Consider the following 121,896-nt stretch of genomic DNA (forward strand, 5'->3'; position numbering starts at 1 on the left):
ATTCTCCCGCAGAATGAGCAAGACCTGACGTAAGTGTTCCTTATGAGTCTTGAAATCAGGAGAAAAAATCAAAATGTCATCCAAATACACTAATACAAATTTTCCCATTAAATGATAAAAAATGCTGTTGACGAAATGCTGAAAAACGGCTGGGGCATTCATCAAACCAAAAGGCATAACCAAATTCTCAAAATGGCCCTCAGGGGTATTGAAAGCCGTCTTCCATTCGTCTCCTTCTCTGACCCTAACCAGGTTGTATGCCCCTCTTAGGTCTAATTTGGAAAAGTCTTTAGCCCCAACAACCTGGTTAAACAGGTCCGGGATCAGAGGAAGCGGATAAGGATCACGAATAGTGATACTGTTCAGCTCCCTGAAATCCAGACAAGGTCTTAAAGAACCATCTTTTTTCTTAACAAAGAAAAAACCAGCGGCAACAGGTGACTTCGAGGGTCGTATGTGTCCTTTTCTCAAACTCTCAGAGATATAAGCACGCATAGCGACCCTCTCAGGTTGGGAGAGATTGTATAAACGAGATTTAGGCAGCTTGGCGCCTGGGATGAGATTAATAGGGCAATCATACACCCTGTGCGGAGGCAAACCCTGAACTCCACTCTCAGAGAAGACATCCAAAAATTCAGAGAGGAAAGGTGGTACAGTCTTAGTAGAAACCTCAGAAACAGATGTTATGAGGCAATTCTCTCTGCAAAAGTTACTCCAACCATTTATTTGCCTCGCTTGCCAATCAATGGTGGGGTTATGTTTAGTGAGCCAGGGTAGCCCCAACACTAGAGGAGTAGGCAAACCGCTAAGGACGAAACATGACACATCCTCAACATGAGCATCACTCACAATTAAATGGATATTGTGAACTATGCCCTTTAATGATTTCTGAGAAAGTGGAGCTGAATCAATAGCAAAAACAGGAATATCCCTTCCCAAAGTGCATACCTGGAAACCATGAGTTATTGCAAATTGATTATCAATGAGGTTGACAGCTGCTCCACTATCCACAAAAATCTCACAAAAAATGCTCTTGCTCTCTAGCGCCACCCTAGCAGGCAGGACAAAACGGGAACTACAAGCAAACGGAAAACCTTCAATTTCCGCCTTAACCCTGCCAATAGTAACAGACGGAACAATTTTAAAAGATTTTTTCCTTTTTGTCTCTTTATTACTCCCAGAAAACTGCCTAAAACTCCTTGAGGGACAAACATTTGCCAAATGATTTATACCTCCACAACAAAAACAAACCCTCCCATGCGGGCTGAATCTTCTATTGTCAGAGGCAATCAACCCCAGCTGCATGGGCTCCTGCTCAGAAGGGGCTGACAGCGACTGAGACTCCTGCGCACAGAATGAGACCGCTGCACTGTTCCGAGACTGAGTAGGACAGGAAGGAGAGATCTCTCGTCTCTCTCTAAGACCCCTGTCAATACGAACGGCCTGAGACATAGCAGAGTCCAAGGAGATAGGCCTCTCATGAAAGGAAAATGCATCTTTCAATCCCTCTGAAAGACCATGGCAAAATTGACTTCGGAGTGCAGCATCATTCCAACCAGTATCAGCTGCCCATCTCCGAAATTCGGAGCAGTATATCTCTGCGGATTGTTTACCCTGGCATAACAGACGTAGTCTAGACTCAGCCAGAGCAATACGATCCGGATCATCATATATCTGACCCAGGGCTAAAAAGAATTCATCCACTGAGCGGAGGGGCCCAAGACTGAGCGTTACCCCTGAGCAGCGATACAATGATCCCCACCCTCCGTTCTTCATCACCAGAAGAATGGGGAAGAAGGCGAAAATGGAGTTTGCAAGCCTCTTTAAAACGCACAAAATTCTCACTACCCCCAGAGAACGTATCCGGGAGCGAGATCTTGGGCTCAGCACAAACTCCATGAACGCAAGCTGAACCGGTCACTTGAAACTGAGAAAAAATCCTACGGAGATCAGCTACCTCCAATGAAAGACCCTGGAGGCGTTCAGCCAAAAGTGAAACCGGATCCATGCTTGAGACGGTTTTGGCGGCTGATAATGTCATGGATGGTGTACAGGAAACAAGACAATACCATATAAACAATGTCTCTCTGGATCCACAACTAAGGAACAAAGGGAGACCCCTGCAATAGAGCTGCCGCTCTCCCTCACTGCTCAGCCTATGCGAACACCCCAAAGGTGGATGGCCGCATATCCACGTTCCTCGGCTATCTATTACCTGAAGACCCTACAATAGTGAAGGGACACGACCACCGGCTCCCTACACTGACACGGAGGGAGTCAGGGTCACCTGGATCCAGAAAAGACAAAAACATAAATACATAAACAGCACTTATCTGCAGACGACTGACGACTGGGAACTGGGAACTGGGAACTGGGAACAGCATGCGCACACACTCCAGGAAGTTGTATCAGCCGCACACTACTGCATTATGGGGAGGAACTTAAAGGGTAGCGATCAGTCTGACTGCATGACAGCTGAGATAGACTAATGAGATGAGAAACTAAACCAAAACAAAGAAATTCAAGTAGGAGGATCTGAGAAGCTCCTGTGAGCGCTTCTCAGCTGTCTGGCTGTGACAGCCCTCCAGAATTTGGACACAAACTGCACACCCCTGTCCGAAACAATATTTTCCGGGATGCCATGTAAACGAACAATCTCTCTCACAAAAATAGACGCCAGGGTTTTAGCATTCGGAAGTTTAGACAGGGGAATGAAATGAACCATCTTGCTAAACCTATCGACCACTACCCAAACCACAGTCTTACCCTCCGCCAGCAGTAGGTCAGTTATAAAGTCCATTGAGATATGGGACCAGGGTCTACTTGGAATGGGTAGGGGTCGTAGGTTACCAGCAGGGCGAGTCCTAGGTGTCTTAGACCTGGCACAAACCTCACAGGCTGACACGTAGGACTTGACATCCCTGGTCAGAGTGGGCCACCAATAAGATCTAGAAACCAGATCCTTAGTGCCCTCAACACCCGGATGTCCACAAAAGGAAGAATCGTGACACTCACCCAACAGCTGGAGACAAAATTGTACGGGAACAAACAACTTATCTGTTGGGGTGTATGCCGGCGCCAGATGTTGTTCAGCCTTAATGCGAGCCGAGATATCCTGGGTTATAGCCGCTAAGATGTTTGCTGGTAGGATGGATTCAGGCGGCGTCTCAGTGGGTTGAAAAGCATGGAAGCTCCGAGATAATGCGTCTGCCTTCACATTTTTACTTCCCGGCCTGAACGTAATGGAGAAATCAAAACGGGTAAAAAACAGAGCCCATCGGGCTTGTCGGGGATTCAACCTCTTAGCGGACTCGAGAAACATTAGGTTTTTATGATCAGTGATCACAGTTACCCGATGCCTTGCCCCCTCCAAAAAATGTCTCCACTCCTCAAATGCCCATTTAATAGCCAGCAGCTCCCTATTCCCTATGTCGTAGTTTCTCTCCATGGGAGAGAATTTCCTAGAGAAGAAGGCACACGGTCTCAGGTTAGTGAGGCTAGCAGGACCTTGTGAAAGGACTGCTCCTGCGCCGTCCTCGGACGCATCCACCTCCACAATAAAGGGTCTCTCCTGATCAGGCTGGATCAGAATGGGAGCGCTACTAAATGCCTTTTTTAATGTTTCAAATGAAGAAATGGCCTTGGTAGACCAATTCTCCAAATCCGCCCCTTTCTTAGTAAGGTCGGTCAATGGCTTAGCAATTACAGAAAAATTCATGATAAATTTACGGTAGTAATTAGCGAAACCCAAAAACCGTTGTAAAGCCTTTAAGGATGAAGGCCTTACCCATTCCTTAATTGCTAAAACCTTACCAGGATCCATCTTAAAGGCGTGAAGAATCAAAACATGCCCTAGAAACAGTATCTCCTGTACACCAAAGACACATTTCTCTTGCTTAGCGGATAGCTGGTTCTCCCTCAACACCTCTAATACTTGTTTGACATGGGACACATGAGATTCGAAATCAGGAGAGAATATCAAAATGTCGTCAAGATAGACAATAATAAATTTACCTAAGAACTCCCTAAGAATATCGTTCATTAAGTTTTGGAACACAGCTGGGGCATTGCTGAGTCCAAAAGACATCACCTGATATTCAAAGTGTCCTATCGGAGTATTGAACACTGTCTTCCATTCGTCTCCCTCCTTGATTCGGATTAGATTGTATGCCCCTTTCAGGTCAATCTTGGAAAACCAGGTTGCCCCCAAAACCTGGTTAAATAAATCCGGAATCAATGGGAGAGAGTATCTATTTTGGACAGTGATTTTATTTAATCTCCGGTAATCAATACAAGGCCTAAGACCACCATCCTTCTTTTTAACAAAGAAAAAGCCTGCTCCCATAGGAGAGACTGAAGGTCTAATATGCCCTTTAGCAAGGCTCTCCTTAATATAATCTTCCATAGCCTTGCGTTCGGGCCCTGAAAGATTATAAATTCGACCTTTAGGAAATTCGGCACCCTCAATTAGCTCTATGGCGCAATCATAAGGTCTATGGGGGGGTAGAACCTCTGGAGTAAGGGACGAGAACACATCAGAATATTCCTTAATAACAGAGGGTAATGTATTAGACCTTACTGAAACCCCAGCCTGGACCACGGACAAGCATGAGTCACACTTAGGTCCTCATTTCACCAACTCTCCTTTGGACCAATCAATTGTGGGGTTATGTAAACGGAACCAAGACAACCCTAGTACCACCTCAACCGGTAGGTTCTCCAGGACTAGAAGAGAACATCTCTCAGAGTGGCACACACCCACGGACAGAGAAATTTCAGAGGTACATGACCTCACCGTACCACCAATCAGGGGAGTAGCATCAATAGCCATGACATGGATAGGTGTAGGTAAAGCAAACATTGGAATACCCAATTTACAAGCAAACTCAAAGTCAATAAAGCTGGCCGCTGAACCGGAGTCAATAAAGGCCTTACCCGACCACTTATTAACCCCCAGAGAAATTGTTATGGGTACCAAAAGCTTACCTTTAGAAAAATCAGGGTGTACCTGGTCTTTAGGTTGTCTTGCCTTAGGAGACTTGTCAGAGAGGACCCTCTTAGGACACTTGTTGATCCAATGGCCAGGATCTCCACAGTAGAAGCACTCTCCGCGTCTGCGACGAAGATTACCCCGGGTCATGCCAACCTGCATGGGTTCCTCGGTGGAGACCTCAGTGTTGTCCCTGGAAAAGGCCTCTGGCTGGACCACCATCTGAGAACAGAACTGTCGTTCTTGTCGTCTCTCTCTAACTCGTCTGTCAAGTCGGACAACTAGGGTCATCATCTCCTCTAAGGTCTCAGGAATTTGGTAATTGACCAATAGATCTTTTAAATTATCAGATAGACCAGACCTAAACTGACTCTTCAGGGCTGGTTCATTCCATCCTGAGGGGACACACCACCGTCTGAATTGGGTGCAATACTCCTCCGCAGGGAGATGGCCCTGAACCAGTGCCCTAAGAGCCGTCTCGGCTACCAGGGCCCTGTCTGGTTCGTCATAGAGGGTACCCAGGGCCTGAAAAAAACCCTCCACAGAAGTTAGACAACTGACCCCAGGAGGTAACGAAAATGCCCAGTCCTGGGGATCACCCTGTAGTAGAGAAATGATAATACCCACGAGTTGGCTCTCGGGACCGGAGGACACGGGGTGCAAACGGAAGTAGAGTTTGCAATTCTCCTTAAAGGAGAGAAACCTCTTCCGGTCTCCAGAAAAGGGTTCTGGGAGCTTGATCTGAGGTTCAAAATGTGGACTGGAGGACAGAGGAGTGGAAGAACCTTGCCCTAACTCACAAGAACCGAGTTTCTCTCCTAGCTCCTGCACCCTCTGTGTCAAGTTAGAGACATGGTCAGTCAGGGTAGTAAGAGGATTCATGATACAGTGGTTATTGGGCCTGTTAATCTGTAACAGTCACGTCCACACACACACAGGGGGAAGGATAGTGACCACTGCGCTCCACCCTCACCCCTGGCCCTGCCTACTTGCCTCACAAGTCCTGATGACAGGGGACAACTGGACGACAGTCCCTAACTTAGGATACGTGCAGGGAAGACAGACAAGACAAAATACGGAACATGAACGGACCGGGTCAGAACCAAGAGAGCTACGCAGTACAAAGGGTTAAGCAAAGAATGGTCAGGAGAAGCCGGGGTCAAATACCAGGAGAGTAGAGAAGTACAAGAGGAGTCCTAAGAGAGTAGTCAGGTGGGAACCGAGGTCACAATACCAGGAAGGATGCGCAGTACAGGAGGAGCAGGCAAAAGGATCGTCAGGGAACGGAATCAGGTAAGTATTCAGTAGTCCAACAAATAGCCAGGAACCTAGAAATTAACAGGCAACCTGTGGCTAGCAGGCTGCCTGTATTTATAGTGGGGAATGAGGGTCATGTGACGTGGCCAGCGTCACATGACCGACAGACCAACCAGTTGAGCACCGAGTGATCAGCTCGGCGCTCAAGGCAGACTTAGGAGCAGGGAGCCACCCAGCAGTAAAGCCGCCCTGGGAATGAGGTCAAACACAGATCCTCATTCCCAAAGCTAAGCAACAGTTCTGCGGGCAATGGGGGACCGAGTGCACCTTCGGAACGCCGTTACAGCAGGAATGAATACTTCTGCTTTAAATGTGGAGCTTGCAGGATAAAACGAGGGGAAAAAAGTGCTCCCCCTGCGCTCCTGTTATTTGACCGGGCAGATCTACCTGGATGGGGAGATCCCGCTGCTTACTGTCTAGTGAGGAGCTATTGTTCTCCTCAGAATAATGTAAAGAGAGAGGATAAAACGTCTGCTTGGTAGCTCTGTAATTGTGGCAGGGTTAGCTTCTGCACTTATCTGGTACCTTCTGCTTTGTGGGGACAAACTAGCTGATGAGGAAATAGTTTCTCCTAAGTCTCTGGACTTATCTCACAGATGAATTCTCAGGGGATGCTTTCTTCCTGGAACTCTGGAGGTTGTCTGTAGTTTCTGCTTTCCTCATCCAGCTGAGCTGAAGGTGCTCAAGTTGGGTATATGGCCAAGTCTCAGCCGAGACTAGGTCCTTGCTGTCTTCCCTATGCAGGGGAGCTCCTCACACACACACACCCTACCCCAAGCAGGGGGTGGGCTACACTGACTCTAACGTCCTTCTCCTCCTAGACTGCAGGATGTGGGACCAACCCACCTCTCCACAGAGGGGGAACTAAGCTGGAATAATCCATTCCAGCTCAGATATACTAAACACTAAACTTGTACCTGTCAATGTGTTGCTGCCACCTACTGGTAACCAGGCAAATTACATGAACAATTGAGTTTAACATGGATTTTTATGCACATTTGTGGAGGACATAATATAAATTACATAAGATGACAGTATAAAGGCTCTTAGAAGATAGTAGCGGGGTAGAGGCGTGTAGTAACACAACTCTGGGGTGTTACACAAGCATGACCACTGCACTCCGGTATCTCCGCCAGACCCCTAGAAGCAGGGCCGCTGATAGGCCAGTACAGCTGGCCCAGTTGTACCGGGCCCGGCTGGCAGGGGGGCCCGGGCAGCCTCGACATAACCAATTAATGTTCTAAAAAAAAAAAAAAAAAAACCTCCACAGCCCTGACCGCTAGTCAAATGCCGTCGTTGCCCCCCCCGCCCCCCTGCTTTCTACGTTTTTTTTTTTTTTTAAATCGCCACTCAGTACCTGCCTGCTTGCTCCGTTTGTATGCGGCAGCAGGTAGGGACTATTTCCTCTGTTTCGGGCGCGGAAGAGTATCTCTTCTCTTCTCTCTCCCGCGCCCGCTCCTCTGCTCTGCTCAGTCTGCTCTGCAGAATCAAGTCCCGGCCAGCTTGTCCTTCCCTGGCGCCGCGGAGTGATTCTTCTCCCTCCGCGGCGCCAGGGAAGAGAGTGAGAGAAGGAAAAGCACCACTGGCAGTGAAGAAAGGAAAAAAAATAAAAAATTTTGTGACACTCCGGGCAGCGAATCCAGGAATCCAGGGAGGCAGACAGCACAGCAGCCAGCGCTACTACTACAGTCTATCTACAGTGAAGGAGGAAGTGACTCTGTCCTGGGGCCAGGAATCAGGATAACAGGTATGAATGTACTTGTTTGGGGGGGGGGGGGGTCAAGATCTACTGTCTTCTGCAGGCTCACTCTAATTATTATTTCAGGCCTGGCTACCCCACTGTAGTTGAGTTGTCTACAGTAAACTATCTTTAACGAGACCTGGCTTGTTGTTTTTTTTCCACCTTTATCATTTGTTTAATCTTCCTAATTTTTTCAAAATACCACTTCATTTATTCATTAATGTTTTTTTATTACATATTGATATTAAAGAGGTCTGTTCTCATCTGAAAACAGTATTTATTTTGGATAATAAAACTTATAACTGGCTGGAGAAAAATAAATATCACTTGTAGACAAATCTGCATGTTGTTTCAAGGCGGCGTCTGGGGAGGGGCCAAGGGCGGGGCCAGGGGTGTGGCTGAAGGAGGGATCAGGGGGTGGAGCTGAAGGGGGCCCCGTCATGTATGCTGTACGGGGCCCCATGATTTCTATCAGCGGCCCTGCCTAGAAGTGAATGGAGCGGTGGTCACACTTGCACACCACTGCCTCATTCACATAGGGTGCACAAGGAGGGATGTCCGTTTTCGATTGCTCTGGCTATCGGACGGGAATATCAGCTGTATATCTTGCATGTGCCTGGATTTAGAATGATTTTCAGGAATTAGATGTATATTCGTATGTGGATTGCCTCCATAGGGATGCTGCAATAAATGATAGAACTCAGATCCGTTATTCAGCATCAGCCCCACCCAATCCCACTTGAAAATAGTCAATAAACACCAACACGGAGCCCAGTGCGTATTAATAGCATAATCATGTATTCAGATCACACAGGTACAGTGGATATAAAAAGTCTACACACCCCTGTTAAAATGTCAGGTTACTGTCATGTAAAAAAATGAGACAAAGATAAATCATTTCAGAACTTCTTCCACCTTTAATGTGACCTATAAACTGTACAACTCAATTGAAAAACAAACTGAAATCTTTTAGGTGGAGGGAAGAAAACCCAAAAAATTAAAATAATGCGGTTGCATAAGTGTGCACACCCTCTTATAACTGGGGATGTAGCTGTGTTCAGAATTAAGCAATCACATTCACAATCCTGTTACATAGGAGTCGGCATACACCGGCCATCATGTAAAGTGCCTCTGATTAACCCCAAATAAAGTTCAGCCGCTCTAGTTGGTCTTTCCTGAAATTTTCTTAGTTGCATCCCACAGCAAAAGCCATGGTCCACAGAGAGCTTCCAAAGCATCAGAGGTATCTCATTGTTAAAAGCAGTGGCGCACCTACAGGGGGAGGTCTAGCGGGTCTGAACCCCATCTAGAACAACCAGACAATATATTTTTTTTTATCCTTCAGGGCCGCACCGCCGATCACCACAGGCGGCGCAGCCCTGGATGTAATTGCGGCAGCGGTGGGGGGGGGGCAGTAAGAGATGAGCGCTTCCATTGTGGAAGCGCTCATCTCCATCCTGTGCTGCGGCAGGGGAGGGAGAGGTGTGTCCCTCCCCTGTTCTTCTGATAGGCCGCAGGCACTAATGCCTGCAGCCGATCAGAGGCCGGCTCAGGCGGCGCGATGACGTCATCATCGCGCCGCCTGAGCCGGGCAGCACACAGCAGGGACACAGACTGGAAGAGGCCTGCTTCACCTCGCTGCTGATGGAGGTAAGTATCAGTGTTTTCTTTTTTTTTTTTTTTTTGGAGGGGGGGAGCTGGCACTATGGGGGCATCTGAGAATTCTTACAGCCCAATTTTTTTGAAGGTGGCACTTCTTACTGGCACATTATGGGGAGAGGGGGGCACCATGGGGGAGAGGAGCACTATGGGGGCATCTGGGGGCTCTAAAGGGGCTTTTATTTTTACACATTATGGGGGGCACTATAGGGGATGGGGCATCTGGTGGCACTATAGGGGCATTATTTGGGGGCACTATGGGGAAGTGGGGGTTCTAAAGGGGCCTTTTTTTCTTATTGGCACATTATGGGGGGCATTATGGCATCTGGTGGCACTAAGGGGGCATTTTTTACTGGCACATTATGGGAGGCACTATAGGGGAGAGCGGCACTATGGGGGAGTGAAGCACTATTGAGGCATATGGTGGCACTTCGAAGGGGCATTTTTTACTGGCACATTTATGGGGGGGGGGGGGGCACCATGGGGGAGAGGACCACTATGGGGGCATCTGGGAGGTCTAAAGGGGCTTTTTTTATTGACACGTTATGGGGGGCACTATAGGGGAGAATGGCACTATGGGGCATCTGGTGGCACTATAGGGGCATTATTTGGGGGCACTATGGGGAAGTGGGGGCTCTAAAGGGGCCTTTATTCTTATTGGCACATTATGGGGGCATTATGGCATCTGGTGGCACTAAGGGGGCATTTTTTACTGGCACATTATGGGAGGCACTATGGGGCATTATTTGGGGGCACTATGGGGGAGTGGAGCACTATTGGGGCATATGGTGGCACTTGGGGCATTTTTTTTTTTTTTTAACTTTCAAGTTTTATTGATTTTTCAGCATAAGAAAATCAGACAGTAAATATGTCACTTGCATAAGCCAGAACAATGTTAAGATTTGCATAGTACAACTTTGGCATTCATATTGTGATGCTACATAATATATGCAAAGCATAATGGTGACATATACAACAGATTGTAACATAGACATTCCAAGAACAAAAGTAATAAATTGAATCCAGAACTTGTGATCCATTTCTAAGATATAATTTATTCTATACTTTAGCGTGCCCCCATATGTGTTTACCTTACACCTTTATCCATCCGCCGTCCTCCGTCCACCGCTCTCTCCCGCCATATATGTATACCACCTCATCAGTCACTACAGAGCTATAGAATGAATCTTAACTGCGAACGGGCAAGAGTTCCACAATTCCCACCTTTTGTGAGCCCTTAGGCGTTCTGAGTGAGAGTCTGCATATATATATTCATGTTGCATATACTGGTTAACTAGTGAGATCACATCAGATACCTGAGGAGTAATGGGCATCTTCCAGGAGGTCGCGATAAGCTTCCTTGCAGCCGAGAGAATGCCCATCACAACCGGTCTATGGTAGTGAGGTAAAACTCCTATTCCGATGGACAGCACAGCTAATGGAGGGTCAAGGGGGATCCGGAAGCCTGCCACTGTCGAGATAAGGTCAAAAATCTTCCTCCAAAAAGGGAGAATAATAGGGCACGACCACCACATATGTGATAAGCTTCCCTTCTCCCCACAATTCCTCCAACAGTTTGAACTATATTCAGGATCCATGTGTGCTATACGGGCTGGAGTCAAGTACCATCTAAGTTGTATTTTCCTATTTTGTTCAATGTGATTAATGCATTTGGCAGTAGCTATCGTCCAGTGGAAAGCATCCCTCCACTCCTCGACCGACCAAGAGCTCTCAAATTCTTCTTCCCATTTCACCATAAAGTTCAATTTTGTTTCTAGAGTAGGGTCAAGTGCATGATATGCAGTAGCTAGACCTTTCCCCTGACCTGTCGTACTAATAAAGTATTTACCAAAAGGGGTAATTTTATTCAATGAAACAATAGGAGGTCTCGGTCTTTGCAGCATATGCCTAACTTGTAGGTATTGATAGAAACAAGTATTAGGTATACCATAATTTTGGTGCAAGGTCTCAAATGTTTTCATAGTGTCACCTTCATACAACTGATCTAAATATATGATACCTGCTTCCTCCCATTTCTCTAAGGAGAGATCGGGAACCCCATACGTAAGCGCAACCAGTGGAATCTCAGATCTCTTAGGTGAGAAAAGCAACCCTTTCTCTATATAATGGCACCAGGTCCAAACTGCCGCTTGCATAGTCAAGAGAGGGGGTGAAGATTTAGGCGCTTCCAGGGAAAGGGCGGCAAGAAAGCCTGGAAGAGAACCCCGTTTTGTGTAGGTGGATTCTAATTCATGCCATCTCTGTAGCGAGGAAGGCGCCCACCACTCTTTAGTCTGCTCAATGAGGTTCGCCTTGTAATAACGAATGAGGTCCGGGACTCCAAGACCCCCTTCTCTCAGTTTTGGGTATAGGGCTCGTCGGTCCACTCTAGGTGTTTTGTTACCCCATATAAATTTTATAAGATCCGACTGCAACAATTTTAATATTTTTTGAGCAATGATAAGAGGGATACATCTAAGTTTATAGAGGATCTTAGGTAGAATCATCATTTTGACCGCATTAATTCTGGCCAGCCATGACATAAACAACTTAGAATACTCAGCATAATCTGTTAGTAATTCTTTTCTCAGGGAATCAAAATTGCTCCTCACCAAATTTAGTATACGAGGTGTTAGTAATATGCCCAGGTAAACTATGCCCTCTTCTGCCCACTGAAATGGAGCCCTCTCCAGAAGCTCCCTTTTGAGAGGTTCTTGGATCGCAAATGGGAGAATATGCGATTTTGTAACATTAAGTTTATAGAAAGAGGCTTGTGCATATTCTTTTAAGACTTCCATGACGTTTGGGAGAGATATCTCTGGATTCGTAAGTGATAACAGGACATCATCCGCGTACAGTCCTATTTTATGTGATGCATTACCCACATGTATACCCAAAATACCTGGGTCCAACCGGATTCTTTCTGCCAGGGGTTCCATCACTAGCGCAAAAACCAACGGTGACAACGGGCAGCCTTGTCTGGTACCGTTCGTTATATCAAAGCTTTTGGAATAAAAGCCAGATGCTAAAACTCGAGCTGATGGCAGGGAATATAGATTTAAGATAGCCGATAGAATAGGTCCCCGGAACCCAAAATGATTTAACACCTCCGTCAGAAACCCCCAGTGCACCCTATCGAAAGCTTTTTCAGCGTCAAGCGATATAAATATTGTGGGTGCATCGGAGGTATCCGCTATTTGGAGCAGATCAATTACTCTACGAGTTCCATCCCTACATTGGCGGCCAGGGATAAAACCAACTTGGTCAGTGGACACCAATTTAGGAAGAAGGGGCTGTAACCTCAGAGCCAGTAGTTTAGAGAATAATTTTAAGTCATTATTTAATAAAGATATGGGTCGGAAATTTGCTGGAGTATCATGAGGTTTCCCTGGTTTAGGGATTGTTGTGATAATAGCACATAACATCTCTTTGGGTATAGCACCCGGGAGTAGAAATGTGTTAAAAAGCCGCGTAATGTATGGTAACAAGCTTACTTTAAAGGATTTATAATAGTCCCCCGAAAAGCCATCTGGGCCTGGAGCTTTGTGCAGTTTTAATGATTTAATAGCTATATCTACTTCCCGTTCTGAAAAGGGGGCATTGAGTAATTCCAAATCTTGGGAGGCAATACTTGGGAGAGATACTGATTTTAAGAAAATCTGTATGGTATGTGAGGTAGGTTGTGGGGTGCCATCGTCATTTTTCAAATTATAAAGGGAACTATAGTAATCCGCAAACGCATCCGCAATATCTATCGGGTGCGTAGTCATCTTTCCATTATTTTGCTTCATTGAATCTATACGGGAGGCTACTTCCCTTTTTTCAGCCTGCGGGCTAGCATAGCCCCGGCCCTATCTCCTAAGTGATACCATTTTGCCTTTGATCTGGTTAGGGCCTTTTCAAATTTGCAAAGCAAGAGAGAGCGTAATTGAAAGCGCAAGTCTGTGATTTGAGCTGATAGTGTATCTGTAGGTGTCTCCTTAAATCGCGTTTCTGCCTCCACTATTTGAGCTAAAATATCTTGCATCCGTTTATCTCTTTGCTTTTTAAGTTTGGACGCAGTCTGAATGAAAATGCCTCTCATGAAGCTTTTATGGGCGCACCATAATGTGGAGACACTAATATCTGGCGTGTCATTAAGAACAAAATATTCGTCCAAAGCTTTAGAGAATATTTGGTGCCGATTCTCATCCCTCAGTAAAAATGAGTTAAGGCGCCAAAGCGGTGGGTTAGGATTAGGATAATTATCTGAGATGTGTAGGTGGATTGGAGCGTGATCGGACCATGTGATATTACCTATTGCTGTGTGAGAGGTTTTATGAAGAAGGTCTTTGGATATAAGGAAATAGTCGATTCTAGATTGGGAGATATGAACTTGGGACATAAAGGTGTAATCCCTTTCTGTCGCATGCTGGTACCTCCATATATCATGTAGGGGAGTAGTTTTGAGAAGCTTACCCAACGCAGGCCGATGACCCCCCGTTTTCTTGGAGCAATCCATCAGAGGATCAATGGGCAGGTTAAAATCCCCTCCTAGAATGATGGAACCCCTGGCAAAATTCAGCAACTTCTTAAAGAACCTCGTAAGGAAAGAAATTTGGTGAGAATTAGGTACATAGACATTAGCTATGGTGTATTCAGCATGATTGATAGAGCAAAGGAGAATAATATATCGTCCCGCCTGATCAATAATAGTTTGATGTGCTTTAAATTGGACCGAACGCCTAACTCCTATAAGAACCCCAGCTTTTTTAGCTTCTGCCGATGCAAAATAAAGGTGTGGGTAGTGCCTATTTGAACATTTACCAAGATCTTTGGTCAGCAAATGAGTTTCTTGAGCTAGCACTATATCACACTTGGTCTTATTAGCATCATTCCACAGTGCAGAGCGCTTGTATGGGGAATTTAGCCCCTTTACATTTATAGACATTAGGTGTAGTACCATTTTGGTTTCGTGGGGATAAGTGAGTACTTAGCGTTAAACTGGAGAGAACGGTGGATTTCAGACGGCTCGACGGACACAGCAGATTCGGGATCACATTGATTCTGGAAGAAACAACAGAAGTTAACAAGATCACAAAGTGAAACTAGGCAAACATGCCTATATTGGTACAAAAACCAAAGGTAAGCGCCCATGAGTTTTCAGGAGCGCAAAGGTTTCCAAATTAAACAGAAAGATCCTGACAGGATCACCTTAGTTTATAAGAATCGTAAGTAATTTTGAGGTTGGAGTATTCAGAAAAGATAAGAGATTTGGCATAGCAACAACAACAGTAGAGGTGTTACTTATTCCAGCCCACTTTATAGACAGAAAAGGAGGAATGTTAGGCAATTTATGTAAGGGTTAATGAAAGATCAAATATAGAATAGAAGGACGTAGATGTCCCAGTTTAGGATACATGAAAATTCCCACATCATAAGAAAATTTTTATATTAGAAAGTATTCATGTTATATCCTCCTCAGGTTGTTTAGGGGACAACCGATCATCCTTTCTTTTATTACTTTTCCCATGCCTGCTAGCTTGTGCAGTGGACCACGGGATCGGGGCTGGTATTACTGGAAATGCTTGTAGATTTTGGACACTGCACCAATCTTCAATGGAGATCATGGGGTCTCCCAGTGCTGATAAAAGTTCTGTAAGGTCCTCATATTGACGGATAGAGAATCTTTTCCCCGCCACCGTAGTAGAGAGTCCAAACGGGAACATCCAGCGGTATAATATTTTCCTATTTCGCAGCAAATCTGTGAGAGGTTTCAGTTGTTTCCTTTTGTGCAGAGTAATAGGGGCAAGGTCTTGGAATAGGAGAAGTTGGTGATCTTCAAAGGACCAAGAGGGGGATACCCTAGCCTTCCCCAACATATCTTCCTTGACTCTGAAGTCCAGAAATCTACAAATAATGTCCCTGGGGGGATCATTAGGGTTGGGTCTTGGTCTTAGTGCTCTGTGTGCTCTCTCAATTTCAATGGAGAGGGGATAATGGTCTCCCAATAAAGATATGGCAATCTGTTTCACCGTTGAGAGTAGAGATTCTGCAGTATACGTTTCAGGAAGGCCACGGATTCTTAAGTTATTGCGCCTATTACGATTATCTTGGTCCTCCATTTGGATGTATATCTGGTTCAGATGATCTTGACATGTTTGAAAATGAGTGGCAACTTCTCTGGAATGATTGCAAAGTTCTGCTGTGGTGTCCTCCAAACTATCCACACGGTGACCAATATGGCGTAGGTCTTGTTTAATTTCTTGCAAATTCTGTGCTAGAGGCGACAGAGCATTGGTAAGGGTTTGCTGAAAAAAGTCCCTTGATAAAGGGAGATCCGCCTGTGCTGCAGCTTGTGGTTCATCCTGCAGTGTGTCACTTGAGGATAAAGGTTGATTCACATGAGCAGAGGTTTCAGCATTTGCAGACGCTTTTGTAATAAATTTCTCTATATTGCCTTTGCCATGCAGAGTTTTCTGAGGCATGTTAGGATCCCTAGGAACAGGTTGGCCGTACTTAACCATTGCAAGACAGGTGGTTTAAGTCCTTTAGAAGTTGGAGAAATCACTTATAGATGCTATGCCTTTGCGTGCTGCATTCCCTCACATAAGCTATAAAGGTGTCCAGACAGGATAGATCATAATCAATGATCTGGAAACATTGAGCCTGCGGCTCTAATACGTGGAATAGATAGTTAAGGAGTTGGAAATTTAGCCCCTGGTCTCAGGCCCGGACTAGGCCGCAACTTTCAGTAGGTTTGTAGAGGCTAGTTTTACCTCTGGTATGTTTGTGGTGGTGACCGGAGTGTCACTATGTGGGCCCAAATGCTGCTGCTGGCTTTCCTCTTTGTCCCTCAGCCGTGTAAAGACGAACAGGATCTCTAACTTTAGCCCATGGTCTCGGTCCCGGCCTAGGCCGCAATCTTCAGGTACTCTGTGGGGGGCTTGCCTCACCTCCGGTATGTCAGAAGGGGTGACCGGGTTGTCCCTCTATGGGCTCTTATGCTGTCGCTAGGCTTGTTTCTTTAAACCCGCGTCAAATTTAGTCCGCGGTCTTGGGCCCGGACTAGGCCGCAATCTCCGGCGCCATTTTTGAGGCCTATCTCACCTCGATTTCGGCTGTGGTGTTGACCGGACGCTTCCCTCTGACCTCCCGATTCGTGGGCTATGCGCAGGGGGGCCTCGGTGGGGTATATTTTAGACTCACCACTGCTAGGAGTCTGTGGGCCGGTCGGCGCTTCTCTTCTTCCGGTAGGCCGCGGCTTCTTATTTTCGCCTCAGGCCGCCTAGACGGCACCTCTGGCGGCGATCTTGTTGTAGAGGGTCGCTCATGTAGAGGGTCTTCTCCTAGATGTTGTTTGGAGGCAGATGGAGGCCGCAGCCGTTTCTATCCTCCCGGATCGATTTTTTTGTTAAATAAACAGATATATCTGTTCAGAAATGTTGTGTTAACTGTGGGGTAGTGTTTAAAAACACTTTTGGTTAATTTTGAAGGCTAGATGCCTATAGATTGCTTATGTGCAGCAGGAGCTGAGGTTCAGAGCGCCCTCTCTCCTTCACGGCTAGCTCCGCCCCCCCACTTGGGGCATTTTTTACTGGCATATTATGGGGGACACTATGGGGAAGGGGGAGAGGAGCACTATGAGGGCATTTACTGGGGCACTATATAGGGGTATTTTACACTGGCACATTATGGTGGCATTATGAGGACATTAGCTCAACAGCGGGCACTAAGCGGGGGTATTTCATGTACTGTCATATTGTAGGGAGAATTATTAGTACTAGGAGGTATTATGCGGAGCTTTACTACTACTGGGGGTGCAGCGTACTCAAGTTGTGTGTAGAAATGTGTTCCTGGGTGTAGTAGTGCAATAGACACTAACCTGAGACGGCTGACTCTCTGCATAGGCAGGTGATGGTAGGAAAATGTTCGTGACGCCAGTGCCAATTAAACGGTGGCACGCCGTTTGCTGATAGCAGGAATAACTGAGGAACCACGTGATGTTAAAACAAAACTCCAACTTTAGTAGTTTCCATATAGAGACATTAACGGAAGCACAGTTCCTTTGCATACAGTTGATTTTTCAATACGGTCGATGCAGGCAATAAAGATTAAGCAAGGTGACTTCAGAGTGTGAAACACAGGACTTGCAGTACAGGAGCTTGCACTCTATTCCTGACTGATCCTGGGACATAGAAAATCTTCTCCAAGGCCCAATACCTTAACTCTGGCGTATATCCTTGGTTCTCTCTTTATAAAGTACCTCCTCTGTTATCTTGAGTACCTCTTGCTTTTCTGCGCTTTGCCTCTGTCTCCCTCTCAGCTTCCTCAGGCTCTTTAACTGAGGTATTCCTGTTTCGGCATATGGGAATTCAGGAGGGGAACCTTCTCCTAGAATCTGGAACCCGGTTACAGGGACTGCAAAACCCTCTCCTGGACCGCAGGCTTCAGGCCTGGACTTGTCTCTGACATGGTCTAGTCTCCAACCACAACTCTAGACTCAACTTTAGACTCAACTTTAGACTCAACTCTAGACTACACTGACTTCCTTTCCCTGTCTGGGCCTTATATAAACTAGGGCTCCCTCTAGTGACTAAGAGCTGAAATGACACCCCTAGCAGGCCTGTACATGCAAGTTTCACAGTAACAGGGAAATACATAGCATTACATTACATGACATTTTATAAAGATGACATATACCAACTTCCCCATGAATAAGGGGGACGACAGCACACCAAGTGACCCTCCTGTAGTGATGGGCATTACAGTCCCCGTACACTACATACCCCACTGCTTTAAGCTGAGTACGACCTCGTACTCCATCAGGGCTCGCCCAACTGTAATCTCTACCTGAAACAGAAAAAGAGACATGCAGGCATACATATATGTAATTCATCTGCATTTACATTCATATCAGGTCCAATTGGCAAAAGTGAAGGTTGGTGACAAGGGGCGTCGTTCTCTTCTTCTCAGGATAGTGAATGGAACTGGGGCGCTGACCTGGCACAGCGTGACATTAATAACCAGGATAGTCCAAGACATAATAGCAACGGAGCGAGGCGCAGACATAGCGCAGGGCGTACTGACTTAGGGGGAAGACTGTAGGCTAGTAAGGGGTTAATGATGCTGGGTTGGTGTATGGTTGGGGGCTGGTCTGCTGGACGGAGTGGGGGGAGCTGGTAATTTCGCGGGCTGTATATAAATAACTGAGGGAGGGGCTACTGGTCAGTTGCCTGCTTGAGCCAGCGAGTTTTTGTGGTCATGGCCTCCATGGATGAGCTTTTGGCGTCGGTGAGGGCTGCGGTGGAGTTACACGGTATGGATTTTCTTCAGCAGACCATCCAGGCTGCTCTTAACCCCCCCCCTCCGCCTCCGGTCGCGTCCGCTCGCGCTGTCAGGGCCAGGAGATCTGTCCCCCCTGAGCGCTTGAGCCCTGAATCCACCCCTCGGGTCCGCCGACGTATTAGGAGCCCCGCCAGGGACCCTCCGCTGTGGTCTGAGGTGTCTGTAGCCGGTCGGGCCCTCAGGCGGAGCGGGAGGAATCCGGGATCGCGTGGCGGGCCGGCGGGAGAGGGCCGGGTTCGTCCCAGGCCTGTTTCCCATGTTACACGGGGGAGAGTGGCATCGCCTGCGGCGGCATCCCCGCGAGATGCTCCGCGCTGGGAGCGAGCCAGGAGGGCCTTACCTGATCCTGGAGGAAGCAGTGCGGCCGGGCCGTCTTCCGGTTCGGGCCTTCATGCGGCTGCATTGTCTGAGGTGTCGGCGCTGCGGCGGATGGATACAGGCCGGCAGCTGATGTGTGAGGTGTCCAGGGAGAGCACAGGAGCCGGTGTTGAAGTGGATGCGTCGCGACCCCTAGTGGTGGGTCGGCGTCATTGCACCCTAATTGTTAATGAAGGGAATACTGTGGCTCTGCCCCTGGAGCAGGGGCAGGGAGAGACGGCTTGCAGTACAGCTGCTGCAGAGCCTCTTCTGTTGCAAGCAGGAAGAATGGACAGCCTGCGGCCGAGTGATCGGGCCCATACATCAAGGAGTAGGAGCATTACCCTCCCCTCTAGTCATCTGCTGGAGGGGGAGGCGTCGCAGTTGGAGGAGGGAGAACTGGATCCGGGAGCGGACGTCACGGCAGGCGGGAGAGATATTTCCAGTCTGGATGTCGCCGTGCCCTGCGGAGCAAGCACGCCGGTAGGAGTGTCTTTGAGCGGATCCGCGGCTGCCGGAGGATTCATCCGGGGACGGCCAGGTGAGATGACGTCGTGTCAGATGCTGGTTGGGGGTCCAGTACAGCATAGTGTGGGGGCGGGGGGCGGATGTTTTAGCTCGGGAGGTACTGTCGGGTATGCTGTCTTTGCTTTCACGGCTGGGGACCGGGGCTCCTGTCTCTCCGGCGTCAGTTTGGGGGTCCGCTCAGGCGTTGGGGGCGTCGGATCAGGGGACGGTGCAGGGTGCTGGTGGTTCCGGGGTGAATGTATCCGCTGTTGGTTCGCAGGCCTCAGGTTCAGGGGCGGTGGCGGGTGTTAGTAGTGATGCGGGGGATGGAGTTCGGTTGGCGGATGCCGCGAAGGGGGAGATATATGTGTGTTTTGAGGGGCCGCTGGGGGCTCACCTGAAGCAGGAAATTAGGGACAAGATTTGGAAGGATGAATATGTGGAAATATTCTCATTGCTTCCGTTGGAAAAATTTAATTTAGATAGGGGTAAACCTGATGAGAGTAAGAAAGAGGAGGAAGAACGTATAGATTGATTCCGCGTTCGTTTCAGAACTGGCTTCAGGCCTTTGCGATTCTGGCCAGTGTGGTTGGGGAGAAATCGCCAGAACATTGCTCTGCACTGTTCTGCTATATGGATGCGATAGGGGAGGCTCATCGGACTTATGGGGGTGTGGCGTGGCTCAGGTATGATGAGCAGTTCCGGCAGCGGAAGGCGGTCAGGCCCAGCATACGATGGGATCATAAGGACATTGGTCTTTGGATGCGGCTGATGGCGGCGCCTAGGGGAGGTTCGCAGCCCTTTCGGGGAGCGGCCGGGGGTCCCTCGGCCTCGGAGGTGCAAGGAGGAAGTAGAAAGGGTTGTTGCTGGCAGTATAATGAAGGACATTGCAGGTTCTTGTCAGACTGCCGGTACAAGCATGAGTGCTCCGGTTGCGGTGGCTCCCACAGTTTGTCGCGGTGTTTCCGGCGAGGGAGGGGTAAGGGACCCGAGGCTACGCAGAAGAGGGGTGACGCCGGTGAGGGTGGAAGAGATGGCCCTCTATTTAAGGAAGTATCCAAATAGGGAGGTGGCTCGGTTGTTGTTGGCGGGGTTTACGGAAGGTTTCGTGATTCCGTGTAGTTTAGTTGGGCCGAGTGTATCGGATAGGAATTTGAACTCGGCATTGCGCCATCCGGGTGTGGTAAGGGAGAAGATTGAGAAGGAGGTTGTGGCGGGCAGGGTTGTAGGCCCCTTCAAGGAGCGTCCTTTGCCTGATTTGTGGGTCTCCCCGTTGGGTTTGGTGCCTAAGAAGGAGCCCAATAAGTTTAGGTTGATTCATCATTTGTCATATCCGCAAGGGGGGTCTGTAAATGATGGGATTGCTGATGAGTTGTGTTCGGTGTCCTACACGTCGTTTGATGCGGCGGTGCGTTGGGTTAGGCGTTTCGGGCAGGGCGCCTTGCTCGCTAAAACGGACATTGAGGCTGCTTTTCGGTTGTTGCCCATCCACCCGGATAGCTTGCATTTACTTGGTTTCCAATGGGAGGGTTGTTTTTATGTGGATTGTTGTTTGCCGATGGGCTGCGCAATTTCTTGTTCATTGTTTGAATCGTTCAGTTCATTTTTGGAGTGGGTAGTGAAACAGGAGTCTGGGTGGAATTCAGTATTGCATTACCTGGACGATTTTTTGTTCTTAGGTCCGGCTGAATCCAGGGTGTGTGCTGTTCTGTTGCATACGATGGAGCGTGTGGCGGCTAGGTTTGGGATCCCTTTAGCGGGTGACAAAACAGAGGGTCCTTCCACTGTATTGACGTTTTTGGGGATTGAGATTGACAGCATGGCCATGGAGTGTCGGCTACCTGACAACAAGGTGTCTGATTTGTTGGCTGAGGTTGTCTTCCTACGAAGGGCCAAAAAGGTCCAGCTCAAGCGGGTGCAGTCGGTCTTGGGCAAACTGAATTTCGCTTGTCGTATTTTGCCGATGGGACGGGTTTTTTGTCGGCGGCTGGCGTTGGCTACGGCGGGTGTTGTTGCACCGTTTCATTATTTACGGTTACCGGCTGAGGTAAAGGAGGACTTGGCGGTTTGGGAGAGCTTTCTTGGGGAGTATAATGGGCGGTCTATGTGGATGGAAGAGGCGATTAGTAGTGTGGATTTGGAATTGTTTTCGGATGCGGCAGGTTCGTGTGGATATGGTGTTTTTTGTCAGGGGCAATGGAGTGCGGAGGCATGGCCGGAAGAGTGGAGACGGGCTGGTGTCCTCGGCAACTTGGTGTTGTTGGAGCTTTTCCCTATTGTTTTGGCTACGGAGTTGTGGGGGGAATGGCTTAGGAATCGGCGGGTGCGTTTCTACTGTGATAATATGGGTGTGGTGCAGGCGATTAATAGTCAGACAGCCAACTCTCCGCCGGTGTTGAATTTATTAAGGCATTTGGTGTTGAGGGGTTTGCGGCTGAATGCCTGTTTTGTTGCCGTGCATGTTCCTGGGGTAGATAACTCACTTGCTGATTCCCTTTCTCGTTTCCAGTGGGATCGCTTTCGCAGCCTGGCGCCGGGTGCCGAAGTTCGGGGGTTACCCTGTCCCCAGTGGCTCTGGAGCGTGGCCTTGGGGTGTCAGCAGACCTGATTAGGCAGTCGCTTAGTAGAGGTACGTGGGCGGCTTACTCGGCGGTGTGGGTTTTGTGGGAGGAATTGATAGAGCAGGTAGGTGGTTGTAGTTCGGATGATGATTTCCGGACGTTATTGGTTTTTTGGGTGGGTTCGTGTTATGCGGCAGGTCTGTCTTTCTCGGTGGTGTCAAAGAGGGTTGCGGCTGTGGCTTTCTGGTTGCGTTGGCGGGGTCTGGCGGATGTTTCTAAGTGTTTTGGGGTTCGGCAGGCATTGAAGGGTTACCGTCGTGGGTTGATTCGGAGGGACACTAGAAGGCCAGTGTCTTTTGCGGTGTTGCAGTTGTTGTGGGGGAGGGCAGAGTCGGTTTGTGTGTCGGCATTTGAGGTGTTGTTTAGGGCTGCTTTTTCGCTAGCCTTTTTTGGAGCGTTTCGTATTTCTGAATTGGTGGCAGCTAGTCGCTCGGGTGGTGGAGGTTTGTTGTTGGAAGATGTACGGTTGTTGGAAGGCAGTTTGCGGTGCGTAATACGCAAGTCTAAAACTGATCAGGAAGGTAGAGGTGTGGTTTTGTGGCTTCGGCAATTGGTGGGGTCGGTACTTTGTCCAGTGCGCTGCGTTGAGGAATATCTGGGAGTGCGGCCTGATGTATCGGGTGCATTGTTGGTTCATCAGGACGGGTTGCGGTTGTCTCGCTTTCAATTCATATCTGTTTTTAGGAAGTGTTTGTTGGCGGCGGGTTTGCCTGTTAATGATTATGCTTCCCACTCCTTTCGGATTGGGGCAGCAACTGAAGCGGCCAGGTGGGGGCTGGGTGAAGATGTTATCAAGCGAATTGGTCGCTGGGAGTCGGATTGTTTTCAATCATATATTCGACCTCATCTTTTATGAATGACTGTTGGGCGGGTCTTCTGTGAGTGAAACATGTTGGTGTTATGGATCTGTTATGATATGTTTATTTTTTGTTACAGGGGCAGCGCCTTGTCTGGCATGGATTTTCGGGCACTCGTACGTCCATTGGGGGGCCTTACGTGCGGATGTCAGGCGGAACGGACGCCAATTGGGTTTCCCGGCAGATGAGTTGGTAATCAGGTGGATTGGGTTGAGGGGGCTCCTTTGGGGTCGGGTGTTGCCTGAAATTCAGGTTAATGCCACTTTAGATCGGCCGCCTGATATCTTAGTGCTCCATGTTGGGGGCAACGATCTGGGTGTTAGGCGATCTCGGGATGTGATCCGGGACATTAAGTTGGATGTGCTGCGCTTATTGTCGGATTTTCCGGATGTGTTGATTGTTTGGTCAGAGGTGGTTGCGAGACGTAGCTGGCGGTTGGCCAGGTCGGTGGAGCGTATCAATAAAGCCCGGGCAAAATTGAATAAGGAGGTGGGGCGTTTTGTTCGCAGGCAAGGTGGTTTGGTAGTGCGTCACCGGGAATTGGAGGCGGCGTCGCCTCAATTCTTGAGAGACGATGGTGTGCACCTGAATGACGTTGGCATAGACATGTGGGCATTGGGTATTCAGGAGGGTTTGGAGACTGCCCTTAAGGTATGGCGGGACGCCCACAGGTGAGGTGTCACCGGTGGTCGTTTTGTGGCTGCTTGATATGGGATCCTGGGGGAGCAATTCAATGGTTAAGAGATGCAGGACATGTTGGAGCCTGCATCTCATATGGTTTGTTAATACCGAGGATGGGGCTCCTGTTTGGGCTACAAGGCCTACAGGAGGGATACTGGTATACTTCAAGGAGTTGGTGCCCTTGGGTCGGTGAGTGCGGCCAAGGGTAAGCTTGAAGTACGAGGTGAGGCGGTGAAGGAGGATACTGCTAGTTTGGGTTGCCCTCCAGGATCCTTGGTACGGTGCAGTAGGTGATAATGTTGAGGGATGTTTAAGAAGTGCCTGCTGTTATTATTGTTATTATTATTCATGTTATATGGTGAAAGATGTTGCTTTAATGTGTGGAATAATAAAGTTTGGCCGTCATGGTCATTTTACCAAGCAAGTAGGTGTTGGCGTGATTATTTAAAGGGGATTTGGGTAGGTATCAGTAGACGGAGGAAATTCTTCCATCCTATTAAGTCAATGAATAAGTCCATAATAGAACAGCACAATAGATAAAACAGTATAAAAGTTCTTGGAGGCTCAAAGAACAAACATGAGTCCGTACCCAGGTTATTTTCTTATTAAATCACAGAGGCTCTCGTGCGGTGAAGTCCATCTCTGGGCACATTTCCTTTTAAAAGAACAAAAATCTCAGAGGCTCAGGTTCTTTTGAGTCTGTCTCCGGGCACGGTTCCTTAGTATCAAGTTGCACAATAAAATGGTATAATATAAAACAAGTGCTGTAATACCCCTGATCAACCTGAAAAGGGGGGGTTAAGGGTGAAAGGTGCAACTCAGGAACAGGCACAACTTGGCGTGGGATAGCAAAAGCAGGCAGGAGGTCCTGGAAACAAACTTGGCTTTGTTGACTTTAATACTTCAGTGGTCAACACCCACCACTGAGCCGTGGATAAACTGGCAGCAGCAACAAACGACCAGGGAACATAGGACTCCTGTCCTGGAAGGGTTAACAGCATTTTTCGTTGGTGAAATAAATCAAAGGCCTAGCAGGCTGATTCACAGGGGTATGTCATCATTACCCGGCTCTGCTGGCAAGTACGGCCTGTAGTAGTCCTCTACAGGAGGATGTGCCCACATAACAGTGTTAGGGGGAAGCTGCAACGTGAAGGGACCCCTAATAGGTATTGGCCCCATGGGCCTAGGGGTAAACCTTTGGGTGGACCGTACCGGTCCCGCATGATAATTGTGGGATGAAGTGGAGTGGATAACGCCGCCGCAAGCGGTCCGGTGGGCTCTGTGCAGCAATTCACAGCAACAGGGGGTCTTCTTTGGGGCACTGGCGGAGCGGTGGCAGCAGAAGGTAGTCTACGGGTGGTGACAGGCACCCTTACCTCGTCCTTCTTCGGCGGCGTCTGGATCCTGGCGGTCGCGATCTTGCGCAGCTCCCGCAACTTCTCCTCCAGCCGGACAATCTGCTCACCGATGCTCTCCGTGTCAGAGTCGCGGTCATCTGCTGGCGCCGCCCGCGCAGGTACTGTCACCGATGGCACAGACTCGGCCTCTGCAGGTTCTGGTGATGCATCGGGTCTCCGACCCCTCCGGATGTTCTCAAAGGTATTTCGAAGTCCCTTTAGATTTTCCATCTCTTGCATGGTCTTCTCCCGACGAGGCAGCTCGGGGGAAGGGTAAGGGCTCACCCATTTTTCCAACACGGTTGGCTGCCAGAAGACGTTAGGCCCAATGAGGAGCTCCGCTCCTGGAAGGCGTGATGGGCCGGCTCTGGAGAGCGTTCCGGTTCCCGCTCGCAGCCAGAGTAGTCTTCTTCTTCTGCCTCCCAGTCCTCAGGTTCTCGCTTGGGACGGGTCATGGCAGTGGCATAAGGGCCTCTCAGGCTCTCGGCAGGGGTGAACTCCACTTCCTCTCCCTCGCGGAGGCTGTGCTGATAGGAAGGGAGGTAGTCTCTCTTGACAGACCTTCTATTAACATATAAGTCTCTGCCAGTCAGGTAATCTTGTATGAACCCGTAGCCACGGGCTTTGTCAAAGGACACCACCAACCCCTTTCTCCTTTCCAGGCGGGGTTGGGTGTTGGTGTGTCTTTCATGGATTGTCTTGGTCAACTCTTCATAGTAGATCTTGGTCTTTGTATTCCGCTTTATAGCGGCCTCCCGGATCTCTGCCATAAGTGACGACCACTTGAAAGAGGGTTGAAAGAAGTCTTTCCATGAGCCATAGCAGGGCTCTGGTTCTTTCTCCCGTGGGCGGCAGGCGGGTTTCTCCGGTCCCGGAGAGTAGGCCGGTGGAGCCTCCTCTGGCTCTACACCAATATCATACATTTTTGGGATCTCAGGCGCGGACGCTGCAGCAACGCTCTGTTCACTTTCCAACATGCTCGATCCTTCTCTGGAGAGCGATAGGGTCGCGTCAATTAAATCAGCCAGCTCCTCCCCTCGCACTGGGAGGCCGCCCCCCAGGTATTCCAGTATATTGAAGGCGGTGTCCATGCTGGCAGACATGCAAATGTCCAGATAAGCAGTGGCGCCTGACCTTGAACTCCTTCCCGCTATTTCCTCAGAAAGGCGCCAATTTTTCCCGCCTTTTCGGGACGAAGATGACGCAGCAGTAAATTCAGCAAGCTCAGCGGCCATCTTTAGCAAGAAACGCTGTCTATTCACTGACAGCAAGCAGGATTGTAAAAAGTCCACAAAACCACACTCCAATGTGGCGATTTTCTTCCTCTTGATAGCGCAACACTGCACAGCGCTTTTTGGAGGTTTTAGGCACACTTTGGGTAGGATTTTCAGTCCACAAAGTTCATTTTAAATAAACAGGCAATTTGTCACTTTGGTCACAGGGCAACTGTATAAGGCACAAAGTTCACGCTTCTTGCACTAGAAAGCGTGCGTATCCTGTTCGTGACGCCAAAAGAGAGGTGCAGCGTACTCAAGTTGTGTGTAGAAATGTGTTCCTGGGTGTAGTAGTGCAATAGACACTAACCTGAGACGGCTGACTCTCTGCATAGGCAGGTGATGGTAGGAAAATGTTTGTGACGCCAGTGCCAATTAAACGGTGGCACGCCGTTTGCTGATAGCAGGAATAACTGAGGAACCACGTGATGTTAAAACAAAACTCCAACTTTAGTAGTTTCCATATAGAGACATTAACGGAAGCACAGTTCCTTTGCATACAGTTGATTTTTCAATACGGTCGATGCAGGCAATACAGATTAAGCAAGGTGACTTCAGAGTGTGAAACACAGGACTTGCAGTACAGGAGCTTGCACTCTATTCCTGACTGATCCTGGGACATAGAAAATCTTCTCCAAGGCCCAATACCTTAACTCTGGCGTATATCCTTGGTTCTCTCTTTATAAAGTACCTCCTCTGTTATCTTGAGTACCTCTTGCTTTTCTGCGCTTTGCCTCTGTCTCCCTCTCAGCTTCCTCAGGCTCTTTAACTGAGGTATTCCTGTTTCGGCATATGGGAATTCAGGAGGGGAACCTTCTCCTAGAATCTGGAACCCGGTTACAGGGACTGCAAAACCCTCTCCTGGACCGCAGGCTTCAGGCCTGGACTTGTCTCTGACATGGTCTAGTCTCCAACCACAACTCTAGACTCAACTTTAGACTCAACTTTAGACTCAACTCTAGACTACACTGACTTCCTTTCCCTGTCTGGGCCTTATATAAACTAGGGCTCCCTAGCTCCCTCTAGTGACTAAGAGCTGAAATGACACCCCTAGCAGGCCTGTACATGCAAGTTTCACAGTAACAGGGAAATACATAGCATTACATTACATGACATTTTATAAAGATGACATATACCAACTTCCCCATGAATAAGGGGGACGACAGCACACCAAGTGACCCTCCTGTAGTGACGGGCATTACAGTCCAGGTACACTACAGGGGGCTAGGAGGAACATGATTACTAGTATGGGCACTATAGGGGCATTATTACTACTAAGTGTGCTCTAGCAGAGAATTATTTTTATTGGTGGGATTTTGGGGAGCCCTGTTACTTTGGGGGGCACCCTGCCACAGTATCAGCTTAGCACAATAATTTTTGGGGGACATTATCTTTATACTTTATACTATTAGTGTCTGGGCATTTTTTAGAGCACTGTGTGCCAATAATTGTCGAAGGCGGTACTATTTGTGTGGTAGTAGTATTTCCAGGGGGACTGTTTCTGCAGTATAGTATTGGGGGTGGCAGGAAAGGGTGTTCAGAAGATGTGAAGATGATGGAAATGTGGGAAACTAATGTCTGTTTGTCAATCTCTGCAGAGATGGGAGATGGCTGAAAAATCATCATGGCGGTCTGGTCTGGTGGAGAAGATGAGGAAAGAGAACGTCTACAACAAAGGTGACATCACTGGATGTAAGAGGTATGGGGCGCTATGTAGGAGAGGAGATGCTCCGGCTCCTCCCCCTGCCATTTGCAGAAGGAGGATTCAGAGCTGGGTGAGGACGGCCAAAGGGGGCGAGTGGCAGATGGTGGGGGGAACCACAGGGCTTGAGCAGGATCTGGGGAGGGAGGAGAGCGGAGGAGCTTCCTTGCTGTAGCTTGTTGTATAAGCAGGCAGTGCAGCCAGGACAGACCCTCCCCTCTCCGTATGATGTGTAGACAGGCCGCAACTATAGAATGTCAGCTGTACAGTGTGTGTTGGGAGTGGCCTATTATATGTAGGAGGGGCTTTTAATAATGGGCGGGGCTAAAAATGTGGCGCGCATTATTCTATTCCTGCAGAGCTTTTGGAATCGCGCGACACACTACACCCCCCCCCCCCCCCTGCATTTTTAAATATAAAGGGGGCTTTGAAAAATGGGCAGGCAAAAGAATTGGCACAGCGCACTACACGTGCCACATTTTTTTGCCTTTCGGACCCCACCTAGACAAAATTCCTGGGTGCTCCCCTGGTTAAAAGGTATCAGTCAGGAGAAGGGAACAAAAGAATTTCCAAGGCATTAGATCTACCATGGAACACAGCGAAGACAGTCATCATCAAGTGGAGAAAATATGGCACAACAGTGACATTACCAAGAACTGGACGTCCCTCCAATATTGATGAAAAGACGAGAAGAAAACTGGTCTGGGAGGCGACCAAGAGGCCTACAGCAACATTAAAGGAGCTAAAGGAACATCTGGCAAGTCCTGGCTGTGTGGTACATGTGACAACAATCTCCCGTATTCTTCATATGTCTGGGCTATGGAGTAGAGTGTCAAGACAAAGGCCTTTTCTTACGAAGAAAAACATCCAAGCCAGGCTACATTTTGCAAAAACACATCTGAAGTCTCCGAAAAGCATGTGGGAAAAGGTTTTATGGTCTGATGAAACCAAGGTTGAACTTTTTGGCCCTAATTCCAAAAGATATGTTTGGCGCAAAAACAACACTGCACATCACCAAAAGAACCCCATACCCACAGTGAAGCATGGTGGTGGCAGCATCATGCCAAGGGGCTGTTCTTCTTCAGCTGGAACTGGGGCCTTAGTTAAGCTAGAGGGAATTATGAACAGTTCCAAATACCAGTCAATATTGGCACAAAACCTTCAGGCTTCTGCTAGAAAGCTGAACATGAAGAGGAACTTCATCTTTCAGCATGACAACGACCCAAAGCATACATCCAAATCAAGAAAGGAATGGCTTCACCAGAAGAAGATTAAAGTTTTGGAATGGCCCAGCCAGAGCCCATACCTGAATCCGATTGAAAATCTGTGGGGTGATCTGAAGAGGGCTGTGCCCAGGAGATGCCCTCGCAATCTGACAGATTTGGAGTGTTTTTGCAAAGAAGAGCGGGCAAATCTTGCCAAGTAAAAATGTGCCATGCTGATAGACTCATAGAAACCTAGAATGTGTCGGCGGATAAGAACCATTTGGCCCATCTAGTCTGCCCAATATACTGAATACTATGGATAGCCCCCGGCCCTATCTTATATGAAGGATGGCCTTATGCCTATCCCATGCATGCTTAAACTCCTTCACTGTATTTGCAGCTACCACTTCTGCAGGAAGGCTATTCCATGCATCCACTACTCTCTCAGTAAAGTAATACTTCCTGATATTACTTTTAAACCTTTGCCCCTCTAATTTAAATCTATGTCCTCTTGTAGCAGTTTTTCTTCTTTTAAATATTCTCTCCTCTTTTACCTTGTTGACTCCCTTTATGTATTTAAAGGTTTTTATCATATCCCCTCTGCCTCGTCTTTCTTCCAAGCTATACATGTTAAGGTCCTTTTATCTTTCCTGGTAAGTTTTATCCTGCAATCCATGTACCAGTTTAATCTGAATCATGTAAGTGCTCCCTGGTGTGACCTAAATACCTGTACTTACAGTGGACTCCTACCCAAAAAGACGGCTGTAATAAAATCAAAAGGTATTACAAAGTAATAAAATCACAAAGTATTAGTTTAAGGGTGTGCACACTTATGCAACCACATTATTTTAGTTTTTTTTGTTTTCTTCCCTCTACCTAAAAGATTTCAGTTTGTTTTTCAGTTGAGTTGTACAGTTTATAGGTCACATTAAAGGTGGAGAAAGTTCTGAAATTATTTATCTTTGTCTCATTTTTTTACATCACAGAAACCTGACATTTTAACAGGGGTGTGTAGACTTTTTATATCCACTGTAAGTACCGGTATTTAGGTCACACCAGGATCACTTACATGATTCAGATTCCTGACTGGATAGAGTAAGATGATGAATTCATATAATGAAATATGCAGAGATTTCACGCCACCAGGAGGGGTTGAGGGATTAAAGGCGTATGGACAGGTCTGATACACAGATAATCCTCATTCATATGTCAGTGTTTCACGGACGTGTGCATTTCGTGTTCTCCGCGGACAGCAGACGTCCCCATTCATTTTAATGTGTGTATTCAGACATCAATGTTTTAGCGCGGTCCGTGGGTCCATGTTTTTAGCGCGGATGCATGTCCTATTTTGTCCGTGTTCACGGATCCATCACATCCATTCAGGGGCGGATTAAGTGCATCATAGGCCCGGGGCTGTTTCCCAAACTTGGGCCCCTTTCCTCTATTTATCAATGACCCCCCCCCCCCATTCGGTGTTCTGCCCCATATTTATAGTAAATATTTAAAGATAACTACACAACATGAAATTCTTTGCAAACTTCGAACCTTTATTGAAGTTTTTATAACAATGGTAAATGGTCCTTCAAATAATAGATTAAATAGATTATTTTTTTTTTTATTACAGGGAAAGATTTATCCAAACTAAATTAAAAGGAAAAGTGACTTGGTTACTTATAGCAAACAATCAGATTCCACCTTTCATTTCCCAAATGAGATCTGAAAAATGAAAGGTGGGATCTGATTGGTTGCTCGGGACAACTAAGTCAGTTTTCTGTACAACCAGTTTGGAAAATGTACAATAGTGCCATACTGTATACAATAGTAAGTCCCCCATAATCATGTTCAGGAAACGAACAATCTAGCATCCGAAAATATTACAAAAAATATTTAAAAAATCATATGTGCACTCTCCACCCAGTAACTGCCTCCAAGGATGGCGCAAGTAAATGTGCCTTGTGTATAATGAGACCCCAGTATAAGGCTTTGTCTCACTTCAGTAAATGGCATTTATCATGTAGAGAAAGTTAATACAAGACACTTACTAATTTATTGTGATTGTCCATATTGCCTCCTTTGCTGGATGCATTTTTCCATCACATTATAAAACTGCTCATTTTCATGCTTATTATGACCACCCTGCAATCCATCAGTAGCGGTAATGCTAGCACACTATAGGAAAGATTGTGCACTCATGTGGTCCCGGCCACCAGTGAGTCTGGAACTTTCTCCTATAGTGTGCAAGCACGACCACCGCTGCTGGATTATAGGGTGGTCGTACCTATGGAAACTAGCAGTGTATAATGTCACCTCCATTTGATGTCTCCTCCATTCAAACACACTGCACCTGTACTAAACTCCCAACAGAACAAGTGCAGATGGCAGATGCAGTGGCTTTGAATAGAGGAGACATCACATGGAGGTGATTTGCCTGGTCACATGACCCTCCATTATCGGCCATCTTATGGACAGGACCTCTGTGTGGACAGCACAAGAGACTTTGTAAACAAGAGAGAATACCTTATGAAATATAGAAAATGGTGCAGAATTTCACCAAGGACTATAGGTAAGTGTCATATCATCTCAGAAACACATTGGTCAACAATTACCAGAAAGTGGCCAACCCCCTTAAAGGGAATTTCTCACCAGCGACCTGCCTACCAAACAGTTTGCACAGACACAGCCTCTTACCGTCGAAATGAATGGCTTGTGATCCTCTTGTAGGGCTGTCTGCCCTTGTGTTCTTTACTTCTGTGAGATGCTGGATTTCACAGGAGGTAATGATAGTGGAATAAGCAGATCTGTAGAATAAATATAACATGATGGTGGATTAGTAATCTCTATATTTGAGGAGGAACCACTCTGGAGGTTTGGCTCTGTTCTGACTGAAATGGCGGCTGCTGGCCAATGTCTCTGTGCCACTGCCCTGTCTCTCTCCTCACAGGTGCCCAGTAGTGTTGAGCGAACTTCTGTTTTCAAGTTCGGAATATAAGGTATGGGTTATCTAAGAACTCCATTATTAAAACAGGAATCATAATTTAGGGTCCGTGGTAGCGTGGTCGTGTTTGAACATCAAAATGGTGGATTACTATTGATCCTTCTCCTCACACGTGCCCAGACCAGCACACCAAGTGTTTGAACATCAAAATGCTGGATTATTAATCCCTATATCATACAGGATTAATCATCCACCATTTTGATGGTCAATAACTTGGTGTGCTGGGCTAGGCACCTGTAAAGAGAAGGATCAATTGTAATCCACCATTTTTATATCAAACACTTGGTGTAATAATCCACCATTTTTATAGTCAAACACACTTTGTGATGGGCAGTGGCACCTGTGAAAAAGAGGCAGAGCAGAGGCCAGACAGCAGCAGCCATTTCAGTCAGTTAAGAGCCAAAGCTGCAGAGTGGCTGTAACCTGTAATCTGACTAAGATGGCGGCTGCTGCTCTGCCTCTCACTCACAGACACAGCCCACAGTCCCACTGCCCTGCTGCCCAGGCCATCACCATTCATTAAAATGTACTAGCTTTGGCTGCTGCTGTGCCTGCTCACTGGAATGCTGGAAGTTAACCCCGACGAAGCAGGTCCTCCCTCCTTGCTGCTTTCTCTCACAGACCCAGCCACTCCAGCCAGGCTGTCCTGACTCCTGGCGCTGGCAATAGTAGTGGTGGCACTGAGAAGATCGGGGGCGGGCACATCGGTGGCGGGAATAAAGCACTGCAGCGCGCCTTCTGTGTTCTGTGACGGAGGAGGCGGAGCTACAGTGAGTGACTGACTGAGTCACGTGCCCCCCCTCCTCTCCTCGGCACTCTGTCTTTCGCCGAATCCGCCCTGCTTCATTTTTAACTCCTTCCACCGCGGCGCTGACGGGGGCAGGATCAAGCAAGCCGGCCGGTTGTTACTGTCTGCACTGCAGCAGGCAGCGCAGCGGCGCGTGTAAGTGAAGCGCTGGCTGTGCGTCGCTACTGCATATATATTTTAGTAACTTTGGGTCTGGTGGTGGGCCCTTCACTCACCCTGGGCCCGGGGCTGCCGACCCAAACGCCCCAATTATAATCCACCACTGCATCCATTATAGACTATGGGTCCATGAAAAACACGGATGCAACACGGATGCCATCCATGTTGTATCCGTGTTTCACGGATCATTAGGAAGAGATGCTTTGAAAACACGGATTCAACACAGACAGGAAAAAACGGACACATGGACCCAACACGGATCTTTCACGGGCAGCTTTACGGATGCGTCACTGACCACCTGCTCACGGATTTGAGCACGGACGTGTGCAGGAGGCTATAAGTGGAGTCCACTAGAGCGAGAGAAGTTGGGTTAGGCCTCATGCACACGACCGTTGTTCTGGTCCTCATCTGAGCCGCAGTTTTTGCGGCTCGGGTGCGGACCCATTCACTTCGATGGGGCTGCAAAAGATGTCCGCATCCATTGCTCCGTTCCGAGGCCCCGCAAAAAACATATAGCATGTCCTATTCTTGTCCGTTTTGCGGACAAGAATAGGCATGTCTACAATGGGCCGCCCGTTCCGTTCCGCACGCGGGCGGCTTCAGTTTTTTGCGGATCCGCGGTTTGCGGACCGCAAAAAAACGGAACGGTCGTGTGCATGAGTCCTTAAGTGAATGTGGTTTGGATTGCTGTATCCGAACACGATTCTTTTAAAAACGTTGTTAAGAATATCGGCTCCGTCCTACAGTAAAATGTATGGCCTCCACGGAGGTCTTTCCGAAGTTTCAGCAAATATCGCGAGACTTACCTCGTCTCGCCTCCATCACGTGTCACTCCGTTAATTCTCCTAAATTACTCTAACAAAATACAAAACTGAACTCGGCTTCGTTAATGAGGCTTAGTATTTTGATACAATAATTTATGCGAATAAACGAAGTGACGAGTGATAGAGGCGAGACGAAGTAAGGATAGACCTCTGCAGAGCCAATACATTTTACAGTAGGACAGAGACGATATTCTTAACGTAGAAAGAGCTAAGAAAAGTTACAATAGGTGACATATACCCCAAAACGGGGCAAGTGAGAAATACAATAAGGATAAAATCGCTGCATCTTTAAAGGGTAAAGTACCCTAAGCTGGGCAGATATTGACCTCCAGTGGTGCCCGCTGCAGACTGCCCTTCATCAGGAGTTTACACTGACCACTTACACTAATGCTACATTGTATCAACGTAAGATCCAGGGTTAATATTTCCTCTTCATTGTTCCGTGGCGTTGGTGACAGCAACAATAGGCTGATAATACTACGGCTGCTAATACTACGGCTGCTAATACTACGGCTGCCATCTACCATGGAGTGTTTACATGCTTAAAGAGGACCTTTCACCGCTCCTGACCTGACTGTTTTCATAGCTTCATGCATTCCCCATGTAATAAGAATTAGTAACATAGTAACATAAGGCCGAACAAAGACATTTGTCCATCCAGTTCGGCCTGTCATCCTGGAGCATCTATTCTTATATCCGTATGTTGGGCCGTTCCTGTATTATTTCTATTACAGGTTATGAATGAATTGCTATTAGCCTTCAGTAAGGGTACAGAGGGGAGGTAACCAGTTGGGGGGGGGAGCAACTTTTACTCTGACCCACATTTTTTCCAGTAAGGAGGGTGCAATTTGCAACTTAGGGTAAAAAAAAAAAATAATAATATTTTTTTCTGAATATTAATACTTTTCATCTATGGGTTTTGTAGATTGACATGTGACACGTTATATGTGGTCCTGTTTTTCTTTATTCCTGTGTACGTATGCTGCTAGTACCGGATTTTAAAAAGCTTGTATAATTGATCAATAAACTACATATTTTATACATTATACTGCTGTGTATTCTTTCCTTGGGGTGGCGATTTGATTTGATTTGTTACACACAGCAATTATTATGTTGGCAGCTAACGTTATTTCGGTGTAATACAAAGGGACGGTAGAACTACTGGGGGCATGAAAGGACATTGTAACTAGTGTTGAGCACGAATATTCGAATAGCGAATTTTTATGGCCAATATCGCCACTTCGAGAGAATTCGCGAATGTTTAGAATATAGTGCTATACATTCATTGTATCGAATATTCAGCATTTTTTTTTCTATCTGAACACATGATTCCTCTCTGCTTCTTGCTTGTGGTCCAATGAGAAGAAAGCAATGTCAAGTTCACAACAATACTTAGTGCACCAATCAGTAATCTGTAGTCAGACCTGCTAAAATGTGAAGTTGCACGTAGTGCGAAAAAATATTCTAATGACTGCCGATTAGCGCAATCGCGAACATATTGGAGCACTATCCGCATATAAAGCTATTCTAATGTTCTGTCGTGCCAATCATTTTCTCCAGTCTAAGGAAACTTATACCAGCATAAAAAATGTGGCCAAAGTGACCCACGCCTGTATTTCGCGTTACGAATCCGCATTACGCGATTTTTACATTGCCGATTTTTCGCATTCAATAAAAAAATCCCGAATTCACTGAATTCCCGAATATATAACGAATATTCGACTAAATATTTGTGAAATATCGCAAATTCGAATATAGCCCCTGCAGCTCATCACTAATTATAACTGCCTAGGTCAATAGAGGGGTGCATTATAGCTACCTAGGATAACACAGATGGGTATTATAATTACTTAGGACAATAGAGGGGGGGGGGCATTATAACTACCTGGGCCAATACAGGGTACAATACCTAGTACAATAGCTCTCCTGTGTGGTGTAGTATAGAGGATCTGTCGGCTCTGCTGTGTGGTGTAGTATAGAGGATCTGTCAGCTCTCCTGTGTGGTGTAGTATAGAGGATCTGTCAGCTCTTCTGTGTGGTGTAGTATAGAGGATCTGTCGGCTCTCCTGTGCGGTGTAGTATAGAGGATCTGTGGCTCTCCTGTGTGGTGTAGTATAGAGGATCTGTCAGCTCTCCTGTGTGGTGTAGTATAGAGGATCTGTCGGCTCTCCTGTGTGGTGTAGTATAGAGGATCTGTCAGCTCTCCTGTTTGGTGTAGTATAGAGGATCTGTCGGCTCTCCTGTGTGGTATAGTATAGAGGATCTGTCAGCTCTCTTGTGTGGTGTAGTATAGAGGATCTGTCAGCTCTTCTGTGTGGTGTAGTATAGAGGATCTGTCAGCTCTCCTGTGTGGTGTAGTATAGAGGATCTGTCGGCTCTCCTGTGTGGTGTAGTATAGAGGATCTGTCAGCTCTGCTGTGTGGTGTAGTATAGAGGATCTGTCAGCTCTCCTGTGTGGTGTAGTATAGAGGATCTGTCAGCTCTCCTGTGTGGTGTAGTATAGAGGATCTGTCGGCTCTCCTGTGTGGTGTAGTATAGAGGATCTGTCGGCTCTCCTGTGTGGTGTAGTATAGAGGATCTGTCGGCTCTCCTGTGTGGTGTAGTATAGAGGATCTGTCAGCTCTCCTGTGTGGTGTAGTATAGAGGATCTGTCAGCTCTCCTGTGTGGTGTAGTATAGAGGATCTGTCGGCTCTCCTGTGTGGTGTAGTATAGAGGATCTGTCGGCTCTCCTGTGTGGTGTAGTATAGAGGATCTGTCAGCTCTCCTGTGTGGTGTAGTATAGAGGATCTGTCAGCTCTCCTATGTGGTGTAGTATAGAGGATCTGTCGGCTCTCCTGTGTGGTGTAGTATAGAGGATCTGTCAGCTCTCCTGTGTGGTGTAGTATAGAGGATCTGTCGGCTCTCCTGTGTGGTGTAGTATAGAGGATCTGTCGGCTCTCCTGTGTGGTGTAGTATAGAGGATCTGTCGGCTCTCCTGTGTGGTGTAGTATAGAGGATCTGTCGGCTCTCCTGTGTGATGTAGTATAGAGGATCTGTCGGCTCTCCTGTGTGGTGTAGTATAGAGGATCTGTCGGCTCTCCTGTGTGGTGTAGTATAGAGGATCTGTCAGCTCTCCTGTGCGGTGTAGTATAGAGGATCTGTCAGCTCTCCTGTGTGGTGTAGTATAGAGGATCTGTCGGCTCTCCTGTGTGGTGTAGTATAGAGGATCTGTCAGCTCTCCTGTGTGGTGTAGTATAGAGGATCTGTCAGCTCTCCTGTGTGGTGTAGTATAGAGGATCTGTCAGCTCTACTGTGTGGTGTAGTATAGAGGATCTGTCAGCATTCCTGTGTGGTGTAGTATAGAGGATCTGTCAGCTCTACTGTGTGGTGTAGTATAGAGGATCTGTCAGCTCTCCTGTGTGGTGTAGTATAGAGGATCTGTCGGCTCTCCTGTGTGGTGTAGTATAGAGGATCTGTCGGCTCTCCTGTGTGGTGTAGTATAGAGGATCTGTCGGCTCTCCTGTGTGGTGTAGTATAGAGGATCTGTCAGCTCTCCTGTGTGGTGTAGTATAAAGGATCTGTCAGCTCTCCTGTGTGGTGTAGTATAGAGGATCTGTCGGCTCTCCTGTGTGGTGTAGTATAGAGGATCTGTCGGCTCTCCTACGTGGTGTAGTATAGTGGATCTGTCAGCTCTGCTGTGTGGTGTAGTATAGAGGATCTGTCGGCTCTCCTGTGTGGTGTAGTATAGAGGATCTGTCAGCTCTCCTGTGCGGTGTAGTATAGAGGATCTGTCGGCTCTCCTGTGTGGTGTAGTATAGAGGATCTGTCAGCTCTCCTGTGTGGTGTAGTATAGAGGATCTGTCAGCTCTCCTGTGTGATGTAGTATAGAGGATCTGTCAGCTCTCCTGTGTGGTGTAGTATAGAGGATCTGTCAGCTCTCCTTTGTGGTGTAGTATAGAGGATCTGTCAGCTCTCCTGTGTGGTGTAGTATAGAGGATCTGTCAGCTCTCCTGTGCAGTGTAGTATAGAGGATCTGTCACCTCTCCTGTGTGGTGTAGTATAGAGGATCTGTCAGCTCTCCTGTGTGGTGTAGTATAGATGATCTGTCGGCTCTCCTGTGTGGTGTAGTATAGAGGATCTGTCAGGTCTCCTGTGTGGTGTACTATAGAGGATCTGTCAGCTCTCCTGTGTGGTGTAGTATAGAGGATCTGTCAGCTCTCCTGTGTGGTGTAGTATAGAGGATCTGTCAGCTCTCCTGTGTGGTGTAGTATAGAGGATCTGTCAGCTCTCCTGTGTGGTGTAGTATAGAGGATCTGTCGGCTCTCCTGTGTGGTGTAGTATAGAGGATCTGTCAGCTCTCCTGTGTGGTGTAGTATAGAGGATCTGTCGGCTCTCCTGTGTGGTGTAGTATAGAGGATCTGTCGGCTCTCCTGTGTGGTGTAGTATAGAGGATCTGTCGGCTCTCCTGTGTGGTGTAGTATAGAGGATCTGTCATCTCTCCTGTGTGGTGTAGTATAGAGGATCTGTCAGCTCTCCTGTGTGGTGTAGTATAGAGGATCTGTCAGCTCTCCTGTGTGGTGTAGTATAGAGGATCTGTTAGCTCTCCTGTGTGGTGTAGTATAGAGGATCTGTCGGCTCTCCTGTGTGGTGTAGTATAGAGGATCTGTCAGGTCTCCTATGTGGTGTACTATAGAGGATCTGTCAGCTCTCCTGTGTGGTGTAGTATAGAGGATCTGTCAGCTCTCCTGTGTGGTGTAGTATAGAGGATCTGTCAGCTCTCCTGTGTGGTGTAGTATAGAGGATCTGTCGGCTCTCCTGTGTGGTGTAGTATAGAGGATCTGTCGGCTCTCCTGTGTGGTGTAGTATAGAGGATCTGTTGGCTCTCCTGTGTGGTGTAGTATAGAGGATCTGTCGGCTCTCCTGTGTGGTGTAGTATAGAGGATCTGTCGGCTCTCCTGTGTGGTGTAGTATAGAGGATCTGTCGGCTCTCCTGTGTGGTGTAGTATAGAGGATCTGTCATCTCTCCTGTGTGGTGTAGTATAGAGGATCTGTCAGCTCTCCTGTGTGGTGTAGTATAGAGGATCTGTCAGCTCTCCTGTGTGGTGTAGTATAGAGGATCTGTTAGCTCTCCTGTGTGGTGTAGTATAGAGGATCTGTTGGCTCTCCTGTGTGGTGTAGTATAGAGGATCTGTCGGCTCTCCTGTGTGGTGTAGTATAGAGGATCTGTCGGCTCTGCTGTGTGGTGTAGTATAGAGGATCCGTCGGCTCTCCTGTGTGGTGTAGTATAGAGGATCTGTCAGCTCTCCTGTGTGGTGTAGTATAGAGGATCTGTCGGCTCTCCTGTGTGGTGTAGTATAGAGGATCTGTCGGATCTCCTGTGTGGTGTAGTATAGAGGATCTGTGGCTCTCCTATGTGGTGTAGTATAGAGGATCTGTCAGCTCTCCTGTGTGGTGTAGTATAGAGGATCTGTGGCTCTCCTGTGTGGTGTAGTATAGAGGATCTGTCGGCTCTCCTGTGTGGTGTAGTATAGAGGATCTGTCGGCTCTCCTGTGTAGTGTAGTATAGAGGATCTGTCGGCTCTCCTGTGTGGTGTAGTATAGAGGATCTGTCGGCTCTCCTACGTGGTGTAGTATAGTGGATCTGTCAGCTCTGCTGTGTGGTGTAGTATAGAGGATCTGTCGGCTCTCCTGTGTGGTGTAGTATAGAGGATCTGTCAGCTCTCCTGTGCAGTGTAGTATAGAGGATCTGTCACCTCTCCTGTGTGGTGTAGTATAGAGGATCTGTCAGCTCTCCTGTGTGGTGTAGTATAGAGGATCTGTCGGCTCTCCTGTGTGGTGTAGTATAGAGGATCTGTCAGCTCTCCTGTGTGGTGTAATATAGAGGATCTGTCAGATCTCCTGTGTGGTGTAGTATAGAGGATCTGTTGGCTCTCCTGTGTGGTGTAGTATAGAGGATCTGTCAGGTCTCCCGTGTGGTGTAGTATAGAGGATCTGTCAGCTCTCCTGTGTGGTGTAGTATAGAGGATCTGTCAGCTCTCCTGTGTGGTGTAGTATAGAGGATCTGTCGGCTCTCCTGTGTGGTGTAGTATAGAGGATCTGTCAGCTCTCCTGTGTGGTGTAGTATAGAGGATCTGTCGGCTCTCCTGTGTGGTGTAGTATAGAGGATCTGTCGGCTCTCCTGTGTGGTGTAGTATAGAGGATCTGTCGGCTCTCCTGTGTGGTGTAGTATAGAGGATCTGTCATCTCTCCTGTGTGGTGTAGTATAGAGGATCTGTCAGCTCTCCTGTGTGGTGTAGTATAGAGGATCTGTCAGCTCTCCTGTGTGGTGTAGTATAGAGGATCTGTTAGCTCTCCTGTGTGGTGTAGTATAGAGGATCTGTCGGCTCTCCTGTGTGGTGTAGTATAGAGGATCTGTCGGCTCTGCTGTGTGGTGTAGTATAGAGGATCCGTCAGCTCTCCTGTGTGGTGTAGTATAGAGGATCTGTCAGCTCTCCTGTGTGGTGTAGTATAGAGGATCTGTCAGCTCTCCTGTGTGGTGTAGTATAGAGGATCTGTCGGCTCTCCTGTGTGGTGTAGTATAGAGGATCTGTCGGATCTCCTGTGTGGTGTAGTATAGAGGATCTGTGGCTCTCCTATGTGGTGTAGTATAGAGGATCTGTCAGCTCTCCTGTGTGGTGTAGTATAGAGGATCTGTGGCTCTCCTGTGTGGTGTAGTATAGAGGATCTGTCGGCTCTCCTGTGTGGTGTAGTATAGAGGATCTGTCGGCTCTCCTGTGTGGTGTAGTATAGAAGATCTGTCAGCTCTCCTGTGTGGTGTAGTATAGAGGATCTGTCAGCTCTCCTGTGTGGTGTAGTATAGAGGATCTGTCGGCTCTCCTGTGTGGTGTAGTATAGAGGATCTGTCAGCTCTCCTGTGTGGTGTAGTATAGAGGATCTGTCAGCTCTCCTGTGTGGTGTAGTATAGAGGATCTGTCAGCTCTCCTGTGTGGTGTAGTATAGAGGATCTGTCAGCTCTCCTGTGTGGTATAGTATAGAGGATCTGTCGGCTCTCCTGTGTGGTGTAGTATAGAGGATCTGTCAGCTCTCCTGTGTGGTGTAGTATAGAGGATCTGTCAGCTCTCCTGTGTGCTGTAGTATAGAGGATCTGTCAGCTCTCCTGTGTGGTGTAATATAGAGGATCTGTCAGCTCTCCTGTGTGGTGTAGTATAGAGGATCTGTCAGCTCTCCTGTGTGGTGTAGTATAGAGGATCTGTCAGCTCTCCTGTGTGGTGTAGTATAGAGGATCTGTCGGCTCTCCTGTGTGGTGTAGTATAGAGGATCTGTCAGCTCTCCTGTGTGGTGTAGTATAGAGGATCTGTCAGCTCTCCTGTGTGGTGTAGTATAGAGGATCTGTCAGCTCTCCTGTGTGGTGTAGTATAGAGGATCTGTCAGCTCTCCTGTGTGGTGTAGTATAGAGGATCTGTCGGCTCTCCTGTGTAGTATAGAGGATATGTCAGCTCTCCTGTGTGGTGTAGTATAGAGGATCTGTCAGCTCTCCTGTGTGGTGTAGTATAGAGGATCTGTCAGCTCTCCTGTGTGGTGTAGTATAGAGGATCTGTCGGCTCTCCTGTGTGGTGTAGTATAGAGGATCTGTCGGCTCTCCTGTGTGGTGTAGTATAGAGGATCTGTCATCTCTCCTGTGTGGTGTAGTATAGAGGATCTGTCAGCTCTCCTGTGTGGTGTAGTATAGAGGATCTGTCGGCTCTCCTGTGTGGTGTAGTATAGAGGATCTGTCGGCTCTCCTGTGTGGTGTAGTATAGAGGATCTGTCAGCTCTCCTGTGTGGTGTAGTATAGAGGATCTGTCAGCTCTCCTGTGCGGTGTAGTATAGAGGATCTGTCAGCTCTCCTGTGTGGTGTAGTATAGAGGATCTGTCAGCTCTCCTGTGTGGTGTAGTATAGAGGATCTGTCAGCTCTCCTGTGTGGTGTAGTATAGAGGATCTGTCAGCTCTCCTGTGTGGTGTAGTATAGATGATCTGTCAGCTCTCCTGTGTGGTGTAGTATAGAGGATCTGTCAGCTCTCCTGTGTGGTGTAGTATAGAGGATCTGTCGGCTCTCCTGTGTAGTCTAGTATAGAGGATCTGTCAGCTCTCCTGTGTGGTGTAGTATAGAGGATCTGTCAGCTCTCCTGTGTGGTGTAGTATAGAGGATCTGTCAGCTCTCCTGTGCGGTGTAGTATAGAGGATCTGTCAGCTCTCCTGTGTGGTGTAGTATAGAGGACCTGTCAGCTCTCCTGTGCGGTGTAGTATAGAGGATCTGTCAGCTCTCCTGTGCGGTGTAGTATAGAGGATCTGTCAGCTCTCCTGTGTGGTGTAGTATAGAGGATCTGTCAGCTCTCCTGTGTGGTGTAGTATAGAGGATCTGTCAGCTCTCCTGTGTGGTGTAGTATAGAGGATCTGTCGGCTCTCCTGTGTGGTGTAGTATAGAGGATCTGTCAGCTCTCCTGTGTGGTGTAGTATAGAGGATCTGTCAGCTCTCCTGTGTGGTGTAGTATAGAGGATCTGTCAGCTCTCCTGTGTGGTGTAGTATAGAGGATCTGTCGGCTCTCCTGTGTGGTGTAGTATAGAGGATCTGTCAGCTCTCCTGTGTGGTGTAGTATAGAGGATCTGTCAGCTCTCCTGTGTGGTGTAGTATAGAGGATCTGTCAGCTCTCCTGTGTGCTGTAGTATAGAGGATCTGTCAGCTCTCCTGTGTGGTGTAGTATAGAGGATCTGTCAGCTCTCCTGTGTGGTGTAGTATAGAGGATCTGTCAGCTCTCCTGTGTGGTGTAGTATAGAGGATCTGTCGGCTCTCCTGTGTGGTGTAGTATAGACGATCTGTCAGCTCTCCTGTGTGGTGTAGTATAGAGGATCTGTCAGCTCTCCTGTGTGGTGTAGTATAGAGGATCTGTCAGCTCTCCTGTGTGGTGTAGTATAGAGGATCTGTCAGCTCTCCTGTGTAGTGTAGTATAGAGGATCTGTCAGCTCTCCTGTGTGGTGTAGTATAGAGGATCTGTCAGCTCTCCTGTGTGGTGTAGTATAGAGGATCTGTCAGCTCTCCTGTGTGGTGTAGTAATCCGAGGCTCACATCCCTGCTCTAGCTCAATCAGTCCAGACAGAACATTTACTCTGTGGATTAACCCCCAGCAAATACATTGAGTTATTACATTGCCAGAAAAGAGGATGAGATTTTAAAAAAATGTCATCCCCATGCTCTGAAAAAATATGAAGCCTAAAATACCGTACAATGTGGATTTTGAATTCACAGCATGTCAACTGAAGCTTTCAATCATGGATTGCACCATTTGCAATTCAGTGTGAAATCTGTTGCAAAATCTGCCACATGTAACCGCAGCCCAAGAGGTGTCCTTAGTATAGTATAGGAAATTAGGAAATTTCTGTTGTCTGCAGCAAAGCAAGTGATATTTAAAGGGACATTTCTGTCAGAAGAGGTTATATTTCTAAACTCAATATGGAGAAGGAAGGAGTGAGCAGGGGGCTCGTGCAGTGCAGGAATCACGTTCTGTGTCTGTGCTGCATTCTCAGTTCTGAACACTGCTCGTCTTGCAGGAGTGCATGGCGTTATAGTGATTTATAATGCTGTGTGCCTCTGCATGACCTTATTTCTACAGAATCATAGTGACATAAAGCTGTCAGTATGAATCTCTACCAGTAAGGTCATGCAGAGGCACACAGCATTATAAATCAGTATAATGTTGTGTGCCCCTGCAAGACAAACAGTGTCCAGAAGGGAGAATGCCGCTCACACGCAGAGCATGATTTCCGCACTGTACACACTCGTGTGAAACAGCCCAAAGGAAGACAAAAGAAAGAAAAACAGCTAGAGAAATCACACAGCTAAATATACAGCTTCTATCTCAGCTGTGCTTTATTCACATCCATACAGGTCAGTACTTCTCTATAATATGCTCCGTGATCTCAGGGCTTCTTCTGATTGAGGGAAAGCTAGGAAACAGATTATGCTCAACTTTCCGCTAGCTCTGGGCAAACTGCAAACTACAGCTCTAGCATACAGATGGGAAATCTTCTAAAACAATGCCAGATACAAGCCATATAATCACCAGAAACAGTGCCATTCCTCATGTTAACACACTGTACTACTGATTAATGCAAAGATTGTTGAAAGGTTAGGTATGCTTCAAATATTGTGCTTCTGTAACAGTGAACACATATGCTAAAGCCTCCTTTGTAGGTAATCCATTATCAGTTTACTGCTGCTGTGAGGGAAAAATGTTATCCGAAGGGTAATACTGATAATAGTAGGTGTAGAATTGGGATAACATTGTTCTCTTGATAGGTCCAGATAAAGATGACCAAAGAAGAGCACAGCATTGAGTAGTGTAATGTGTGGTGCTCTCACCGAGTCACTACAGGGGGAGTTCTCCGGCCGTAGTGATGGTCTGACTGAGACAGTTAAGTGAAACTAAAGCCGTCTTTGTAGGTAATCCATTATCAGTTTACTGCTGCCTGTGAGGGAAAGATGTTATCTGAAGGGTAATACTGATAAAAGTATGTGTAGAATTGGGATAACAGTATGACAGCTCGATTGTTGTCTTGATAGGTCCAGATAAAGAAGAGCGCTGCATTGATTAGTGTAATCTGTGATGCTCTTACCGAGTCACTACGGGGAAGATGGCCGTAGTGATGGTCTGACTGAGACAGTTAAGTGAGACTGTCTGCTGTGATAGAAGTACATGCAAAAAGGAAGTTAAGAAGACAGGACAGGAAGTAGAATACATGGAGCAACTTTGCAAAATACTATCCAGAAAACCATCCATTTTTTTAACACAGAAAGTATATAAACTAGTCACACATAGTCGTTTAATATGTTAACATTTTTTAAATGGAAGTGTCCCTTTAAATGGAAGGGTAAGAAAGGTGATCTAGCCCATTGTTATATCCCCTGTAGTAAGGTGAACAGAAATGTGTATGGTAAAGTCCTGGAAGGGGTGTATATCCCACCCAGGTTCCTCAACTGGGTGAGGTAAATAAAATCCAGAAGGTTAAAATTGTCTCAGCAATGTGTAGGTTGCTGAGACAGTTTCGTGAAGTTTATGGGCTGGATTTTATTGGACTGGGGAAGGAAGGTTTGGTAGAGGGACCTCCCCAGTCCAACCCATTCCGGGGTAGGTTTTTCCCCTAGACTGAGGGATCCCCAGCTGGAATCGTTAAGGGGAAATAAAGCACAGTCCAGGCTGTCAGTCTAGGGAGAGTGATGCCTGGAGAAAGTCTGGGAAGATGGCTGCCCTGCTGGCTAGAGAAGCCGAATTCTCGGTGTGACCTGTGTTCAATAGGTGAGCTAGGATCTTCACTGTATTAGCCAGAGCCCAGACGGGCAGGTGTATATTTTGGTTTGGTTTATGTTTTGTGGTGCTGGACCTTCACCTTACCCAGTGATTTATAATTGGGTCTGCTTGTATTGAGTGTCAAAAAAAGAAAGCATCATTTGGACTTTAACCCTGTGGTCTGCACGAGAATCTGTCACCAACGCCCTGCGTGAGAGAGCAATCCCTTACACCCCATACAATAAATTCTCATCCGGGACAATAAAACATTTATAAGTCTGTCAAACCCCATACAGCAGTTGTCACTGCTACAGCAATACAAACACCTAATAATTTACATAGTAAAGCATTGCCAACGTGTCGAATCTGAAGTGTACAGAAGGTGTGGAGTGCGTGTTAATTGATCCAGAAAAATAAATAGGCAGAAATCCAATATTTTTATCTGAAATATTGGCGGCAAACGTCCCAAGGTATGTCGTAGTGGAGAGCTCCTACTGCCGCTCCGATGATAACAGTGGAATTTTGCCAAAAATCCTGCTTTAGACCCACAGTGGCCGCGTCCTATCTGCCTCCCATACATCTTAACAGGAGGCAGCACCGAGGATCGCAGAGTGGCGACTTATATCCATGACCGCGCTGAGAAGGGACATGTCCATTCTCAATGCGATCCTCAGCGCTGCCTCCTGTTAAGATGTATGGGAGGCAGAAAGGACGCGGCAGCTGACGGATCAGCTAAACGGTAATGTGAACTCGCCCTCAGGGCTCATGCAAACGACTGTATGTATTTTGCGGTCTGCAAAAAACGGATGTGCATAAAATACGGATGACGCTCGTGTGCATTCCGTATTGCATCCATTTTTTTTTCGGATCCATTGTAGCAATGCCTAGGCTTGTCCGCAAAAGGATCTTTTTTTCAGAATGGCCAAGCAGACATACAGAAACAGAATGCACACAAAGTAATTTCCATTATTTTTTGCGCACCCACTGAAGTGAATGGTTCCGCATACGGGCCGCTGAGAAAACGGACACGGAAAAAATATACATTTGTGTGCATGAGCCCTTAAAGTGTTTTTTTTTTTATTATTATTATTTGCCTCTCTTTCTATGGTACCTGTTCAAAAATACCTGCCCCTTGTCACTCCATTCCGGCTCTCTTTGCTGGGTCCACATCTGTAAACTTCTGGATGGATGGGATCATGTGTGCCGCTGCAGCCAATCACTGGCCTCAGAGCTGACGTGTCCTCAAGAGGCACAACACTCCTGGGTCACATGCCGCCAGGAGACGCATCACCGCTAAGGCCAAACATCGGAACCCTGTCCGTCCGGAAATTTACAGATGGGGACCGGAGGAACAGTGAAGGGGGCCAGGGGGCTAGAACAGAGCGGCAGGGATCAGGTGGTCATGGATTCTTTTACAAGTAGGAAAACGCCTTTAAAAATGAAAGCCACAACCTTATTTGCACCGCTTTTGCCATATGACTGTATGTATACGTCTCAGCAAAAACGGTGGGTGATTTTTCTGAAATTTAAAGAGGTTTTCGGAGACTTACATACTGATGACTTATCCTCTGGATAGGTCATCAGTATCTGATCGGTGGGGGTCTGACACCCGGGACCCCCGGGATCAGCTGTTTGAGATGTTCTGGCTCTCCTGTGAGCGCCACGGCCTTCTACAGCTTTGCCTCCGGTCAGTGATGGCAAACTTTTTAGAGACCGAGTGCCCAAACTGCAACCCAAAACCCAATTATTCATCGCAAAGTCCCAACACGGCAATTTCCCCTGAATACTACAGTCCAGTACGGTATATCTTCCATGTACTTTATCATTTAGCTATAATAGTCTGCCTGCATTCAGTGCGCTGCCCGTGCTGTTCCTGATAATGGGGCAGGCGAAGTCTAAGGCATGTTGGTACACCAGTGACATAGGTTCGCCACCACTACCCTAGCTCATGTGATGTCACGTTCGTCAGTCACATGACTTAGGTGCAGCTCAGCCCCATAGAAGTGAATTGGGCTGAGCGCGATACCAAGCACAGCCACTACACAATGGACGGCGCTGTGCTTGATAAGCTGCTCTCGAGAGCGCCGATGCCTTCTCAAACGGCGGTGCGGGCAGGAAACTGTCAGGGACTGGCTACATGTCTGGCTCTGTCAATATGGCGGCAGGTGGGTGCTTCTTCAGCTATAGGGACAGTCCCCCACAGAGTAAGAACTCGGGCTGATAAGACAAGTCGATTTGTTAAGTCCGACTCGCTCGTCGCAGCAGGCGGTTTCCGTGTGGCCATCCCGTCTGGTTCTTGCACACAACCTGCACCATATTTTGCAGGCCTAAACCTCAATGTGAACTAGACCTTAGAGCAAGGCATCCTCAAACTGCGGCCCTCCAGCTGTTGTAAAACTACAACTCCCACAATGCCCTGCTGTAGGCTGATACCTGTAGGCTGTTCGGGCATGCTGGGAGTTGTAGTTTTGCAACAGCTGGAGGGCCGCAGTTTGAGGATGCCTAGGGTTACACTAGATTTTTTTTATATAGATTTTTTGCTTACATTTTATGTTTCAAATGGTTTATTGAAAAGAGAGAGCATCATAAATGCATCATGGAGTACATAAGGTATAAACAGTTTGTTCATGCAATGAACAGAATCAGTAAATTACAATAACGGTAACCAAAGGAGATCCAATAACGGTCACTTGCAATATAATGCTATAGAGTAGTACAATGCTACATGTTCATGTGGTCTATAGGCCTCGAATGCTTGGAGCCATTCATGTAAGGTTCTTCTGAGATTATACTGTTTTGTATGTTGGCAGAGTAGGAGGAGGATACCCAGGGCTCCCATAATTTTTCAAATGTTTCGAATGTGTCCATACGAATGGCTGAAAGTTTCTCATATAATAGAATTCTATTAATTCTATCTATGACTGCCTGAAAACTCAACGTATCAGATTTCCATTTATACACAATATGAATTCTGCAGGCAATAGTATATGTTGCGATAATTTGAATTTAGCGAATGTCTGCCAAGAGGGCTTGTCCCCCAAGAGACATAGGGAGGGAGGGAGCGGGTAGGCACAGCCCAGCACTGTAGATATCAAGCTGCATATTTTGGACCAGAATAGCCGAACATGGGGGCATGTCCACCAAATGTGATAGACTGTACCATCCACATCACAACCTCTAAAACATAGTGGTGAGACCTCTGGGTAGATACGATGCAGTCTAAAGGGTACAAGATGGGTCCTGTGAAGAACTTTTATAGAGGTTTCTGCCAATGTAATTTGCCAAGAGTTTTTGGTTAAGGCCTGGGATCGAAGATACCACCTGGAAAGTGGGCACTCCTCCTGTATATCCTTCTCCAACTCCACCATATAAGAAAGCTTAACTCCCTCAGGTGAGGCATCAAGCATTCCATATAGTCTAGATAGTAGCCCCCGCTTGTACAGAGAGAAAGTGATAAAGCGTTCAAATGGAGTAAAATCTATGCTCAAATTATCTATCTTCAGAGAGTGAAGAGATGAGAATACCTGGTTAGCGGTAAAGGACTCACTATCTGGGAGGTCATACTTGTCTTTAAAGTCATTCAATGTGATCAGTTTTCCCCTAGCCAGGAACTTATGTAACGTTATACATCTGTTGTTAATCCACCAACTGAAGCTAGCTGTCCGAAGCCCTGGTGGAAAGGCTGGGTTGCCCATTAGGTGGAGAAGCGGTGTGTGTTTAGACTGTAGCCCCAACTTAAATCTCACTGATCTCCACATCAATAGAGAATGATAAGACAGTTGAGTTGGAACGAATTGCTTTCGGCAAGGGTAGGGTAGTCCAGAGCAGGGCTTTCCATGACCAAGGGATAAGAAGTGTCTGCTCTATGGAGACCCATAGGGGGTGCGTCTCTGGCTTCAAATGTGTCAGGAATAACTGAGCTAGCCTAGCTGATTTATAATATTTCCCAAAGTCGGGGACCGAGAGGCCACCTTGTGTTTTGTGCCGACACATAGTAGCCCGGGCAATACAGGCACGTTTATTACCCCAAATAAATTTCATTACATTTTTTTTGTAGGTTTTGGAGATCTCAACTGGGGACCTGCAATGGGATGGTACGAAAAAGATATAAAAGCTTGGGCAGGACGACCATTCTTATTATGTGTATCCTACCTATCCAGGATACTGGCAACAGACTCCAGGTTTTGAGATCTTCCCTAATTGTACGGTATAGTGGAATATAGTTCAGTTTATACATCATGTGTGGTTGGGTGGGAACTACTGTACCTAAATATGAGATATGATTAGGTAAATGTTGGAACTGAAAGTTTTGTAAAAGGATTGACTTTAGTGATGAGGAAGCATTGCATAACATAAGCTCGGATTTCTGATAATTGACTTGAAGCCCGGAGGCCTCTGAGAAGGACTTCAGAAGTTGTAAAAGGTTTGGGAGTGAAACAAGGGGGTTTGTAAGCGATAATAGGTCATCCGCAAACAAGCTAAGCTTGTATTCCGTGTTTCCCACTTTGATCCCAGTGACATTTCGGTCACTCCTGATATGGATGGCAAGGGGCTCCATCGCCAAAGCAAAGAGGGCCGGAGAAAGGGGGCACCCCTGACGCGTACCCCTAAGTATTTGGATGGGAGCAGGGTGCATGGAAGGGAGCTTAAGGTAGGCAATTGGAGTGGAATAAAGGGACCTGACTGCCTGTACAAATGGACCTCTAATACCCATAGTATGAAGGACCTTATGTAAATAATCCCATGTGACAGAATCAAAAGCTTTTTCTATGTCGAGGGCCAGAATGGCTAAAGGAGTGGCCTGTTTATTGGCGACGTGGATCAGATTAAGGATTTCTTGAATATTATCGGGGGCTTCCCTGCCAGGGATGAATCCTACCTGGTCCTTATGTATTAGACTGGGGAGAAGATTATAAAGTCGTCGGGCAAGGATGGAGGTGAGAATTTTTGTGTCCAAATTCAATAATGATATCGGTCTAAAATTGGACGGTGATAGGTGGTCTTTTTTGGGCTTGGGAATGACTGTAATGTTGGCAGCTAGGAAATCGGGGTGGGGAGTATTACCTTGCATAATGTGGTTACAAAATTTAGTGATATGGGGGGCCAATAATGAAGTAAATTTTTTATAATAGATGGCTGAAAGACCGTCCGGGCCAGGGGCTTTACCCAATTTTAAGGCCTTAATTGTAAATTCTACTTCCTCGCCCACTATTGCCTTGCCTAAGGCGTCCAAAAAGCTGTTATCCAACTTTCCCTGTCCACTTCCTGGTTTAGCGTAAAGTTGTTGGTAAAACGCGTGGAATGTTTTGTATATGGTTTCTGGGTTAGAGGTTACCCGGCCTGTCCGTGAGCGAATCTGAAATACCTGGTTGATTTTTTTGTCTAGCTTTAAGTTGACGGGCTAACATCTTGTCAGGTTTGTTTGCATATTTATAGTAATATGATGCGGTCCAACGTAAAGCTTTTCCCGTATGGTTTGTGAGAATCATATTTATTTGCAATTTGGTGTTTTTTACTTCTCTTAGCAGGTAAAGTGAGGGGGTCCTTTGATGGGCCCTTACCAGTCTACTAAGCTTAGACTTGGCCCCTCATAAAAGCTTTGTGAGAGAGCCAGACTATAACAGGGTCAACGTCTGGATCAGTATTTTCCATGAAAAATTGCCTTAAATTTTCCTGGAGCCGATCACGAATGGCAGGCCGAGACAGTAAGGATTCATTAAGTCTCCACGTGAAGAGGCGACTTGTGGGAGTAGACGGGGTGACGTCTATTATAACCATGTCGTGATCAGACCAGGAAGCCAGTTGGTGCCTGCAATATGCCAAAAGCGGGAGGAGAGATGTGGAGACCAGGACCAAATCGCTACGGGTATACAAATGATGGGCGGGTGAATAGTAAGTGTAGCTTCTCTGAGTACCATTGTGTTCCCTCCAAGAATCAGCAAGAGAGAGGGATTCTAGAACACTTTTGATCTGGGTTCCCTGTACAGCGGGGCGTGGGGTGTGAGGAGGTGAGGAGCGATCTAGTAAGGGATTTATTACAAAGTTGAAATCCCCTGCCCATAGCAACTCATCATATCTTAGCGTTTCAAGTATGTGGTGCATTTGAGTGAAAAAAGTAATCGGATCATCAGTTGGAGCATACACATTCACAATACACATTGTTTTTCCCTCAAATTCGCCCCAGTAAAATAACATATCGCCCTTCAGAGGTATGACTAGCTATCTGGAACGGGAAGGAGTTCCTTAATAGATTGACTACTCCCCTACTTTTATTACGAAACGTGGAAGTAAAGAACCTGGTATAGAGGGAATGAAAAAATTTGGGATGGGAGGTTGACGTAAAATGTGTCTCCTGTAAACATACTATATCCGGATTATGCTTAAGATAGGAGGTAATCGCCATTCTGCGTTTTCTCGGGGAATTCAGACCCCGTACATTGTGTGATAACAACTTACACATAATCCCAATAATATATAGTTTTGCTTAACATATCTAATTGCATAGACCACTTAGTACTACTAAAGGTGAAAGTGAAGATCTCCATAAAAACATTTAAACTGACATACATTAATATCAATAAATCTACCGTAAATGCTGTTAGACAGCAGGAATGGCTGTGCCCAAAATGGCCAGCAAAAACAAGTGGGTCGGATGTGGGTGTCAGGGGAATAATATCTATCCCTGGATCCACAAAAAAGAACCCAACGGTGGTAGGCAACATGTAAATCCGAGTCGCTGTTTCCCTATCGGACAACCTGAGCGTTCCTCGTGCAGGAAAAAAAAAATCAAATGATAAATCCAAGCTGCATGGAGGGCCCAGTAAGGAAATGGTCGCGTGAAACATCATGTCACAAAAGATTAGTGTCCAGATCTTCCGTGGACATAAAGGTGTGAATCACATCAGGATACTCAGTGCCCCGGAGACTTGTTCGCTGTTGAAGCGGCTGTGGGTACCCTCGTCCAGACTCTGAGGTCTTGGCGGTGCAGTCGGTGTCTCGATGCGTTCCACCCTTACTCCGGCTTGATGTAACGTTTCAATCCCTTCTTCTGGGGTATGAACTGTATAAGAACGAGAGTTCAGTTGAAAAGACAGGGCGAAAGGGAACCCCCATCTGTAGCGCACCTGCGCCTGTTGTAGTGCCTGTGTCACAGGCCTCATTTCCCTGCGTTTCCGTAGCGTTGTAGGCGCTAAGTCTGCATAAAGATGCACAGAGGGTGGGAGATCAGGCAGGGTTGAAATATTTCTTGCTGCATTGAGGACCATGTCCCTCACCTCAGGGTGGTGGAATTTTAGGACCACATCTCTAGGAGTGTCCGGGATGCGTGGTTTTCCCAGGGCCCTGTGAATCCTGTCCATCCGCAACTGATTCGGTTGGGTGTGAGGTAGCAAAGTGGCAAATAATGAGCCCATAGTGGTAGATAGGTCCTGGAAGGACTCGGGCAGACCCCTGATCCGCAAATTTTCTCTCCTGGACCTGTTTTCTAGGTCTTCAAGCTTTAATTCAAGTGCTTGTAGTTGCACAGAATGTGAATCAATGTCTTCCCTATCGGCGCCTATGGCGTCAGATATTTTGTCCGCTTTGGACTCTAGGTCCGAGACCCTGTTCCCCAAGTCATTTATCTGGCGGGAGAATTCTGCAACCGCCTGGGAAAGTTCGGTTGGAAAGAGGGCTGCTATATTAGCATACAGATCTGCCTGACCTGTTTGTGGAGCTGCAGTGTCCAAGCGTGGTTCGCTCTCAGTAGAGGAGGCTGGGCTTGTCGGAGACACTGTCTTGTCCGCCATGATGGAATGCCTCGTGCTCCTGAAGATCGCCGGTAATGTCTGCGATGCAGCTGGCGTTCCCGGAATTTTAGATCCCCTCTTGCCGCGGGCTGCCTTCTGTGACCCCTGCATGAGTGTTCAGGGCTTGTGGAGCCGACTAAACGGCGCTATTGTAGGGAATTTGTCAGCGGTCGGAGCGGAGCTCACAGAGTCATGTCCTCCCTGTAAGCCGCGCGCATGCCTTTTGCTTACATTTTAGGCTACTTTCCCTTTCCGCTATAGAGATCAGTCATAGGATCTCAGCAGTGGGGGAAAACCCTTCAGTTCTGTCCCCATTCATTGTCAATGTGGACAAAACTGAACTGAATGAAACGGAGTCACTAGAATGCATTCCGTTCCGTTCTCATTGCGGACAGAAAACCGCTGCAAGCTGCATTTTTCTATCCAGCATGGTATGCGGATCCGTCCCCCATTGACTTACAATGGTTTTAGTACCAGATCCGTCATTGCTATTTTAGAGACACTGGATCCGTTCATTATCATGACGGAAGCGCTGGTGTGGAAGTAGCCTCAGGGGCAAATGTTTTGTATAAGGTAATCTATCACAAAAAATAATAACCACCATCATGAAACGGGATGTAAAGCTGAGAAGAGCTCCGACACAGCCGTGTATCTATGACTAACCTACATGACGGTATTTTTAACCTGGGTGTAGTCTAAGACGACCTGCAAAGAAATGTATAATACAGTAAACTGTGTTTGACTCAGCTGACTTGACAATTTTGCCACAAATTGTGGATTTCTTACAATTTTCTTCTCATATACAGTTGCAAGAAAAAGTATGTGAACCCTTTGGAATGATAAGGATTTCTGCACAAATTGGTCATAAAATGTGATCTGATCTTCATCTAAGTCACAACAATAGACAATCACAGTCTGCTTAAACTAATAACACACAGAATTAAATGTTACCATGTTTTTATTGAACACCCCATGTAAACATTCACAGTGCAGGTGGAAAAAGTATGTGAACCCTTGGATTTAATAACTGGTTGAACCTCCTTTGGCAGCAATAACTTCAACCAAACGTTTCCTGTAGTTGCAGATCAGACGTGCACAACGGTCAGGAGTAATTCTTGACCATTCCTCTTCACAGAATGGTTTCAGTTCAGCAATATTCTTGGGATGTCTGGTGTGAATCGCTTTCTTGAGGTCATGCCACAGCATCTCAATCGGGTTGAGGTCAGGACTCTGACTGGGCCACTCCAGAAGGCGTATTTTCTTCTGTTTAAGCCATTCTGTTAGTGATTTACTTCTATGCTTTGGGTCATTGTCCTGTTGCAACACCCATCTTCTGTGGAGATTCAGCTGGTGGACAGATGGCCTTAAAGAGGACCTTTCACCGATTATTACACTATGAACTAACTATACAGACATGTAGAGCGGCGCCCGGGGATCTCACTGCACTTACTATTATCCCCGGGCGCCGCTCCGTTCTCCTGCTATGTCCTCCGGTATCTCCGTTCACTAAGTTATGGTAGGCGGAGTCTGCCCTTGTTCTTCTGTAGCGCTGGCCAATCGCATTGCAGAGCTCACAGCCTGGGAGAAAAGAACCTCCCAGGCTGTGAGCTCTGCGCTGCGATTGGCCAGCGCTAGAGCAGAACAAGGGCAGACTCCACCTACCATAACTTAGTGAGCGGAGATACCGGAGGGCATAGCAGGAGAACGGAGCGGCGCCCGGGGATAATAGTAAGTGCAGTGAGATCCCCGGGCGCCGCTCTACATGTCTGTATAGTTAGTTCATAGTGTAATAATCGGTGAAAGGTCCTCTTTAAGTTCTCCTGCAAAATGTCTTGATAAACTTGGGAATTCATTTTTCCTTCGATGATAGCAATCCGTCCAGCAAAGCAGCCCCAAACCATGACGCCCCCACCACCATACTTCACAGTTGGGATGTGGTTTTGATGTTGGTGTGCTGTGTCTCTTTTTCTCCACACATAGTGTTGTGCGTTTCTTCCAAACTGAATTTTGGTTTCATCTGTCCACAGAATATTTTGCCAGTACTGCTGTGGAACATCCAGGTGCTCTTGTGCAAACTGTAAAAGTGTAGCAATGTTTTTTTTGGACAGCAGTGGCTTCCTCTGTGGTATCCTCCCATGAAATCCATTCTTGTTTAGTGTTTTACGTATTGTAGATTCACTAACAGGGATATTAGCATATGCCAGACTTTTGTAAGTCTTTAGCTGACACTCTAGGATTCTTCTTCACCTCATTGAGCAGTCTGAGCTGTGCTCTTGCAGTCATCTTTACAGGACGGCCACTCCTAGGGAGAGTAGCAGCAGTGCTGAACTTTCTCCATTTATAGACAATTTGTCTTACCGTGGACTGATGAACAGCAAGGCTTCTGGAGATACTTTTATAACCCTTTCCAGCTTTATGCAAGTCAACAATTCTTAATCGTAGGTCTTCTGAGAGCTCTTTTGTGCGAGGCATCATTCACATCAGGCAATGCTTCTTGTGAAAAGCAAACCCAGAACTGGTGTGTGTTTTTTATAGGGCAGGGCAGCTGTAACCAACACCTCCAATCTCATCTCATTGATTGGACTCCAGTTGACTGACACCTCACTCCAATTAGCTCTTGGAGATGTCATTAGTCTAGGGGTTCACATATTTTTCCCACCGGCACTGTGAATGTTTACATGGTGTGTTCAATAAAAACATGGTAACATTTTATTCTTTGTGTCTTATTAGATTAAGCAGACTGTGATTGTCTATTGTTGTGACTTAGATGAAGATCAGATCACATTTTATGACCAATTTGTGCAGAAATCCATATCATTCCAAAGGGTTCACATACTTTTTCTTGCAACTGTATTAGTCCCGCGCTCTCATCCCGGTGGCAGCTCAAATCAGGAAATGCATGAAAACGGGCAAAGGAATTAAACCCCGAGTATAAAATACGCCCTATAGCACTTTTCCCAAGGCTGGGTACGATATATATTACACCCATATCACGTCCTTAAGGTTGGGTACGATATATATTACACCCATATCACATCCTCAAGGCTGGGTACGGTATATATTACACCCATATCACGTCCTCAAGGCTGGGTACGGTATATATTACACCCATATCACGTCCTCAAGGCTGGGTACGGTATATATTACACCCATATCACGTCCTTAAGGCTGGGTACGGTATATATTACACCCATATCACATCCTCAAGGCTGGGTACGGTATATATTACACCCATATGACGTCCTTAAGGTTGGGTACGGTATATATTACACCCACATCACATCCTCAAGGCTGGCTACGGTATATATTACACCCATATCACATCCTCAAGGCTGGGTACGGTATATATTACACCCATATCACGTCCTTAAGGCTGGGTACGGTATATATTACACCCATATCACATCCTCAAGGCTGGGTACGGTATATATTACACCCATATCACGTCCTTAAGGTTGGGTACGGTATATATTACACCCACATCACATCCTCAAGGCTGGCTACGGTATATATTACACCCATATCACATCCTCAAGGCTGGGTACGGTATATATTACACCCATATCACGTCCTTAAGGTTGGGTACGGTATATATTACACCCATATCACATCCTTAAGGCTGGGTACGGTATATATTACACCCATATCACGTCCTTAAGGTTGGGTACGGTATATATTACACCCATATCACATCCTCAAGGCTGGGTACAGTATATATTACACCCATATCACGTCCTCCAGGGCTGGACTTGGATTAGGAACCCCTAGCACAAAAACATCCCTCACCATTCCACGTGACAGCAGAAGGACCAGGTCTGCCAGACGCATGGTCTGATAGGATGCCGTCAGTCTAACACTGACAGGCAACATTACACCGCGCCGTACTCCACGTTCCCATAAGATAGCAGTGGTCATTGATGCGCGTGACATGTGATAGAGGCGATACAAAGCGAGGCTTGTGATATTTGCTGAGACTTCGGAAAGACAACCGGGACCCCCGCGAGATCAACTGTTTGTGAAGGCAGCGGCGCTCCAGCAGCGCCGCGGCCTTCTCACTGTTTACCGCCGGCCCAGTGACGTCACGACGGGTATCAACTGACCTGGGCGCGGATAAGCTCCATTCAAGTGAACGCCGCTCCACAGGGGACGAGGAACAGGAGGCGGCGCGCGCATGGACTTCTGCCTCCTTGTCTCAGTGTCGGCCCCCCACCGATCAGATATTGATGTCCTCTCCGGACGATAGGTCATCAATAGTAACGGCTGGACAACCTCTAATTCTGCGGCTCCGTACAATTACAGTGATACCACATTTATATTGTTTTAATGCTTAAATCTTCTTAGGGGGGGGGGGGGGGGGGGGGGGAGTTGTCTTTCCATTGCCGTATTTTGACCCCTATAACTTTTTTGATTTTTATCTACGGAGCGGATATTTTTTTTATGGGACAATCTATATATATATATATATATATATAATTTTTTTTATACCATTGAGGGATGTGTTTTTTTTTAATCACTTTTTATAAAAAAATTTGGGGAGATGAAGAAGTGACCCAAAAACAGTGAATCGGCCATTTTGACCTTTTTCCGTTACTCCGTTCACCATACGGAATAAATATGTTAATAGTCCAGGCATTTTCGGATGCGGCGATTTCAATGATCTTATTTTTAATTTTTTTTTATTTGTAAATTTGAAATGAGTAACCCGCTCCGTCCACCGCACAGAATGGCTGCAGCTGATCGGTGGGGGAGTCGGACCTCCGATGGCTTACCCTGGGATAGACCATCAATATAAAAGCAGTGGGAAACCCCTTCAAGTGGACCGGGTGGTCGGGACACGTCCGTGCAGTGGACGCAGCACTGCATCCCCTTTTTCAGGATCAGTGGGGGTCCGAGAGGTCAGGCGGCCACCAATCATGAACTGAGGGCGTACTGTATCCCAGAGATTTCCGAAGCTCCTGATCCGTACAGAACACGAGCAGGAAGTTTTTTCGGGTCCAACGTCCGCTTCGTTTACGGCGGTTTTATCGCTTTATGACTGCGGATAAAGCGCGAGCTCAGACTCCTTGTCTTCCAGCACGAGAAGGGTGCACCTGAGCTGGTCGAGCAGGTTCTGCCTTCTCCACCCCTGTCACCTGCGAGTGTCACATACCGCAGATGCATTGTTATATCCCAGAACAGAGAGGAGATCAGCGGCCGCAGTCCAGCACTGCCGGAGGACGCTGCCCGCACCGCCATCATCCCGAGACTGCAGACGTGTCCCTCTGTGGGGTGGACACCTAGGACCTGACCGCTTCCTATCGCTGCTTGTGAGGTGTGCAGAGTAAAAGGTGAGCTGCGGTGTGACTAGAGGATCAGCTGGAAGCCGGTGGGAAAAGCAGGAATTCGTCTTATGGAACTGATCATCTACTGAGGGGCAACCGAGTGACAGTCTCTGGGTGACTGCAAGAGAGACAGCCCCCAACAGACTGCAGCCAAGTGACAACCAGACCAGGTCTCTGAGTGCAACCTACCGACAACCATCAGACAGCAACCGAGTGACAGTCTCTGAGTGAGTGCAACCTACCGACAACCATCAGACAGCAACCGAGTGACAGTCTCCGAGTGAGTGCAACCTACCGACAACCATCAGACAGCAACCGAGTGACAGTCTCTGAGTGAGTGCAACCTACTGACAACCATCAGACAGCAACCGAGTGACAGTCTCTGAGTGAGTGCAACCTACTGACAACCATCAGACAGCAACCGAGTGACAGTCTCTGAGTGAGTGCAACCTACTGACAACCACCAGACAGCAACCGAGTGACAGTCTCTGAGTGAGTGCAACCTACCGACAACCATCAGACAGCAACCGAGTGACAGTCTCCGAGTGAGTGCAACCTACCGACAACCATCAGACAGCAACCGAGTGACAGTCTCTGAGTGAGTGCAACCTACTGACAACCACCAGACAGCAACCGAGTGACAGTCTCTGAGTGAGTGCAACCTACTGACAACCACCAGACAGCAACCGAGTGACAGTCTCTGAGTGAGTGCAACCTACCGACAACCATCAGACAGCAACCAAGTGACAGTCTCCGAGTGAGTGCAACCTACCGACAACCATCAGACAGCAACCGAGTGACAGTCTCTGAGTGAGTGCAACCTACCGACAACCACCAGACAGCAACCGAGTGACAGTCTGAGTGAGTGCAACCTACTGACAACCATCAGACAGCAACCGAGTGAGTCTGAGTGAGTGAAACCCTCCGACAACCATCAGACAGCAACCGAGTGACAGTCTCTGAGTGAGTGCAACCTACTGACAACCATCAGACAGCAACTGAGTGACAGTCTCTGAGTGAGTGCAACCTACTGACAACCATCAGACAGCAACCGAGTGACAGTCTCTGAGTGAGTGCAACCTACTGACAACCACCAGACAGCAACCGAGTGACAGTCTCTGAGTGAGTGCAACCTACCGACAACCACCAGACAGCAACCGAGTGACAGTCTCTGAGTGCAACATGTGTAGTGTGAATGTGATGGGCTAACGTGCAAACAAGTGACAGGTTGTATTAGAGTGGAGGAAAGAGACAGCTGGAACTAAGTGACAGTCGCTATTTTGTTAAAGCGAAACCAAGGGACTGTCCATTCTATAGCAGAGGCTGTTCCACAGCCAGACAGCGGGTTTCTTCTATGGCTGTCCCCCTCTAGGACTGTCTCTTCTACGGCTGTCCCTCCTCTAGGACTGTCTCTTCTATGGCTGTCCACCCCTCTAGGACTGTCTCTTCTATGGTTGTCCCCCCTCTAGGACTGTCTCTTCTATGGCTGTCCCCCCTCTAGGACTGTCTCTTCTACGTCTGTCCTCCTCTAGGACTGTCTCTTCTACGTCTGTCCTCCTCTAGGACTGTCTCTTCTACGTCTGTCCTCCTCTAGGACTGTCTCTTCTACGTCTGTCCCCCCTCTAGGACTGTCTCTTCTACGGCTGTCCTCCTCTAGGACTGTCTCTTCTACGGCTGTCCTCCTCTAGGACTGTCTCTTCTACGGCTGTCCCCCCTCTAGGACTGTCTCTTCTATGGCTGTCCCCCCTCTAGGACTGTCTCTTCTACGGCTGTCCCCCTCTAGGACTGTCTCTTCTACGGCTGTCCCCCCTCTAGGACTGTCTCTTCTACGGCTGTCCCCCTTCTAGGACTGTCTCTTCTACGGCTGTCCCCCCTCTTAGATTATCTCTTCTATGGCTGTCCCCCCTCTAGGACTGTCTCTTCTACGACTGTCCCCCTCTAGGACTGTCTCTTCTACGGCTGTCCCCCCTCTTAGATTGTCTCTTCTATGGCTGTCCCCCCTCTAGGACTGTCTCTTCTACGGCTGTCCCCCTCTAGGACTGTCTCTTCTATGGCTGTCCCCCCTCTAGGACTGTCTCTTCTATGGCTGTCCCCCCTCTAGGACTGTCTCTTCTATGGCTGTCCCCCCTCTAGGACTGTCTCTTCTACGTCTGTCCTCCTCTAGGACTGTCTCTTCTACGTCTGTCCCCCCTCTAGGACTGTCTCTTCTACGGCTGTCCTCCTCTAGGACTGTCTCTTCTACGGCTGTCCTCCTCTAGGACTGTCTCTTCTACGGCTGTCCCCCCTCTAGGACTGTCTCTTCTATGGCTGTCCCCCCTCTAGGACTGTCTCTTCTACGGCTGTCCCCCTCTAGGACTGTCTCTTCTACGGCTGTCCCCCCTCTAGGACTGTCTCTTCTACGGCTGTCCCCCTTCTAGGACTGTCTCTTCTACGGCTGTCCCCCCTCTTAGATTATCTCTTCTATGGCTGTCCCCCCTCTAGGACTGTCTCTTCTACGACTGTCCCCCTCTAGGACTGTCTCTTCTACGACTGTCCCCCTCTAGGACTGTCTCTTCTACGGCTGTCCCCCCTCTTAGATTGTCTCTTCTATGGCTGTCCCCCTCTAGGACTGTCTCTTCTATGGCTGTCCCCCCTCTAGGACTGTCTCTTCTATGGCTGTCCCCCCTCTAGGACTGTCTCTTCTATGGCTGTCCCCCCTCTAGGACTGTCTCTTCTATGGCTGTCCCCCTCTAGGACTGTCCTCTCTAGTATGTCTCCTTTCCGGCCGTCTCTTTTATTCCAGTCCTCTGTTTTATTTCCAGCCATGTCTCTCCGGGACGGGAGCTCAGACACCTCCGCTCCGAAAAGCCGCAGCCCCGCACCCGACGACCCCGAACCCCCCAGGAAAAAACGCAACAACGTCTCCGAGACGCTGGAAGACAAGCAGCCATTGCTACAGACCTCCGAAGAAGACCCCGCCCCCTACGCCGCAGAAGACCGCGCCCCCTCCGCCGCAGAAGACCACGCCTCCACTGCTGACCGCGCCCACTCTTTCTTTCAGCCGCGCTGCTGCCCCCCAGCGGCCGGCAGCATCATTGTACTCTGCTGTCATGGAGGAGCCAAGATGGCGGCCCTGGCCTACAACCTGGGCAAGCGGGAAATCAACCAGCACTTCAGCGTGAGGAACGCCAAGCTTCTGGCGCTGGGGGCCGCGCTGCTCATCTCCGCCTGCCATGCCGTGTTCTGGGGCTACTCGTCTCACGGTAAGTGCGCTCCTCCATCATCATCATCACCCCCTGTCGTGACAGCTCAACCTGCTACTGTCGTGACAGCGGGTCCTCCCCTTGTTATGACAGCTCTGTCCTGCTCCTTCTGGTCTCTGCACCTGTCAGCCCTCGCCCCCTATACAAATATATCTGCAGTATGTATGCCCCCCCCCCCCCCCCAAACCGCTGACGATAAAGTTGTCGGTTGTCGGCTTACGCTGCAGCCTCCTGACACCGCGGCGCAGCTTCCGTTATCGCCAAGGGCAACGCAGGGCAGACAAAAAATGAATTACAATTTTATTTTTTGGAATCGCCCGTTTTACCATTTTGGACTTTTTTCTGATGTCATTTTGCACGATTCGGTTTTCTGATGGAAGGTGCGACACCTGATCCACCGCCATATTGTGTGACACCGCATGGGAAAGCCGGGTGTCAGCCGCCGATCGGCCCCTCCACGGGTTGTCACCCAGCTTTCCCTGTAAACCGGACGACCCCCTTTAAAAAGCTTTTACCTCTGGAGCGCCCCTTTAAGACGTGTGATTGATCGCCAATGTCGCCGCTCTTCCCGCTAACGCCTCCTTCTGTTTCCGATCCCCAGGAGATGACACGTGCGGATACCTCATATCCAGCGGCCGCTTCCTGGGGGAGAAAGTATGGCAGCCGTACAGCTGTATGACCCACCGATACAAGGCCAGGTAAGTGCTCCAGCTGTGGCGGAACTAGCCCCAGTGTGATGGCCGTTTTGTGTTGCGCCACCCGTCATTAACCCCTTCACAACATGTGCAGGGCTTTAATCCGGCGCGCTGTACATCTGGCGGACCCCGAGGAGTAGACCTGTCTGTGTACAGTGCCCCCACATGGGGGGATTCCCTTATAATTGGGGTTCTTTTTCGATGGCCCCAGTTATAGTGGAAAAGTGCAGAATACCAAAAAAAAGGGTCTTTTAACCCCTTCCTGATTGGATTGTTGCATTTTTATTTTCGATCCCTGTCTTCCGTAACCATAACTTTTTTATTTTTCCCTTCACTCAGCCGTATGAGGTCGGGTTCGCGTCACCCTTTTTTTTTTTTTTTTCCCCCCCATTCTTCTGATCCGGCGTTATCACCAATCACGGACTTTGCCTCCGGGTGGCGGCTATGACGCCTGCGCAGAAGCTGAGCGGGCGCTGTCGTGAAAGACCCTACATGCGCCGCACATGTATCTCGGATGTCGGAAAGGGGTTAATTACCTCCTGGGGGGGGGGGGGGAATATTGCGTGCCAAAAAAAAATAAAAATAAATAACGTCCGCTCCAACCGAAAAAGTCGCCACAGTTGCCCCGTTCACACAAAACTGTCGACTAATGCAAAATAGGGAATTCTCCTTTAATTATTTATTTTGGTGTCAGTTTGCACATTTAAATTTTTTTTTAAAAAAAAGCTGTAGTTTGAAAAAAGCATGAATTTGTCTGTTTTTATAAAAAAAAAAAAAAAAACGTTAACCCCTTTAGCCAAATGTATGTTACAGTGGCTAAGGGGATGTATGGAGCGGCCGGCTCCATACATGGCGTGTGCAGGCTGTGTAATACAACGGGCAGCTGGCCTCATCGCCGATCCCAGACGTTTAACCCCTCAAACGCTGCATTCAATTAGCGATCGCGGCATCCGTGAGGCTAGGCAGAGGGAGGCGGCTCCCTTTCCCAATTTTTGATCTAAAAAAATAAATAAACCTTACAGGTATCGCCTCGTCCAAAATTGTCTGGATTTTTAAAATATAAGAATCTTATTTCCTGCACAGTGAAAAAAAGGAAACACTCGGGATTCACCACTTTTTAGTTGCCTTGTCCTCCCCAAAAAATTGAATAACGGTGATCAAAAAGTTGGGCCTACTCCAAAAATGGTACCAATAAAAACTACAGCTCATCCCACAGAAAACAAGCCCCATACCCTACAGCTCTGTGGACGGAAATTTTAAAAGGTTATGGCTGTCAAAAAATGGCAGATTTATTTTTATTTGATTTTTTTTGTGTACTAAAAAATTAAGAATAATGATGTCATGTCATTTTTAGTGCACACTGAAAGTCGTGATATCAATACCCCAAAAAACCTTGCTGAAATTTTATTTATTTTTTTCCATTTCACCCCACAAAGAATTTTTTTTTCTCATTTTCCAATAGTAAGTTAAATGGTGGCATTAAAAAATACAACTTATCCTGCTAACAATAAGGCGATATGAATGGAAAATTTAATAAATAAATGTTATGGCTATTGGAAGGTGGGGAGGAAAAAAATGAAAATGGGCACGGTACTTAAAGGGGTTGTCTCATCATAGACGATAGGGGCATATCGCTAGGATATGCCCCCATTGTCTTATAGGTGTGGGTCCAGCACCTGTATAGAGAACGGAGCCCTGAAGGTGAAGGAGGGCGCACTGCGCATGCGCTGCCGCCCTCCATTCATTTTCTATGGAGCCAGTGAAAATAGCAGAGCGCTGGCTCGGCTGTTTCCATTGAGCCCATAGAAGTGAATAGGAGCGGTGGCCGGGCATGCGCCGTGCGCACTTCTATGGGGAGCCAGCTCGGCGGTGGCCTGACCGAAGTCCTCCAGCCACCACCTTGCGGGGCTCCGTTCCCGATACAGGTGCAGGTCCCAGCTGTGAGACCCGCACCTATAAGACAATGGGGGCGTATCCTAGCGATATGCCCCCATTGGTCTATGATGAGACAACCCCTTTAAGGGGTTACTAAAAGCCCTAGGTTTTACATGAAAAAATATCACTAGGATATGCCCCCATTGTCTGATAGGTGCGGGGCCCGTTCCTTGGAGACCCTCCCAAGTGTCAGCTCTTGTATTTCTTTTGCAGAGAAGCCACCGGCTGCCTGAGAAACCAGCATGTGACGTTCGTGGGCGACTCCAGGATCCGTCAGCTCTTTTACGCTTTTATTAAGATTCTTGATCCATATGTCAAAGAGCAAGGGAACAAGGTGAATCTCCGAGAAGCGTCTGTTGTCCGCAGCACCTCTGCTGTTCGCATCTTAGGCTACTTTCACACTAGCGTTTCTATTTTCCGGTATTGAGAGGCGTCATAGGGTCTCCATACCAGAAAAAAACACTTCCGTTTTGTCCACATTCGTGGTTAATGGGGACAAAACGTAACTGAACAGATGCTCCAAAATGCGTTCCGTTTGGTTGCATTCCCATACCGGAGAACAAACCGCATGGCATGCGGAGCAAGACGGATCCGTCATGACCCACAATGCAAGTCAATGGGGACAGATCCGTTTTCTCTGCCACAATAGAAAACGGATCCGTCCCCCATTGACTTTCAGTGGAGTTCATGACGGATCCGTCTTGAGAAGAGGCTGCAGCGCTCAGGTGACCAATGCGGCCTCTTCACAGTGTACCGAGCACAGCGCCGTACATTGCATAGTGGCTATGCTTGGTATTGCAGCTCAGTTGCATTAGTTTGTAGCCGGCGCTCCCGTTCTGATGCTTGCAGGACTCCTCTGGCCTCCGCTTCCTGTTCCTGGCTTGACACACAGGAGATGCCTACTCTGCCAATCGCTGGCTGAGGTGGGTCATCGCTCTGGCCAGTGATTGGCTGAGCAGGAATTTCCAGCCATTTCTTGGGCATGTTGAGATGAGAGCAGCAAGCAGAGACCAGTTGGGGGGACCCAAAAGGATCAGCCATCTCCACCAATGTCTGCCATTGGGGAAGAGTCTGGTGGCCACTATGCAGAGTAGACGATCAGTGAGCGCTGATACGCTTCTCATTTCGGGTAGCAGCGCATGCACAGTTGCTGCCCTTGCACTAGCAGCAGAGCCTCTGCGCATACGCCACTACTCGGAGCAACGGCGCCGATGTCCAGCCCTGTCAATCAAGTGGCTGGGGGAGCCCCCTGAGCAGTGGGGACCGCCCATCGCTGCTCAAGAACTCATATGAATCCATTCGCTCAGCTCTAAGAATAAATTAATATACATTATATCCCCCCAGGAGCGCAGACTTTGTTAATCGGTGCTAATATTTCATTTTTTTTTCCTCCGCAGCATGAGAACATACCTTTCGAGGATTCTCGGGAGAATATCCGGGTGGTAAGTACACAACGAGCACAGGACAAACGCCCCTCCTGACCAGAGATAACGCCCCCATCATGTAACATAATGAGAGTGATGTCTATAACGGCAGAAAAGAATTCCAGGATGGATAAGAGCAGCACTCGGCTATCTCCGGCAGCCCCAATGAGTTTAAATTGAGATGGGTGTGCACACTCGGGTGCTGCTCACTTCAAAAGGAGGGTACCTGGGCCCCTCCATACTCGTGATCACTGGGGGTCTGACCGCTGATCAGAAACAGTTTGATTATGGGAAGACCCCTAAAAAGCAGATGTATCCTCTAACTGTAAATGATTATATTCCTCAAGGATTAAGGCTGAGCTTACACAAAGTCGAAGTAGAAATTCACAGCCAGGCATTATGATTTCTCCTGTTAGTTGTGTGTTCCTACACACTTTCACGATGCTGTCCACATGCCATTTTCAAGAGGAATAGCAGGGGGGTGGCGGCACGTTGCCGTTTTGGGGAATAACAGAGGGATGGCACGTTGCCGTTTTGGGGAATAGCAGAGGGATGGCACGTTGCAGTTTTGCTGTTTTATGCGGACTTTTTACAGAGAGGTGGGGAGAGCAGACAGGTTGTTTTTTTAAAGAGGCTGTGTCACCCGGATCACCCCTATTAAACCAAGCACATAGCCTGGTAGGGGCAGTTTAAAATGATACCTTCCTCCTCACTGTCGGCGCCACGGTTGATAAAATCGTACTTTTATTCCTTGGCTGGCAGGCAGTTTCGAGCACCAGGAGGCGGGCTTGTTCAGTACGAGCACCGCTATGCAACGTCTACCGACATCTAAACACAAGGGCTCCCCATGGTTGACAGTGCTAGTCGAAGTCGTACTCTAGCGCTGTCAATCAAGGGGAGGGGTTTAGATGTCGGTAGACGTTGCATAGCGGTGCTCGTACTGAACAAGCCCGCCTCCTGGTGCTCGAAACTGCCTGCCAGCCAAGGAATAAAAGTACGATTTTATCAACCGTGGTGCCGACAGGGAGGAGGAAGGTATCATTTTAAACTGCCCCTACCAGGCTATGTGCTTGGTTTAATGGGGGTGAACCGGGTGATACAGCCTCTTTAAGGGAATCTGTCATAATCTTTTCGCCCTCCAAACCACCACCAGCTGACCGTTCTGCATCACTAAGGTGACGCATTTGGTTCATGACAACAGTATAAATAGGCGGCACACAGAATATTCTGTGCAATTTAAAGGTAATTTTATTTAGTGATTTTCACAATTAGAGGTTCATGATCCAGTTTATAGGAAATTAAATGCTGCGTAACCACTATCCATATATCAGCCGGACGTTTCGGTCCAAAGGGACCTTCTTCAGCGGCTGGGAGTTTCTATAGGAAAATAATAGCACATCTATAATGAGGTATCTGGAGCCTTTGTGATAAATGAAGTATTCAATATGGATATATATATTTATACACACACACAACTGATTATATACATAGTGAGGATAAAGGCCAATATATAGAGGAAAAGTGGTGGAGAGAGAGTATGGGAGGAATCCTGTGTGGGGGTGCAAGGAAAATATAGACCAAAATGTCATTTTGCTGTATGCACTAGACGGTATATAGCGGTATGGCGGCCGTATGAAGTACAGCTAGATATAGAATGGGAGGTAAAAGACAAGGCAGTATAGTAGGCACATAACTGAGAATACAGAGATGCCGGTAATATAGTGAAGGCAAAAGTCAGTCCAATACCTGTGGTCAGAGGTAAAGGGATATCTGGATCACATTTTCAGCCAGATCTGGCGTCTATTTAAAGTGTATTGGCTTCTCTGAGTGCCGGGCCGGCGACGTGTGCTAGATTCTGACCTCTATGTGCGGTGTATGGGCTCTAGTGAGTGCGGTCACATGATAATGCTGCCATGTGATATGGGGGGTGTCATGCGATGTGTCCCGCAGGGTCATGCGATGTGTCCCGCAGGGTCATGCGATGTGTCCCGCAGGGTCATGCGATGTGTCCCCCTAGTGAAGAATGTATGGTCTATGGTGAGAAGTTGTGATCTATGTAGATAAGAGCAAAGGGATAAAGAATAAAGTTATGGAGAACAAAATAAAATAAATATAGAAAAGACATGGAAAATATAGTAGTAAATGCATTAAATAAAGCAAACAATAAGGGCTCATTCAGACGGCCGTATGCTGTCCGCAAAAATACTGAATGCTATCCGTTTTTTTGCGGATCCGCAAAAAAAATGAAACATGTCCTATACTTGTCCGTGAAAATCAGGACATGGCCCCATTGAAGTCTATGGGTCCGCAAAAATACTGAATGCTATCCGTTTTTTTGCAGATCCGTTTTTTTGCGGATCCGCAAAAAAACGGATAGCATTCAGTATTTTTGCGGACAGCATACGGCCGTCTGAATGAGCCCTAAAAGGAAGAAATAAAATTAAAAATTATACAAAAATTATTTTGTTAATGCTACTGAAGAGACACAATACCGGCAAGTTAGGATTGGGGGGGGGGGGATTGACTTGATATATGTCAGCTGTGGGTTTGTTACAGTTACATCCAGTCTATACAATTCTTTCTGAAATAAGCAGTAAGGACTCCAGACTGATACATGTTACCTGAGCTGAGGGTTTGCTACAGTTGTAACTAATTCTTTCTGAGCTAAATAGTTAAGTTGTCCAGACTGATACATGTCACCACGGCTGGGGGTTTGTTACAGTTGCGTCTGGTCTGAAAAATTCTCCCTGAGTTGGGAGTCCAGACATGTCATTTCAGCTGGGGGTTTATTTCAGTCACATCTGGTCTACAAAGTGCTCACTGAGCTAAACAGTAAGGCTCCATTCACACGTCCGCAATTTTGTTCCGCATTTTGCGGAACGGAATTGCTGACCAATTCATTTCTATGGGGCAGCACATTGTGCTGCCCGGACACGGAATTGCGGACCCGCACTTCCGGGTCCGCACTTGCATTCTGCAAAAAATTTGAACATGTCCTATTCTTGTCCGCGGACAAGAACAGGCATATTCTAGTAGTGCCGGCAATGTGCGGTCCGCAAAATGCGGAACGCACATTGCTGCTTTCTGTGTTTTTCGGCTCCTTGGATCCGCAAAACATGTTGCGGACGTGTGAATGGAGCCTTAAGGCTCCGGACTGATACATGTCATCACAGCTGAGGGTTTGCTACAGTTGCATCCAGTCTATACAGTTCTCACTGAGCTAAATAGTAAGTGCTCCAGACGTGAAGTTGGAAAGAAGGAGGGGGAAGGGTGGTAGGCGAAGGGGGGAACCACGTCTCGCCGTTCCCGGATGCCCAGATTTTCAACGGGTCTGTAAGAAAATGGAAAGCAAATTATAAATACTCATATATATTAATAAATAAAAAAATCACATCCACGATTTAGTCCATTAGGTGTAATTGTCCACAATCTGTGAATCCAGAAGCTTCTCTTTGTTTAAGCAGCAAATTTCTGTTGCCTCCTCTCCTGGGATCTATTTTCTCTAATACCTGGAATTGCAATTGGGATACCCGATGCCTCTTCTCCAAAAAAGTGATGAGGTACAGGTAACGTCGTATGACCCAAGCCGATGGTCGATTTATGATTACTTCTACAGTCCCGGATACATTAGACCACATGGGCATTTCAGTACAGAATCTGGAATCGCAGGTAAAAAGCCTTTGATGGGGAAGCGATGTCCCGTGTGGATGAGTGACCTATTCCCCTTTAATGACCTCGGAGCCCCGTGCACAACCCAAGCACGGAAATGTTCCTCGTCATTGACTCCGTAAAAACTGTTGTACTGGTTCCTTTATGAAGCTTCCAATGTTGGCCCGAACTAACTTGTCCCTAATGTTGTGGGGTCTTTTGTAACATGTTAATGAATCTGGGGAAGGGATTTCTTGGTAGCTTTGGGGGGGCAGCTATTGTATTGCAAGAGGCTGTTACGGTCAGTGGGTTTACTGTGTAAGTCTACGTGATGGTCCCTATTCTGTCAGATTTGTACTAAGGTGTGGAGAAAGCGAATTCTCTCGTTACTTACATGAGTGGTGAACCCCAATTCAGGATAAACGTTGTTGAGCTCTTGTACAAATTCATGGATAGTGCGTTCAGGGCCCCTCCATATGCAAAAGATGTCGTCAATAAAACGAAACCATGTAATGGCATATTTGTGAAAAGATTGATGCGGGTATACAAAATCCTCCTCGAATGCAATCATGTGAGCGTTAGCATATGGAGGGGCCACGTTAGAACCCATTGCGGTCCCCCGTTTCTGTCCATAGACTGTATCTCCAAATAAAAAGAAGTTCTTGGACAATACGATGTTAGGTAATTTGAGACAAAACTCTTGTTGACTAATACTTAGTGTGGAGGGCGCAGCAGGTATTCGGGTTGTGGCCACTACGCCTTCATCCTGCTCCATGGACGTGTACAAGCTGTTGACGTCTAATGTCACTAGAAGACTATTGGGTATTTCCCTGAGCTGGTGTCGTTTAGAGAGGAAGTCCGAGATGTCAAATAAGAACGACTTAGGTACGTTCACACTAGGGTTTTGGTTTCCGTTTGTGAGATCCGTTCAGGGCTCTCACAAGCGCTCCAAAACTGATCAGTTTTGCCCTAATGCATTGTGAATGGAAAAGGACTCACTCAGAAGGCATCAGTTTGCCTCCGATCCGTCTCCGTTCTGCTTTGGAGGCGGACACTGCCTGCAGCGTTTTGGTGTCTGTCTGACGAAACTGAGCCAAACGGATCCGTCCTGACACTGACAATGTAAGTCAATGTGGACGGATCCGTTTTCACTGGCACAATAGAAAACCGATCCGTACTCCATTGACTTTCAATGGTGTTCAAGACGGATCCGTCATGGCTAAAGAAGACGTAATACAATGGATCCGTTCATGATGGATGCATGCGGTTGTATTATTGTAATGGAAGCGTTTTTGCAGATCCATGACGGATCCACCAAAAAACGCTAATGTGAAAGTAGCCTTAGGGTACTTTCACACTTGCGGCAGAGTGATCCGGCAAGCAGTTCCGTCGCTGGAACTGCCCGCCGGATCCGGCAAAACGTATGCCAACTGATGGCATTTGTAAGACCGGGATCAGGATCATGATCCATCTTACAAATGTATTAAAATTCTGGATCCGTCTTTCCGGTGTCATCCGGAAAAACGGATCCAACATTTATTTATTTTTTTCAATTTTTATTTTTTTTGGAGTGCGCATGCGCAGACCGGAAGGACGGGACGGCATTGCGGTATTTTGAATGCTGGATCCAGCACTAATACATCCCTAAGGAAAAAAATGTCGGATCCGGCATTCCGGCAAGTTTTCCTGATTTGTGGCCGGAGATAAAACCGTAGCATGCTGCTGTATTATCTCCGTCCTGATCAGTCAAAACGACTGAACTGAAGACATCCTGATGCATCCTGATCGGATTACTCTCCATTCAGAATGCATTAGGATAAAACTGATCAGTTTTTTTCCGGTATTGAGCCCCTAGGACGGAACTCAGCGCCGGAAAAGAATAACGCTCGTGTGAAAGTGCCCTAGATGATTTAATCAGTGGTGTTAAGATTTTTTCTATGTAAATTGCCAGAGGTGAGAACATGGAGTCAGTGGAGGCCACTATCAGGCGTCCAGGGGGGTGATTGAGCCTCTTGCTTGGTGAGAAGTATAACGGTTCTGGAGTCTGACACCCTGCAGTGCATGTGTCTCGAGTGTGTTTGCAATAAGTCTCTGAATAGAAGGGGTAGGATCTCGTACGTCTCAGTGTCTGCTAATTGTGGTCTGATTTCTGATAGGTAATCAGTTTTATCCATCACTACTAGGCCCCCCCCTTGTCTGCGGGTTTGATGATGATGATGATGATATCCATATTTTTACTCAATTCTTCCAATGATGCCCTCTCCTCTGCAGATAGGTTGTTGGTGTGTCTGAACTGGCCCTGAGGTTACTAGTCCCCTGTGATGAGGAGATATAGGTCTCAGTAGGACGTCTGGTTTTAGGGATGGGCATAGAGAGCTTTTGTTCCTAGGACCCAGATTGTGGGTGGAAAGCAGATCAGATGACTGCAATGTCCTGTGTGGGGGGATTCAAGTTTGTTAAAGTGGACATCGGTCCGGAGCCCTTACTATTCAGCTCAGTGAGAATTGTATAGACTGGATGCAACTGTAGCAAACCCTCAGCTGTGATGACATGTATCAGTCTGGACTCCCAACTGTTTATCTCAGGGAGAATTTTTCAGACCAGAAACAACTGTAACAAACCCCCAGCCGTGGTGACATGTATCAGTCTGGAGAACCTAACTATTTAGCTCAGAAAGAATTAGTTGCAACTGTAGTAAACCCTCAGCTGACAGGTGACATGTATCAGTCCAGAGTCCTTACTGCTTAGCTCATATAGAATAGTATAGACTGGATGTAACTGTAACAAACCCTCAGCTGACAGGTGACATGTATCAGTCCAGAGTCCTTACTGCTTAGCTCATATAGAATAGTATAGACTGGATGTAACTGTAACAAACCCTCAGCTGACAGGTGACATGTATCAGTCCAGAGTCCTTACTGCTTAGCTCATATAGAATAGTATAGACTGGATGTAACTGTAACAAACCCTCAGCTCAGGTAACATGTATCAGTCCAGAGTCCTTACTGCTTAGCTCATATAGAATAGTATAGACTGGATGTAACTGTAACAAACCCTCAGCTCAGGTAACATGTATCAGTCCAGAGTCCTTACTGCTTAGCTCATATAGAATAGTATAGACTGGATGTAACTGTAACAAACCCTCAGCTCAGGTAACATGTATCAGTCCAGAGTCCTTACTGCTTAGCTCATATAGAATAGTATAGACTGGATGTAACTGTAACAAACCCTCAGCTCAGGTAACATGTATCAGTCCAGAGTCCTTACTGCTTAGCTCATATAGAATAGTATAGACTGGATGTAACTGTAACAAACCCTCAGCTGACAGGTGACATGTATCAAGTTCCCCCCCACTCCTAACTTGCCGGTATTCTGTCTCTTTAGTAGCATTAACAAAATAATTTTTGTATAATTTTCCAAATATTTTTTTCATTTTATTGTTTTCTTTATTTAATGCTTTTACTACTATATTTTCCATCTCCCTTCTAGATTTATTTTATTTTATTTTGTTCTCCATAACTTTATTCTTTATCCCTTTGCTCTTAGGCTACTTTCACACTTTGGGGTTCCGCTTGTGAGATCCGTTTGAGGGCTCTCACAAGCGGCCCCGAACGGATCCGTTCATCCCCAATGCATTCTGAATGGATAAGGATCCGTTCAGAATGCATCAGTTTCGCTCCGTTCCGCCTCCATTCCGCTCTGGAGGCGGACACCAAAACGCTGCTTGCAGCGTTTTGGTGTCCACCTGGCCGTGCGGAGCCAAACGGATCCGTTTGACGTTGTCACAATATGGTGCAATTGCAAACGGATCCGTCCCCCATTGACCTTCAATGTAAAGTTAGGAGTCCCTATTAATATACCATCGGATCGGATTTTTCTCCAATCCGATGGTATATTTTAACTTGAAGCGTCCCCATCACCATGGGAACGCCTCTATGTTAGAATATACCATCGGATTTGAGTTAGATCGTGAAAACTCAGATCCGACAGTATATTCTAACACAGAGGTGTTCCCATGGTGATGGGGACGCTTCAAGTTAGAATATACTAAGAACTGTGTACATAACTGCCCCCTGCTGCCTGGCAGCACCCGATCTCTTACAGGGGGCACAATTAACCCCTCAGGTGCCGCACCTGAGGGGTTAATTGTGCGGATCTCAGCCCCCTGATCGGGTGCTGCCAGGCAGCAGGGGCCAGACCCCCCTCCCTCCCCAGTATTAAAAGCATTGGTGACCAGTGGGCCCCCCCTTCTCCCTCTCTCCCCAGTATTAAAAGCATTGGTGGCAGTGGCCACAGGCTAACAACCCCCCTTCCCCCCCCCCCCCCCCCCCCATCATTGGTGGCAGCGGAGCAGCATTTGCGATCGGAGTCCCAGTTTAATCGCTGGGGCTCCGATCGGTTACCATGGCAGCCAGGACACTACTGCAGTCCTGGCTGCCATGGTTACTTAGCTTATTCTTACATGTGCTGTCTGTGGCCGGCTGGCGCTCCTCCTACTCCTAAGTGACAGGTCTGTGGGGCACATCACAGGACCCTGTGGGGCACACCCTCTACACCCCCCATGCACTCACTAGAGCCCATCCACTGCACATAGAGGTCAGAATCTAGCACACGTCACCGGCCCGCCCACATCACCGGACCGGCACTCAGAGAAGCCAATACACTTTAAATAGACGCCAGATCTGGCTGAAAATGTGATCCAGATATCCCCTTACCTCTGACCACAGGAATTGGACTTCCCTTTGCCTACATGTATGCAGCTCTTTACCTCCCTCTACCTTCACTATATTACCGGCATCTCTGTATTCTCAGTTATGTGCCTACTATACTGCCTTGTCTTTTACCTCCCATTCTACAGGGTGGACCATTTATATGGATACACCTTAATAAAATGGGAATGGTTGGTGATATTGACTTCCTGTTTGTGGCACATTAGTATATGTGAGGGGGGAAACTTTTCAAGATGGGTGGTGACCATGGCGGCCATTTTGAATCCAACTTTTGTTTTTTCAATAGGAAGAGGGTCATGTGACACATCAAACTTATTGGGAATTTCACACGAAAAACAATGGTGTGCTTGGTTTTAACGTAACTTTATTCTTTCATGAGTTATTTACAAGTTTATGACCACTTATAAAATGTGTTCAATGTGCTGCCCATTGTGTTGGATTGTCAATGCAACCCTTTTCTCCCACTCTTCACACACTGATAGCAACACCGCAGGAGAAATGCTAGCACAGGCTTCCAGTATCCGTAGTTTCAGGGGCTGCACATCTCGTATCTTCACAGCATAGACGATTGCCTTCAGATGATACGAGATGTGCAGCACCTGAAACTACGGATACTGGAAGCCTGTGCTAGCATTTCTCCTGCGGTGTTGCTATCAGTTTTCCTCTATATATTTTCCTCTATATATTGGCCTTTATCCTCACTATGTATATAATCAGTTGTGTGTGTGTGTGTGTGTGTGTGTATATATATATATATATATATATATATATATATATATATATATATATATATATAAAAAAGGCAACAGGAGCCGCACTGCGAAAAACGATGTCAGCGGAGTGCAAGCGGCTATGAAGGCGGTCCCCCTCCAAAGCATATAACAAAAAGAAATTCCGCAGCACTTCCAAGGCGTAAAATGAAAAAAATAGTTCTTTATTTACCAGACAGCAACGTTTCGATCCTTCTCTCTGGGATCTTTCTCAAGCAGTGAACATATACTAGCATAGCATGCTTTTTATACAGCTTAGTGTCATTAATCAATAAACATTTCTCAATTGATATATATTAATAAAATGATGCAAAAAATAATAAAAAAACATAATACAAACACGTGAATTCATAAATTGTGTCAATCATGAGTTCCATATATATAGGATATAGAATTAATATCAAAAATAACATATTATAGTGCAATGCAAATATAAAACGACATGATTCATGATTATATCCATCTGATCATGATTAGCAGTGGTGAATAGTGCAGGTGTACCTGTTAAAAAACATTCACAATCCAAGAAGGTCCTACGGTGGAGATGGGACACAGACCACATGGAGTTCGGCGTATCAATAATGTAACTGCGCATGTCAAAGGACCTTAAAGATCCAGCTCATCATGTGATCTATGTTTTGGTCACATGATCGCTGAAATCATAATGTTAAAGTTCACGCCCTCTCTTAGGACAGCGTCATGCGTTCCAGAGTGGAGCGCAAAATATCCACTTGTATAGAGGAATCCAAGCGCCGCACTTAACAAGTGACGCGCACGCATCCCCATGGAGACCAGCAAATGCTACTAGGTATCGAACCCTCACGGCACATACTCAGCGGCAAGGACACGGTCACAGCATATCACAGAATAAGCATATGGGAGTACATCAGGATGTGCAAACAGCTCAGGGAGAATTCGAATTTAACCTAGTATCTTAAACAGTATCTGCACATCAATAATAATGAGAGCGTATGGTAATACCATAAGAAATCAATGTATCGTATATGACCCACTGGCCGAGTATATAGTAGATGCCCCTAGTCTTACGAGGAGTCATAACTGTGAATCCTGTGTGTGTGACACAAGTCCACAGTATTGAATTGCCGCAATTGTCAGTGAACACCCATCCCTGGGGGTCAACATGGCAAATTGATAGCTGCATCCTCTAGATTACGGGGAATAAAATTCAATCCTAACGAGCCAAAGACAAAACTCCCAGTTTTCAGCACATCCAAATATGTAATACCCAACCTGCTGAGTCCGTTTGTCCATGACGGTCACAAAGCCGAAAGCATAGACCGTAAATGGCGCGACACCCACAGCAAGCAACTGATCACCCAACAAGTAATCTTATATATGAATTTATTATAATTAAAAAAAATATTCAAAGCATAACGTTGTAGTCATAAACAATTGTTATTATGGTATTCCATGTTCAATCAATGGTCTGCTTGTCCAATTTGATTATATTTTCATATCCACCTTTCATATTACGGACCAAACTTGGATTGTGAACTGCAGAGACAAAAATATATACGATATGATTACATAATATATCACCCACAGTATTTAAACAGGGGGTACTAGTATATATAACCCTCCAGGAACAAAAAGTCAACAACATCCACAATGCCATTAGGATAAGATCCACGGTCTGAAGTCTACATTCAGTCCTGCCGGTTTTAACGTATTAAGTCTGGAGATCCAAAGAATCTCGCGTTGTTTCAAAAGGAGTTGTCGATTGCCTCCTCCTCTAGGGGTAGGTATATGATCTATCAACATACACTTCAAATCGCGTTCATGGTGATCCAAATCCACAAAGTGTTTGGGGACAGGAAGATCCATTCGTTTTTTACGGATCGTGTATCTATGTTGGTTGATTCTGGATTTAAAATCATTTAAAATGTTTCGCCAATATATAGCAGTTGGCATGGACACCATAATGCATATATCACATATACCGAATCACACGTTAAAAAATGTCTAATTGTGTACTTTTTTTGTGTCATAGGATGTATAAACACACTGCCCTTATGCATATATCGACAGTTCACACAGTTCAAGCAAGGAAAGCTGCCCAATTTGGGACAGCGTAAATATGTTTGTCCAATTGATCGTTGTGGACCAATGTCTGTGTGCACTAATTTATCCTTCAAATTTTTTGGTCGCTTATAGTGAGATATATCAAAGACTTAATACTGATCCCAGATGGGATATAGAGAGAAAAATTCAAGGGGTTCTACAGGAGGCGCTACAGGCAGGTCTCATTGACGATAAACTCAGGGATTTTCTCTCTGTTGCGCATCCTATGACTCCTTTTCTGTATTTACTTCCCAAGATACATAAAAATGTTAAGACCCCCCCAGGTAGGCCCATAGTCTCTGGGAGGGGTTCTCTTCTATGTAATATATCTATTTTTCTAGATAAAGTATTGAGACAATATGCCTTAACTGCCCGTTCGTACATTCAAGATACTTCAGATTTTCTTAACAAATTAACTGATGTTTCTGTACCGTGTGGGGCCATCTTAGCCTCCCTTGACATTACTAGTCTGTACACTTCCATCAGACATGATTTTGGCTTAGCGGTGGTGACAAGAGCTTTGGTTGATTCGGGATACTCAGCGGAGTGTCAGGACTTCATTTTACAACTATTGCATCTGGTCTTGACATGCAATTATTTTTTGTTTGGTGATTATTTTTACCTTCAGAGGAAGGGGACCGCCATGGGGTCTAATGTGGCGCCGACCTACGCTAACATGGCGGTCTCCTTCCTTGAGGACACACACATCTATGTATCGCCCCACTTCTGTCATGTTCTGAGGTGGTGGCGATACATAGATGATATTTTTCTGATCTGGACAGGTCCCGAGTCTTCACTTCTTGAATTTTTTCAATTTTTGAATACTATAGATGCTGACATTAAATTTACTTTTGAACATTCAAAGACACAAATACATTTTCTTGATACATCTATTACATTGACAGGACAGTCACTTTCCACAACACTGTACCGTAAACCAACGGATCAAAATACTTTATTGTGTTTCAATAGTGCACATCCCAGGGCGATGGTTAAGTCACTACCGCTAAGCCAATATTTACGTGCTAAACGCATAGTAAGTGATGAGAATGAACTTGGGGGTACACTTGAGTGCATGACACAGAACTTTAGAGATAGAGGATTTCCATCATCATTGTTAAGTGAACATCTTGAGATCATACAACATAGACCTCGCAATCAGTTATTGGAAAAAAGGAAAGAAACCATAAAGAAGAAAAATAGAATTCCACTAGTCAGTACATATACTGAAAACAGTAAACAGGTCCAACAGATAGTTGTACGGCATTGGCCTATTTTGAGAAGTGGATTTAGCGACATTGAGGAATTTAAACACCCTCCCCTTATGTCATATAAGCGACCAAAAAATTTGAAGGATAAATTAGTGCACACAGACATTGGTCCACAACGATCAATTGGACAAACATATTTACGCTGTCCCAAATTGGGCAGCTTTCCTTGCTTGAACTGTGTGAACTGTCGATATATGCATAAGGGCAGTGTGTTTATACATCCTATGACACAAAAAAAGTACACAATTAGACATTTTTTAACGTGTGATTCGGTATATGTGATATATGCATTATGGTGTCCATGCCAACTGCTATATATTGGCGAAACATTTTAAATGATTTTAAATCCAGAATCAACCAACATAGATACACGATCCGTAAAAAACGAATGGATCTACCTGTCCCCAAACACTTTGTGGATTTGGATCACCATGAACGCGATTTGAAGTGTATGTTGATAGATCATATACCTACCCCTAGAGGAGGAGGCAATCGACAACTCCTTTTGAAACAACGCGAGATTCTTTGGATCTCCAGACTTAATACGTTAAAACCGGCAGGACTGAATGTAGACTTCAGACCGTGGATCTTATCCTAATGGCATTGTGGATGTTGTTGACTTTTTGTTCCTGGAGGGTTATATATACTAGTACCCCCTGTTTAAATACTGTGGGTGATATATTATGTAATCATATCGTATATATTTTTGTCTCTGCAGTTCACAATCCAAGTTTGGTCCGTAATATGAAAGGTGGATATGAAAATATAATCAAATTGGACAAGCAGACCATTGATTGAACATGGAATACCATAATAACAATTGTTTATGACTACAACGTTATGCTTTGAATATTTTTTTTAATTATAATAAATTCATATATAAGATTACTTGTTGGGTGATCAGTTGCTTGCTGTGGGTGTCGCGCCATTTACGGTCTATGCTTTCGGCTTTGTGACCGTCATGGACAAACGGACTCAGCAGGTTGGGTATTACATATTTGGATGTGCTGAAAACTGGGAGTTTTGTCTTTGGCTCGTTAGGATTGAATTTTATTCCCCGTAATCTAGAGGATGCAGCTATCAATTTGCCATGTTGACCCCCAGGGATGGGTGTTCACTGACAATTGCGGCAATTCAATACTGTGGACTTGTGTCACACACACAGGATTCACAGTTATGACTCCTCGTAAGACTAGGGGCATCTACTATATACTCGGCCAGTGGGTCATATACGATACATTGATTTCTTAAGGTATTACCATACGCTCTCATTATTATTGATGTGCAGATACTGTTTAAGATACTAGGTTAAATTCGAATTCTCCCTGAGCTGTTTGCACATCCTGATGTACTCCCATATGCTTATTCTGTGATATGCTGTGACCGTGTCCTTGCCGCTGAGTATGTGCCGTGAGGGTTCGATACCTAGTAGCATTTGCTGGTCTCCATGGGGATGCGTGCGCGTCACTTGTTAAGTGCGGCGCTTGGATTCCTCTATACAAGTGGATATTTTGCGCTCCACTCTGGAACGCATGACGCTGTCCTAAGAGAGGGCGTGAACTCCAACATTATGATTTCAGCGATCATGTGACCAAAACATAGATCACATGATGAGCTGGATCTTTAAGGTCCTTTGACATGCGCAGTTACATTATTGATACGCCGAACTCCATGTGGTCTGTGTCCCATCTCCACCGTAGGACCTTCTTGGATTGTGAATGTTTTTTAACAGGTACACCTGCACTATTCACCACTGCTAATCATGATCAGATGGATATAATCATGAATCATGTCGTTTTATATTTGCATTGCACTATAATATGTTATTTTTGATATTAATTCTATATCCTATATATATGGAACTTATGATTGACACAATTTATGAATTCACGTGTTTGTATTATGTTTTTTTATTATTTTTTGCATCATTTTATTAATATTTATCAATTGAGAAATGTTTATTGATTAATGACACTAAGCTGTATAAAAAGCATGCTATGCTAGTATATGTTCACTGCTTGAGAAAGATCCCAGAGAGAAGGATCGAAACGTTGCTGTCTGGTAAATAAAGAACTATTTTTTTCATTTTACGCCTTGGAAGTGCTGCGGAATTTCTTTTTGTTATATGCTTTGGAGGGGGACCGCCTTCATAGCCGCTTGCACTCCGCTGACATCGTTTTTCGCAGTGCGGCTCCTGTTGCCTTTTTTTTATATATATATATCTATCCATATTGGATACTTCATTTATCACAAAGGCTCCAGATACCTCATTATAGATATGCTATTATTTTCCTATAGAAACTCCCAGCCGCTGAAGAAGGTCCCTTTGGACCGAAACGTCCGGCTGATATATGGATAGTGGTTACGCATCATTTAATTTCCTATAAACTGGATCACGAACCTCTTATTGTGAAAATCACTAAATAAAATTACCTTTTAAACTGCAAAGAATATTCTGTGTGCCGCCTATTTATACTATTGTTGGCTGACCGTCGGGTCTTTGCTGGCACCGGGAAGAGTAAAGCAGTGTGCGGCACTCTGTATTTGGTTCATGAGACTGGGGGTCCCCGGAATACCCGGTGTGAATGAAGCGCTAGTGCAGAGGCGTGAGCTCTGCTCCATTCACCTCTATGGCACTGGTGGCGATGGCCGCGCACGCTGCTCAGCAGTCCCATAGACAGTGCATGGAACATTGATCTTGCATGCACAGCTCCATTCACACAGGAGATTTGGGGAACCCCATGCCCGTTATTGATGTTGAACCCAGCGGTCACACCGTGGGGTGCACACAAAGATTTAGTAAGGCTCCCATGAGATTTCTGCTGAATTCCAAATAGTTTAATAGAAAAGGTCATGCTCCCACTTTATCCCAGTTCCACGTCACGTCAGGGGCTCTCTCCACAGGCCCTATAGCAGTGGCGTGGTCCGCACACCCCCCACCAGCATTTAACACCTGTACTGTGGATAGGTGATAAATATCATTCGCAACTCAACCTCTTTAAAGGGTCAGAAAAACATGGCTGCTTCCTTATTACAGCGCCACACCTGATCACGGTGTGGTATTGCATCTCAGCGCTATTCGCGTCAATTCTAGACAACCCCTTTAAGCTTAATTTCCAGGAATCTGTAAAGAACAATGACAAAGTGACCTTGCTTTTCCTTCCAGGATTTCCTGTGGTACCCGGAGGTGAACGGCTCCATGAAACAATGCTTCCAGTCGCTGAGCGAGGTTCGTGCCGACACTTCGCCCCTTTTGTAAACTGAAGCTGTGACAGTGCTGGTAAAACATATGCCACGCGGCCATTTTCAGCCACGTCCTTTTAGTGTTTTCACCCCGGCCTACCAGGAGCCATAACCCTTTTTTTCTGCTGATCTAGCTGTAGGACGGCCTGTGTTTTTGCAGGACGAGTTGTATTTTTAATGGTCGCATTTGTACATTTATAATGTATTTGAATACAGGAGCTGGGCATGTGGCTCCTGCCGTCCACCCTCTCTCTGGTAAGTGAGGATCCTGGGCGATGCCCCCACCGGTCAGACATTTATGGCCTATCCTAAGAGTAGGGACCCCCCCTTTGAATACTATGAAGGTTCTTTATTCCAGCTCTCGCCAATGTCGGATGTCGCCCCCTAATCGAATGTAATGCGTTTATATGTTTACTTCTAGAGCACATCATCAAAGCCTCAAATCGTCGTAGCGGGAGCCGCCACGGTAAGTCAGCTGGCATAGGGGTTGGCCACGTTTATCAATCCCTGCACTCCAGGATTCGGGCACCAAAATGTCGCAGAATTCAGCGTTGCATCTTTTAGGTGTATGGGCACAAAAAGCTTGCAACATTTTTACACAGCTCAAGTGTTGGAAAGTTGGCGTGGTTAGCCTGTGATGGCATTTTTTATTATTGCATTATTTACTCATTTTGAGCTAAATATACACTGCTCAAAAAAATAGAGGGAACACTTAAACAACACAATGTAACTCCAAGTCAATCACACTTCTGTGAAATCAAACTGTCCACTTAGGAAGCAACACTGAGTGACAATCAATTTCACATGCTGTTGTGCAAATGGGATAGACAACAGGTGGAAATTATAGGCAATTAGCAAGACACCCCCAATAAAGGAGTGGTTCTGCAGGTGGTGACCACAGACCACTTCTCAGTTCCTATGCTTCCTGGCTGATGTTTTGGTCACTTTTGAATGCTGGCGGTGCTTTCACTCTAGTGGTAGCATGAGACGGAGTCTACAACCCACACAAGTGGCTCAGGTAGTGCAGCTTATCCAGGATGGCACATAAATGCGAGCTGTGGCAAGAAGGTTTGCTGTGTCTGTCAGCGTAGTGTCCAGAGCATGGAGGCGCTTCCAGGAGGAAGGCGGGTACATCAGGAGACGTGGAGGAGGCCGTAGGAGGGCAACAACCCAGCAGCAGGACCGCTACCTCCGCCTTTGTGCAAGGAGGAACAGAAGGAGCACTGCCAGAGCCCTGCAAAATGACCTCCAGCAGGCCACAAATGTGCATGTGTCTGCTCAAACGGTCAGAAACAGACTCCATGAGGGTGATATGAGGGCCCGACGTCCACAGGTGGGGGTTGTGCTTACAGCCCAACACCGTGCAGGACGTTTGGCATTTGCCAGAGAACACCAAGATTGGCAAATTTGCCACTGGCGCCCTGTGCTCTTCACAGATGAAAGCAGGTTCACACTGAGCACATGTGACAGACATGACAGAGTCTGGAGACGCCGTGGAGAACGTTCTGCTGCCTGCAACATCCTCCAGCATGACCGGTTTGGCATTGGGTCAGTAATGGTGTGGGGAGGCATTTCTTTGGAGGGCCGCACAGCCCTCCATGTGCTCGCCAGAGGTAGCCTGACTTCCATTAGGTACCGAGATGAGATCCTCAGACCCCTTGTGAGACCATATGCTGGTGCGGTTGGCCCTGGGTTCCTCCTAATGCAAGACAATGCTAGACCTCATGTGGCTGGAGTATGTCAGCAGTTCCTGCAAGACGAGGGCATTGAAGCTATGGACTGGCCCGCCCGTTCCCCAGACCTGAATCCAATTGAGCACATCTGGGACATCATGTCTCGCTCTGTCCACCAACGTCACGTTGCACCACAGACTGTCCAGGAGTTGGCAGATGCTTTAGTCCAGGTCTGGGAGGAGATCCCTCAGGAGACCGTCCGCCACCTCATCAGGAGCATACACAGGCGTTGTAGGGAGGTCATACAGGCACGTGGAGGCCACACACACTACTGAGCCTCATTTTGACTTGTTTTAAGGACATTACATCAAAGTTGGATCAGCCTGTAGTGTGTTTTTCCACTTTAATTTTGAGGGTGACTCCAAATCCAGACCTCCATGGGTTGAAAAATTTGATTTCCATTTTTTTATTTTTGCGTGATTTTGTTGTCAGCACATTCAACTATGTAAAGAACAAAGTATTTCAGAAGAATATTTAATTAATTCAGATCTAGGATGTGTTATTTTTGTGTTCCCTTTATTTTTTTGAGCAGTGTATATATATTTTTTTTTTTCAATTGGTCTTTATTACATTTTTTTCAGCAGTTTTTGTCATAAAGGATTAAGTTTTAACCAGTGTCAGACTGGGGTTCCTTGGGTCCAGCAGAGGAAATTATTTTGAAGGCCCAACCACTCTATCATCAATAAAGTCTAATAGGTTTCGAACCAAAGAAATAGACCCTTGGGGCAAGTGATGGACTCCAAATGTTTTTTTTTTTTTTTTTCTCCTGGTCTTTTGGGGCTCACTATGGCTTCAGAAACTGGGCCAACCAGAGCATCCTCTGGTATTTGAATGGACCAGTCCGACCCTGGTTTTAGCCTAGCTTTCAGCATCTTCCTTTCACTTTGAGCCATCACCTGACAGCTATGTATAGCCCTTATCTCTGAACTACTAACAGCTCAGAACCACTTATTTAACCACCTCCGGACCGCCTAACGCAGGATCGCGTTTTGGAGGTGGCAGCCCTGCGCAGAGTCACGCATATATGCGTCATCTCGCGAGACGCGAGATTTCCTGTGAACGCGTGCACGCTCACAGGAACGGAAGGTAAGAGAGTTGATCTCCAGCCTGCCAGCGGCGATCGTTCGCTGGCAGGCTGGAGATGTGTTTTTTTTAACCCCTAACAGGTATATTAGACGCTGTTTTGATAACAGCGTCTAATATACCTGCTACCTGGTCCTCTGGTGGTCCCCTTTGTTTGGATCGACCACCAGAGGACACAGGTAGCTCAGTAAAGTAGCACCAAGCACCACTACACTACACTACACCCCCCCCCCCCCCCGTCACTTATTAACCCCTTATTAGCCCCTGATCACCCCTGATCACCCCATATAGACTCCCTGATCACCCCCCTGTCATTGATTACCCCCCCTGTCATTGATTACCCCCCCTGTCATTGATTACCCCCCTGTCATTGATCACCCCCCTGTAAAGCTCCATTCAGATGTCCGCATGATTTTTACGGATGCACGGATAGATGGATCGGATCCGCAAAACGCATCCGGACGTCTGAATGAAGCCTTACAGGGGCATGATCAATGACTGTGGTTATCACCCCATATAGACTCCCTGATCACCCCCCTGTCATTGATCACCCCCCCTGTCATTGATTACCCCCCCTGTAAAGCTCCATTCAGATGTCCGCATGATTTTTACGGATGCACGGATAGATGGATCGGATCCGCAAAACGCATCCGGACGTCTGAATGAAGCCTTACAGGGGCATGATCAATGACTGTGGTTATCACCCCATATAGACTCCCTGATCACCCCCCTGTCATTGATCACCCCCCTGTCATTGATCACCCCCCTGTCATTGATCAACCCCCTGTAAAGCTCCATTCAGACGTCCGCATGATTTTTACGGATCCACTGATAGATGGATCGGATCCGCAAAACGCATCCGGACGTCTGAATAAAGCCTTACAGGGGCATGATCAATGACTGTGGTTATCACCCCATATAGACTCCCTGATCACCCCCCTGTCATTGATCACCCCCCCTGTCATTGATCACCCCCCCTGTCATTGATCACCCCCCTGTAAAGCTCCATTCAGATGTCCGCATGATTTTTACGGATGCACGGATAGATGGATCGGATCCGCAAAACGCATCCGGACGTCTGAATGAAGCCTTACAGGGGCATGATCAATGACTGTGGTTATCACCCCATATAGACTCCCTGATCACCCCCCTGTCATTGATCACCCCCCTGTCATTGATCACCCCTCTGTAAGGCTCCATTCAGACATTTTTTTGGCCCAAGTTAGCGGAATTATTTATTTTTTTTCTTACAAAGTCACATATTCCACTAACTTGTGTCAAAAAATAAAATCTCACATGAACTCACCATACCCCTCACGGAATCCAAATGCGTAAAATTTTTTAGACGTTTATATTCCAGACTTCTTCTCACGCTTTAGGGCCCCTAGAATGCCAGGGCAGTATAAATACCCCACATGTGACCCCATTTCGGAAAGAAGACACCCCCAGGTATTCCGTGAGGGGCATATTGAGTCCATGAAAGATTGAAATTTTTGTCCCAAGTTAGCGGAACGGGAGACTTTGTGAGAAAAAAATTAAAAATATCAATTTCCGCTAACTTGTGCCAAAAAAAAATACATTTCTATGAACTCGCCATGCCCCTCATTGAATACCTTGGGATGTCTTCTTTCCAAAATGGGGTCACATGTGGGGTATTTATACTGCCCTGGCATTCTAGGGGCCCCAAAGCGTGAGAAGAAGTCTGGTATCCAAATGTCTAAAAATGCCCTCCTAAAAGGAATTTGGGCACCTTTGCGCATCTAGGCTGCAAAAAAGTGTCACACATCTGGTATCGCCGTACTCAGGAGAAGTTGGGGAATGTGTTTTGGGGTGTCATTTTACATATACCCATGCTGGGTGAGATAAATATCTTGGTCAAATGCCAACTTTGTATAAAAAAATGGGAAAAGTTGTCTTTTGCCAAGATATTTCTCTCACCCAGCAAGGGTATATGTAAAATGACACCCCAAAACACATTCCCCAACTTCTCCTGAATACGGCGATACCACATGTGTGACACTTTTTTGCAGCCTAGGTGGGCAAAGGGGCCCATATTCCAAAGAGCACCCTTAGGATTTCACAGGTCATTTACCTACTTACCACACATTAGGGCCCCTGGAAAATGCCAGGGCAGTATAACTACCCCACAAGTGACCCCATCTTGGCAAAAGACAACTTTTCCCATTTTTTTATACAAAGTTGGCATTTGACCAAGATATTTATCTCACCCAGCATAGGTATATGTAAAAAGACACCCCAAAACACATTCCTCAACTTCTCCTGAATAGAGAGATACCAGATGTGTGACACTTTTTTGCAGCCTAGGTGGGCAAAGGGGCCCATATTCCAAAGAGCACCTTTCGGATTTCACTCGTCATTTTTTACAGAATTTGATTTCAAACTCCTTACCACACATTTGGGCCCCTAGAATGCCAGGGCAGTAGAACTACCCCACATGTGACCCCATTTTGGAAAGAAGAGACCCCAAGGTATTCGCTGATGGGCATAGTGAGTTCATAGAACTTTTTATTTTTTGTCACAAGTTAGTGGAATATGAGACTTTGTAAGAAAAAAAATAAAAAAAAAAATCATCATTTTCCGCTAACTTGTGACAAAAAATAAAAAGTTCTATGAACTCACTATGCCCATCAGCGAATACCTTAGGGTGTGTACTTTCCGAAATGGGGTCATTTGTGGGGTGTTTGTACTGTCTGGGCATTGTAGAACCTCAGGAAACATGACAGGTGCTCAGAAAGTCAGAGCTGCTTCAAAAAGCGGAAATTCACATTTTTGTACCATAGTTTGTAAACGCTATAACTTTTACCCAAACCATTTTTTTTTTTTACCCAAACATTTTTTTTTTTATCAAAGACATGTAGAACAATAAATTTAGAGCAAAATTTATATATGGATGTAGTTTTTTTTTGCAAAATTTTACAACTGAAAGTGAAAAATATCATTTTTTTGCAAAAAAAATCGTTAAATTTCGATTAATAACAAAAAAAGTAAAAATGTCAGCAGCAATGAAATACCACCAAATGAAAGCTCTATTAGTGAGAAGAAAAGGAGGTAAAATTCATTTGGGTGGTAAGTTGCATGACCGAGCAATAAACGGTGAAAGTAGTGTAGGTCAGAAGTGTAAAAAGTGGCCTGGTCTTTCAGGGTGTTTAAGCTATAGGGGCTGAAGTGGTTAAAGGGTTTCTGTCACCCCGCAAAACTCATTTTTTTTTTTTTGGATAGTTAGATTCCTCATAGTGCGATATAGGAGAATATAATAGTCTTACTTACTTTCATGCGGCCGATTCTTTATAAAACGAACTTTTATAATATGTAAATGAGGGCTCTACCAGCAAGTAGGGCGTCTACTTGCTGGTAGCTGCTGCAGAAATCCGCCCCCTCGCCGTGTTGATTGACAGGGCCAGCCGTGATCTCCTCCTCCGGCTGGCCCTGTCAGTAATTCAAAAATCGCGCGCCTCGCGTCATTCGGCGCAGGCGCTCTGAGATGAGGAGGCTCGTATCCTCAGCACTCCCTCAGTGCGCCTGCGCCGATGACATCACCGAAAGAGAAGACGTCATCGGCGCAGGCGCACTGAGGGAGTGCTGAGGAGACGAGCCTCCTCATCTCAGAGCGCCTGCGCCGAATGACGCGAGGCGCGCGATTTTTGAATTACTGACAGGGCCGGCCGGAGGAGGAGATCACGGCTGGCCCTGTCAATCAACACGGCGAGGGGGCGGATTTCTGCAGCAGCTACCAGCAAGTAGACGCCCTACTTGCTGGTAGAGCCCTCATTTACATATTATAAAAGTTTGTTTTATAAAGAATCGGCCGCATGAAAGTAAGTGAAAAGATTATATTCTCCTATATCGCGCTATAAGGAATGTAACTATCCAAAAAAAAAAAAATGAGTTTTGCGGGGTGACAAAACCCTTTAAGCCGTATTCTTATCAGTAAGATAAGAGTTGAGCTGTCAGGAGATCAGAGGTAAGCTTCACATGAGCCGTCAGCTGATCTCCCTGACAGTACACAGTGTAAACACAGATCCTGCTACTAAGGAATCTCAAGGCTGTACAGAGAAAGGGGCTGAAAAGACCAATTGAAAATTATTTTTAAGGTGTACCTGTATTTTAGCAAAACTTTCGAAATGTCAGAGACATATCAAAGTTTTTGATCAGTGTGGGTCCAAGTGCTGAGCCCCCATCGATTGCTAGAAGGAGGAAAAAGAAGGGCTCCCTTACCAGTCTCTCTCCTCACTGCTGAAGATGAGCGAAATAAAGAGTCTGTGAACTTGTCTCCAGTTCATCTTCTACAGCGTGCAGAGAATGCTCAATATGAGCTCTTCCTTCTCCTCATTCTATCACTTAGGGGGTCTTGGCACTTGGACCCCCATCGATCAAAACTTTTGATATATCAAAAGTTTTGCTTAAGCAGAGGAGGCTGTAAGATTTATCAGCTGCAATTATTTTTTTTAAAATACTCAAAAATTGTCTCAATCTTACTCCAGTAAAGAGACAGCAAAAACCAGTAATCGTAAACCTGCTGCTCTCCAGCTTTTGCAAAACTGGCTGTGAGGACATGATGGGAGTTGTAGTTTTTGCAACAGCTGGAGAGCCACAGGTTGGGGAACATTGGGTTAAATAGTTGAGTAACGACTATACAGCTGGGTCCATGGTGCGGTGGATGGAGCGGTTACTGCACCGATGCCTCCATTCACAGTTGGGAGCAGCGCAGCAGTATCCATCGGTACACACAGCTTTATTTATTAAAGCCATGGGAACCATGAGAGGTCCTGGTGTTGCCTCCATAATATAGGCACAAAAAACCTTACATGTATTACACTTATCTGAAGTGCTGCGGTATGTTTTTTTTTTTTTTTTAACTTTAGTATTTAAAAATTATAATTTATGGCGACAGTAACTTTTTTGACTGGGATTTTTTTTTTCCATCTGTCAGAAATATATTCGATCTTCCTCTCTAGTGATAATCGTTATTACTATTACTGCAGTGTGTTACGGGTATCGTTAGAGAAGCGGGTCGCATGTTTTACACCACAAATCTAGTGTGCACAGGATAGGGACAGTGTATAATGTAAACTTTCTTGATGATTTTGTGTTTGGAGCGACTAATTTAAAGGCTATATACACCTTTTTGGAGGCATTTTTTTTATGATTGCATGTTACTCATTTTTGGCTAAAAATCCTTTTTTTATTGGCCTTTAGTAAAAATGTTCAGCTGTTCTGTCACAAAGGGTTAGCTGTTTTTCTAACTGTGTGACTGGTACTCTTACTTTCACTTTGTGGGTCCTAACTACTAAGAGGTCATAAACACTTATTTAAGTCACAGCATTGGGGGAGGTGTATGAAACTACTCAGAAACAAAATGGTCTTTGCTGTTCATGGCAACCAATCACAGCCTAGCTTTAATTTCGTATGCCGCTCTTGAAAAATGAAAGCTGTGCTGTTGTAGGCAACCAAGACAGTTTTGTGTTTATAGTTTTCATATACAGTACAGACCAAAAGTTTGGACACCCCTTCTTATTCAAAGAGTTTTCTTTATTTTCATGACTATGAAGGCATCAAAACTATGAATTAACACATGTGGAATTATATACATAACAAGCAAGTGTGAAACAACTGAAAATATGTCATATTCTAGGTTCTTCAAAGTAGCCACCTTTTGCTTTGATTACTGCTTTGCACACTCTTGGCATTCTCTTGATGAGCTTCAAGAGGTAGTCCCCTGAAATGGTTTTCACTTCACAGGTGTGCCCTGTCAGGTTTAATAAGTGGGATTTCTTGCTTTATAAATGGGGTTGGGACTATCAGTGGCGTTGAGGAGAAGTCATTTGGATACACAGCTGATAGTCCTACTGAATAGACTGTTAGAATTTGTATTATGGCAAGAAAAAAGCAGCTAAGTAAAGAAAAACGAGTGGCCATCATTACTTTAAGAAATGAAGGTCAGTCAGTCAGCCGAAAAATTGGGAAAGTAAGGGCTACTTGACCATGAAGGAGAGTGATGGGGTGCTGCGCCAGATGACCTGGCCTCCACAGTCACCGGACCTGAACCCAATCGAGATGGTTTGGGGTGAGCTGGACCGCAGAGTGAAGGCAAAAGGGCCAACAAGTGCTAAGCATCTCTGGGAACTCCTTCAAGACTGTTGGAAGACCATTTCAGGGGACTACCTCTTGAAGCTCATCAAAAGAATGCCAAGAGTGTGCAAAGCAGTAATCAAAGCAAAAGGTGGCTACTTTGAAGAACCTAGAATATGACATATTTTCAGTTGTTTCACACTTGTTTGTTATGTATATAATTCCACATGTGTTAATTCATAGTTTTGATGCCTTCATAGTCATGAAAATAAAGAAAACTCTTTGAATGAGAAGGTGTGTCCAAACTTTTGGTCTGTACTGTATCTGCCCTACAATTTTTTGAAATCTGGTCATGAGTGAGAGCTGCAGGTATATGTACCTCTCAACTTTTCTAAGGGCTGTAACTTTCAATGTATTGCGGCTAGCTTCATGATCTTGATGATGCTTAGATTGTCAAGACTCAATCTATAGCTGCTACACAGCCTGAGATATTGCAGGTTAAAGTCGCCCATCCACTTTAGCTGGCTGTGATTTCAGCCAGAGTGGAGGAGGATAGAGGAGGCCAGTGGACTTTAAAACAAGCCCCGACTGGTATCTCTAGCTCCTACACAGCCTGAGATCCAGTCATCTGGAGTAAGGACATATGATATGACATGCCACCCTGCAAGAATGTATGAGATGCGTCTGTAACAGGGAAAGGGTTAAATGTTTCCTGGATTATAATATTGGTGGCTTAGGCTACTTTCACACTAGCGTTCGGGGCTCCGCTTGTGAGCTCCGTTTGAAGGGGCTCACAAGCGGCCCTGAACGCATCCGTACTGCCCTAATGCATTCTGAGTAGACGCGGATCCGTTCAGAATGCATCAGTCTGGCAGCGTTCAGCCTCCGCTCTGCTCAGCAGGCGGACACCCGAACGCTGCTTGCAGCGTTCGGGTGTCCGCCTGGCTGTGCGGAGGCAAGCGGATCCGTCCAGACTTACAATGTAAGTCAATGGGGACGGATCCGTTTGAAGTTGACACAGTATGGCTCAATTTTCAAACGGATCCGTCCCCCATTGACTTTCAATGTAAAGTCTGGACGGATCCCAAGTCTGCATTATATGAGCGGATCCGTCTGGGCAGACATCGGTAGTGTGAAAGTAGCCTAATCTGTATGATAGGCCATCAGTATGAGATTGACACCCTCGAAATCCGCTTTTGGACTGCACAGCGTCTACTTATTAGCAGCCATGCAGAGCATTGCAGCTTTGTCCTGTTAATGGGACAGAGCTGCGATATTCTGCACAGCTGCTAGTCAGGAGACAAGGTGCAGTGTAAGCAATGAAGAGGCTGCAGCACTTTCCCAAGCTCCATGGCCTCTTCAGAAGCTGACTTGGTGGGTTGCCGAGATCTGAAGCCCACCGTTGTGACATATCCTAAGAAAAGCCCATCAATATTGTGAACCAGGAAAACCCTTTTGAGACCGGGTTTGCATATGCATTTTTGGTTGAAGCACAACCGTTTACCCTCCAAACCTGCAGGGACACAACTGTAATGTGTCAGCCTTCTGTAGTAATTGTGGGGTGAGGTCTCCAGCTCTGATGGAATCTTTCCGGTGCACTTTCAGTGGTCAATAAAGATGAACAACGGCAGCGCAGAGTCTCTTGCCCAATACAGAATAAACCTGACGGATATAGAGCCGCTTCTGGGGAAGCTAGCGGACAGCAGCGACGTCTACTGGATCTTACAAGGTGCAGTATATATGTCAGTGAGATGATGTCTGATCGGAACCATTGCCAAACTTCTTTCTGATCTAGGCAGGGGCTGGACTGAAAGGACATTTCTCAGCAGATTTGTTGCTTGTGCACTTGGCAGCTGAGGGCATCTGTGTTGGTCCCATGTTCCTATGTGCCAGTATTACTGAGAAGAATGATGTTTTATCATAGGCAAATGAGCCTATAGGAGCAATAGGGGCTCTGCTGTCTCTGCAACTGCCGCTCCCTCTACACTTTGTAAACGTCATCACACCTGGCCCTGTCAATCACTGCCTAGCCCTGTCAATTAAAGTGCAGAGGGTGCAGCAGTTGCAGAGAGAGCAGAGCCTCTAGGTGTAACGACAACGCCCCCGTTGCTCCTAGAGGTTCATTTGCATATGATAAAACATAATTTTTCTCAGCAATATGGCTCCCGGAACCCCTGCCGATCAGCCAATGCCTGTTACGTAAACTATAAATTACTAGAGGAAACGCTTGAATTGTTGGGAGGTTGCAATATAGAATATTCAAAACTCCTGTTGCCACCTGGAAACCATAGTCAAGCTGCTATTAAAGGGATTCTGTTACCTGCTTTTACCATTTTAAGCTGGCACCATCGCTATGTTGACTAAAGTACCTTATTTCCAGCAGTCTTCTTTTTACTTTATTTCGTTTTGTAGTTTTGATATAAAAGCGCTTTTTCTGTTATGCTAATTAGGGTCCAAGGTGCCCAGAGGGGCGTTTTTTTCACTCTCCGGTGCCCAGTGACGCCCCCTGCAGTGCCCAAGAACGCCTTCTGATCATCAAATAACCTCCCACAGCCCCGGCAAACGGTTCCGCCCCCTCCCCACGTCATAGTCTACCTTATAGAAATGCCCCGTCCTTCTTCCTGTCTGCGGCCAGAAAACTCGGCAGGCGCAGTACTGCCAGCGGCCTGCGCCTGCGCGATCATCAACCTCCTGAGGGCAACAGCCTCAAAAGTCTCACTGGGCATGCGCCGAGCCCAGTGATGTGACCTGAGCGCTGTTGCCCTCAGGAGGTTGATGATCGCGCAGGCCGCTGGCAGTACTGCGCCTGCGCGAGTTTTCTGGCCGCAGACAGGAAGAAGGACGGGGCATTTCTATAAGGTAGACTATGACGTGGGGAGGAGGCGGAACCGTTTGCCGGGCTGTGGGAGGTTATCTGATGATCAGGAGGCGTTCTTGGGCACTGCAGGGGGCGTCACTGGGCACCGGAGAGGGGAAAAAACGCCCCTCTGGGCACCTTGGACCCTAATTAGCATAACAGAAAAAGCGCTTTTATATCAAAACTACAAAACGAAATAAAGTAAAAAGAAGACTGCTGGAAATAAGGTACTTTAGTCAACATAGCGATGGTGCCAGCTTAAAATGGTAAAAGCAGGTGACAGATTCCCTTTAAGGGATCTGTAAAGCTGTACATTGGCCAAACCTGCTGAATTCAGCAGGACCACCCAACCTTCTGATGTGTATTGGGGTGTCCTGACTGTCCCCCAGGAGATGTCCAGGAGAGAAAGATAGGGCAGTTAAAACAGAGCATGCCTGACCCTTGGCTCTCACAGGAGACATAGTAAGAGGCTGCCCGAAGGAGCAGCTTCCTCCCCTGTCCTTATTGTGAACACATGTGAATATGGGGCCCAGGGCAAGAGGGGGCCCAGTATTAGTCTCCTCTTCTACTGGAGGACTCGATCCTCTAAAGGAACAATTTTTAGCAAAGATGTTTTAAGATTTTTCTCTGTGCATTCTTTAGTTCATTAAATAATACAACTTGTCCTATAAAAAGCAAGACCTCGTTGGGCTATATTGATGGAAGAGTGAAATAATTACTGCTTTTGGAAAGTAGGGATGAAAAAGCGAAAGTTGGCTTGAGGGGCAATTACTTACACTGGGGCTGGAGGAAACCGTTTTTTTATGACATTATAATTGTGGTACATCCTGATTTCTGGGTGTCCATCGTGTTGATGACTTTGGTTTTAGCTGATGAAATTGTCATTTCCAGATCCGGTCTACGAGCCGTTGTTGAGCGAAAGTCGCAGAATGATTACCAATGAAAGAATTGACGCTTACAATGAGGTCGCAGCAGGGATATTAAATGGCACCAATAGGAAATCAAGATCAAAAATCAAAATTTTTAGCGTTTCAAGGCTCATCTCAGAGGAAACAATAGAGCAATCCCTGGATGGTCTCCACATTCCAGAGACCAGCAGAGATATCGTGAGTACCAGAAAGCCGACCATAATGTAGTAGCCGTGGGATAGTGGGCGGGAGCCGGGCCGGCCCCGGGAGAGTGTGAGAATGCCGGGGCCGACCCCGGGAGAGTGCGAGAATGCCGGGGCCGGCCCCGGGAGAGTGCGAGAATGCCGGGGCCGGCCCCGGGAGAGTGCGAGAATGCCGGGGCCGGCCCCGGGAAAGTGCGAGAATGCCGGGGCCGGCCCCGGGAGAGTGCGAGAATGCCGGGGCCGGCCCCGGGAGAGTGCGAGAATGCCGGGGCCGGCCCCGGGAGAGTGCGAGAATGCCGGGGCCGGCCCTGGGGGGGGGGGAAATCTAGCACCCACTGTCATGGGGGCGGGGGGGGCTAGCAGTGGGTGGGAGCTGGGATAGTGAGGGGAAGCTGGAGCAAGTCAGGAGACAGTGGGCGGGAGCTCGGGCCAGCCCTGGACAGGGGGCTGGGGGGCTAGCAGTGGGACAGTAGATGAGATTTGGGGGCAGTGGGGGGAAGCTGGGCCAACCGTAATATACTGGGCAAGTTGGGGCCAACATATAGAGTGAGAGCTGCAGTCCACAACATTGCATACAACCTAATGTATTCCTTTGGACCGCAGCTGTGGCATAAGGTGGCCCCCGTCTTTCTTAGCTGTGAGACGTTGGTCGGGGTCTCCTGTAATGGAGGTTGGTGCTCACTGAAGTTCTGATTAACTCCTTCCTCTCCCCCAGAGTGCCATGATCCTTATGAATTCTTACTGCAACAAAATCATGAAGCCCATAGATGGCTCCTGCTGCCAGCCCGCGCCCCCTCTCACCTTCATACAGAAGCTGGGAGCCAGTTTCTTTGCTTTATCCATTGGGGCCTATGTGGCCATCAGCGTAATCCAGCGGAACAAGCACAGGAAGAACAAGATGTGCACGGACATAGAGAGCGGGGAGGAGAAGAAGCCGGCCACCGTCAACCCCGCCGCCTCTGCACTGGAGGTCGCCCTCTTCTCCTTCTCCAAGTTGGGTATCCTCATGGCCTACTTCTACTTCTGTGACCGCGCAAACCTGTATATGAAGGAAAACAAGTTTTATACCCACTCGTCATTCTTCATCCCCATCATCTACATCCTGGTGCTGGGCGTCTTCTACAACGAGAATACGAAGGAGGTAACGTTGTCTGTGGGGGGACATTATGTGTAATACAGTAGTATACTCGTGCAGACGTAACACCGCTGAGGGTGCGCTGCAGTTGTATTCCATGTAAGCGATCCTCTAAAGTCGGCCCATCAGACCGCCTATTGGTAGATTATTATCTACACTGATTCATCGCTGCAGAGTATCAGGGGAGAAAACTTTTTTTTCTTAATAACCCCTGTATCTGGCGGTTGATCCGCCGAAATTATAACAACATAACTTCGGAGCATCCAGTGCCAGTCTAGGCTACTTTCACATTAGCGTTTTGGCTTTCCGTTTGTGAGATCCGTTCAGTTTTGCCCTAATGCATTCTGAATGGAAAAGGATCCGCTCAGAATGCATCAGTTCAGTCTCCGTTCCATCTCCATTCCGTTCTGGAGGCGGACACCAAAATGCTGCCTGCATATATATACATATATAATAGTGAGTGCAGCTCTGGAGTATAATACAGGATGTAACTCAGGATCAGTACAGGATAAGTAATGTAATGTATGTACACAGTGACTGCACCAGCAGAATAGTGAGTGCAGCTCTGGAGTATACTGCAGGATGTAACTCAGGATCAGTACAGGATAAGTAATGTAATGTATGTACACAGTGACTGCACCAGCAGAATAGTGAGTGCAGCTCTGGAGTATGATACAGGATGTAACTCAGGTTCAGTACAGGATAAATAATGTAATGTATGTACACAGTGACTCCACCAGCAGAATAGTGAGTGCAGCTCTGGAGTATAATGCAGGATGTAACTCAGGATCAGTACAGGATAAGTAATGTAATATATGTACACAGTGTCTGCACCAGCAGAATAGTGAGTGCAGCTCTGGAGTATAATGCAGGATGTAACTCAGGATCAGTACAGGATAAGTAATGTATGTATGTACACAGTGACTGCACCAGCAGAATAGTGAGTGCAGCTCTGGAGTATAATACAGGATGTAACTCAGGATCAGTACAGGATAAGTAATGTATGTACACAGTGACTCCACCAGGAGAATAGTGAGTGCAGCTCTGGAGTATAATACAGGATGTAACTCAGGATCAGTACAGGATAAGTAATGTAATGTATGTACACAGTGACTGCACCAGCAGAATAGTGAGTGCAGCTCTGGAGTATAATACAGGATGTAACTCAGGATCAGTACAGGATAAGTAATGTATGTATGTACACAGTGACTGCACCAGCAGAATAGTGAGTGCAGCTCTGGAGTATAATACAGGATGTAACTCAGGATCAGTACAGGATAAGTTATGTAATGTATGTATATTGCAACAGTATTTAAAGGGTTTCCAGGGAAGTAAATTTAAAAAAGAAAAGGGCTAGAAAGTGTTAAAAATAAAAACATCATTACTCCCGTCAGCGATCGCTGCTGCTGCGGACCTGGTCCCAAGCTCTATGTACTGACGGCTTGTAGTCCCCCGATCATTGGCTGAGATGGGTCAGCGCTGCAGCCATTGACCATTTCTGGAGCCGGAACCAGGAAGCGATGAGTTGTTTGAGGTTATCACCTATCCACAAGATGGGGGATAACTATTAGATCCGAGGGGGTCCTACCGCTGGGACGCCGACTGATCACGATAACGGGACCCCATACCCCCTGCAGCCCTCTGAAATGAGTGGAGCAGCCAGACGCACATGCACGTGGACGCTCCATTCATTTCTATGGGAGTTCCGGAGATAGGATTTCAGGGGGGCTGCAGGGGGTTCAGGGTATGTGATCAAACAACCGGAATACCCCTTTAACTTCTGGAAAACCCCTTCTAGTCCAGTCATGTGAGAAGTATAGCAGGTTACGTTGTATGGTGCTCAGTAACCTTCTCCTTCATGTTTGATTGTAGACTAAGTTGTTGAATCGGGATCAGACTGATGAGTGGAAAGGATGGATGCAGCTCGTCATCCTGATCTATCACATCTCTGGAGCCAGCTCTGTAAGTGTTGTCATGGGGTCATTATAATGAACTGCTGCTTATATGACAGACGTCAGTGCTGACAATGAGACTAGGGACTCCAGGCGCCTTCTCTGTCTTCAGTATAGAACGGTGTGTTATCACTGTCACATTCATAAACTGGGACACGGCTGGGAATTGGGAAGTGGCCACCTCCAGATGGTGACTCTCCCGCTCCTGTGTATTCATTCAGGGTATACAGCATCCGATTTAGGGAACAATTATGCAGCTGCTGCAGAATGTCATAATACACACCTCAGCTGCTGCAGAACCTCCTAATACACACCTCGGCTGCTGCAGAACCTCTTAATACACACCTCAGCTGCTGCAGAACCTCCTAATACACACCTCAGCTCCTGCAGAACATCATAGTACACACCTCAGCTGCTGCAGAACCTCCTAATACACACCTCAGCTGCTGCAGAACCTCCTAATACACACCTCAGCTGCTGCAGGACCTCCTAATACACACCTCAGCTGCTGCAGAACCTCCTAATACACACCTCATCTGCTGCAGAACCTCCTAATACACACCTCAGCTGCTGCAGAACCTCCTAATACACACCTCAGCTGCTGCAGAACCTCCTAATACACACCTCAGCTGCTGCAGAACCTCCTAATACACACCTCATCTGCTGCAGAACCTCCTAATACACACCTCATCTGCTGCAGAACCTCCTAATACACACCTCAGCTGCTGCAGAACATCGTAATACACACCTCAGCTGCTGCAGAACCTCGTAATACACACCTCAGCTGCTGCAGGACCTCGTAATACACACCTCAGCTGCTGCAGGACCTCCTAATACACACCTCAGCTGCTGCAGAACCTCCTAATACACACCTCAGCTGCTGCAGAACCTCCTAATACACACCTCAGCTGCTGCAGAACCTCCTAATACACACCTCAGCTGCTGCAGAACCTCCTAATACACACCTCAGCTGCTGCAGAACCTCCTAATACACACCTCAGCTGCTGCAGAACCTCCTAATACACACCTCAGCTGCTGCAGAACCTCCTAATACACACCTCAGCTGCTGCAGAACCTCCTAATACACACCTCAGCTGCTGCAGAACCTCCTAATACACACCTCAGCTGCTGCAGAACCTCCTAATACACACCTCAGCTGCTGCAGAACCTCCTAATACACACCTCAGCTGCTGCAGAACATCGTAATACACACCTCAGCTGCTGCAGAACATCGTAATACACACCTCAGCTGCTGCAGAACATCGTAATACACACCTCAGCTGCTGCAGAACATCCTAATACACACCTCAGCTGCTGCAGAACATCGTAATACACACCTCAGCTGCTTCAGAACATCGTAATACACACCTCAGCTGCTGCAGAACCTCCTAATACACACCTCAGCTGCTGCAGAACCTCCTAATACACACCTCAGCTGCTGCAGAACATTATGATACACATTTCATTTACCTCAGAGTCCTTCATAACGGTCTCTTTCTTCTGATGTGAAGCGATGTCCCCTATGATGACTACTGATCCGTCTTCTCTCCTCAGTTTCTACCGGTGTACATGCACGTCCGGGTTCTGGTCGCTGCGTATTTATTTCAGACTGGATACGGACACTTTTCTTATTTCTGGATAAAGGGGGATTTTGGACTCTACCGAATTTCCCAGGTAGGAACATTTCAGCAGGTTTGTAAAGCGACTGTGTGAACATTGCTCGGGTAGATATTGTAGATTTCCTCAGGAGGGCGCTCTGGTAATGTGTCCTTTATTCTGAAATATCCAGGAGGTGCACATATCAGCAGCGTCGTCATAGTGTAGAAGCATGCCCTTAGCCTGCTGTATTTCACATGTGAGAGCAGAAGCTTGTGCTGCAGAGCTTCTTCTCATTTTGGTAAAGGGATGTTCTGACTAACAATATTTGTCATGTAAAAGACTATATATTGGGTGAACGCATTTAAGGGGTTGTCCAGTGGAGGAAAACTTTTTACAAAAGGCTCAGATGTTAAAGGAGGAATACTCGCCACTCCCCGTTCCGATGTTTCCGCCAGTCTTTTATTCCTGACTAGTGTTGAGCGAACTTCTGTTTTTAAGTTCGGCGTCTAAAGTTCGGGTTATCGAAGTATCCCGTTATGGATTCCGCTACCACGGACCATAACGGAATTTAGAATCCGTAACGGGATACTTCGATAACCCGAACTTTAGACGCCGAACTCGTAGTTCAGCGGTGATCTCATCGAACAGGATGCTTATGGCCAGACTCCTATTTGCAGAAATGAATGGAACCTACCTCAGAAAAGCACTAAAGAATGGGTTGGACAACCTGTCGCACAGCGGAGGTCCACTTTTATATAATTCCAGATGTTCATTTATATCGTCCACAGGTCTTGTTTCGCCTCAACTTCCTGGTGGTGGTCCTCTGTGTAGTGATGGATCGGGCATACCAGTTCTACTACTTTGTCCCATTGGTTTCCTTCTGGTTCATGGTGATCTATGGATCATTGGCATTATGGCCCCAGATAACCCAGAAGAAAGCAAATGGTAAGAACGACCTCGGATGAATCTTGAATGGACGTGTTTGTCTATTTGGTTCATTGACCTCCGGTTTTTTTTAATTATTTGGCAGTATAAAGTGGTTGCCCGCTCACCAAATAGACAGGTAAATGTTTGTATGGGGGATTCATGCAGTGCACCCATATGAACCTGTGAATGTGAGGGACACATCAGGATACATTGCACCTGCACCATATATGGTCTCATTCACATTAATGGGAGGTGTGTGTAATGCAGAACAGGTCCTCTAGAGCAGGCATGCTCAACTTGCGGCTCTCCAGCTGTTGCAAATCTCCAGCTTCCAGCATGCCCAAACAGCCTACAGCAGGGCATTGTGGGAGTTGTAGTTTTACAACAGCTGGAGGACCGCAGGTTGAGCATGCCTGGTGTAGAGCAAGAGATGCTTTATATAAGGGCTCTCCACACTGGCCAAGAGATAAGGATCCTGAACAGAGGACCGATCTATTAGGGTGCATTCACACGACCGTATAAATGGATCCGCATCTGTTCCACAATTTTGCACAACGGGTGTGGACCTATTCATTTCAATGGGGCCGCAAAAGATGCGGACAGCACACAGCATTCTCTATATAGCGCCGGCTATGTGCGGTCCCCAAAAAGGATCCTGAACAGAGGACCGATCTATTAGGGTGCATTCACACGACCGTAAAAAGACACTAAGTCGTGTGAATGCACCCTTAGAGTGTATGGAGATAAGCCGGACAACCCTTTTAACTCTTTGGCACTGGAGCGATAGGCAAACATGGCACCCGCTCGCTCGTGCAGCGGGTGTCATGGCCAGCAGGTCTCTGCTGTTTCAAACAGCAGAGACCTGCGGCTAATTACCGAAATCGGCAATAATAATCAAGTGAGATCAGGGCATCTACGGTAAATGCGCAAAAACCCGGTAGCTCGCGCTTTCGGGCATCCTACTGGTGTCCCCTGTGGCCAATGGGGATGCCAGTAATTGGTTTGAATAAGCTCAGCCTCGTTGAAGAGGCTGAGAACATTCAAACTGCAATTCTTATTTTGGCCACCAGATGGCAGGCCAAAATAAGAAATTAGCAATTCTCAATAAGTCCAGTTTAAAAATACATGATTGTTCAAAATAAAAAAAATCCAAAAAATAGATTTTGTAGGCTCATATATGAGCTTCAAAATCATTACAAAAAATAAAAAAAATCATCCCCCTTTCCGTATAATAAAAAAAATACCTAAATAGCAAAAAATATACAATACATCATGGGTATCATCGCGACTGAAAACGCCCAATACGGTGAATGGCGCCCAATACGGTGAATGGTGTAACGGTAGAGTCAATATGGTCAATTTGCCATTTTTTTAATGCTTCTCTTACCCAAAATTTTTTAATAAAATGTGATCAAAAAGTCACACACACTCCAAAATGGTATCAATTAAAACTACAGATTGTCCCGCAAAAAATTAGCCCCCCACACAGCTCAGTGAATAACTATAAAAAAGTTAGAGGTCAGAATATGGTGATGTAAAAAAGAAAATTATTTTTTTCAAAGTTTAAATTTATTTTTACAGTATTTAGACGTAAAAACCTATACATATGGGGAATCGTTGTAATCGTAATGACCCAGAGAATGCAGAGCATGGGTCAGTTTTACTGCAAACGGAACGCCTTGGGAACAAAACCCTTAAAACGGTGGAGGAATTGCGTTTCTTTTTCCTATTCCACCCCATTTTTTTATTTTTTTTTATTTTTTTTACCGCTTCCCACTACTTTGTATGCCATAATTAATGGCGGCATTAGAAAGTACAACTTGTCCCGCAAAAAATAAGCCCTATAAAAAAAGTTATGGCTCAAGCAAGATAGGGAAGAAAAATAAAAACGTAACAACGAAGAAACCTCCAGTATCGTAACTCTTTCCGGTAAGAGGCGATTAGCTGCACCTTCTAGATTTTATCATTTTGTAGATATTTCCGTGCATTCTTCCATATCTGTTGACGTCAGGATTTTTCTTTCACAGCCAATAACATCTGGTATTTTGGCCTGGCGCTAAAGTTCGCTTTCCTGCTGCTGTGTCTCTACGTCCTGTCCCGCTCTCAGGTACGGTCACATCTACCATCTGCCTAATAGCTCTGTGCGGCGCGGCGTCCACAGTGACCTGGTGTGGATACCGCTCGCCATGAGGGACAACCTTTATGCATAGATATAACTATAGGAGAGAGGAGACAGGTGGGGGGAACTCGGGTCAGATGTAGATATTATTTGGATCTGTACGAAGTCTCTGACAACACTGATGGGAATCAGAAAAAGTTGTCAGAATGTTTCAGTAGTGCAGCTGTACATGGCAGGATGTACTGTTGCCGTCACAATTATTCAACCCCCATTGTAAATTAGGGTTATTAGAATACATTCACACTTGCGTTTTTCTTTTCCGGCGCTGAGTTCCGTCCTAGGGGCTCAATACCGGAAAAGAACTGATCAGTTTTATCCTAATGCATTCTGAATGGAGAGCAATCCGTTCAGGATGTCTTCAGATCAGTCTTTTTGACTGTTCAGGACGGAGATAATACCGCAGCATGCTACGGTTTTATCTCCGGCCAAAAGAGAGAAAGTCTGAAGCACAGATACGACTTCTCTGTTTTTGAGTTCACTTCTGGTTTTGGTTTCCAAAACGGCGTCAGGAAACCTGACCGCGTGGCCGTACCTCTTCGTTAAGTCTCCATGCGGTTGGGGTGGCCATCAGGGCAGGTTCATGGACCTGCATATTCCCAGAGATGAGATCTCCACCGACCAGACATAGCTTGTGGAAATGCTGTCGTTTGCCCTAAAGGTGCCCCTACACATTAGAAGAACATTGGGCAAATCCCCGGGACTGACCGACCATCTATTGTGTGTGGGGGGAAGGGTGTCTCAGCTATCCCCTGATGGCAGGCAAAAGACTGATCAGACAGATTTGATTTCAACATGCCCATCATGTGTTTCTATGGGAGAAGGTAGTTTTATTCCTCTCTTTCTATTTCTATAGAATAGATGCATCCTCTGGCAAGATGAGTGTGCATGTGTATGGGGCATATGGAGGCATAACAGTCAGTCAGCAGCCATCTAAGGTGTATGGGCCCCTGGACCACCAAATGGTTTCAGTGGTTACTGATTTTGTAGCCGATACAGAGAACGGCTGTTTCTCTGTTTTCCTCTCAACCACGGATGTGATGCGCTTCTGCAGGAATCGCTCCTGATAATGGACACCCCGCACCCCTGAATGCCTCACTCGGGGGTCTCCTTTACTGTGCATCTACAGTAGCAGGGTCTAGAGCGGTGTTCAGACACATTTCTCATGCCATATAATCTCCTAGCTGCGGTTAATGAGCCGTTCTCTCACGCAGGATTCCTTCCAGAAGATCTTCTCTCTTTGGCCGATATCCAAGCTGTTCGAGCTGAACGGTGAAGTCTATGAATGGTGGTTTAGATGGAGCTTAGACCGATATGTAAGTCGTGCTTTCTTATCCCTCAGTCACTCTGAATTATTCTGTGAAGAGAATGATCATCTCTTTACTTCACCATGAAATGTTGCAGCATCAATTCTTTAGGGTTCTCTGTTATGTCGTCCCTCTGTTATTCCTCCTGGCATCCATTAAATAGGTTGGCCCATCTCGCACATTGGTGGCATGTCGTTAGGATATACCACCAATGTGAGGTGGAGGTCCCACCCTTGGGATCTGCACCTATCTCCAGAATGGGGCGCCCAAAGTGAAGCAGAGTGCGCTGCATGCTCTCCATTCAGTTCTATTGGAGTTCCGAAAAGATCCGAGCACTCCCATAGACTTGAATTGAGGATGGCCGCACTTGTTCAGTTTCGGGGCCCGGTTCTAGAGATAGGATATCCCACCAATGTCCGATAGGTCTATCTGTTTGCCACCAACGTATGAGATGCGGCATGGCAGATCTTCCTAGAGGTGCATTGATACTGGCATGAGGAAATTCAGGACTTTCAGAAAGCCGTGATGGCGCCAGTTCTGGATGATGGAATTAAGATTCTGATTCTTTTGGCTTTCAGGCGGTTTTCCACGGAATGCTGTTCGCATTCATCTACCTGGCGTTACAGAAACATCAGGTGCTTTTCGAAGGAAAAGGAGAACCTCTGTTTTCCACCAAAGTCTCCAGTGTTTTACTCTTCTTCTCTGTCGTTTCTTTCCTGGTAAGTCCTTTAGGAATCTGCCCCCTGGTTAACCCCCCCCCTCACTGCCATTATTTACATAGCACCGACATATACTGCAATTTATAGGGAATTAATCAACCCTGCCGCCCAGCACCTTTAACATGGTGTGGCCTGTGACAAAGCTCTGTGTAGAAACATAATGAAACTCCCATAGACTATAATGGTAATTAATTGCAGTCTATGGGAGAAGCAATCAGATGATTGTATGTTTGTCCTCTAGGAGGAACCAAAAAAAAAAAGTTTCAAAAAATTTATAAAAAATGCAACAAAAAAATCATAGGTATCGCCATGTCCCAAAACGCCAGTACTATTAAAATATAAAGATATACAGTATATCCGATACGGTAAACACTGTAATGGAAAAATAAATCAATACGGTTGATTTGCAGTTTTTTTTTTTTTGTTGCTTCACCTGCCCAAAAAATGTAATAAAAAGCGATCAAAAGTCATACACAGTCCAAAATAATATTGGATCACCCTGCAAAAAATGAGCCCCCACACAGCTCCATAGACGTAACTTATAAAAAAAAATAAAAGTTATGTGGGTCAGAATATGGCAATGCAGAAGAATCTGATTTATTTTTTTTTTTTTTGGGACCCGCACCTACAAGGAGAACAGAGCGGGGAGAACTGTGGCTGGAGGTCCGGGGTCCGTCCACCACCAAGCGCTGCTCCCATACAAGTGAATGGGAGCGCACGCGCAGCCCCTGCTCCCATACATTTCTGGCTCGGCTATTTTCGGCGACCCCATTGAAATGAATGGAGTGCAGCTGCGCATGCGCAGTGCGCCCTCCGTTCATTTCCCCGCTCCGTTCTCGATGTATGTGCGGGTCCCAGAGGTGGGACCCGCACCTATCAGACAATGGTGGCATATCCTAGCGATTATGCCCCCATTGTATGTGATGGGAATACCCCTTTAAGTATTTAAAACTATAAAAATGTGGTATCGTAATCGTACTGACTGAGAACCGATGAGGAGATGGAGAGCACGCAGGATTATCAGTACTATATACACGAGGCGGGCAGAGCAGGAAGTCTGTGCGGTGAAGCTTCAGCCAATAGCTGCAGAGCAGGAAGTGATGTCAGAGAAGGGGCGTGTCATTTTTACAACTTCTCCAGTTCAGTCCTGTAACAGGCAGCCATTTTTTTATTTATTTTTTCTTGGGGTGTCGAGAAGTTTGGCCAGTAACACATCCATGTCATATCCACAGGGAGTGCGATAGGCGCAGGTCTCACCTCAGGGAGCCGCACTGTAATACGTTTTTGTGTGTAGTAAGGATATAATGTGCGTCCTCTTCTTTCCTTAGACCTACTCGATATGGGCCAGCAGCTGTAAAAACAAGACAGAATGCAACGAGATGCACCCATCAATTTCTGTCGTACAGGTACTACTACTCTCATTATGTGTATGGATAGAGGGTGGACCCCGACCGATCCTTACAGAGCTGGTGTGAGCGCAGCTTTGCAGGGTGAACTTAACGCAGCACCGAATCAGCGCTGCAGCTCCTGTATTTTCTGCATTGGTGGTAGTCACAGAATGCAGACCCCCGCCACCCATAAAGCGGTGGCGTAGCTTGGCAATATGCAATAACTCTACAAGAGGGGGAACCATTTTTTAAGCTGCACTGTCTGAAATGCTTTCCCTCCGCCATGCTTTACACTGCAGGAAGTCACTACTTGGAGCACATTTTGGTAATAGGTCTGATAAAACGGACCTCATTCTCCCATGTTGTTGTCTCTGTGCAGATTTTAGCTTTCGTCCTCATCAGGAATATTCCTGGATACGCCCGTTCCGTGTACAGCTCCTTCTTTGCCTGGTTTGGCAGAATTTCCTTGGAGGTAAGTGCTGTCTGTGCTACGAGAGTTGAAAATATTGCGGTAAAAGTGGTACTTACCTCATTGATGAATTTCACTATGGTTGTCTTCAAAGTAGTCTCCTTTTGAAGCTATGCATTGGTGCCAGAGCCTCATCGACGCTCGAAGCTGGTTTTGTGGAATGGCCGTCAGTGCGGCTGTCGTTTTACCTTTGATGTCATTAAAGGGGTTGTGTCACCTCACACTTTGGTGGCATAATGCTAGGATAGGTCACTAATGTCAGATAAGTGTGGATCCCACCTCTGGGACCCGTATCTATATCTAGAATGGGGGCTCTCAAAGCAAGCATATATCTTATGTCATTTTCTAGTATACTTAGTGTTTCAGTTCGTCCCCATAAAATTCTTCTTAAAGGGTCATCTCCACAGGTCCCAAAAGCCCACACCTGTCTCGGAAATGGGGTTTCTTCTCCCAGCTGCTGGGAAAGGCGAGGTGGCCATGCATGTGCATGCATATTCACTTGTATGGGGGTTCCAAAAACTGCTGAGCGTGCTTACTGGTCTATTTTTGGAAGTCCCATAGCAATGAATGGAGAAAGCCATGCATGTGTGACCACCGTCACAGTGGTAGGAGGAACGGGATCGGCGGCAGCGCAACCAGGTAAAGTCGGGATACAGATGTAGATCTGTATTCTTTATTCATTCTGTTTCTATTAAAGGTAATGCGTTTCTTTCGGGGCCGAACACAGACCCCTTCTTCTTTGTCTAAAGAAGGGGCCCATTCGGCCCCGAAACGTGTTACCTTAAACAGAAACCTTTATTAATAAAGAATACAGATCTACATCTTACCTGGTTGCGATGCCGATCCCGTTTCTCCAACCACTGTATCTTGACTGGGCACGTCTGTGCCTATAGGGACAAGCCTGGCAGCACCGGCTACTGGTATCCTACATGCCATTTTGGGTGTTGCGCTCCCAGCACAACACCATCAAGGGAGCCTCTGTGACCAAGCAGCACGCTTAACCCTTCGGTCAAGCAGTCCTACTCATGAGCGCTGCTTTCCTCTCTTTTCTTTTCACCTCTCCATTCACAGCAGTCATAAGTCCCAGAGGTGGGACCCACACGTTAGATATACAGCATATGGCATATTCCACGACATCAATGTGCAGATGGGAATACCCCGTTAAGCATCTTCTGTCTGCAGATTATTCTTGGAATGTATTAACATTTAAGCTTCACTGTGAGAAAAGCTGACACTCTGTGTCGTGCATGGTGCAGGGCCTGTGGGGGCACGACAAACGGATTTTCCTTCACACCAAAGAGAGATTCCCGTGTCATGCGCTGCCCCTCAAGCCCTGCACTAGTCATCAGCAGGTGGGCAGGGAGAGCAGGAATTCATGAATAACCAGGACTCTTCTCAGATAGATTTGACTCTTTTAAAGGCCTAGTCTGCAATGATTATGATGCTGGTTCTCGGCAACCACTTACTTTTAGCTGATGTGTGACGCACCACTGAGATCAACATTTCTGTCACTACTTTCTACTGCCCTTAGTACGGTCAGAATAAAGTTGATGACAGGTTCCCTTTAAAGGGTATTCCCATCTCAGACAATGGGGGTATATCACTAGGATATGCCCGAATTGTCTGATAACTGCTGATCCCACCTCTGGGACCTACACCGACAACTGAGCCCTGAAATCGCCGCGCACTGGCTGTTCTATTTTCGTCACCCCCATAGAAATGAATGGGAGCAGTGGGCGTGCAAGCTTAGTGTGTTCCCATTCACTTGTATGGCGAGAGCGCTTGTGGTGGCTGGACCTCGGTAGATCCGGGGTCCTCCAGCCACCACCTTCTCTGCTGCTTTCTCAATATAGTTGCGGGTCCCAACTGTGGGACCCGCACCTATCAGACAATGGGGACATATCCTAGCGATATGTCCCCATTGTCTCAGATGGGTATACCCCTTTAACCCGTAGAGAACCCGCACCATACATGTACGGCGCAGATGTCCGTGACTTAAAGACCAGCGCCGTGCATGTACGGCGCTGTGATCGGGCGGGTGCAGGAGACGCGCCCACCCGATCCGTGGCAGGGGTCCGGCAGTCACAGTGTGTAATACACTTACAGCCAATGCATCACAATACATAAGTATTGTGATTCATTGTAAAGGGGATCAGACCCCCAAAAGTTGAAGTCCCAGAGTGGGACAAAAAATAAAGTGTGAAAAAGAGTTTAAAAAAAAAAGTTTTGCAAAAAAAAATGTAAAACTTTTAAGTAAAAAACTAAAAAAGTGTCCTTTTCCCCAAATAAAGTAAAATGTTTTTGTAAAACATAGGGGAAAAAAGAAAAGTAGGGTATCGCCGCGTCCGTATCAACCGGCTCTATAAAAATATCACATGATCTAACCCCTCAGGTGAACACCGTAAAAGAAAATTAAATAAAAACTGGGCTAAGAAAAACATTTTTTTGTCACCTTACAACACTAAAAGTGCAACACCAAGCGATCAAAAATGCGTATGCCCCCCAAAATCCTACCTAAGACATTCGCCCAAAAAATAAAAAACTATGGCTCTCAGACTATGGAGACACTAAAACATGATTTTTTGGGGGTTTCAAAAATGCTTTTATTGTGTTAAATGTAAAAAAAAGTATACACATTAGGTATCCCCGCGTCCATAAGAACCTGCTGTATAAAAATATCACATGACCTAAGCCCTCAGGTAAACGCCCTAAAAAAATATAAACACTGTGTAAAAAAAGCAATTTTTTGTCACCTTACATCACAAAAAGTGTAATAGCAAGTGATAAAGTCATATACACCCCAAAATAGTGCCAATCAAGCCGTCATCTCATCCTGCAAAAAATGATATCCTACCTAAGACAATCGCCCAGAAAATAAAAAAAACTATGTCTCTCAGACTATGGAGATAATAATTTATTTCTCGCCCATTTTTCTTGGGGGGACACAGAAGACCTTGGGTATAGCTCAACTCCCTAGGAGGCGTGACACTAAGTGAAGACTGTTAAGCCCCTCCTCCAGCAGCTATACCCTCAGCCTGGAGAGAGAGAGACTGCCAGTTTTTGCTTAGTGTCCAAGGAGGCAAGACACTCCCTGCTCTGCAGGGCTGTTTTCTCTTTGTTGATTCATTTTAGATTTTTACTTTTTTCTTTTTCTTGCAGACCATCAGGGACAACAGAGACGCACTAGACCTCTCTGTTTCTCCCGTGGTTGAGCTGCGCCAGTGCCGGTCACCCGCACTGCTGCCTCCCCCACAGAAGGCAAGGTGGACCAGGGCAGCCTAGCTCCCCTGCATCCCGCCAGTGCAAGGGGCGCCCGTACGCCAAGTCCCTCTTCCAGCGTCCTGCCATGGACCGAGGGTGAAGACGGCTGATGGTGAGAGAGTGGCTTCTCCAGCCCTACGTCCCCCTGACCCCCATACTGGTGCCTCTGGACCCTTCTGTCCCTGCTGGACCTAGGCTGGCCCTTGGGGTGCCGCAGGGCAGCAATCTGCTCCCTCTCTTCCCCTCCTGGCCTCCATAGGACATTGCAGCTGGCTGTCTCCCCACCGTTAGCTGCAGAATAGGTTCAGCCGCATTGCCTTCCTTCTCCTGCCGGAGTCCCTTCTATCCTCACGGGCACCCGGTCTCAGGGTCCCCCCATCCTCTTACCGGTGTGCTGCTCAGGGCCAGTGGCCCGCTCCTGACGTCCGAGGCGTAAGGCCTCGCCTCCGGCCCATGGGGTGGGCACCCGCGGCCGGCATGGACTTGAGCGCGATGCTTCCGGCCTGCTGGGCCGCAACTCCAGCGCTCCTTCCCGGGCCCCTGACTCTTCGGGCCCGCCGTATGTGCTCCCGCGGCCGGCATGGGACATTCCGGCCTGCTGGGCCGCAATTCCGGCGTTCCTTCCCAGGCCCTGACTCTTCCGGCCCGCGGGGTGGGCACTCGCAGCCGGTATGTACATGCGCCACTCCGGCTCAGGTTCCGGCCAGTACCTCGAATACTGTGCGGCCCCGGTCGGCCGGGCGCCGCTAGAATTTAGGCCTCGGTTGGAGGGGGTGGGAACTTCTCCGGGCGCAAATTCTTCCCGCATGGTGGTTCCCCCGCCCCCAGGGGATCGCAGCGCCGCCCCCCAGGCCGGATCCCTGTTAATCCTTTGGGTACCGGCCGGCTCCCATCTAGAGGAGACCCTCTAAGATCTGGGCTTCCTCATGGGCGTGTATGGCTGGCCTCTTTCCTGCCTCTCAGAGAGGCTGTGCCCCTGTATGGTGGCCCCCTTCCTGCCTCAGAGAGGCTGTGTTATAAAATTTTTAAAAAAAATAACGGATTTCTTGTGGGCTGCGCAGGACGCTGCAGCCTGATCTCAGTAGTGCTGGCCGTATGCATGCCCCCCTTCCATAGGCGGCATGTCGCGCTCCCCTGCTGCGTCGCTGGCCAGGTGCATGTTCCCCTTTCTAGGCGGCTTCTTGCCCTCTCCCGGGATACGGCGCTGGCCAAGTACATGCCGCCCTTTCTATAGGCAGATTTAGTCACCCTCTGCAGTTATGGTGCTGGCCATGTGCATGACCCCCCTTCCTAGGCGAAATACTGCACTCTCCCTGGCTGCGGGCTCGCCTTGTGCATGACCCCCTTCTATAGGCGGAATACTGCACTCTCACCGGATACGGTGCTGGCCATGTGCACGACCCCCTTCCATAGGCGGAACGCTGCACTCTCGCTGTATTCGCTGCCGGCCATATGCATGACCCCCTTCCGTAGGCGGAATGCTGCAATCTCACTGGATTCGCTGCCGGCCATGTGCACGACCCCCTTCCATAGGCGGTATGCTGCACTCTCACTGGATTCGCTGCCGGCCTTGGGCATGCCTCCTTCCCTCAGGCGGCATACATACACTCTCACTGACTGGGGTTGTTATCTCGCCAGTAAGTTGCTGGCCATGTGCATGACCGCCTTCCAGTGCGGGGTGCTTGCACTCTCACTGGATCCGCTGCCGGCCATGTGCATGACCTCCTTTCCATAGGCGGTGTGCTGCACACTCACTGGATTCACTGCCGGCCTTGGGCATGCCTCCTTCCCTCAGGCGGCATACATACACTCTCACTGACTGGGGTTGTTATCTCGCCGGTAAGTTGCTGGCCATGTGCATGACCGCCTTCCAGTGCGGGGTGCTTGCACTCTCACTGGATCCGCTGCCGGCCATGTGCATGACCTCCTTTCCATGGGCGGTGTGCTGCACACTCACTGGATTCGCTGCCGGCCTTGGGCATGCCTCCTTCCCTCAGGCGGCATACATACACTCTCACTGACTGGGGTTGTTATCTCGCCGGTAAGTTGCTGGCCATGTGCATGACCGCCTTCCAGTGCGGGGTGCTTGCACTCTCACTGGATCCGCTGCCGGCCATGTGCATGACCTCCTTTCCATAGGCGGTGTGCTGCACACTCACTGGATTCGCTGCCGGCCTTGGGCATGCCTCCTTCCCTCAGGCGGCATACATACACTCTCACTGACTGGGGTTGTTATCTCGCCGGTAAGTTGCTGGCCATGTGCATGACCGCCTTCCAGTGCGGGGTGCTTGCACTCTCACTGGATCCGCTGCCGGCCATGTGCATGACCTCCTTTCCATGGGCGGTGTGCTGCACACTCACTGGATTCGCTGCCGGCCTTGGGCATGCCTCCTTCCCTCAGGCGGCATACATACACTCTCACTGACTGGGGTTGTTATCTCGCCGGTAAGTTGCTGGCCATGTGCATGACCGCCTTCCAGTGCGGGGTGCTTGCACTCTCACTGGATCCGCTGCCGGCCATGTGCATGACCTCCTTTCTATGGGCGGTGTGCTGCACACTCACTGGATTCGCTGCCGGCCATGGGCATGCCTCCTTTCCTCAGGCGGCATACATACACTCTCACTGACTGTGGTTGTTCTCTCGCCAGTACGTTGCAGGCCATGTGCATGACCCCCATCCATGGCAGGGTGCTTGCACCCTCACTGGATGCGATGCTGGCCATGTGCATGACCCCCCTTTCTGGGCGGCATACTGCACTCTCACCGGATACGTTGCTGGCCATGAGCATGGCCTTCTAACATGGGTGGAATGCTTGCACTCCCATTGGATACGGTGCTGGCCTTGTGCATGACCACCCCTCATTCCATGGGCCGAATTTTGCACGCTCGCGAGACTCACGGCTGTCCTTGTATATGCTGTGCTGGACTCGTACATGTCCCCCTTCATTGGCGGAGTAGTTGCACTCTCACGAAATTCGGTGTTGGGGGGATTATTGCACAATCACTTAATGCTAGGATAACCCTGTGCATGTCCCCCTTTCACTAGGTGGACCTCCTGCGTTCCTGCTGGATACTGTGCGACCATGTGCATGGCCCCCTTCTGGGCGGAATATGGTATGTCCTACTTCTCTGAAGTTGGTACTGGCCTTGGGCATCACCCCCTTTTGGGGCGGGCCTTTGCACTCTTGCCGACTGCAGTGTTTGCCAGGTACATTTCCCCCCTTTCTGGGCGGACTGCTTGCGTTCCATCGCATGCCGTACTAATCTTGTGCATAACTTCCTTTCAGGCTGCACTTTGCACTTCCGTAGATACTGTGGGACTCTGTGGCTGGCCCCCTTCGCTAAGTGACTATTTTGCAGTGAGTGGACGTTCTTGTGCGCTCTGTGCGTTGTTTGGGCCGTGTATGCCTTCTCCTCCCGTAGGTGGGTTGGCCTTCTCACTGCTTACGGGGCTGCTCGTACGTATGCCTCCCTTCCTCCTGCAGCATACTTGTTTCTCTTGGGATACGATGCTTGCCGCAAGCCTTGCATTCTTCTCTGGAGAGATCATTCTGTCCACCTGACCCGGACGGGCTCTACTTGCTCTCTACTGCACCGAGCTAGGTGGTACTTATTCTCGGGTTTGGATTGTATATTGCGGTTCTGTTGTGACGGTATCCACCATGTTCGTTGGCCCTTCCACCTGGGGAGTGTTCGTGGTTCCTAGATGCGTACCCATTCGTCCTTCTGCGGCATTGCTTCCCTGCGCAAGCGGTCACATGGACGAGAGTGCTGTCTGCAGCGCCCCTCGAATTCTACGTTGGCTCTGGCGGGACTACGGTTCCCTCTCCTACTACCATTTCCTCCTCTTCGGATGCAGTGTGGTATGAGTCCTTCCTATTGGCGCCCTCTGCGCTTCAGTTCTGCTCTGCTACCAGGTTCGGGACGCTCTTCTCGGGAAGGTCACCCAACTTCTCTTGGGTGCTCGATTATCCAGGTCCGGGGGACCTCCTCTTTGGGTTCTTCAGACCAGTGTTTCCCAACCAGTGTGCCTCCAGCTGTTGCAAAACTACAACTCCCAGCATGCCCGCACAGCCAAAGGCTGTCCGGGCATGCTGGGAGTTGTAGTTTTGCAACAGCTGGAGGCACACTGGTTGGGAAACACTGCTTCAGAGTATTTGCCTTCTGCGAGGCGGTGAGCCGGGCGTCTCACAGAGTAGCGGGTGTTCTGCTTTTGAGCTGTCCTACTACTTCCCTGTTGCCCAATCCTCCTTTCGGTTGGAGGGTGTTATGCCGGCCTCTGTCTCGACTGCTTTTTCTCGCCGGCTCTGTTTTGGCTCCCGCTTGGGGCATATCTCTCCGATGTGGCTTCTGCCCCGGCCAGGCTTCAGAGGCTGTTCCTTCACTGCCCTCCCCTCTGGGGAGAGCATGGTTGTTCACTTGGATGGTTCCGGTGTTCCTTGTGGCCTCGTTCCGTCTCCCTCGTTCACACTGGCTGTACTAGCTGTGTGCCTATTTACCGGGTCTACCGCGTTCTGTCCTCCCGCTGGGTGCAGCTTGTGTTTTCCATTCTAGGCAATGGTCCTGTTGTGGACTTACCTTCTCGGTAACTTGGGAGGACTACCCTTCGGTCGAGATTGTCCTTAGATCTCCCACACCGGGACTGTAGAACCCCTTCCTGTGGTGGCAACATCGACATGAACTTTAGCCTGTCTTGTCCTGGCATCTGTCGGATGCTAGGCGGACCCTTTCGGTTCCTCCCGTCTGTCCTTCTGCTCCCCCACTCGGGGTGGATACGGAACGACGTTGCTCGGGGGCCGACGGGACCAGTTTTGCCGACTCTTCTGCCCGTGTTACTGGTCTGTGCCTGATCACATTGTGTTTTCTCCCGCTTGCCCAGGCGACTCCAGTGGGCACGCTAGTGTTCGCTCCCGGCCATGCTTCATCCAGGATCTATTGTCGGACTTGGAGTTCTTACCTGGGGTTCTGTGGGAAGCTGGGACATTCCCCCCACTCTGCCTTTCTCTCCCCATGGTTCTGTCTTTCTCTAGTCCGGCCTGGACCTGGGACTGGGACTCTGTTCCTTGAAGTGTTGGCGCTGTCCATCCTCTTCCAGCGTTCCCTGGCCCCTCTTGGGCCTGTCAAGACCTTCTTCCACGGAGTGGCTCTTTGATTCCTCTGTACCGTCCCCCGGTACCGCCCTGGGAACTACATACTGAGCTCTCGGCGCTCCAAGCTTTCCCTTGGAGCCGTTACAGAAGTTCTCTCTACAACTTCTGTCCTGTACGGTTGTGTTTCTGTAGCCATCGTGTCTCTCAGACGGGTGTCTGAATGGCGGCCCTTCTTGTTCCGAGCCTTCTGTCCTTCCCCCGGACAGGGCTGTTCTCCATCCCGTCCCTTCTTTCCTTCTGAAGGTGGTATCTGCCTTTCATCTCAGCGAGGCTATCGTCCTCCCCTTCCCACCCCCGGGAACGGACACTTTACCGATTGGACGTTGTTTGTGCCTTGTAGTTTTACTTGGAGATCTCAGACTCTTGTCGACGCTCGGTCTCTTGTGGTTCCAGGAGGTCCGCGCAAAGGTTTGACGGCCTTCAGGGTGGCTTTCCTCCGCTTCATCAGAATGGCTATTGCTGAGGTTACCGCACCAAGGGCAGGGTTCCGCCTTTGGTGTCACCGTTCTTTCACCAGAGCGGTCAGTGCCTCCTGGGCCGGAGGCATTGGGCTTCGGCCGTGCAATTGTGCAAGGCGGCCACCGGTCTTCTTTGCACGCCTTACCCAGTTCTACAGGGTGCATACTCGGGATTCGGCGGCTCCTGCCTTGGGCCGCCTGGGTTTGCAGGTGGCGGTTCCTTGATGCCTTCGGGTGCTTCGCCTTGGAGCTGTGGTCCCCCCCCTCTTGGACTGCTCTCGGACGACCCAAGGTCTTCTGTGTCCCCCAAGGAAAATGGGCGAGAAAACAAGATTTTTGTATAACTTACCAGTAAAATCTCTTTCTCGCTCTTCCTTGGGGGACACAGCACCCACCCATTCATTGTTTTTTTTCTACACGGTTTCCTGATTTGGTTTACCCTGTTGGGTAGTTGGCTTGTTGGTTCCACTTGTTGGACATTGCCTTTTCTCACTACTTGGACACGCAACTGGCAGTCTCTCTCTCCAGGCTGAGGGTATAGCTGTGGAGGAGGGGCTTAACAGTTTTCACTTAGTGTCCCGCCTCCTAGGGAGCGGAGCTATACCCAAGGTCTTCTGTGTCCCCCAAGGAAGAGATTTTACTGGTAAGTTATACAAAAATCTCTTTTGTTTTTTTTGTTTCAAAAATGATATTATTGTGTAAAACTGAAACAAACAACCAAAAAAGTAGTCATATTTGGTATTGTCGCGTCCATAACAACCTGCTCTATAAAAATACCACATGATATAACCTGTCAGATGAACACTGTAAATAACAAAAAATAAAAACTGTGCCAAAACAGCTGTTTTTTGTTACCTTGCCTCACAAAAAGTGTAATATAGAGCAACCAAAAATCATATGTACCTTAAAGTAGTACCAACAAAACTGCCACCTTATCCCGTAGTTTCCAAAATGGGGTCACTTTTTTGGAGTTTTTACTCTAGGGGTGCATCAGGGGGGCTTCAAATGGGACATGGTGTCAAAAAGCCAGTCCAGCAAAATCTGCCTTCCAAAAACCGTATGGCGTTCCTTTCCTTCTGCGCCCTGCCGTGTGCCCGTACAGCAGTTTACGACCACATATGGTGTGTTTCTGTAAACTACAGAATCAGGATAATAAATATTGAGTTTTGTTTGGCTTGGCTGGTAAAGGGAACCTGTCACCTCCCAAAACCATCCCAAGCCGCCAGCAGTGTGTTTCTGATGAAGCCTTTCTTCCTGAAGGCAGATGCAGTAAAAGTACTGAAAACATTGTTTTATCCCCTGCCGGCGCGCTTCTCCACACATGCTTGAAGTCACGGAGGCAGCGGCCTCCTTGCTTCAAGTCACGGTAACCACGCCCCCTTCCCTGCCCCTTCGCTGTGACTGACAGCACTTATGCAGAGAGTTCGGCAAAGCCAGCCGAACTGCCGGCGGTCGGTCGCAGTGAAGGGGGCGTGGTTACCGTGACTTGAAGCAGGGAGGCCGCTGCCTCCGTGACTTCAAGCATGTGTGGAGAAGCGCGCCGGCAGAGGATAAAACAATGTTTTCAGTACTTTTGCTGAATCTGCCTTCAGGAAGAAAGGCATCATCAGAAACACACTGCGGGCGGCTTGGGATGGTTTTGGGAGGTGACAGGTTCCCTTTAACCCTTGCTTTGTTACAAGGAGAAAAAATTATTAAAATCTGACAAAAAAGTGAAATTCTAAAATTTTATCTCCATTTTCCATTAATTCTTGTGGAACACCTAAAGGGTTAACGTTTGTAAAATCAGTTTTAAATACCTTAAGGGTGTAGTTTCTAAAATGGGGTCATTTTGGGGTGGTTTCTATTATGTAAGCCTCACAAAGTGACTGGTCCTTAAAAAGTGGGTTTTGAAAATTTTCTGAAAATTTCAAGATTTACTTCTAAGCCTTCTAACATCCCCAAAAAATAAAATGGCATTCACAAAATGATCCAAACATGAAGTAGACATATGGGTAATGTAAAGTAATTATTTTTGGATGAATTACTGTCTATTACAAAAGTAGAGAAATCGAAATCTACAAATTTTTCAAAATTTTTGTTAATAAATTAAAAATAAAATATTTTGACTCCATTTTACCAGTGTCATGAAGTACAATATGTGATGAGAAAACAATCTCAGAATGGCCTGGATAAGTCAAAGCGTTTTAAAGTTATCACCACATAAAGTGACACTGGTCAGATTTGCAAAAAATGGCCGGGTCCTTAAGGTGAAAAATGGCAGGGTCCTTAAGGTGAAAAATGGCTGTGTCCTGAAGGGGTTAGGCAGGCAATGCACAATAGGCTCATTTTGGCTGCACCAGCCAATTCTTTAGTGTACAGTGCAGACCAAAAGTTTGGACACACCTTCTCATTCAAAGAGTTTTCTTTATTTTCTGACTATGAAGGCATCAAAACTATGAATTAACACATGTGGAATTATATATAACTAACAAGTGTGAAACAACTGAAAATATGTCATATTCTAGGTTCTTCAAAGTAGCCACCTTTTGCTTTGATTACTGCTTTGCACACTCTTGGCATTCTCTTGATGAGCTTCAAGAGGTAGTCCCCTGAAATGGGCTTCCAACAGTCTTGAAGGAGTTCCCAGAGATGCTTAGCACTTGTTGGCCCTTTTGCCTTCACTCTGCGGTCCAGCTCACCCCAAACCATCTCGATTGGGTTCAGGTCCGGTGACTGTGGAGGCCAGGTCATCTGGCGCAGCACCCCATCACTCTCCTTCATGGTCAAATAGCCCTTACTTTCAAAGTTTTCCCAATTTTTCAGCTGACTGACCTACATTTCTTAAAGTAATGATGGCCACTAGTTTTTCTTTACTTAGCTGCTTTTTTCTTGCCATAATACAAATTCTAACAGTCTATTCAGTAGGACTATCAGCTGTGTATCCACCTGACTTGTCCTCAACGCAACTGATTGTCCCAACCCCATTTATAAGGCAAGAAATCCCACTTATTAAACCTGACAGGGCACACCTGTGAAGTGAAAACCATTTCAGGGGACTACCTCTTGAAGCTCATCAAGAGAATGCCAAGAGTGTGCAAAGCAGTAATCAAAGCAAAAGGTGGCTACTTTGAAGAACCTAGAATATGACATATTTTCAGTTGTTTCACACTTGTTTGTTATGTATATAATTCCACATGTGTTAATTCATAGTTTTGATGCCTTCATAGTCATGAAAATAAAGAAAACTCTTTGAATGAGAAGGTGTGTCCAAACTTTTGGTCTGTACTGTATATGGGAGTTGTCCTGACTTTTACTCGACAGATGCCTTGTTTATCAGGTGAGATAAGCTGCAACCATAGGTCTCTAATAGCAGCTCTCTCCCCATTCAGAACACACAGACTCACACCTGAGACAAGTGTGTATGGGGGAGTCGGGAGTAGAGTTGTTGCGATACCAAATTTTTGATTCGGTTTCGATACCATGAAAAAGTATTGCGATACTCGATACCATTCGATACCACGCGAAAAAAATAAACAAAAAAAGCCACGTGCATTCCTCATTTTTAAAAATGGCGAATCGCGCAGTTTTTATTTTATTTTTTCTGTTCCGGCATTCACCACCTAGATTTTTTTTTTATATTTTAATAGTTTGGACTTTTCTGACGTGGCGATGTAATATGTTTATTTATATATTTTATATGTGAAATTGGGAAAAGGGGGGTGATTTATACTTCATATTTTAGTGTTTTGTTTTTTTTCACTTTTTATTTAATAACTATTTCCCCCCTTAGGGGCTAGAACCTGGGATCTTTCATCCCTTTTCCTATTCACCCTGATAGATCTCTATCAGGGTGAATAGGACTCCACACTGTCCCTGCTGCTCTGTGCTTTGTGCACACAGCATCAGGGATGTTACCATGGCAACCAGGGCTTCCTGGCTGCCATGGTAACCGATCGGAGCCCCAGGCTTACACAGCTGGGGCTCCGATCAGAAGCTGCCACTGCACCACCAATGAGGGGGAGTGGAGAGGTCCCTGTGGCCACTGCCACCAATGATTTTAATACTGGAGGGCTGAGAGGGGCCGGCGCACTGTGCCACCAATGATTTTAATGGGATGGGGGGATTGAGGGGGGGGGCACACTGCACCACCAATGATTTTACCCCTTTATACAGGAGGCGGGTACTAGCAGATCAGCGGCAGTTAACTGCCGCTGATCGCAGCTCCCTGTCAGGGGCAGGGTGCCGGCAATGCGATTCTGCTGCCGGCACCCGCCTCCTGTATGTGTTAAAGACTACTGTATATGAGTCCAGACTTTCACTATTAGGCCACACAGAGCGGCGCCCAGCGATGTCTCAGCACTCACCATTTAGTCCTGGGCGCCGCTCCGTTCGCCCGCAGTGCCCCATTACTGTCTCCTCTCCTGCTCCACATGCTGCTGATTACTATCGGAGCGATGGGAGGAGACATCAGCTTCACTAGTGGGCGTTCCTTCTCCCTGGCTGTAGCGCTGTCCAATCGCAGCGCAGGAAGAAGGAACGCCCACTAGTGAAGCTGATGTCTCCTCCCATCGCTCCGATAGTAATCCTATCATTGGTGGCGCAGTGCGCCCGCCCCTCCTCCGCCCCTCTCTTCTCATTGCCGCCCCTCCTCCACCCCCTCTCTTCTCATTGCCGCCCCTCCTCCGCCCCTCTCTTCTCATTGCCGCCCCTCCTCCGCCCCTCTCTTCTCATTGGTGGCAGCGGCAGCAGCACAGGGGGAGGGAGGACAGCTTCCTTCTCCCCGTGCTGCTGAGAGAGAACATGAGCGCGCCGATAGCAGCGCGCTCATGTTCAGAGATACTAGACTGCGCAGAAGCGCAGCCCAGTATCGAAAAAACGGAAATCCCGGTATCGTATCGATACCGGGACAAAAGTATCGATTGGGTATCGAAATTTCGATACCCGCAACAACCCTAGTCGGGAGTAGTTGTCAGCTGAGCATTGGCGGTGTATGGGCAGCATTAGTGTCTCACTATACTTGTAACGGCCCTGGACTGTGGATATGGAAATGTTTGGGTAAGGCACATGCCTGTGACATCATTGCCATACTGTGCATATATATAACCCCTATAATAACACGTTTTATCTTCCAGTTATTTATCTGTCAATACCACGTTTGGCTGGCGGCCGATACCAAGGGCATCCTGGTCCTCATCCCCGGGTACCCCATGCTCAACATCATTATTAGCACTTTCATCTTCGTGTGCGTAGCACATGAAATCTCGCACATCACCAATGACCTGGCGCAGATCTTGGTTCCAAAGGACATGCCGGCGCTCACCAAGAGGTTACTGTGCATCGCCATCTTCTTTTTTATACTCCTGTTTTTATCTGCAGTTCAACATTAGCAGGACATCAGGCATAAACTATTACAAAGACTCCAGGAACTATGTCTACCTTACATCACGAGGACACCGCGGTGACTTCATCTTTGTATCTGGTACGAAGCCAATAAATCCAGGAACTATGTCTACCTTACGTCACGAGGACACCGCGGTGACTTCATCTTTGTATCTGGTACGAAGCCAATAAATCCAGGAACTATGTCTACCTTACGTCACGAGGACACCGCGGTGACTTCATCTTTGTATCTGGTACGAAGCCTATAAATCCAGGAACTATGTCTACCTTACGTCACGAGGACACTGCGGTGACTTCATCTTTATATCCGGTATGAAGCCTATGACTCCAGGAACTATGTCTACCTTAGGTCACGAGGACACCATGGTGATGTCATCTTTATATCCAGAACAAAGCCTATGACTCCAGGAACTATATCTACCTTACGTCACGAAGACACCACGGTGACTTCATCTTTTTATCTGGTACGAAGCCTATGACTCCAGGAACTATTTCTACCTAACGACGCGTCAGAGGAGACCTCCGTGACGTCATCTTTTATATACGATATGAAGCCTATGACTCCAGGAACTATTTCTAAATAACATCACCGCGCGTCACAGGACACCTCCGTGGCATCATCTTTATATACGGTACAAAGCCTATGACCCCATGAACTATTTACCTACCATCCATGAGACGGCAGAGCCTCAGAGGACACATGGACCCTGTCTTCTATAGGAGCGGCCTGCAACTTGTGTCTCTCCTGCTGCTACAGCGATACGACTCGGGGCCTGCTGGATGTGGTGGCCTCACAACAGCTAGGAGGCCACAAGCTGTAGGAAGTAGGACAGATGCAGAAGCTGCATTAATGTCGTAAAGAAGAAAAAAACTCTGTACAAACAGTGACAATTTAAAAAAAATTTAATAAGAATATCTTCCGTTTACATGTTTCTATATAGAGGAGCGGCCGCCAAGGTGCGGACAGGCCACTCAGCCTTTTGCGTTTGCTGTAGATATTGGAGTGAGAGGTTAAAGAGCATTTCTGACCACTGAGGCTGTGAAGAGTGTTGGTCGGGTACGGTGCCCCGGATTACAGTGTACATATGGGGCGTGCAGAATGTGCAGTCCTTCTAGGAGAACAACGAAATATGATGCTTGATTGTGTTGTGTGCAGTTAGGTACGTAAGCTTTGTGATATACACGTAGACACCTCTAGTATTTCACACAGATGTTCGTTATCTGCCTA

At 47.1% G+C, this 121,896-nt stretch overlaps 1 protein-coding gene across 3 annotated transcripts; it reads left to right on the forward strand.

Moving 5' to 3' along the window:
* Positions 1-58,448: 58,448 nt before the first annotated feature.
* Positions 58,449-120,862, forward strand: CASD1 (CAS1 domain containing 1). Of its 3 annotated transcripts, none has more exons than XM_040431207.1 (19): positions 58,449-58,837; positions 61,633-62,073; positions 62,675-62,771; positions 64,917-65,037; positions 66,101-66,145; positions 81,795-81,857; positions 82,293-82,337; positions 92,383-92,506; positions 94,526-94,740; positions 95,461-95,886; positions 97,753-97,842; positions 99,387-99,506; positions 100,220-100,376; positions 102,386-102,465; positions 103,749-103,850; positions 104,420-104,560; positions 105,889-105,966; positions 106,328-106,420; positions 120,401-120,862. In XM_040431207.1, the coding sequence occupies exons 2-19, from the start codon at positions 61,635-61,637 to the stop codon at positions 120,653-120,655; spliced, it is 2,691 nt and encodes an 896-aa protein (XP_040287141.1). In that variant the 5' UTR covers positions 58,449-58,837; positions 61,633-61,634; the 3' UTR covers positions 120,656-120,862. The 3 variants fall into 3 exon arrangements, with proteins under 3 accessions (XP_040287141.1, XP_040287143.1, XP_040287142.1); XM_040431209.1 differs by lacking the exon at positions 58,449-58,837 and adding an exon at positions 58,853-58,945; XM_040431208.1 differs by lacking the exon at positions 58,449-58,837 and adding an exon at positions 58,893-59,058.
* The last annotated feature ends 1,034 nt before the right edge of the window (positions 120,863-121,896 follow it).

This window comes from Bufo bufo, chromosome 5, assembly GCF_905171765.1.
Source record: "Bufo bufo chromosome 5, aBufBuf1.1, whole genome shotgun sequence".
In the NCBI taxonomy this organism is placed as follows: Eukaryota; Metazoa; Chordata; class Amphibia; order Anura; family Bufonidae; genus Bufo; species Bufo bufo.

What these genes read in the sequence shown, in the direction of transcription:
- CASD1 (XM_040431207.1), top strand. Translation starts at nt 61,635, where the DNA reads ATGTCTCTCCGGGACGGGAGCTCAGACACCTCCGCTCCGAAAAGCCGC. An exon ending in TCAAAGAGCAAGGGAACAAG is followed by an intron (nt 65,038 to 66,100) that starts GTGAATCTCCGA and finishes TTTCCTCCGCAG; the next exon opens with CATGAGAACATACCTTTCGA. An exon ending in GCTTCCAGTCGCTGAGCGAG is followed by an intron (nt 81,858 to 82,292) that starts GTTCGTGCCGAC and finishes GTTTACTTCTAG; the next exon opens with AGCACATCATCAAAGCCTCA.